General features: G+C 64.5%; 2 protein-coding genes across 2 annotated transcripts; both read right to left on the bottom strand.

Moving 5' to 3' along the window:
• Positions 1-18,225: 18,225 nt before the first annotated feature.
• Positions 18,226-23,916, bottom strand: LOC309452299 (transforming growth factor beta-1-induced transcript 1 protein-like). Its single transcript, XM_082076938.1, has 9 exons — positions 23,888-23,916; positions 23,049-23,146; positions 22,843-22,912; positions 22,686-22,770; positions 22,459-22,599; positions 22,077-22,250; positions 21,611-21,692; positions 18,677-18,825; positions 18,226-18,383 (listed from the first exon to the last, which is right to left on the bottom strand). The coding sequence occupies exons 4-9, from the start codon at positions 22,740-22,742 to the stop codon at positions 18,240-18,242; spliced, it is 747 nt and encodes a 248-aa protein (XP_081933064.1). The 5' UTR covers positions 22,743-22,770; positions 22,843-22,912; positions 23,049-23,146; positions 23,888-23,916; the 3' UTR covers positions 18,226-18,239.
• A 707-nt stretch (positions 23,917-24,623) lies between these two features.
• LOC309452298 (serine protease 53-like) lies at positions 24,624-88,328 on the bottom strand (the record flags this gene model as incomplete). Its single annotated transcript, XM_082076937.1, is given in 12 exon segments — positions 24,624-25,237; positions 25,274-25,565; positions 25,905-26,044; positions 26,684-27,059; positions 27,135-27,410; positions 28,803-28,966; positions 29,619-29,652; positions 29,655-29,913; positions 30,369-30,537; positions 31,106-31,138; positions 87,689-87,746; positions 88,140-88,328. Coding segments are annotated over 12 exon segments (2,604 nt in total).
• Positions 88,329-111,386: the final 23,058 nt, after the last annotated feature.

The raw sequence follows: 111,386 nt of genomic DNA, 5'->3' as shown, positions 1-111,386 counted from the left end.
CTACTGCAACCCCAGAAAAAAATAAGAGCCGAACAGCACGGCCGCTTAGGAGACGGCGGCGCTGGCGCAAACACACAGAGACGGCGGCGCTGGCGCAAACACACAGAGACGGCGCAAATACAAGAAGCTGCTTCAAGACTTAAAACCTTCAAGATGCTGGGAAGAAGTGCCAGTCCCTTAGACTGGATGGGTAGAGAGCACAGCTGCTGTTACAGCCCAGAACTACACCGTAAAACACAACTGACCGAAAATGTTCAAGATGCAAGAACCGTGCACCCTTTCGGCTGCCGATACAAGAAAACCGGCAGCCGATTGGTGCTACGCCGATCGGCACCGGCTTTCCAGACCCCGGGATAGCGCTTGAAATGACTTTCGTGCCCCTGGAGCGCAATGATACCCCAGGATCGTCTGACAGGCGCGAGGCGAGCTTCCCAAACTACGCGACAACAGGCACAGACTGGAGCTGCCCTGCCCGGCACACGCTGGCATGGCACCGTAAAGTTCCCTGACCCCATTTATCTGCCCAAAGGGGACTGCTCCTGGGCTGCCCTTTTCTGCCTGAGAACTTTAAACCCTCCCTGCAATTCCCAGCCCCTTCCCAGCCCTCGTGCCTCCACTTAACTTTTAGAGGGCCAAGGGACCGAATCCATCTTCAGAGGAAAACGCGACGTGGGCTAACGGAGATCGTCCTGCAGTTGTCGCTTTCTCCATCGTCACTTACAATAAGGAAAGCAAGGACATGTGTACGATTAGGCACCCAAATATTTGTCGGTAGTAGCCTATGAGTCATTGCTTACCTTGGCTGAGCTCAGGGAGGTACATTTGAATGATCTACCAGAGGCTGCTGCACGCTGCAAAGGTTCTAGAGACAAGACACTCTTCTAGGAGAGGAGATTATATTAACAGCGATTAATACAGCAATACAAACCAAAACACAACACTCCATCTTCATCATAGCCAGGAACTACTGGAAAATGCAAAGCACCTGGAACTGAATCAACAAATGAAACATAATGACAAACAACCTTTCTACTACAGCTGCTACTAAACCTTAGCTGCGCCCGAAGCTCTTACCTCAAAGGCACACCTCCGCTGCTCCTAAGACGTCTGCCCACGTAGCTTCACCAGCTCAAAAGCTGCCGACTGCCGAAGGAGCGACAGAGAACCAGCACCAAAGCGGTCCCGGAGCAGAATGAGCTCCCTAGCCGGGGACTGGGGCTTAAATACCCTGAGCCCCGCCCACCCCTTCCCACAATCCCCTGGGAAAGGGGAGGGATCAATCACCCCAGGCCCCACCCACCACTCATCAAATTACCTGGAATCTCATTTGAAGTGACAGCACCTGCACTTCATTACTGCTATTGCAGCTACAATGAGACTCAGTATGGATGTCAACTAAGATTTTCTAGGGAGCAGATAAAAAATGAGATACTATAACCAACGCTCCATCTTCATCATAGTCAGGAATTACTGGAAAAGGGAAAGCAGCTGGAACTGAATCAACAAATGAAACATAATGACAAACAACCTTTCTACTACAGCTGCTACTAAACCTTAGCTGCACCCGAAGCTCTTACCTCAAAGGCACACCTCCGCTGCTCCTAAGACATCTGCCCACGTAGCTTCACCAGCTCAAAAGCTGCCGACTGCCAAAGGAGCAACAGAGAACCAGCACCGAAGCAGTCCCGGAGCAGAATGAGCTCCCTAGCCGGGGACTGGGGCTTAAATACCCTGAGCCCCGCCCACCCCTTCCCACTATCCCCTGGGAAAGGGGAGGGATCAATCACCCCAGGCCCCGCCCACCACTCTTATCAAATTACCTGGAATCTCACCTAAAGTGACAGCACCTGCACTTCATTACTGCTATTGCAACTACAATGAGACTGAATACAGATTTCAACTTAGATTTTTCTAGGGAGTAGATAGAAAATCAGATATAATAGTAAAATTGTGTATTGAAATTTCCTATAAAAGGGGTCAAAGGTCACTGTCAAATGTCAGAGGTCAGCACTGAAGGGTTAGAAGTCAAGAGGCATATGTCAAGGATCAAAAGTCAAGGGTCATACCTCAAAGATCACATGCACATGGTCAGGGAATCACACTCAAAATGCAGGGGTCAAAAGCCTAGTATCAGAGATTCACTGTCTAAAGTGGAAGGACATGAGAGCAAAGGGCCCCAAGAGTCAAAGGTCACCAGAGGTCAAAAGGTCACCAGAGGTCAAAAAGGTCACTCGAGGTCAAAAGGTCACTCGAGGTCAAAAGGTCACCAGAGGTCAAAAGATCACTCGAGGTCAAAAGGTCACCAGAAATCAAAAGGTCACTCGAGGTCAAAAGGTCACCGAGGTCAAAAGTCACCAAAGGTCAAAAGGTCACTCGAGATCAAAGGGTCAGCAGAGGTCAAACGGTCACCAGAGGTCAAAAGGTCAGCATAGGGCAAAAGGTCACCAGAGGTCAAAGGTCACCAAAGGTCAAAAGGTCACCCGAGGTCAAACGGTCACTCGAGGTCAAAAGGTCACCCGAGGTCAAAGGGCCACTCGAGGTCAAAAGGTCACCAAAGGTCAAACAGTCACTCGAGGTCAAAAGGTCACTCGAGGTCAAAGGTCACCGAAGGTCAAAGGGTCACCAGAGGTCAAAGGTCACTCGAGGACAAAAGGTCAGCAGATGTCAAAAGGCCACCAGAGGTCAAAGGTCACCAAAGGTCAAAAAGTCACCCGAGGTCAAAAGGTCACCAGAGGTCAAAAGGTCACTCGAGGTCAAAGGTCAGAGCAGCCCCACCCCCCCACCCCCCCCCCCGACTCCCAAAGACCGGGGTCCCCATGACATCCTTAGTGTGTCCCCTATCCACTATACACCTCCCCCCCCACCCCCTTCGCTTTCAACACCAGGGATGGGGCTGTGTCCCCAAACAGCATCCTGGCCCTGTCCCCCAGAGAGCAGCGACAGCAGTAAAATCCATCACTGTAATGGAATGGGGGGGTGGGCAAGGGGTGAGCCCCCTGCGAGGGTGCAAAAATCATGGACTCCACAGGATCCCATATGAATTCAAGCGAAGCCATTTATTACAGAAATAAGCCTCCTTATATATGCGGTTATTTCTTGATCACGCGTCCACGCTCCGACCGTGCGTTAGCTGATTGGATATCGTCTATGTTCAACAGCTGTCCACGTGCCTGAGTCTCGCTGTTGATAGGTCTATGGATTTACGTTGTGTTTTCGGCTTTCCGAGGTGGCCTTGAAATTCCTGGGGGGCCTGGCTAGTTCAGTAACAAATCTCCATCTCATAGAAACCCATCCACACATTGACTTCAAAAAAAATCCCTCAAATCTCTCATAACTCCCCTTTTGGTTCTTGAACCGGCCAGGCCTTGTTTACAACGCCCTGATTCATCTTTGTCATAGTAGAATTAGGGTTTTGACAAACGGTTTAATATCATTATTTACAATTATATGTAATGCAGTTGTGCTGCAGCATACAACATATGATTAATAAGTACGGCTTATTTCAAACTAAAACAGCACGTTAAAAGTTTGTCTATCTTATAAGATCAAACAGCTACCCACCTATTTCCAAAGTACTATGAGAGAATGTGTCATATTAACTTGTCTGATCCTTCGGAAACTATTCAAATTCTTCACAACTGTGACCTAGTGTTAAAAGGAAAAGACCTACGGGGAATAGGGTGGCGTGGGAAACGCAGCATCTGCGGAAGAAAAAGTAATAGTGAAAAGTATTCTGCGGCTGGCTGCACGAACAGGAAGATTTTTGGAAAAAGGCGCGGTGGGGCGTCTTTTACTATTGGCCCGGCGGAAGGGGTGTGTCCGATCGACGGATGGATTTTTTTTCTCCCGGTACATGGGAGGAGATCGGGACTGAACTGTGGGAAACGGTCACCAGGGGGAGACGCGAGGCTCACGCCCTTGCCGGACCCTGGCGGGGGGAGGTCAGTCGGCCGATGGAGGATGTCTCGGGGGAGCCGGAAGCGTGTGCCATCCCCTCGGAGCCACCTGCCATGGGCTGCCCCTGCTCTGAGAACTCTGAAAAATTGATACCCCTGGTGTGTCCCGTATCTCATTTGCAGTTCTGGAGCGGAGAGCAAATTATACCCTCTGCACCCTTTGAGCCGTCGCCTGCCTATGAAGATGAACGGCAGCGACCGGCAAGTTTTGATGAGCCGGGACGAGTTAATCCAGCTGACGTGCCTTTGCCGGAGAACCTGATGGAACGCCGGGATGGAGCGCCGCAGATTCGCCCTGACTTCTGGGAGGAGATCCGTGTGCAGACCCTGAGTGACTTACTGAAACGGCAGGAGAGCCAGATGCAGGAAGTTTTAAAAGCTAAGAAACCATTAGATGGCAGTAATGGCAAAACTGCATGGTTTATAGCATATAAAAAGGCATCATATGCAATTAGGGACGGGTTAGAGGCAATTGGCAGGAATGTGAAAAACGGGGAAAACGGGAACGGGAGGGGCAGAATTGGACCCCGCTCCTGAGGAGCTCCATATTAAAAAGGAGCAAATACAAAAATGGGCTAGGCATTGTGCAGAGGATGGATGTGGTCTGTGCTTCTGTAAGAGAGGTGGATGACTATTTGAGAGTGCGATATGGAAAAGGGCTGGAGACTGAGTCAGCAGATCGATTTACAAATATGCGTCGACTTACTGATCTGCAGGGAAAGACAAGGAAATTGTATAGGAATGATAGCAATGATAATTTGGGGGCTGCCCCATGCGTCAGGGTAGAGATACTCCTCGAGATGACTCTCGTAATGCGGGGCGACGCTGACAACGGGTAGTCAGGGATGCGACCGTTGAAGGGATTATGTTACCTGGCGGTATTACAGCAATGTCACTGCACATAAATAACAGAGGACAAAGGCAGTAGTCGCCCTTTGATTGGAAAATGGTTAAGCAATTGCAAACTGCAATTATGCAATATGGTATGGATAATAGGCACATGATGCAACTAATGGATTCATTTTGCAAGGGGCGAGTACTAACTCCAACCGATATTAAGGCATTGATAGAGTTCTTGCTTCCCCCAATGGGGTACTTGCTGTTATTGGACAAGTGCCAGGGGAAGGTGGAATTGGCAGTATTAGAAAACGTTCCTTTACCGGCTGATGAGCCGTTACAATTAGCTAGCGTGGACCGATTACTGGGTCGTGGCGACATGCAAGTGGTGCCCCTCGGGCGGCGCTTCCTCCGAGGATTTTGTGGCGAGGGCTTGCTGTGGCGGCGGTGAAAGAATTACCAAATATAAGTAACCCTGTGCCACCCTATTCTACAATAAAGCGGGATCCTGGGGAGCCGTATATGAAGTTTATGGACCATTTAAAAGAAGCTATAGATGCTTCTCCTAACCTGACTCCAGAGGCAAAAGCTGGTGTGGGGAAAGATTTGGCCACGACGAATGCAAACACCCAATACTGACAGATATTAGCCGGCTTGGGAAAAACAGCTTCTCGGGCGCAGATGGTGGAAGCTTGTATAAGGGTACCGATTATGCGACGGGAGGTAGAAAAGGCAAAAATACGTGCTCGAGCCCACACTGAGGCTTTGGCTGCAGCGTTTTAAGCCTGCGATGAAAGGCCGAAGCCCTTCTTGTCGCGGCCTAGTGTGTTTTACTGGCGTACGGACGGGACATCTTAAAAGAAACTGCCCTCGATACGCTTAGCAGCGTTACAAAAATGGCATAACTGCCCAATTAGTCGGGTAGCAGATTCTCTTTATGTTGTGGGAGTAGTACAAAGACTACGTAGAGCACTTTCACGGCAAGTTTCCAATGCCTTGTTGTTTGAAGCATTGTTAGATTTGTGGAACATGTTAGATTATAGGACAGTGCCAGTATTTATAATGCATATAAAAAGCCACTCTAACCTACCAGGTGGTCGAGTGAGGGAAACAACATTATAGACAAACTTGAGGTAGTGACAGATGTATCTCCTTTTGAACAAGCCAGACAGGCTCACATGTACTTCCATCTATCCTCAGCATCGCTCCAAAAGCAGTTTGCGCTAACCGAGGAACAAGCTCGATCTGTTGTTGCGCCTTGTCCCGATCTTGCCTGCGTAATGCCTTTGCGACAAAAAGGAGTAAATCCTCGGGGCTTGCGGCCGGGTCGGTTACGGCAAACTGATATTACTGAATTTGCACCGTTTGGCCCTCAAAATTACATTCGTGTATCTGTAGACACCTGTTCGGGACAGCTACAGGAGTCCTCAGCAAAAGCAAGAGCGGTAAAGCATTACTTATTAAGATCTTTTGCTGTCACGGGTGTTCCTACGCATATCGAAACAGAGAATGGTGTAGCATATCGTTCTGACACGCTTGCGACCTTCCTCGTTCGGTGAAATATACGACACCTGTTCGTAGTTCCTTAAAATACTACTGGCCGGGCAATTATTGAGCGTGCACGTGGCACCCTGAAAAATCTTTCCTCTCTTTTGAAAAAACAAGGGGGAATTGGTGTGATTCCAAAAGAGGTTGTGATAAAGGCACTGTATGTGATAAATTGGCTTAATCCTAAAAGTGAGACTGAAATGGAACCCTTTGTTATGCACCGTATAAAAAATGTCAAAGACTTTCCCAAAAATGTACTTAAGGTTAGTGTGTTTAATCTGACAACGCAACAATGGGAAGGTCCAACGTCATTAATAACCTGGGGAAGGGGATATGCTTGTGTTTCTACAGGTAACCATAAAAATTTGTGGATCTCAGCAAAGGGGGTGAGACCTTCCTAGCGAACAAATAAGAAACCTATTACAATGATGACAACCCTTAACCTCAAAGGTGTTACCGCTTTTAGCGACGGATGTAGCCGATGTTGAGAATACCGCTTGTCCCGTCCCGACAGATGGAATGAGGAATGAGTTGACTCTGAACGCGACACGCGCCCCTGTTACCAATCAGGACGCATAACCACGGGCGTAGTTATATGTGGTGCTTTATTTCAGCGCTGGGAAACCAGGGGTGCGCACCCAAAGCTGGCTTCGCTGGTCAGTTTAAGTTACACAGTATTTATACAGTCCATTCACATACATATTCATATATTCATTAAGATACGTAACGGTTACTCAATATTGATTACAACATCGATTGCTACATCTTGGAACTATTTTGATCATGTGCAGTGTCCTCACTCTATACGTATTTAGGCTAAGATAAAAGCTAGGTTGTTAAGATAAGAGTGTACTCAAACACGATATGCTTGAACATCCTCTCAGGGACAGTTTACAAAACTGATTCATCCTTTCAGGAACATTTTGTAAAACTGGTTCGGTTACTAACACCCCGACTCGACGGAAGAGATCGGCTGTGAGTTAACTCCAGATAATTCTGCGCGGCGATGCGAAGTGAATGACAGACGATCGCTCCGGGGGTCCAATTATGAATTTACTAAAGGCGTGTGGTCATATACAAATTACAGCAATCGGTGACTTGGCAAAAGTATGTTATAATACCACAAAACTTATCAATACATTGACAGCAAAAACCCTTCTAAAAGCAGTGGATTGGCAACGATTACTAACTGTAATGCAAAACTTAAGAAGACTTTAGCAGCAGAACTTCAACATATAAATACCATTGTAAGGAAAAGGAAAAGAGACAGAAGACGAAAACTAAGATATCAGAAAGAGAAAGGGAGAGAGACAGAGATAGAGACAGAGAGTAAGATATCACCGCTCCACAGGTACGTCGGTCCCGCGACGACCTCCGGAGGGGGGGACGTGTTGAAGATTTACACGCCGCCGACCTATATCGTACGGGAGGTTGTTTTAGAAGCTGGTTCATTTACGTGCGAGATAGGAGAAGGCGGTTCGTCTCCTCCTTCTGCTCGCTCTTCCTGCTAATTTGGAAAACTCTTTGGGAAATGGCTCTGGGGTCTTCAAACTAGGGGAAAGTTCACGGTACTGACCAGAAGCGAGTTGTCTTGCCCGTCAGGGGTAGCTGTTGGGTCGTGGTCTCTTCTGGTAGTTGGTTGTCCGACAGATGGTTCATCTCTATCATGCCAATTAGGCCATGAAATCTTTCACGGCAACACTGTTAATTGTCCACATCTTCCAAGGTGTCTGCCTTCGTGGCCATAAAACTTTGGAAAAGATAACATGACGTGTCATCTATCTCTTCCTCCCAATGTAACTAAAAACACACGTTTAATGGATAACAAGGTCTTTGTTCTGCTAAGCCTGGGGGGCAGTACTTCTAGGTTGTCGCACCACTTCGTAAAATAAAGCAGCGATTAATTTTGTATTATAAGCCATGGTCACAATTATGATTTGAAGACAGTGTGAAATACAGGATATTTTTTAAGTTCAAACAGCACATAAAATCAAATTCTTCATGATACAGCTTAATTGTAATTATATTAGCCTTAATGCTCTTAACAAGAACAGTTCCGTTTTCAATATTCCTTTTAACCAAACAGGTTATCCAACCCAGAAAACCCAACATCTTCTGTTATTTTCATGTTCTGCAAATCTTTTATCTTGTTAATATTGTATTAAATAAAATATGAGGGGGAGATGTAGTGGCAGAGGATGGCGTTGTCGCCAGCCTGGCTGAGACGTGAAGCCAGAGACAAAAGAATCAAAAGGAGCCCCATTAGAAGGTAACAATGAATGAGCAAGCACCGGACACGCGTGTGCAGAGCGCGTGGACAGTGCGTGCAGCCTATCACGTTATTGTATAGCATGTGTTACAACCAAACACATTGTTACAAGGCACGTGGAGAGAGCAGCTTTGGTATAAAGCTAACCCGGTCCAACAATAAAGTGAAGTCGGTAAAATCACATTGGTGCGTCAGGTTCCATCTCTCACAAGGAAAAGCGACAATACAGTCCAATAGTAATAGCTGAGTCTGGGGTCTTCGTGATTCTCAGAGGATCCTTTGTACTGACCTCAGACAGGTATTTGATTTATGCAGCTGTAGATATTATTTACAGTCATATTAAATATGTGGTCACCTAAAAAAAAAAAAATGTTAGAATACCCTGTGAAAAAACAGGACACTACTGGTGTTCTACAGTTCTTACTCAAGACTGGTTTTGACTACTGTTTTCTGTAAAGGGACTGTCCACCCTCCTGCCCACGGCTACTCCATGCCAGATGATCATACAATCTTTGCCTAGGCAATTTATTATGTGAACAAATTAACGGTGGACACCTAGACCTCAATCCACCCACCCCTGACTCCACGCCTCCGGGCACAACAGCTCCGAGCCAAACGTGCACATGTGCACACCAAGGCTCCACAGAACGTCATAGACAACATGACTCCAACCACAACAAAAAAGTTAAACAACAAAAAAGACTCCAAGACCAGACACGGCATCGATCAAAAGAACCTGCAGGGAGAGTGGTACTGCAATGAGCCACCACGGCAACCCCAGAATAAAAAGGAAAAAAACTACACAGTCCCTTATGAAATGGCACTGCCGCAACGAGCCGAAAGAGCGGCTCTGGCACAAAAAGCTGGTGCAAACCCTAAAACCTTCAAGATGCTGGGAAGAAGTGCCAGTCCCTGAGACTGGATGGGTAGAGAGCAGAGCTGCCGACACAGCCCTCAACGACACCATAAAACGCCACCGACCAGAAACGTCCCAAACGCAAGGACCTGCCACGCTTTCGGCTGCTGATACCAGAAAACCAGCGCCCAATTGGCGCTACGCCAGTCGGAACCGGGATTCCAGATCCCGGGACGGCACCCGAGACGCCTTTCGTGTCCCTCGAACGCAACGAGACCCCAGGATCGTCTGACAGGCGCAAGGCAGGCGTCCCGAACTACAGCACAACGCAGACACAGGCTGGAGCTGCCCTGCCCGGCACACGCTGGCGTCGCACGGGAAAGGTCCCCGGGCCCTTTACCCGCGCCAAGGGGACGGTTCCTGGACGGCCCTTGCCCTTATCAGAACTAAACCCACCGTCCCTGCGATTCCCAGCCCCTTGCCAGCCCTCGTGCCTCCACTTAGCTTTCAGAGGGCCAAGGGACCGAACCCGTCTTCAACAGAGGAAAACGCCACGTGCGCGAACGGCCGTCTTCCTGCATCGCCGGGTTCCTCTTCAGCGTCTGCAGGAACACGAGAAAACGCACGCTCGCTAAGGCGTGCCGGCACACGGCGTCGTGGGGTAAACGCCGACCCCTTCCGCGACACCCACCTCCTGCTAAGTTCCACGGCGTTCCGTTCGGCGCGTCGTGCCGCGGGCGCGGTCACCAACCCTGGTCGCTCGTGACGCCTAAGACGGCGAGAAGCAAAAGAACTGTAGCGCCTGGAACGAGTCCCCGGCCGCAAACGCTCCTCCTCGCCCCTAGCCCGGCTCACCGCAAATGCTCCTCCCAGGCCAAAGGGCCCACAAAGCGCCTGCAAAGGGAGAAGGAAGCGCTGAACCGAGTCACCGGGCAATACCGGGCTCCTCAACACCCACCGCCACCTCACCTTCTCGGCTGCCGGCCGGCGTGCGGCTTGGCCCCTCCCAGCTCGTCTGCGGCACCTGCAAAACCAGAGGCACGCGCTCGGACGCCGCCCGAAAACACAGCCTGCCGCAGACACCCCCATCTCGCCCTCCCTTACCGGGGCCGCTCGCCCACCCGGCCGCCCTTGCTTTTGGCTGCCACGCTGTTGACCACGAAGACGCTCAGCTACCGCCTGTAAAACACAACCAAAGGACGCTCAGACCTGCACCAGCAACACGGCACCTGAAACGAGCTGCCGCTTCAGCCCAGCACTCCGTGCTCACCTTGCCCCAGGAGCTGCGCTGCCGATACCCAGCTTTCCTCTTCGCTTCCCACCTAGGAAAAGCAGAAACGACCGGGCTTAGCTAGAGCCACACGGCACAGCTTCCCTCTGGCACCACGCACCGACCCACCTGCTTACGGCGCACAGCTCGCCTCCTGCGTCGCCCCTTCTGTGCCAAGCTGTCCCTCTGCACCTGAAATCAAGTTATTCAGCAAGTCACCCAGCAGCTCATCAACAGCTTGACCATTCCGCAGGTCTGCTTTCTATTGCGCAATAGCATTCCAAGCTCTCGGGGAGTCTCCAAAATGCCTGCGCGGGGACCCTCCACTCCCCTGCCCACGGCTACTCCAGCCCAGATGACCGCGCAACCTCTGCCTACGCAATTTAACGCGTCAGCAGATTAGCCGGGGACTCCCAGAGCCCCGTCCACCCACCCCGGACTCCACGCGTCCCGGCAGAGCAGCTCCGAGCCAAACGCGCACCCGCGCGGACAGACGCTCCGCAGAACGTTATCGACCACACGACGGCCACAGCACCAAAAACGCTCCACAACGAAAACGACACTCCGAGACCAGACAGGCATCCATCCAAAGAATCTACGGGGAGGCAGCGGTGAGGCCAGGAGCCTCTCCTACAACCCCAAATGAAAAAGGAGCCCAACGTCACGGCTCCTGACGAGACGGCGGCACCGCCGCAACCCAGCAGAGACGGCGCAACCAAACGAGAAGCTGCTGCAACGCCTAAGAACTTCTTCCCAGCATCTTGAAGTGCCAGTCCCCGAGACTGGAAGGGTAGAGAGCACAGCTGCCGGCACAGCCCAGGACAACGCCACAAACACCACCGACCAGAAACGACCGAAACGCAAGAACCCTCTACGCTTTCGGCTGCTGATACCAGAAAACCAGCGCCCAACTGGCGCTACGCCAGTCGGCACCGGGGTTCCAGATCCCGGGACGGCACCCGAGACGCCTTTCGTGTCCCTCGAACGCAACGAGACCCCAGGATCGTCTGACAGGCGCAAGGCAGGCGTCCCGAACTACACCACAACGCAGACACAGGCTGGAGCTGCCCTGCCCGGCACACGCTGGCGTCGCACTGGAAAGGTCCCCGGGCCCTTCACCTGCCCAAAGGGGACTGTTCCTGGATGGCCCTTGCCCCGAACAGAACTTTACCCCCCTCCCTGCGGTTCCCAGCCCCTTCCCAGCCGCCCAGCCTCCACTTAGCTTTCAGAGGGCCAAGAGACCGAATCCATCTTCAACGGATGAAAACGCCACGTGCGCCGACAGGGATATTCCAGCATCGCCGGCTTCCTCCTCAACATCTACAGCAACACAGGAAAACACACGCTGACTAAGCAGAGCAAACACACAGTATAAAGGCACAAGGCACCTCTTCCCTCTGACACCACGCACCGCCCCACCTGCTTACAGCGCTCGGCTCGCCTCTTTTCTCACTCTTTCTTGCCAAGTTGTCCCTCTGCCTACAACCTTTGCCTACACGATAACAGACACGGGCTGGAGCTGCCCCGCCGTGCACAAGCTGGCATCACTACGTAAAGTTCCCTGGACCCTTTAGCTGCCCAAAGGGCACTGTTCCTGGACGGCCTTTGCCCCTAGGAGAGCTTTAAACCCCCTCCATGCAATTCCCAGCCCCTCCCCAGCCCTCGAGCCTCCGCTTACCTGTCAGAGGGCCAAGGGGCTGCATCAATCTGCAGAGAAAAACACCACGTGCACTAGTAAGCATCTTCCTGCATTGCCCAATTCCTCCTCAACATCTGCAGTAACCCAAGAAAACACACACTCACTTAGCAGAGACAACGCACATTATAAAGGCACACAGCACATCTTCCCGCTGACACCACGCAACAACCCACCTGCTTACGGCGCACAGCTCGCCTCCTGCGTCGCCCCTTCTGTGCCAAGTTGTCCCTCTGCACCTGAAATCAAGTTATTCAACAAGTCACCCAGATGCTCATCAACAGCTTGACCATTCCACAGGTCTGCTTTCTGTTTAGGAATCCCACCAGAAGCTCTAATTGAGTCTCTAAAACACTGCGGAAGGGACAGTCCGCTCCCCTGCCCACAGCTACTCCATCCCAGATGACTGCACCACCTTTGCCTGCGCAGTTTAACACGTCAACAGATCAACCGTGCACCCCTAGAGCTCCGTCCACCCACCCCTGACTCCACGCCTCCGGGCAGAGCAGCTCCTAGCCAAAGGTGCACCTGCGCAGACAGTCGCACCTCAGAACGTTATCGACAACACATCGACAGCGCCAAAAACGCTCTATAAAAGCAACGACTCCAAACCAGAGACTGCATCGATCAAAAGAACCTGCAGGGAGGCAGCGGTGAGGCGAGGAGTCTCTACTGCAACCCCAGAAAAAAATAAGAGCCGAACGGCACGGCCCCTTAGGAGACGGCGGCGCTGGCGCAAACACACAGAGAGGGCGGCACGGCTTAAAAACTTCAAGATGCTGGGAAGAAGTGCCAGTCCCTGAGACTGGATGGGTAGAGAGCAGAGCTGCCGACGCAGCCCTCAATGACACCATAAAACACCACCGACCAGAAACGTCCCAAACGCAAGGACCTGCCACGCTTTCGGCTGCTGATACCAGAAAACCAGCGCCCAATTGGCGCTACGCCAGTCGGAACCGGGATTCCAGATCCCGGGACGGCACCCGAGACGCCTTTCGTGTCCCTCGAACGCAACGAGACCCCAGGATCGTCTGACAGGCGCAAGGCAGGCGTCCCGAACTACACCACAACGCAGACACAGGCTGGAGCTGCCCTGCCCGGCACACGCTGGCGTCACACTGGAAAGGTCCCCGGGCCCTTTACCCGCGCCAAGGGGACGGTTCCTGGACGGCCCTTGCCCTTATCAGAACTAAACCCACCGTCCCTGCGATTCCCAGCCCCTTGCCAGCCCTCGTGCCTCCACTTAGCTTTCAGAGGGCCAAGGGACCGAACCCGTCTTCAACAGAGGAAAACGCCACGTGCGCGAACGGCCGTCTTCCTGCATCGCCGGGTTCCTCTTCAGCGTCTGCAGGAACACGAGAAAACGCACGCTCGCTAAGGCGTGCCAGCACACGGCGTCGTGGGGTAAACGCCGACCCCTTCCGCAACACCCACCTCCTGCTAAGTTCCACGGCGTTCCGTTCGGCGCGTCGTGCCGCGGGCGCGGTCACCAACCCTGGTCGCTCGTGACGCCTAAGACGGCGAGAAGCAAAAGAACTGTAGCGCCTGGAACGAGTCCCCGGCCGCAAACGCTCCTCCTCGCCCCTAGCCCGGCTCACCTCAAATGCTCCTCCCAGGCCAAAGGGCCCACAAAGCACCTGCAAAGGGAGAAGGAAACGCTGAACCGAGTCACCGGGCAATACCGGGCTCCTCAACGCCCACCGCCGCCTCACCTTCTCGGCTGCCGGCCGGCGTGCGGCTTCGCCCCTCCCAGCTCGTCTGCGGCACCTGCAAAACCAGAGGCACGCGCTCGGACGCCGCCCTCAATATACTTTTTAACGGAAATTATGTGAATATACTACATATTAGAGCAGCCTCTTGACATCAGGAAGGAGACCTGTCTTAACAGTGATGCTGCTGAAGAACATTAAATGAACAATATACATCTTGTCCTGTTAAAGGGCTTTACAGAAGACCATAATAAAGTTTTCTGTGAGATGTGGCTCTGGGCTGGTTCAGACCATCTCTTCCCCAGTCCATCTCTCCTTTAAGTACCAGAAATAAGCTTCCACATGGACAAGGGGTGGTTTAGGAAAAGTTAACAGACTAGGAGGCATTTATATGAAAAGCACTTAAATTATCTAATCTCTGTAGCTCATTTAAGGACTGCTAGGGGAAGAGAAGGTAGAGATAAAGAAACTTAATGAGGTCAGGCCAAAAAATCAACACATGATCAGCAATCAAATGCTTGCTAACTGCTGCCTGGTCACTGTAAGTGAGGAGTTTGACAGTTTCTCAAGAAGGGAGACCATTACAAAAATAGTAAGAACGTTCCACTAAAAAAAACCCCACTGAGCCAGTATTAAAGCCATAGTAAACAGTGAAAGCCTAGTAAAGCACTGTTAGTCATTGCTAAAGTATCGCTAAGCAACCCTTTAGCCTCCTCAGGACCGGATCAGCTTAATCACAGCAATAACTCACAGCCCCTCAGCCCTGCTTGCAAGGTTTAGTTTGAAGGGCTGTGTAATTTCCTCTGACACTCGAGTGAGAGTTGCCACTCCAACTCCCAGCCCCTACAGGACTGCAGATCCCAGGGGTTCCAGAAGCCAGGCTGCAGGACACAGCAGCCAACTCATCCTAAAAGACACACAATGTTAATTCATCCTCACACTTCAGTTCTTTGCTGGTTGATAATCAGCAGCTGATACCCATTTCAGTACTGATTTAAAGGAGCTCAGCCTTGTTCTTGCCCAAAGCTAGACTAGCTGCAGTCAAGATTTCTGCTAAAACTGATTTAACTCCAGTAAAAGACTGAAACCAGGGAACTCCTGGGCACAGACCTCATTGGACTATTGCTCTGAGGTGACAGCTTACTGCTAGGCATTGCTACCATTTCCCATCTTTATTTTGTATGCCATTTACATCTGTACCATCTCAGCAGGACCTCCAAAGTGGTCCTTCCCTGTATATTAGTAATAAATCACCCACCACAGTGAATTCAACCAGGGTGCCAGCCCACTTGGTCTAGTCTCTAAAGCAAGCTCCAAAGAAAGACAAAAGGAATAAGTGACTTGACCATCACCAACCTGATGTGAAACCCAATGTGATGAGAGGTCAATTAGAGAAGAGCACTAATAAACTGATACTTCAAAAAAAGCCAAGGAGCCTGAGAAGAACAAGTGAAGCAAGTCTTGCAGGTATCCCTAGCGCTGCCCACCCTGTGGTCCCAGGCGCTGGGGAAGCAGCATCCGGCAACACATCCACTTTCCCAGACTGCAGCCAACTACACGGGGAGTTCCCAGACACCTTCCCAGCCTTTCTTTGCCTCCATCTGAACGTCATTCTCAGATTAGCATAGCTATACTAACAACCAAGCTCCTCAGCCTACACAGTGCTTTGACAAAGGTACAGCCGCTTTCATCTCCAGTCTGACAGATGTGGTTTGTCACCAGCTAGACCCACAGCGTGGTTTTAACGAGCCGTGAGGATTTACTCCTGTAGTTATCTGCTTCCCTTGGCAAGGTGATCATTTCCCGTGAACCAGAATTACTTGTTCACTCCAAAAGTTTAAGTCCATGCCTACAAGAGACATATTTGCTCACAGTAATTTTTATAACAGGAAAATAAAGAGATGGGGGGCAGTATTGCTTTTTAGTGAAATCAGGGTGACAGCTACAGAAATACATACTCAGATATTGTGCCTTTGTCAGAATTACCATTTCAGAGCAGGAAAGAGGCGCCATAGAAGTCAGAAACCATTATATATTATCTTTGATTGAGGAAGATCCCAAAAAATTCATGCCCTTTCATAGAGCTTGATGTCTGAGGCAGATGGGGCCAGCTCATACACTCTTACTCACATGGATGAAGAAATGCTCTCCCACCAACACGACGGTCTGGGGGAACTCCTCCCTAATTTAAACAATTCATCTCCCAGCTCACGAAGAAAGAGTTCCTTTCTTTACTTCCTGAAAAGACAATGCACATAAGCAACATACAAGGTGGTTTAGCTTCATTACAGCGACTGCTCCAGATGCTCCCTGAGGGAAAGGAACCAAGAGCAACCCCAGTGAGGGCTCTGCCCAGCTCCCACAGAGCCCAGACACAGCAAACAGAACCACCAAGGGATGAACAGGCCCAGGGCCACCCAAGGAACCCAGTCAGGAGCAAATGCAGACAGGAACAGACAAGCCACAACACACACGCAAGGGGCCATCCAGGAGACACCTACCGACAGCATCAGTCCAAGGAGCACAGGCAACAACAAGGCTGCAGACCAGCACTCCTGCAGCAGAGCTCAAAGAGCAGGTGAGAGCCCTGGGCTGAGCTTAAATAGGATCCAGGGCCTGTGGTCAGGCTGTGGGTGAGGTCCCAGGTGAAGCTGCTCAGACCCATTAAGTCCACCTGACACATAGACCTGCTGGTATACGGTGCATTAAGCCATACTGATTTATTCCTGTGTAAGACCAAAAGCAGACACCCGTCACATATCAGAACATCTCCCAAAACAACCCCGTGATAAAATCCTTTGGCTTCCCTGAACCGTGGGTCTCTGGTTGTGAGCAGCCCATTCTCAGGTTAGACCTCGCCTTGCCTGATGAAAATGCTGGGCTGACAACAGGCAGTGGCAGTGCAGATAGATTTTATGTTTTTTTCTGAGTTCCCAAATTTCTCAGGTTAATGCCACCCCAGAAAAAGCACATCACGCAGTTTAAAAACTAAGCCGCCTCCAGTTGAATTTCCTTTCCCGCACACCAGCTCCCCTGGGGCAGAGCTCTGAGGAACAGAAATGCCTGGCTTTAGACAGTCAGATTTGAATAAGGCCGTGATAAATTTATTTTTCCTAAAATCCAGCATGTATAGACAGTGTAGCCCACCCTTCCTTTCACGTCTGCCCTATCTGAGGCTGAGCCATCTTCCTTATATTATCATCTCGTGCTGTGGTACAGCACAATTATTTGTTACCCACTAGCAGTGCCAAACAGAACACTGTAGCATAATGTAAGTCAAAATGGCTCGCATCAACATCAGAGTCATAAGATCAACGCTGATGGAGCTGTGAAGCCGCAGCTCCTGCCGGTTCTGACGGTTCTTTCTTATCTGGCACCTCTGACTGCTTGTGTTTCTTGTCTGGCACCTCTGACTGCTTCGGGGCAAACAGCGTCCCTGCCCCCTGGCCGTGCGCTGCAGTACCCGAGTTTCGCCACAGGGCGGCAGCACTGAGACCCGCCGCAGCACCGCATTGGGGCGGCCGGTGCAGCACCGCGCTTTGTCCACAGGACGGCAGCACTGAGACCCGCCGCGGCACCGCATTGGGGGGGCCGGTGCAGCACCGCGCTTTGTCCGCAGGGCGGCAGCACTGAGACCCGCCGCGGCACCGCATTGGGGCGGCCGGTGCAGCACCGCGCTTTGTCCGCAGGGCGGCAGCACTGAGACCCGCCGCGGCACCGCATTGGGGCGGCCGGTGCAGCACCGCGCTTTGCCCGCAGCCTTTCCCTCCTTGTCCAGTTCATACAGTGGCCTCTGCTCACAGCAGCTTCTGCTGTAGCTTTTGCCGTTCGAGTGCAGAGTCAGAACCGAGACGACCCGACCGAGACGAGGAGTCTCTCCAGAGAAATCCCCTGGGCGCACCGAGAGAGTCCTCGACTCTAACCCTAAGCCTAACCCGAGCCTAACCCTAACCCAAGCCTAACCCAAGCCTAACCCAACCCAACCCTAACCCAGCCATAACGCAACCCTGACCCCCTACTGTTATTTTGGGATCACCCTGTGATGTGAGGCACCAAATCCCCCCAAACCGATTTCAAATCCCGTCACTTTGGGGTGTTTTATTGTGCACGTTCAGCCGCGGGGACCCCGGGACCCGTCACTGGGGACACCGGGGACACCGGGGACACGCGGCGGTGCCGCTCGCACACGGGGCGCCCGTTGTCCTCGAAGAAGGTGCCGCTGGGGAAGGGGGAGGAGCACACCTGGGGACGTGGGGACATTAGGGATACGGGGACATGGGATGTGGGACACCAGGGATGGGGACACACAGGGAACATGGGGACACCGGGGCCCATGGGGACACCGGGGATCACGGGGAGATGGAGACATGGGGACACCAGGGACACCAAGGACCAGGAGACATGGGCCGGGGGACCCCAGGGGCACAGAGATGCAGGGACACGGGTGGGGGTGTCCCAGGGGCACGGGTGGGGGTTCCCAAGGGACACGGGTGGGGTGTCCCAGGGGACACGGGTGGGGGTTCCCAGGGTGTCACCTGGCAGACGAAGCACCGCGGGTGCCACAGCCCCCCCATGGCGGCCACGAACTCGGTGACAACGGGAGCCGAGCAGCCCGGGCAGCGCGGGGAGAACAGCAGCGAGAAGTCGCGGGGACAGAAGGGGCGGCCGTCCTGCTCCACGAACCCTGCGGCACCGGGGACAGCGCGGGGACATCAGCGGGGGGACATCACGGGATGGAGGGGACAGCGCGGGGACATCAGCGGGGGGACATCGAGGGACATCACGGGATCGAGGGGACAGCGCGGGGACATCAGCGGGGGGACATCGTGGGACATCACGGGATCGAGGGGACAGCACGGGGACATCAGCGGGGGGACATGGAGGGACATCACGGGATCGAGGGGGCACCACGGGGACATCAGCGGGGGGACATCGTGGGACATCACGGGATCGAGGGGACAGCACGGGGACATCAGCGGGGACAGAAGGGGACATCACGGGATCGAGGGGACAGCGCGGGGACATCAGCAGGGACATCGAGGGACATCACGGGATCGAGGGGACAGCGCGGGGACATCAGCGGGGACAGAAGGGGACATCACGGGATGGAGGGGACAGCGCGGGGACATCAGCGGGGGACATCGTGGGACATCACGGGATCGAGGGGACAGCGCGGGGACATCAGCGGGGGACATCGAGGGACATCACGGGATGGAGGGGACAGCGCGGGGACATCAGCGGGGGGACATCGAGGGACATCACGGGATCGAGGGGACAGCACGGGGACATCAGCGGGGGGACATCGTGGGACATCACGGGATCGAGGGGACAGCACGGGGACATCAGCGGGGACAGAAGGGGACATCACGGGATTGAGGGGACAGCGCGGGGACATCAGCGGGGGGACATCGAGGGACATCACGGGATCGAGGGGACAGCGCGGGGACATCAGCAGGGGACATCGTGGGACATCACGGGATTGAGGGGACAGTGCGGGGACATCAGCGGGGACATCGAGGGCCATCATGGGATCGAGGGGACAGCGCGGGGACATCAGCGGGGGGACATCGAGGGACATCACGGGATCGAGGGGACAGCACGGGGACATCAGCGGGGACAGAAGGGGACATCACGGGATCGAGGGGACAGCGCGGGGACATCAGCGGGGGGACATCGAGGGACATCACGGGATCGAGGGGACAGCGCGGGGACATCAGCGGGGACATCGAGGGACATCACGGGATCGAGGGGACAGCGCGGGGACATCAGCGGGGACATCGAGGGACATCACGGGATCGAGGGGACACCACGGGGACATCAGCGGGGGACATCGAGGGACATCACGGGATCGAGGGGACAGCACGGGGACATCAGCGGGGGGACATCGAGGGGGGATCATGGGATCGAGGGGACAGCGCGGGGACATCAGCGGGGACATCGAGGGACATCACGGGATCGAGGGGACAGCGCGGGGACATCAGCGGGGACATCGAGGGACATCACGGGATCGAGGGGACAGCGCGGGGACATCAGCGGGGACAGAAGGAGACATCACGGGATCGAGGGGACAGCGCGGGGACATCAGCGGGGGACATCGAGGGACATCACGGGATCGAGGGGACAGCACGGGGACATCAGCAGGGACATCGTGGGACATCACGGGATCGAGGGGACAGCGCGGGGACATCAGCGGGGACAGAAGGAGACATCACGGGATCGAGGGGACAGCGCGGGGACATCAGCGGGGGACATCGTGGGACATCACGGGATCGAGGGGACAGCACGGGGACATCAGCGGGGGGACATCGAGGGACATCACGGGATCGAGGGGACAGCACGGGGACATCAGCGGGGGGACATCGAGGGACATCACGGGATCGAGGGGACAGCACGGGGACATCAGCGGGGGACATCGTGGGACATCACGGGATCGAGGGACAGCACGGGGACATCAGCGGGGGACATCGAGGGACATCACGGGATCGAGGGGACAGCACGGGGACATCAGCGGGGGGACATCGAGGGACATCACGGGATCGAGGGGACAGCACGGGGACATCAGCGGGGGACATCGTGGGACATCACGGGATCGAGGGACAGCACGGGGACATCAGCGGGGGACATCGAGGGACATCACGGGATCGAGGGGACACCACGGGGACATCACAAGGGCATCATAGGGACGTCACAGGGCCATGGGGATGGGCGGATGGGGGGACATGGGGACGGGGGGACGGGGGGACGGGGGGACATCATGGGGACGGGGGGACATGGGGACAGAGGGACAGAGGGATGGGGGGACGAGGGGACAGGGGGACATGGGGACATGGACATGGGGACAGGGAGACATGGGCAATCCCTGACATTCTGTGATTCTGTGATGGGGACATGGGGACAGGGGCACTGGGGGATGGGGGGACAGGGGGACATGGGGACAGGGGGACATGGGCAATCCCTGACATTTTGTGATTCTGTGATGGGGACGTGGGGACAGGGGCACTGGGGAGGGGGGGACATGGGGACAGGGGCACTGGGGAGGGGGGGACGTGGGGACAGGGGCACTGGGGAACGGGGGACGTGGGGACAGGGGCACTGGGGAGGGGGGGACGTGGGGACAGGGGCACTGGGGAGCGGGGGACGTGGGGACAGGGGCACTGGGGAGGGGGGGATGTGGGGACAGGAGCACTGGGGAACGGGGGATGTGGGGACAGGAGCACTGGGGAACGGGGGACGTGGGGACAGGGGCACTGGGGAGGGGGGGACGTGGGGACAGGGGCACTGGGGAGCGGGGGACGTGGGGACAGGGGCACTGGGGAGGGGGGGACGTGGGGACAGGAGCACTGGGGAGGGGGGGACGTGGGGACAGGGGCACTGGGGAGGGGGGGATGTGGGGACAGGGGCACTGGGGGATGGGGGGACGTGGGGACAGGGGCACTGGGGAGGGGGGGACGTGGGGACAGGGCACCCACCGTGGTCCCCCAGGGCCTTCCCGCAGTGGGCGCAGCAGAAGTGCTGCGGGTGCCACGTGTGTCCCAGCGCCGTCACCACCTCCTGGGGACACGGGGACGTGGGGACGTCACCCGGGAGCTCCCGCCACCCCGTGTCCCCACGCGGCCTCCCATGACCCCCATGGCCCCCAGAAGGTCCCACATCCCCCTGACCCCCCATAAGGTCCCATGTCCCCCCATAAGGTCCCATGTCCCCCACATCCCACCACGTCCCTCCATGTCCCCCCATATCCCCCCAGAAGTTCCCATGTCCCCTCCTGACCCCCACATCTCCCTCTGACCCCCCATAAGTTCCCATGTCCCCCCATAAGGTCCCATATCCCCCCCAACCTCCATGTCCCCCCACATCCCGCCATGTCCCCCTATAAGGTCCCACGTCCCTCCATGTCCCCTCATGTCCCCCCATCCCCCGTGTCCCCATTGTCACCTGCAGCACGGGCTGGTGGCACTGGGCGCATTTGGGGGCAAAGAGGCGTCCGTAGTCGGGGGCGCAATAGGGGACCCCCCCCCGCTCCAGAAACGGGGACCCCCCCAGGGCCCCCCCGCAATGGCCACACACCAAATGTTCGGGGTGCCAGAGGCGCCCCAAAGCCACCAGAGCCTGGGGGGACATTAGGGACACCCTCCAGTTGGGGGACACCCCACTTGGAGGGGGCACCAAAGGACCCCCCATTGTTGGGGTTCAATGAGGGACCATCCCCATCCAAAAAAGCCCCAACTTTGGGGTTCCCCACAAAAACCCCCAACTTTTTGGGGTCTCCCCCACCTTTGGGTTCCCCCCCCGCCCCAGGGGGACCCCACAAACCTACCTTGCCCGCGATTGGCCGCCGACAACCCCCACAAACCCCCTTGTCCTGCGTGGGGACTCCCCGACTGGCCAGGTCCTGCTCCAGTGTCACCAGAAGCTCCTCAAGGTTCCCCCCGCTGGGACCCCCCAATTTTTGGGGGGGCTGGGGGGGGAAATGACCCCAAAAGAAACTTATGGGTGGGGAGGGGTCATGTGGGGGGGGACACCCCAAAACCCCCTGGGACTTACGGGGGGGTGAAGGTTGAAGTCGGCGAGTGAGGCCATCAAACGGTCCAGCTCCTGCATGGCCGAGGAGGGGGGCGCCCCCACATTTCTACGGGGCATGGGGGGAGTTGTGGGGTGAAAATGGCGGGTTTGGGGGGTCGGGGGCTGGGGAGGTACTCACTGCGCCCCAGATTTGGGGGGAGGTGGGAGCTCTGGGGTCTTCGTGGGGGAGACGTGGGGCTCGAGTTCAGCTGGAGGGGGATTTGGGGCCATTTAGGGAGTGATTTGGGGGCTGCTGTTGAAGGGTTTGGGGGTGATTTGGGGGATCTTTGGGGTGACTTCAGCTCTGATTTGGGGGTGATTTGGGAGTTTTTGGGGTGCCGGTACCTGCGGGTCCCCCCTGGGTGCCGTCCAGGTCCTGCAGGAGGCGCTCGAGCTGCCCCAGGGTGGGCGGGGCCCGGGGGGGGCGGGGCCTCCACACCGAGCTGGGGGAGGGGACACGGCCCCATGGCCCCAATGGCCCCGTGTCCCCATTGTCCCCATTGTCCCCATATCCCCGTTGTCCCCAACATCCCCCTGTCCCCATTATCCCATTATCCCCATTGTCCCCATATCCCCATTGTCCCCAACGTCCCCATGTCTCCATTGTCCCCATTGTCCCCATATCCCCGTTGTCCCCAACATCCCCCTGTCCCCATTATCCCATTATCCCCATTGTCCCCATATCCCCATTGTCCCCAACATCCCCATGTCTCCATTGTCCCCATTGTCCCCAACGTCCCCTGTCCCCATATCCCCATTGTCCCCAACGTCCCCATGTCCCCATTGTCCCCATTGTCCCATTATCCCCATTGTCCCCATTATCCCCATTGTCCCCATATCCTCATTGTCCCCAATGTCCCCATGTCCTCATTGTCCCCATTATCCCCATTGTCCCCAACGTCCCCATGTCCCCATTGTCCCATTATCCCCATTGTCCCATTGTCCCCAACGTCCCCATGTCCCCATTATCCCCATTGTCCCCATTATCCCCATTGTCCCATTGTCCCCAACATCCCCATGTCCCCATTGTCCCCATTATCCCCATTGTCCCCATATCCTCATTGTCCCCAACGTCCCCATGTCCTCATTGTCCCCATTATCCCCATTGTCCCATTATCCCCACTATCCCATTGTCTCCCCGTTGTCCCCATTGCCCCCCAATGTCCCCATGTTCCCCCCCAGACCTGTAAAGCTGCTCCGTGTCCCCCCCCGGCACCTGGGGACAGAAACATTGGGGGGTTAAATGGGGACATGAGACATCGACACCCCCCAGTGCCCCCAGTGCCCCCAGTGTCCCCAGTGTCCCCAGTGTCCCCAGTGCCCCCAATGTCCCCAGTGTCCCCCAGTGCTGCCAGTGTCCCCTGTGCTCCCAATGTCCCCAATGTCCCCAGTGCCCCCAGTGTCCCCCAGTGCTCCCAGTGTCCCCAGTGCCCCCAATGCCCCCAATGTCCCCAGTGCCCCCAGTGTCCCCCAGTGCTCCCAGTGCCCCAAATGTCCCCAGTGCCCCCAGTGTCCCCCAGTGTCCCCAGTGTCCCCAGTGTCCCTGTCGCTCACATGACCGTAGGGGAGCGGTGGTCGGGGTGGGGGGATGTCCCCGCCGGGGGGGGAGGGGGGGCGCGCCAGCCGTGACGTCATCTCCAGGTCAGCCAATAGGGCGTCTGGGGAGGGGGTGTGAGGGGACCCAGGAGTTCAGGAGGGACCCAGGCGTCCAGGTCCCCCCCCCCCCCGCCCAGGACCGACGGACGGACGGACAGACGGACGCAGTCCTTACCCAGGTCCTCCATGGCTGGGATGGGGTGTGGCCCCCCCGGGTGACGTCACTGCACGCGGGCCCCTTGGTGGCCTTGTATGGAAGCAGCCGGACGGCTGGGTCCCCCCCGGACGCCTGGGTCCCCCCGGACCCCAGGGTCCCCTGCAGTTTCAGGGTGCTCCCGGATGCCTGGGTCCCCTGTGGCGGGGGGGGTTTCCCCGGACGCCTGGGTCCTCACTGGCTTTGGGGTGCTCCAGGAGGCCTGGGTCCCCCCGGATGCCTGGGTCCCCTGTAGTATTGGGGTGCTCCTGGATGCCTGGGTCCTCAGTGATCCTGGGGTTCCCTATAGTATTGGGGTGCTCCCGGATGCCTGGGTCCTCAGTGATCCTGGGGTTCCCTATAGTATTGGGGTGCTCCCGGACGCCTGGGTCCTCAGTGATCCTGGGGTTCCCTGTAGTATTGGGGTCCCCCCGGACGCCTGGGTCCTCAGTGATCCTGGGGTTCCCTGTAGCGTTGGGGTCCTCCCGGATGCCTGGGTCCTCAGTGATCCTGGGGTTCCCTATAGTATTGGGGTGCTCCCGGACGCCTGGGTCCTCAGTGATCCTGGGGTTCCCTATAGTATTGGGGTCCTCCCGGATGCCTGGGTCCTCAGTGATCCTGGGGTTCCCTATAGTATTGGGGTGCTCCCGGATGCCTGGGTCCTCAGTGGTCCTGGGGTGCTCTGTGATTTCAGGGTTCCCCCGGACTCCTGGGTCCCCTGTAGTACTGGTGTTCTCCCGGACGCCTGGGTCCCGCGTGGTTCCAGGGCTCTCCCGGACGCCTGGGTCCCCCATTGTTGGGGTGTCCCCCCAGTCTCCAGGCTCCTCCCAGCTGTCGGGGTCCCCCCAGATGTCGGGGTCCCCCCCGTCCTCCTCTTCCTCCTCTTCCTCGCGGGGGTCGGGGGGGGTCTGGCTGAAATAGGCCTCCCGGGTGACCCCCAGAATCCAGCGCTCGTATTGGGGGGCGGCCGTGAACTTGGGGGGGCCCTGGGCCCCGCAGCCCCCCCCGCCGGCCACCCCCAGCAGGAACCAGACCCCCCGCTCCAGGCAGAACAGGGGGGACCCCGGCGGCGCCTGCGGGGACACCCCAAAGTCAGGGTCATGGCGGGGGGGAGGACACCCCGAAAGTGGGGACGGAGTGTCCTGGGGTCACCCCCCCGCAAAGGGAGACACCCCGAGGGACCCCAAAACATCCCAGAAGGGACCCCAAAAAGGGACATGAGGACACCAGGGACCCCAAAAAGGACCCCAACCCACCCAAAAGGGACCCCAGAATGAGACACGGGGACTCCAAAATGGGACCCTGGGACCCCAAAACCCCCCAAAAGGGATCTGGGGACCCCAAAAGGGATGTTTGGGACCCCCCAAAGGACTCAAAAGGGACATGGGGACCCCGGGAGGCCGTTTGGGGACCTGGCAGGCGCTGTCGCTCTCGGGGCCGGTGACACAGATGGTGTCAGGGGGGGTCGGGGTCCCCTCGGGGTCCCCAGCGTCCCCGCAGGACTCGGCCATTGTCACCTCCACGCTGAGCAGCTGCTCGGGGACCCAGGGGCCTGGGGGACACGGGACGGGGGACGTGGGGACGGGGGGACATGGGGACAGGGGGGGACAAAGGGACATGGGGATATGGGGGGACATGGGACAGGGGACATGGGGACAGGGGAACATGGGGATGTGGGAGGACACGGGGACACAGGGACATGGGGATATGGGGGGACACGGGACGGGGGACATGGGGACGGGGGACATGGGGACGGGGGGGACAAAGGGACATGGGGATATGGGGGGACACGGGGACAGGGGACATGGGGACGGGGGACATGGGGACAGGGGGGGACACGGGGACACAGGGACATGGGGATCATGGGGATTTGGGGGGACACGGGGGTTATGAGAGGACATGGCGGGGGACATGGGGATGTCACCGGGGGGGACACAAGAGATGGCAACACCAGGGATGGAGGTGACACTGAAACTGGCGACACCAAGGTTGGGGACATCAGGGCCAAGAGTGACACCAGGGATGGAGACAACAAGGATGGAGGTGACACCAGAAATGGGGACACCGGGGATGGGGACACCGGGGAGGGGGACACCGGGGAGGGGGACACCGGGGAGGGGGACACTGGGGTGCAGGTGACACAGGGTGACATGGGGTGATGGGGTGACACGGGCTGCCCGGCGCCACTCACCCCGCGGCCCCAGGAGGGTCCAGCAGCGCGTCCCCGGGGGCGGCCGGTGGTCCCCGTAGGGCAGGCAGAGCGGGCGCAGGCTCCTCCCGAGCTGCAGGGGGCGCTGCAGCCGCAGCAGCGCCACGGCGTGGCCCCGCCCGGCGCCCACGAAGGCGCCGTGGAGCTGCAGCCGCGACCCCGCGTGGGCAGCACCGCCCGTGGCCACCACCTGCCAGCCCTGCGGGTCCTGAGCCCTGCGGGAAACGGGCCTCACCGGACGCCGGGGTCCCTCCCGGACGCCTGGGTCCCTCCCGGACGCCTGGGTCCCTCCTGGATGCCTGGGTCCCTCCTGAACTCCTGGGTCCCTCCCAGATACCTGGGTCCCCTCCCGAACTCCTGGGTCCCCTCCCGGACGCCTGGGTCCCCTCCCGGACGCCTGGGTCCCTCCTGAACTCCCGGGTCCCTCCCGAACTCCTGGGTCCCTCCCGAACCCCTGGGTGCCCCCCGGTTCAGGGTTCCCCAGCTCACCCAGGCACAGTCCGTCCTCCAGCCCAGCAGGGGGCGCCTCCCTGGGGCTGGGCGGGAAGGCGGCAGGCGGGAGGTGGCGCCGCAGCCACCGCGCGTGGGCCGGGAGCCCCGTGGCTACGGCCGGACCCCCCGCGCGGGCACAACCCGCCGAGAACGACAGGACCCCGGCCTGGACCCACCGACCGCCGGACAGACACACAACCGGGCCCCCCGAGTCCGCCTGGGGGGACACAGCCATAGAGACACCATGGAGACGCCATAGAGCGTCTACAAACCCCAGAGAGACACCATGGAGACACCATGGAGACACCATGGAGCGTCTACAAACCCCATAGAGACACCATGGAGACACCATGGAGACACCATAGAGCGTCTACAAACCCCATAGAGACACCATAGAGACACCATGGAGACGCCATAGAGCGTCTACAAACCCCAGAGAGACACCATAGAGACACCATGGAGACGCCATGGAGACGCCATAGAGCGTCTACAAACCCCATAGAGACACCATGGAGACACCATGGAGACACCATAGAGCGTCTACAAACCCCATAGAGACACCATAGAGACACCATGGAGACGCCATAGAGCGTCTACAAACCCCAGAGAGACACCATAGAGACACCATGGAGACACCATAGAGCGTCTACAAACCCCATAGAGACACCATAGAGACGCCATGGAGACGCCATAGAGCGTCTACAAACCCCAGAGAGACACCATAGAGACACCATGGAGACACTATAGAGCGTCTACAAACCCCATAGAGACACCATGGAGACACCATGGAGACGCCATAGAGCGTCTACAAACCCCATAGAGACACCATAGAGACACCATGGACACACTATAGAGCGTCTACAAACCCCATAGAGACACCATAGAGCATCCACAGGTACCATAGAGACACTTAAAGGCACCATGGAGACCAATACAGACCACACAGAGACCACATACAGACCCACGGACATAAAACGCCCCCCCCGAGTCTGCCTGGGGGGTACAGAGCACCTATAGACACCTATAGAGCCCTGTGTATCCATATAGAGCTCTATAGAGCCCCACAGACCAGCCCCAGCGCCCCCAAGTCCGCCTGGAACCCCCATAGGGCCCATAGCCCCCCTATGGACTCTACACATTCTACAAGATCTGTAGGTGACCCTATGGATTCTATGGCATCTATAGGGTGTTCTATAGGTCCCTGACGGGCCGCATGCCCCTCCTGTCCGCCCACACACACCATGCCGCGCCCCCGAACCCCCATAACCCCCACGTCCCCATATCCCTATGGGAGGCTCCCGAGGGTCTATAGGGTGTATAGGTGGCTCTATAGGCACCTGGCAGGCTCCGTGGCCCTCGGTGCCGCCCGCGCACACCATGCCGCGCCCCCGAACCCCCATAACCCCCACGTCCCCATATCCCTATGGGAGGCTCCCGAGGGTCTATAGGGTGTATAGGTGGCTCTATAGGCACCTGGCAGGCTCCGTGGCCCTCGGTGCCGCCCGCGCACACCATGCCGCGCCCCCGAACCCCCATAACCCCACACCCCCCACATCCCTATGGGAGGCTCCCGAGGGTCTATAGGGTGTATAGGTGGCTCTATAGGCACCTGGCAGGCTCCGTGGCCCTCGGTGCCGCCCGCGCACACCATGCCGCGCCGCGCCGGCCGCTCCAGCTCGCGCCGCCGCAGGGTCCCGTGCAGGCAGTTACAGGTCGGGGGGCTCAGCAGGGACAGCGCCACCTGCTGGAGGGGGGACCCCGCGGGCAGGGACACTGCGGGGGACAGGGGACACGGGGGACAATGGGGACAATGGGGACAATGGGGACAATGGGGACAACAGAACAGGGAGACATGGGGACAGGGGGGACAATGGGGACAATGGGGACGGGGGGAAATGGGACAATGGGGTCAATGGGACAATGGGGACAATGGGACAGGAGCACAGGGGGACAATGGGATATGGGATAATGGGGACAATGGGGACAATGGAACAGGGAGACATGGGGACAGGGGGACAATGAGGACAATCGGGACGGGGGGAAATGGGACAATGGGGTCAATGGGGACAATGGGGACAATGGGACAATGGGGTCAATGGGACAATGGGGTCAATGGGGACAATGGGGACGGGGGAAATGGGACAATGGGACAATGGGGTCAATGGGACAATGGGGTCAATGGGACCATGGGGTCAATGGGACAATGGGGACGGGGGGACATGGGGACAATGGGGACGGAGGGACATGGGGACAATGGGGGCAATGGGATAATAGGGACAGGGGGACATGGGGACAGGGGGAAAATGGGACAATGGGGACAATGGAGACAATGGGACAATGGGACAGGGGACGGGGGACAATGGGAACAATGGGCCATGGGGCCGTGTCCCCCCCAAGAGGACCCAGGCATCCGGGTCCCCCTCACCGTTCTCGGCCACGTGTCCCCAGCCGGTGACCCAGCAGGTGGCGCCGTATGGGAGGGCGTGGCCGGGGCGGGGCAGGCACACGGGGGCCACGCCCGAGCCCGGCCCCGCCCACAGCGGCTCGGCCAATCGCAGCAGGGCCAGGTCGTGACCGCCAGCCACGCCCCGGAAACCAGGGTGAACCAAGATGGCCGACAGCGCCCGCTGACCTCATCGCTGACGTCATCGCCATCGGCCAATCGGAGCTGCCCGGCCACCACCTGCCACGCCCGCAGCTCCGCCCGGGGGCCCGAGGGGCTGGGGGGGGACAGGGGGGACAATGGGGGAGGGGGGGCGAGGAGGGACAGGGTGACAATGGGGAGGGGAGCGGGGGGGTCTGGGTGTTCACGGGCTCGGGGGGGCCCAACAGGGGTCTACGTGGCCCAAGAAGGTTTCAGGTGGCCCAGTAGGGTTCTGGGTGGCCCAACCAGGTTCTAGGGCTCCCAGCCGGGTTCTAGGTGGCCCAAGGGGGTTCCAAGTGGTTCCAGGGGGTTCAAGGGATCCCGGCGATGCTCTAGGTAGCCCAATAAGGTCCCAGGTGACCCAAGGAGGTTCTAGGGAGCCCAACGGGGGTCTGGGTGGCCCAAGGGGGCTCTAGGGGGCCCGGTGCCATTATAGGTGGCCCAGTGATGCTCTAGGTGGCCCAGGGAGGTTCCCGGGCTCTCCCAAGGCCCCAGGGGGTTCCCCAGCCCCCCCACAACCCCCAGACTCACCCTATGAAGCAGTGAGCGGCCGACAGGACCCACCGGGGGGCCACCAGGGTCCCCCCGCAGAAGTGCTGCCCCCGCAGCTGCAGACTCACCTGCCACGGCCACTGCCCGGCCCTGGCGGCCGAGCCCCCGACCACGCGGCCCCGCTTGCGCTGCCGCCCGCACTCCAGCCCTGGAACGCGCCCGCACGCCTGGGTCCGGCCCCCAGAAACCCGGGTTCCCCCCCCGGGACACCTGGGTCCAGCCCCCCCAGACACCTGGGTCCAGCCCCCCAGAAACCCGGGTCCATCCCCCAGACACCCGGGTCCATCCCCCAGACACCCGGGTCCCCCCCGGGACACCTGTGTTCCCCCTCCCGGACGCCTGGGTCCCTCTCCCTGGACACCCAGGTCCCCTCCCGGACGCCTGGGTCCCCTTAGCGGAGGGTCCCCTGGACTCCTGGGTCCATCCCCCCAGAAACCCGGGTCCCCCCCGGGACACCTGGGTTCCCCTCCCGGACGCCTGGGTCCCTTTGGAGAGGGTCCCCCGGATGCCTGGGTCCGTTGTTCCTCCCCCTCCCGTTTCAACTGTCCTGGGGGTTGTTGCGACAGCAGGGTGGGGGATGGGGGTCCCTCCCGGACGCCTGGGTCCCCTCCCGAACTCCTGGGTCCCCCCGGACTCCTGGGTCCCGACGGAATCGCTGTGGGAGGAGCCAAGGGGCTGCTCATGAATATGCAGAGTCTCATTTGCATGTTTCTCACCTGGGGGAACCTCCCCAGCTGGAATTCCAGCGTCTGTGGGGAAAAATAATCCATAAAAATGCCGGTGGCAGAACCTGGGAGCCCCCCCGCTCCCCAGCGAGGGACCCAGGAGTTCGGGAGGGACCCAGGAGTTCGGGAGGGACCCAGGAGTTCGGGGGGGGACCCAGGCGTCCGGGAGGGGACCCAGGCGTCCGGGAAGGACCCAGGAGTTTGGGAGGGGACCCAGGAGTTCGGGAGGGGACCCAGGCGTCCGGGAAGGACCCAGGAGTTCGGGAGGGGACCCAGGTGTTCGGGAGGGACCCAGGCGTTCGGGAGGGGACCCAGGCGTTCGGGAGGGACCCAGGAGTCCGGGAGGGACCCAGGAGTTCAGGGGGGACCCAGGTGTTCGGGAGGGACCCAGGAGTTCGGGAAGGACCCAGGAGTTCGGGAGGGGACCCAGGTGTTCGGGAGGGACCCAGGCGTTCGGGAGGGGACCCAGGAGTCCGGGAGGGACCCAGGAGTTCGGGAGGGGACCCAGGAGTTCGGGAGGGGACCCAGGCGTCCGGGAAGGACCCAGGCGTTCGGGAGGGGACCCAGGAGTTCGGGAGGGACCCAGGCGTCTGGGAGGGGACCCAGGCGTTCGGGAGGGACCCAGGAGTTCGGGAGGGACCCAGGAGTTCGGGAGGGACCCAGGAGTTCGGGGGGGGACCCAGGCGTCCGGGAGGGGACCCAGGCGTCCGGGAAGGACCCAGGAGTTTGGGAGGGGACCCAGGAGTTCGGGAGGGGACCCAGGCGTCCGGGAAGGACCCAGGAGTTCGGGAGGGGACCCAGGTGTTCGGGAGGGACCCAGGAGTTTGGGAGGGGACACAGGAGTCCGGGAAGGACCCAGGCGTCCGCGAAGGACCCAGGAGTTCGGGAGGGGACACAGGTGTTCGGGAGGGACCCAGGAGTTCGGGAGGGGACCCAGGAGTTCGGGAGGGACCCAGGCGTCTGGGAGGGGACCCAGGCGTTCGGGAGGGACCCAGGAGTTCGGGAGGGACCCAGGAGTTCGGGAGGGACCCAGGAGTTCGGGGGGGGACCCAGGCGTCCGGGAGGGGACCCAGGCGTCCGGGAAGGACCCAGGAGTTTGGGAGGGGACCCAGGAGTTCGGGAGGGGACCCAGGCGTCCGGGAAGGACCCAGGAGTTCGGGAGGGGACCCAGGTGTTCGGGAGGGACCCAGGCGTTCGGGAGGGGACCCAGGAGTCCGGGAGGGACCCAGGAGTTCAGGGGGGACCCAGGTGTTCGGGAGGGACCCAGGAGTTCGGGAAGGACCCAGGAGTTCGGGAGGGACCCAGGAGTTCGGGAGGGGACCCAGGAGTTCGGGAGGGGACCCAGGCGTCCGGGAAGGACCCAGGAGTTCGGGAGGGACCCAGGAGTTCGGGAGAGACCCAGGAGTCCGGGAGGGACCCAGGAGTTCGGTAGGGTACCCAGGAGTCCGGGAGGGGACACAGGAGTCCGGGAAGGACCCAGGCGTCCGCGAAGGACCCAGGAGTTCGGGAGGGGACCCAGGCGTCCGGGAAGGACCCAGGAGTTCGGGAGGGGACCCAGGAGTTCGCGAGGGACCCAGGCGTCTGGGAGGGGACCCAGGCGTTCGGGAGGGACCCAGGAGTTCGGGAGGGACCCAGGAGTTCGGGGAGGGACCCAGGCGTTCGGGAGGGGACCGAGGAGTCCGGGAAGGACCCAGGAGTCCGGGAGGAGACACAGGAGTCCGGGAAGGACCCAGGTGTCCGCGAAGGACCCAGGAGTTCGGGGGGGACCCAGGAGTTCGGGAAGGACCCAGGAGTTCGGGAGGGACCCAGGAGTTCGGGAGGGGACCCAGGCGTCCGGGAGGGGACCCAGGCGTCCGGGAGGGGACCCAGGCATTCGGGAGGGGACCCAGGAGTTCAGGGGGGACCCAGGTGTTCGGGAGGGACCCAGGAGTTCGGGAGGGACCCAGGAGTTCGGGAAGGACCTAGGAGTTCGGGAAGGACCCAGGAGTTCGGGAGGGACCCAGGAGTTCGGGAGGGGACCCAGGAGTCCGGGAGGGACCCAGGAGTCCGGGAAGGACCCAGGCGTTCGGGAGGGGACCCAGGAGTTCAGGGGGGACCCAGGTGTTCGGGGGGACCCAGGTGTTCGGGAGGAGACCCAGGAATTCAGGAGGGGACCCAGGAGTTCGAGGGGACCCAGGTGTTCGGGAAGGACCCAGGAGTTCGGGAGGGGACCCAGGAGTTCGGGAGGGACCCAGGAGTTCGGGGGGGGACCCAGGAGTTCAGGGGGGACCCAGGTGTTCGGGAGGGACCCAGGAGTTCGGGAGGGACCCAGGAGTTCGGGAAGGACCCAGGAGTTCGGGAGGGACCCAGGAGTTCGGGAAGGACCCAGGAATTCGGGAGGGACCCAGGAGTTCAGGGGGGACCCAGGTGTTCGGGAGGGACCCAGGAGTTCGGGAGGGGACCCAGGAGTTCGGAAGGGGACCCAGGAGTTCAGGGGGGACCCAGGTGTTCGGGAGGGACCCAGGAGTTCGGGAAGGACCCAGGAGTTCGGGAAGGACCCAGGAGTCCGGGAGGGGACCCAGGAGTCCGGGAAGGAACCAGGCGTCCGGGAAGGACCCAGGAGTTCGGGAGGGGACCCAGGCGTCCGGGAAGGACCCAAGAGTTCGGGAGGGGACCCAGGAGTTCGGGAGGGACCCAGGCGTTCGGGAGGGGACCCAGGCGTTCGGGAGGGGACCCAGGAGTCCGGGAGGGGGCCCAGGAGTTCGGGAGGGACCCAGGAGTTCGGGGGGGGACCCAGGAGTTCGGGGGGGACCCAGGAGTTCGGGAAGGACCCAGGAGTTCGGGAGGGACCCAGGAGTTCGGGAAGGACCCAGGAGTTCGGGAGGGACCCAGGAGTTCGGGGGGGACCCAGGAGTTCGGGAGAGACCCAGGAGTCCGGGAGGGACCCAGGAGTTCGGTAGGGGACCCAGGAGTCCGGGAAGGACCCAGGACTTCGGGAGGGGACCCAGGAGTGCCCCAAGGGACCCAGGAGTCCGGGAGGGACCCAGGAGCTCGGGAGGGACCCAGGCGTTCGGGAGGGGACCGAGGAGTCCGGGAAGGACCCAGGAGTCCGGGAGGGGACACAGGAGTCCGGGAAGGACCCAGGCGTCCGCGAAGGACCCAGGAGTTCGGGAGGGGACCCAGGCGTCCGGGAAGGACCCAGGAGTTCGGGAGGGGACCCAGGAGTTCGGGAGGGACCCAGGCGTCTGGGAGGGGACCCAGGCGTTCGGGAGGGACCCAGGCGTCCGGGAGGGGACCCAGGCGTTCGGGAGGGGACCCAGGAGTTCGGGAGGGACCCAGGAGTTCAGGGGGGACCCAGGAGTTCGGGAAGGACCCAGGAGTTCGGGAAGGACCCAGGAGTTCGGGAGGGACCCAGGAGTTCAGGGGGGACCCGGGTGTTCGGGAGGGACCCAGGAGTGCCCCAAGGGACCCAGGAGTTCGGGAGGGACCCAGGAGTTCGGGAGAGGACCCAGGAGTTCGGGAGGGACCCAGGAGTTCGGGAGGGGACCCAGGCGTCCGGGAGGGGACCCAGGAGTTCGGGAGGGGACCCAGGCGTCCGGGAAGGACCCAGGAGTCCGGGAGGGACCCAGGTGTTCGGGAGGGACCCAGGAGTTCGGGAGGGACCCAGGAGTTCGGGAGGGGACCCAGGAGTTCGGGAGGGACCCAGGAGTTCGGGAGGGGACCCAGGAGTTCGGGAGGGACCCAAGAGTTCGGGAGGGACCCAGGAGTTCGGGAAGGACCCAGGAGTTCGGGATGGACCCAGGAGTTCGGGAGGGGACCCAGGAGTTCGGGAGGGGACCCAGGAGCTCGGGAGGGACCCAGGCGTTCGGGAGGGGACCCAGGAGTTCGGGAGGGGACCCAGGAGTTCGGGAGGGGACCCAGGAGTTCAGGGGGGACCCAGGTGTTCAGGAGGGACCCAGGTGTTCGGGGGGACCCAGGTGTTCGGGAGGGACCCAGGAGTTCGGGAGGGGACCCAGGAGTTCGGGAGGGGACCCAGGTGTTCGGGAAGGACCCAGAAGTTCGGGAGGGGACCCAGGAGTTTGGGAGGGGACCCAGGAGTTCGGGAGGGACCCAGGAGTTCGGGAGGGGACCCAGGAGTTCAGGGGGGACCCAGGTGTTCGGGAGGGACCCAGGAGTTCGGGAAGGACCCAGGAGTTCGGGAGGGACCCAGGAGTTCGGGAGGGACCCAGGAGTTCGGGAAGGACCCAGGAGTTCGGGAGGGACCCAGGAGTTCAGGGGGGACCCAGGAGTTCGGGAGGGACCCAGGAGTTCGCGAGGGACCCAGGAGTTCGGGAGGGACCCAGGAGTGCCCCAAGGGACCCAGGAGTTCGGGAGGGACCCAGGAGTTCGGGAGGGGACCCAGGAGTTCAGGGGGGACCCAGGTGTTCGGGAGGGACCCAGGAGTTCGGGAAGGACCCAGGAGTTCGGGAGGGACCCAGGAGTTCGGGAAGGACCCAGGAGTTCGGGAGGGACCCAGGAGTTCAGGGGGGACCCAGGTGTTCGGGAGGGACCCAGAAGTTCGGGAGGGGACCCAGGAGTTCGGGAGGGACCCAGGAGTTCGGGGGGGACCCAGGTGTTCGGGAAGGACCCAGGAGTTCGGGAGGGGACCCAGGGGTTCGGGAGGGACCCAGGAGTTCGGGAAGGACCCAGGAGTTCGGGAGGGGACCCAGGCGTCCGGGAAGGACCCAAGAGTTCGGGAGGGGACCCAGGAGTTCGGGAGGGACCCAGGCGTTCGGGAGGGGACCCAGGCGTTCGGGAGGGGACCCAGGAGTCCGGGAGGGGACCCAGGAGTCCGGGAGGGGGCCCAGGAGTTCGGGAGGGACCCAGGAGTTCGGGGGGGACCCAGGTGTTCGGGAGGGACCCAGGAGTTCAGGGGGGACCCAGGAGCTCGGGAGGGACCCAGGCGTTCGGGAGGGGACCCAGGAGTCCGGGAAGGACCCAGGAGTCCGGGAGGGGACCCAGGAGTCCGGGAAGGAACCAGGCGTCCGGGAAGGACCCAGGAGTTCGGGAGGGGACCCAGGCGTCCGGGAAGGACCCAAGAGTTCGGGAGGGGACCCAGGAGTTCGGGAGGGACCCAGGCGTTCGGGAGGGGACCCAGGCGTTCGGGAGGGGACCCAGGAGTCCGGGAGGGGGCCCAGGAGTTCGGGAGGGACCCAGGAGTTCGGGGGGGGACCCAGGAGTTCGGGGGGGACCCAGGAGTTCGGGAAGGACCCAGGAGTTCGGGAGGGACCCAGGAGTTCGGGAAGGACCCAGGAGTTCGGGAGGGACCCAGGAGTTCGGGGGGGACCCAGGAGTTCGGGAGAGACCCAGGAGTCTGGGAGGGACCCAGGAGTTCGGTAGGGGACCCAGGAGTCCGGGAAGGACCCAGGACTTCGGGAGGGGACCCAGGAGTGCCCCAAGGGACCCAGGAGTCCGGGAGGGACCCAGGAGTTCGGGAGGGACCCAGGCGTCTGGGAGGGGACCCAGGCGTTCGGGAGGGACCCAGGCGTCCGGGAGGGGACCCAGGCGTTCGGGAGGGGACCCAGGAGTTCGGGAGGGACCCAGGAGTTCAGGGGGGACCCAGGAGTTCGGGAAGGACCCAGGAGTTCGTGAAGGACCCAGGAGTTCGGGAGGGACCCAGGAGTTCAGGGGGGACCCGGGTGTTCGGGAGGGACCCAGGAGTGCCCCAAGGGACCCAGGAGTTCGGGAGGGACCCAGGAGTTCGGGAGAGGACCCAGGAGTTCAGGAGGGACCCAGGAGTTCGGGAGGGGACCCAGGCGTCCGGGAGGGGACCCAGGAGTTCGGGAGGGGACCCAGGAGTTCGGGAGGGGACCCAGGCGTCCGGGAAGGACCCAGGAGTCCGGGAGGGACCCAGGTGTTCGGGAGGGACCCAGGAGTTCGGGAGGGACCCAGGAGTTCGGGAGGGGACCCAGGAGTTCGGGAGGGACCCAGGAGTTCGGGAGGGGACCCAGGAGTTCGGGAGGGACCCAAGAGTTCGGGAGGGACCCAGGAGTTCGGGAAGGACCCAGGAGTTCGGGATGGACCCAGGAGTTCGGGAGGGGACCCAGGAGTTCGGGAGGGGACCCAGGAGCTCGGGAGGGACCCAGGCGTTCGGGAGGGGACCCAGGAGTTCGGGAGGGGACCCAGGAGTTCGGGAGGGGACCCAGGAGTTCAGGGGGGACCCAGGTGTTCAGGAGGGACCCAGGTGTTCGGGGGGACCCAGGTGTTCGGGAGGGACCCAGGAGTTCGGGAGGGGACCCAGGAGTTCGGGAGGGGACCCAGGTGTTCGGGAAGGACCCAGAAGTTCGGGAGGGGACCCAGGAGTTCGGGAGGGGACCCAGGAGTTCGGGAGGGACCCAGGAGTTCGGGAGGGGACCCAGGAGTTCAGGGGGGACCCAGGTGTTCAGGAGGGACCCAGGAGTTCGGGAAGGACCCAGGAGTTCGGGAGGGACCCAGGAGTTCGGGAGGGACCCAGGAGTTCGGGAAGGACCCAGGAGTTCGGGAGGGACCCAGGAGTTCAGGGGGGACCCAGGAGTTCGGGAGGGACCCAGGAGTTCGGGAGGAACCCAGGTGTTCGGGAGGGACGCAGGAGTTCGGGAGGGACGCAGGAGTTCGGGAGGGACCCAGGAGTGCCCCAAGGGACCCAGGAGTTCGGGAGGGACCCAGGAGTTCGGGAGGGGACCCAGGAGTTCAGGGGGGACCCAGGTGTTCGGGAGGGACCCAGGAGTTCGGGAAGGACCCAGGAGTTCGGGAGGGACCCAGGAGTTCGGGAAGGACCCAGGAGTTCGGGAGGGACCCAGGAGTTCAGGGGGGACCCAGGTGTTCGGGAGGGACCCAGGAGTTCGGGAGGGGACCCAGGAGTTCGGGAGGGACCCAGGAGTTCAGGGGGGACCCAGGTGTTCGGGAAAGACCCAGGAGTTCGGGAGGGGACCCAGGGGTTCGGGAGGGACCCAGGAGTTCGGGAGGGGACCCAGGCGTTCGGGAGGGGACCCAGGAGTTCAGGGGGGACCCAGGAGTTCGGGAGGGGACCCATGTGTTCAGGGGGGACCCAGCTGTTCGGGGTGGACCCAGGTGTTAGGGGGGACCCAGGTGTTCAGGAGGGACCCAGGAGTTCGGGAGGGACCCAGGAGTTCGGGAGGGGACCCAGGAGTTCGGGAAGGACCCAGGAGTTCAGGAGGGGACCCAGGCGTCCGGGAGGGGACCCAGGAGTTCGGGAGGGGACCCAGGTGTCCGGGAAGGACCCAGGAGTCCGGGGAGGACCCAGGAGTCCGGGGAGGACCCAGGTGTTCGGGAGGGACCCAGGTGTTCGGGAGGGACCCAGGAGTTCGGGAGGGACCCAGGAGTGCCCCAAGGGACCCAGGAGTTCGGGAGGGGACCCAGGAGTTCGGGAGGGGACCCAGGCGTCCGGGAGGGGACCCAGGAGTTCAGGGGGGACCCAGGTGTTCAGGAGGGACCCAGGAGTTCGGGAAGGACCCAGGAGTTCGGGAGGGGACACAGGAGTTCGGGAGGGACCCAGGAGTTCGGGAGGGGACCCAGGAGTTCGGGAGGGACCCAGGAGTTCGGGAGGGACCCAGGAGTTCGGGAAGGACCCAGGAGTTCGTGAGGGGACCCAGGCGTCCGGGAAGGACCCAGGAGTCCGGGAAGGACCCAGGAGTTCGGGAGGGACCCAGGAGTTCGGGAGGTACCCAGGCGTTCGGGAGGGGACCCAGGAGTTCGGGAGGGGACCCAGGAGTTCGGGGGGACCCAGGTGTTCGGGAAGGACCCAGGAGTTCGGGAGGGGACCCAGGAGTTCGGGAAGGACCCAGGAGTTCGGGAAGGACCCAGGTGTTCGGGAGGGACCCAGGTGTTCGGGAGGGACCCAGGAGTTCGGGAGGGACCCAGGAGTGCCCCAAGGGACCCAGGAGTTCGGGAGCGGACCCAGGCGTCCGGGAGGGAGACCTAGGAGTTCAGGGGGGACCCAGGTGTTCAGGAGGGACCCAGGAGTTCGGGAAGGACCCAGGTGTTCAGGAGGGACCCAGGCGTCCGGGAAGGACCCAGGAGTCCGGGAAGGACCCAGGAGTCCGGGAAGGACCCAGGAGTTCGGGAAGGACCCAGGAGTTCGGGAGGGACCCAGGAGTTCAGGGGGGACCCGGGTGTTCGGGAGGGACCCAGGAGTTCGGGAGAGGACCCAGGAGTTCGGGAGGGACCCAGGAGTTCGGGAGGGACCCAGGAGTTCGGGAGGGACCCAGGAGTGCCCCAAGGGACCCAGGAGTTCGGGAGGGGACCTAGGCGTCCGGGAGGGGACCCAGGAGTTCAGGCGGGACCCAGGTGTTCAGGAGGGACCCAGGAGTTCGGGAAGGACCCAGGTGTTCGGGAGGGACCCAGGAGTTCAGGAGGGACCCAGGAGTTCGGGAAGGACCCAGGAGTTCGGGAAGGACCCAGGAGTTCGGGAGGGGACCCAGGCGTCCGGGAAGGACCCAGGAGTCCGGGAAGGACCCAGGAGTTCGGGAAGGACCCAGGAGTTCGGGAGGGTCCCAGGAGTTCAGGGGGGACCCGGGTGTTCGGGAGGGACCCAGGAGTGCCCCAAGGGACCCAGGAGTTCGGGAGGGACCCAGGAGTTCGGGAGAGGACCCAGGAGTTCGGGAGGGACCCAGGAGTTCGGGAGGGGACCCAGGCGTCCGGGAGGGGACCGAGGAGTTCGGGAGGGTCCCAGGAGTTCAGGGGGGACCCGGGTGTTCGGGAGGGACCCAGGAGTGCCCCAAGGGACCCAGGAGTTCGGGAGGGACCCAGGAGTTCAGGGGGGACCCAGGTGTTCGGGAGGGACCCAGGAGTTCGGGAGGGACCCAGGAGTGCCCCAAGGGACCCAGGAGTTCGGGAAGGACCCAGGAGTTCGGGAGGGACCCAGGAGTTCAGGAGGGGACCCAGGTGTTCGGGAGGGACCCAGGAGTGCCCCAAGGGACCCAGGAGTTCGGGAGGGGACCCAGGCGTCCGGGAGGGGACCCAGGAGTTCGGGAGGGGACCCAGGAGTTCGGGAGGGGACCCAGGAGTTCAGGGGGGGACCCAGGTGTTCGGGAGGGACCCAGGTGTTCGGGAGGGACCCAGGAGTTCGGGAGGGACCCAGGAGTTCGGGAGGGGACCCAGGCGTCCGGGAAGGACCCAGGAGTTCGGGAAGGACCCAGGAGTTCGGGAGGGACCCAGGAGTTCAGGGGGGACCCAGGTGTTCGGGAGGGACCCAGGAGTTCGGGAGGGACCCAGGAGTGCCCCAAGGGACCCAGGAGTTCGGGAGGGACCCAGGAGTTCGGGAGGGGACCCAGGAGTTCGGGAGGGGACCCAGGAGTTTGGGGGGACCCAGGTGTTCGGGAAGGACCCAGGAGTTCGGGTGGGGACCCAGGAGTTCAGGGGGGACCCAGGTGTTCGGGAGGGACCCAGGAGTTTGGGAAGGACCCAGGAGTTCGGGAGGGACCCAGGAGTTCTGGAGGGGACCAAGAAGTTCGGGAGGGGACCCAGGAGTTCGGGAGGGACCCAGGAGTTCGGGAAGGACCCAGGAGTTCGGGAGGGGACCCAGGAGTTCGGGAGGGACCCAGGAGTGCCCCAAGGGACCCAGGAGTTCGGGAAGGACCCAGGAGTTCGGGAGGGACCCAGGTGTTCGGGAGGGACCCAGGTGTTCGGGAGGGACCCAGGAGTGCCCCAAGGGACCCAGGAGTTCGGGAGGGGACCCAGGCGTCTGGGAGGGGACCCAGGAGTTCGGGAGGGGACCCAGGAGTTCGGGAGGGGACCCAGGAGTTCAGGGGGGGACCCAGGTGTTCGGGAGGGACCCAGGTGTTCGGGAGGGACCCAGGAGTTCGGGAGGGACCCAGGAGTTCGGGGGGGACCCAGGAGTTCGGGAGGGGACCCAGGAGTTCAGGCGGGACCCAGGTGTTCGGGAGGGACCCAGGAGTTCGGGAGGGACCCAGGAGTTCGGGAAGGACCCAGGAGTTCGGGAGGGGACCCAGGAGTTCGGGAGGGACCCAGGAGTTCGGGAGGGGACCAAGAACTTCGGGAGGGGACCCAGGAGTTCGGGAGGGACCCAGGAGTTCGGGAAGGACCCAGGAGTTCGGGAGGGGACCCAGGAGTTCGGGAGGGACCAAGAAGTTCGGGAGGGGACCCAGGAGTTCGGGAGGGACCCAGGAGTTCGGGAGGGACCCAGGAGTTCAGGGGGGACCCAGGTGTCCGGGAAGGACCCAGGAGTCCGGGAGGGGACCCAGGAGTCCGGGAAGGACCCAGGAGTCCGGGAGGGACCCAGGAGTTCGGGAGGGGACCCAGGCGTCCGGGAAGGACCCAGGAGTTCGGGAGGGACCCAGGTGTTCGGGAGGGACCCAGGAGTTCAGGGGGGACCCAGGTGTTCGGGAGGGACCCAGGAATTCGGGAGGGACCCAGGAGTTCAGGGGGGACCCAGGTGTCCGGGAAGGACCCAGGAGTCCGGGAGGGGACCCAGGAGTCCGGGAAGGACCCAGGAGTCCAGGAAGGACCCAGGAGTTCGGGAGGGGACCCAGGAGTTCGGGAGGCACCCAGGTGTTCGGGAAGGACCCAGGAGTTCAGGGGGGACCCAGGTGTTCGGGAGGGACCCAGGAGTTCGGGAGGGACCCAGGAGTTCGGGAGGGGACCCAGAAGTTGGGAGGGACCCAGGAGTTCGGGAGGGACCTAGGAGTTCGGGAGGGGACCCAGGAGTTCAGGGGGGACCCAGGTGTTCGGGAGGGACCCAGGAGTTCGGGAGGGACCCAGGAGTTCGGGAAGGACCCAGGAGTTCGGGAAGGACCCAGGAGTTCGGGAGGGACCCAGGAGTTCGGGAGGGGACCAAGGAGCTCGGGAGGGACCCAGGCGTTCGGGAGGGGACCCAGGAGTCCGGGAAGGACCCAGGCGTTCGGGAGGGGACCCAGGAGTTCAGGGGGGACCCAGGTGTTCGGGGGGACCCAGGTGTTCGGGAGGAGACCCAGGAATTCAGGAGGGGACCCAGGAGTTCGGGAAGGACCCAGGAGTTCGGGAGGGGACCCAGGAGTTCGAGGGGACCCAGGTGTTCGGGAAGGACCCAGGAGTTCGGGAGGGGACCCAGGAGTTCGGGAGGGGACCCAGGAGTTCGGGAGGGACCCAGGAGTTCGGGAGGGGACCCAGGAGTTCAGGGGGGACCCAGGTGTTCGGGAGGGACCCAGGAGTTCGGGAGGGACCCAGGAGTTCGGGAAGGACCCAGGAGTTCGGGAGGGACCCAGGAGTTCGGGAAGGACCCAGGAATTCGGGAGGGACCCAGGAGTTCAGGGGGGACCCAGGTGATCGGGAGGGACCCAGGAGTGCCCCAAGGGACCCAGGAGTTCGGGAGGGACCCAGGAGTTCGGGAGGGGACCCAGGAGTTCGTAAGGGGACCCAGGAGTTCAGGGGGGACCCAGGTGTTCGGGAGGGACCCAGGAGTTCGGGAAGGACCCAGGAGTTCGGGAGGGACCCAGGAGTACGGGAAGGACCCAGGAGTTCGGGAGGGACCCAGGAGTTCGGGAAGGACCCAGGAGTTCGGGAAGGACCCAGGAGTTCGGGAGGGACCCAGGTGTTCGGGAAGGACCCAGGTGTTCGGGAGGGGACCCAGGAGTTCGGGAGGGACCCAGGAGTCCGGGAAGGACCCAGGAGTCCGGGAGGGGACCCAGGAGTCCGGGAAGGACCCAGGAGTTCGGGAGGGGACCCAGGCGTCCGGGAAGGACCCAAGAGTTCGGGAGGGGACCCAGGAGTTCGGGAGGGACCCAGGCGTTCGGGAGGGGACCCAGGAGTCCGGGAGGGGACCCAGGAGTTCGGGAGGGACCCAGGAGTTCGGGGGGGGACCCAGGAGTTCGGGGGGGACCCAGGAGTTCGGGAAGGACCCAGGAGTTCGGGAGGGACCCAGGAGTTCGGGGGGGGACCCAGGAGTTCGGGAAGGACCCAGGAGTTCGGGAGGGACCCAGGAGTTCGGGGGGGACCCAGGAGTTCGGGAGGGACCCAGGAGTTCGGGAGGGGACCCAGGAGTTCGGGACGGACCCAGGAGTTCGGGAGGGGACCCAGGAGTTCGGGAGGGGACCCAGCAGTTCAGGGGGGACCCAGGTGTTCGGGAGGGACCCAGGAGTTCGGGAGGGGACCCAGGAGTGCCCCAAGGGACCCAGGAGTCCGGGAGGGACCCAGGAGTTCAGGGGGGACCCAGGAGTTCGGGAGGGACCCAGGAGTTCGGGAGGGACCCAGGAGTTCATGGGGGACCCAGGAGTTCGGGAGGGGACCCAGGAGTTCGGGAAGGACCCAGGAGTTCGGGAGGGACCCAGGTGTTCGGGAGGGACCCAGGAGTTCGGGAGGGACCCAGGAGTGCCCCAAGGGACCCAGGAGTTCGGGAGGGGACCTAGGCGTCCGGGAGGGGACCCAGGAGTTCAGGGGGGACCCAGGTGTTCAGGAGGGACCCAGGAGTTCGGGAAGGACCCAGGTGTTCGGGAGGGACCCAGGAGTTCGGGAGGGACCCAGGAGTTCGGGAAGGACCCAGGAGTTCGGGAGGGGACCCAGGCGTCCGGGAAGGACCCAGGAGTCCGGGAAGGACCCAGGAGTTCGGGAAGGACCCAGGAGTTCGGGAGGGTCCCAGGAGTTCAGGGGGGACCCGGGTGTTCGGGAGGGACCCAAGAGTGCCCCAAGGGACCCAGGAGTTCGGGAGGGACCCAGGAGTTCGGGAGAGGACCCAGGAGTTCGGGAGGGACCCAGGAGTTCGGGAGGGGACCCAGGCGTCCGGGAGGGGACCCAGGCGTCCGGGAGGGGACCCAGGCGTCCGGGAAGGACCCAGGAGTCCGGGAGGGACCCAGGTGTTCGGGAGGGACCCAGGAGTTCGGGAGGGACCCAGGAGTTCGGGAGGGGACCCAGGAGTTCGGGAGGGACCCAGGAGTTCGGGAGGGGACCCAGGAGTTCGGGAGGGGACCCAGGAGTTCGGGATGGACCCAGGAGTTCGGGATGGACCCAGGAGTTCGGGAGGGACCCAGGAGCTCGGGAGGGACCCAGGCGTTCGGGAGGGGACCCAGGAGTTTGGGAGGGACCCAGGAGTTCGGGAGGGGACCCAGGAGTTCGGGAGGGGACCCAGGAGTTCAGGGGGGACCCAGGTGTTCAGGAGGGACCCAGGTGTTCGGGGGGACCCAGGTGTTCGGGAGGGACACAGGAGTTCGGGAGGGGACCCAGGAGTTCGGGAGGGGACCCAGGAGTTCGGGGGGACCCAGGTGTTCGGGAAGGACCCAGGAGTTCGGGAGGGGACCCAGGAGTTCGGGAGGGGACCCAGGAGTTCAGGGGGGACCCAGGTGTTCGGGAGGGACCCAGGAGTTCGGGAAGGACCCAGGAGTTCGGGAGGGACCCAGGAGTTCGGGAGGGACCCAGGAGTTTGGGAGGGACCCAGGAGTTCAGGGGGGACCCAGGAGTTCGGGAGGGACCCAGGAGTTCGGGAGGGACCCAGGTGTTCGGGAGGGACCCAGGAGTGCCCCAAGGGACCCAGGAGTTCGGGAGGGACCCAGGAGTTCGGGAGGGACCCAGGAGTTCGGGAAGAACCCAGGAGTTCGGGAGGGACCCAGGAGTTCGGGAGGGACCCAGGAGTTCAGGGGGGACCCAGGTGTTCGGGAGGGACCCAGGAGTTCGGGAAGGACCCAGGAGTTCGGGAGGGGACCCAGGAGTTCGGGAGGGACCCAGGAGTTCGGGAGGGGACCCAGGCGTTCGGGAGGGGACCCAGGAGTTCAGGGGGGACCCAGGAGTTCGGGAGGGACCCAGGAGTTCGGGAGGGGACCCAGGAGTTCGGGAAGGACCCAGGAGTTCGGGAGGGGACCCAGGAGTTCAGGAAGGACCCAGGAGTTCAGGAGGGGACCCAGGCGTCCTGGAGGGGACCCAGGAGTTCGGGAGGGGACCCAGGAGTCCGGGAAGGACCCAGGAGTCCGGGGAGGACCCAGGAGTTCGGGAAGGACCCAGGTGTTCGGGAGGGACCCAGGTGTTCGGGAGGGACCCAGGAGTTCGGGAGGGACCCAGGAGTGCCCCAAGGGACCCAGGAGTTCGGGAGGGGACCCAGGAGTTCGGGAGGGGACCCAGGCGTCCGGGAGGGGACCCAGGAGTTCAGGGGGGACCCAGGTGTTCAGGAGGGACCCAGGAGTTCGGGAAGGACCCAGGAGTTCAGGAGGGGACCCAGGAGTTCGGGAGGGACCCAGGAGTTCGGGAGGGGACCCAGGCGTCCGGGAAGGACCCAGGAGTCCGGGAAGGACCCAGGAGTTCGGGAGGGACCCAGGAGTTCGGGAGGTACCCAGGAGTTCGGGAGGGACCCAGGAGTCCGGGAAGGACCCAGGCGTTCGGGAGGGGACCCAGGAGTTCGGGAGGGGACCCAGGAGTTCGGGAGGGGACCCAGGAGTTCGGGGGGACCCAGGTGTTCGGGAAGGACCCAGGAGTTCGGGAGGGGACCCAGGAGTTCAGGGGGGACCCAGGAGTTCGGGAAGGACCCAGGAGTTCGGGAGGGACCCAGGAGTTCGGGAGGGACCCAGGAGTTCGGGAGGGGACCCAGGAGTTCGGGGGGACCCAGGTGTTCGGGAAGGACCCAGGAGTTCGGGAGTGGACCCAGGAGTTCGGGAGGGAGCCAGGTGTTCGGGAGGGACCCAGGAGTTCGGGAAGGACCCAGGAGTTCGGGAGGGACCCAGGAGTTCGGGAGGGGACCCAGGAGTTCAGGGGGCACCCAGGAGTTCAGGGGGGACCCAGGTGTTCGTGAGGGACCCAGGAGTTCGGGAAGGACCCAGGAGTTCGGAAGGGACCCAGGAGTTCGGAAGGGACCCAGGAGTTCGGGAGGGACCCAGGAGTTCAGGGGGGACCCAGGTGTTCGGGAGGGACCCAGGAGTTCGGGAGGGACCCAGGAGTGTCCCAAGGGACCCAGGAGTTCGGGAGGGACCCAGGAGTTCGGGAGGGGACCCAGGAGTTCAGGGGGGAGCCAGTTGTTCGGGAGGGACCCAGGAGTTCGGGAGGGGACCCAGGAGTTCGGGAAGGACCCAGGAGTTCGGGAGGGGACCCAGGAGCTCGGGAGGGACCCATGCGTTCGGGAGGGGACCCAGGAGTCCGGGAGGGGACCCAGGAGTCCGGGAAGGACCCAGGAGTTCGGGAGGGGACCCAGGCGTCCGGGAAGGACCCAAGAGTTCGGGAGGGGACCCAGGAGTTCGGGAGGGACCAAGCGTTCGGGAGGGGACCCAGGCGTTCGGGAGGGGACCCAGGAGTCCGGGAGGGGACCCAGGAGTTCGGGAGGGACCCAGGAGTGCCCCAAGGGACCCAGGAGTCCGGGAGGGACCCAGGAGCTCGGGAGGGACCCAGGCGTTCGGGAGGGGACCGAGGAGTCCGGGAAGGACCCAGGAGTCCGGGAGGGGACACAGGAGTCCGGGAAGGACCCAGGCGTCCGCGAAGGACCCAGGAGTTCGGGAGGGGACCCAGGCGTCCGGGAAGGACCCAGGAGTTCGGGAGGGGACCCAGGAGTTCGGGAGTGACCCAGGCGTCCGGGAGGGGACCCAGGCGTTCGGGAGGGGACCCAGGAGTTCGGGAGGGACCCAGGAGTTCGGGAGGGACCCAGGAGTTCATGGGGGACCCAGGAGTTCGGGAGGGTACCCAGGAGTTCGGGAAGGACCCAGGAGTTCGGGAAGGACCCAGGAGTTCGGGAGGGACCCAGGTGTTCGGGAGGGACCCAGGAGTTCGGGAGGGACCCAGGAGTGCCCCAAGGGACCCAGGAGTTCGGGAGGGGACCTAGGCGTCCGGGAGGGGACCCAGGAGTTCAGGGGGGACCCAGGTGTTCAGGAGGGACCCAGGAGTTCAGGAGGGACCCAGGAGTTCGGGAAGGACCCAGGTGTTCGGGAGGGACCCAGGAGTTCGGGAGGGACCCAGGAGTTCGGGAGGGGACCCAGGTGTCCGGGAAGGACCCAGGAGTCCGGGAAGGACCCAGGAGTTCGGGAAGGACCCAGGAGTTCGGGAGGGACCCAGGAGTTCGGGAGGGACCCAGGAGTTCGGGAGGGGACCCAGGAGTTCGGGAGGGACCAAGGAGCTCGGGAGGGACCGAGGAGTTCGGGAGGGGACCCAGGAGTTCGGGAGGAAACCCAGGAGTTCGGGGGGACCCAGGAGTTCGGGAAGGACCCAGGTGTTCGGGAGGGGACCCAGGCGTCCGGGAAGGACCCAGGCGTCCGGGAAGGACCCAGGAGTTCGGGAGGGGACCCAGGCGTCCGGGAAGGACCCAGGAGTTCGGGAGGGGACCCAGGAGTTCGGGAGGGGACCCAGGAGCTCGGGAGGGACCCAGGCGTTCGGGAGGGGACCAAGGAGTCCGGGAAGGACCCAGGCGTCCGGGAGGGGACCCAGGAGTCCGGGAAGGACCCAGGCGTCCGGGAAGGACCCAGGAGTTCGGGGGGGGACCCAGGCGTCCGGGAAGGACCCAAGAGTTCGGGAGGGGACCCAGGAGTTCGGGAGGGACCCAGGCGTTCGGGAGGGGACCCAGGCGTTCGGGAGGGGACCCAGGAGTCCGGGAGGGGACCCAGGAGTTCGGGAGGGACCCAGGAGTTCGGGAGGGACCCAGGAGTTCGGGGGGGACCCAGGTGTTCGGGAGGGGACCCAGCAGTTCAGGGGGCCCCAGGTGTTCGGGAGGGACCCAGGAGTTCGGGAGGGGACCCAGGAGCTCGGGAGGGACCCAGGAGTCCGGGAGGGGACCCAGGAGTTCGGGGGGGACCCAGGAGTTCGGGAGGGGACCCAGGAGTTCGGGGGAGACCCAGGAGTTCGGGGGGGACCCAGGAGTTCGGGAAGGACCCAGGAGTTCGGGGGGGACCCAGGAGTTCGGGAGGGGACCCAGGAGTTCGGGGGGGACCCAGGAGTTCGGGAGGGGACCCAGGAGTTCGGGGGGGACCCAGGAGTTCGGGGGGGACCCAGGAGTTCGGGAAGGACCCAGGAGTTCGGGGGGGACCCAGGAGTTCGGGAGGGGACCCAGGAGTTCGGGAGGGACCCAGGAGTTCGGGAGGGACCCAGGAGTGCCCCAAGGGACCCAGGCGTCCGGGAGGGACCCAGGAGTTCGGGAGGGACCCAGGTGTTCAGGAGGGACCCCGGAGTTCGGGAAGGACCCAGGAATTCGGGAGGGGACCCAGGAGTTCGAGAGGGGACCCAGGAGTTCGGGAAGGACCCAGGAGCTCGGGAGGGGACCCAGGAGTTCGGGAGGGACCCAGGAGTTCGGGAGGGACCCACGACTTCGGGAGGGACCCAGGAGTTCGGGAGGGACCCAGGAGTTCGGGAGGGGACGCAGGAGTTCGGGAGGGGACGCAGGAGTTCGGGAGGGGACCCAGGAGTTCGGGAGGGACCCAGGAGTTCAGGGGGACGCAGGAGTTCGGGAGGGACCCAGGAGTTCGGGAGGGACCCAGGAGTTCGGGAGGGACCCAGGAGTTCGGGAAGGACCCAGGAGTTCGGGAGGGACCCAGGAGTTCAGGGGGGACCCAGGTGTTCGGGAGGGACCCAGGAGTTCGGGAGGGACCCAGGAGTTCGGGAAGGACCCAGGAGTTCGGGAGGGACCCAGGTGTTCGGGAGGGGACCCAGGAGCTTGGGAGGGACCCAGGCGTTCTGGAGGGGACCCAGGAGTCCGGGAAGGACCCAGGAGTCCGGGAGGGACCCAGGAGTTCAGGGGGGACCCAGAAGTTCGGGAGGGGACCCAGGAGTTCGGGAGGGGACCCAGGAGTCCGGGAAGGACCCAGGCGTTCGGGAAGGACCCAGGAGTTCGGGAGGGACCCAGGTGTTCGGGGGGGACCCAGGAGTTCGGGGGGGACCCAGGAGTCCGGGAGGGACCCAGGAGTTCGGTAGGGGACCCAGGAGTCCGGGAAGGACCCAGGAGTTCGGGAGGGGACCCAGGAGTTCGGGAGGGGACCCAGGAGTTCGGGAGGGACCAGGAGTTCGGGAGGGACCCAGGCGTCAGGGAGGGGACCCAGGCGTCCGGGAAGGACCCAGGAGTTCGTGAGGGGACCCAGGAGTTCGGGAGGGACCCAGGCGTTCGGGAGGGGACCCAGGCGTTCGGGAGGGGACCCAGGCGTTCGGGAGGGACCCAGGAGTCCGGGAGGGACCCAGGAGTCCGGGAGGGACCCAGGAGTTCGGGAGGGACCCAGGAGTTCAGGGGGGACCCATGTGTTCGGGAAGGACCCAGGAGTTCGGGGGGGACCCAGGAGTTCGGGAGGGGACCCAGGCGTTCGGGAGGGGACCCAGGAGTTCAGGGGGGACCCAGGAGTTCGGGAGGGGACCCATGTGTTCGGGAAGGACCCAGGTGTTCAGGGGGGACCCAGCTGTTTGGGGGGGACCCAGGTGTTCGGGGGGACCCAGGTGTTCGGGGGGGACCCAGGCGTTCGGGAGGGGACCCAGGCGTTCGGGAGGGATCCAGGAGTTCGGGAGGGACCCAGGAGTTCGGGAGGGACCCAGGAGTTCGGTAGGGGACCCAGGAGTTCAGGGGGGAGCCAGTTGTTCGGGAGGGGACCCAGGAGTTCGGGAAGGACCCAGGAGTTCGGGAGGGGACCCAGGAGCTCGGGAGGGACCCAGGCGTTCGGGAGGGGACCCAGGAGTCCGGGAAGGACCCAGGAGTCCGGGAGGGGACCCAGGAGTCCGGGAGGGGACCCAGGCGTCCGGGAAGGACCCAGGAGTTCGGGAAGGACCCAGGAGTTCGGGAGGGGACCCAGGCGTCTGGGAAGGACCCAGGAGTCCGGGAAGGACCCAGGAGTTCGGGAGGGACCCAGCAGTTCAGGGGGGACCCAGGTGTTCGGGAGGGACCCAGGAGTTCGGGAGGGACCCAGGAGTGCCCCAAGGGACCCAGGAGTTCGGGAGGGACCCAGGAGTTCGGGAGGGGACCCAGGAGTCCGGGAAGGACCCAGGAGTCCGGGAGGGACCCAGGAGTTCGGGAAGGACCCAGGAGTTCGGGAGGGACCCAGGAGTTCGGGAGGGGACCAAGGAGCTCGGGAGGGACCCAGGTGTTCGGGAGGGGACCCAGGAGTCCGGGAAGGACCCAGGTGTCCGGGAGGGGACCCAGGAGTCCGGGAAGGACCCAGGCGTCCGGGAAGGACCCAGGAGTCCGGGAAGGACCCAGGCGTCCGGGAAGGACCCAGGAGTTCGGGAGGGGACCCAGGCGTCCGGGAAGGACCCAGGAGTTCGGGAGGGGACCCAGGAGTTCGGGAGGGGACCCAGGAGCTCGGGAGGGACCCAGGAGCTCGGGAGGGGACCCAGGAGTCCGGGAAGGACCCAGGCGTCCGGGAGGGGACCCAGGAGTCCGGGAAGGACCCAGGCGTCCGGGAAGGACCCAGGAGTTCGGGAGGGGACCCAGGCGTCCGGGAAGGACCCAAGAGTTCGGGAGGGGACCCAGGAGTTCGGGAGGGACCCAGGCGTTCGGGAGGGGACCCAGGCGTTCGGGAGGGGACGCAGGAGTCCGGGAGGGGACCCAGGAGTTCGGGAGGGACCCAGGAGTTCGGGAGGGACCCAGGAGTTCGGGGGGGACCCAGGTGTTCGGGAGGGGACCCAGCAGTTCAGGGGGCCCCAGGTGTTCGGGAAGGACCCAGGAGTTCGGGGGGGACCCAGGAGTTCGGGGGGGACCCAGGAGTTCGGGAAGGACCCAGGAGTTCGGGGGGGACCCAGGAGTTCGGGAGGGGACCCAGGCGTCCGGGAGGGGACCCAGGAGTTCAGGGGGGACCCAGGAGTTCGGGAGGGGACCCAGGAGTCCGGGAGGGGACCCAGGCGTTCGGGAGGGGACCCAGGCGTCCGGGAGGGGACCCAGGAGTTCGGGAGGGGACCCAGGAGTTCGGGGGGGACCCAGGTGTTCGGGAGGGACCCAGGAGTTCGGGAGGGACCCAGGAGTTCGGGAGGGGACCCAGGCGTTCGGGAAGGACCCAGGAGTTCGGGGGGGACCCAGGAGTTCGGGAGGGACCCAGGAGTTCGGGGGGTCCCAGGAGTTCGGGGGGGACCCAGGAGTTCGGGAGGGACCCAGGAGTTCGGGGGGGACCCAGGAGTTCGGGGGGGACCCAGGAGTTCGGGAGGGACCCAGGACTTCGGGAGGGACCCAGGAGTTCGGGAAGGACCCAGGAGTTCGGGAGGGGACGCAGGAGTTCGGGAGGGGACCCAGGAGTCCGGGAAGAACCGAGGAGTTCGGGAGGGGACCCAGGAGTTCGGGAGGGACCCAGGAGTTCGGGAAGGACCCAGGAGTTCGGGAGGGGACCCAGGCGTTCGGGAGGGGACCCAGGAGTCCGGGAAGGACTCAGGAGTCCGGGAAGGACCCAGGAGTCCGGGAGGGGACCCAGGAGTCCGGGAAAGACGCAGGAGTCCGGGAGGGACCCAGGAGTCCGGGAGGGGACACAGGCGTTCGGGAGGGGACCCAGGCGTTCGGGAGGGGACCCAGGAGTCCGGGAGGGGACCCAGGAGTTCGGGGGGGACCCAGGAGTTCGGGAGGGGACCCAGGCGTTCGGGAGGGGACCCAGGAGTTCAGGGGGGACCCAGGTGTTCAGGGGGGACCCAGGTGTTTGGGGGGGACCCAGGTGTTCGGGGGGACCCAGGTGTTCGGGAGGGGACCCAGGAGTTCGGGAAGGACCCAGGAGTTCGGGAGGGACCCAGGAGTTCGGGAAGGACCCAGGAGTTCGGGAGGGACCCAGGTGTTCGGGGGGGACCCAGGTGTTCGGGGGGGACCCAGGCGTTCGGGAGGGGACCCAGGAGTTCGGGAGGGACCCAGGAGTTCGGGAGGGGACCCAGGAGTTCGGGAGGGACCCAGGAGTGCCCCAAGGGACCCAGGAGTGCCCCAAGGGACCCAGGAGTTCGGGGGGGGACCCAGGAGTTCAGGGGGGACCCAGGTGTTCGGGAGGGACCCAGGCGTCCGGGAGGGGACCCAGGCGTCCGGGAAGGACCCAGGAGTCCGGGAGGGGACCCAGGAGTCCGGGAAGGACCCAGGCGTCCGAGAAGGACCCAGGAGTTCGGGAGGGGACCCAGGAGTTCGGGAGGGACCCAGGCGTTCGGGAGGGGACCCAGGCGTTCGGGAGGGACCCAGGCGTCCGGGAGGGGACCCAGGCGTTCGGGAGCGGACCCAGGAGTTCGGGACGGACCCAGGAGTCCGGGAGGGACCCAGGAGTCCGGGAGGGACCCAGGAGTTCGGGAGGGACCCAGGAGTGCCCCAAGGGACCCAGGAGTTCGGGAGGGGACCCAGGAGTTCGGGAGGGACCCAGGAGTTCAGGAGGGGACCCAGGCGTCCGGGAGGGGACCCAGGAGTTCGGGAGGGACCCAGGAGTTCGGGAGGGACCCAGGAGTGCCCCAAGGGACCCAGGAGTTCGGGAGGGGACCTAGGCGTCCGGGAGGGGACCCAGGAGTTCAGGGGGGACCCAGGTGTTCAGGAGGGACCCAGGAGTTCGGGAGGGGACCCAGGAGTTCAGGGGGGACAGAGGTGTTCGGGAGGGACCCAGGAGTTCGGGAGGGACCCAGGAGTTCGGGAGGGGACCCAGGAGTTCAGGGGGGACCCAGGTGTTCAGGAGGGACCCAGGAGTTCGGGAGGGGACCCAGGAGTTCGGGAGGGACCCAGGAGTTCGGGAAGGACCCAGGAGTTCGGGAAGGACCCAGGCGTCCAGGAAGGACCCAGGAGTCCGGGAAGGACCCAGGAGTTCGGGAGGGACCCAGGAGTTCAGGGGGGACAGAGGTGTTCAGGAGGGACCCAGGAGTTCGGGAGGGACCCAGGAGTTCGGGAAGGACCCAGGAGTTCGGGAGGGACCCAGGAGTTCAGGGGGGACAGAGGTGTTCGGGAGGGACCCAGGAGTTCGGGAGGGACCCAGGAGTTCGGGAGGGGACCCAGGAGTTCGGGAGGGGACCCAGGAGTTCGGGGGGACCCAAGAGTTCGGGAGGGACCCAGGAGTCCGGGAGGGACCCAGGAGTTCGGGAGGGGACCCAGGAGTTCGGGAGGGACCCAGGAGTTCGGGAAGGACCCAGGAGTTCGGGAGGGGACCCAGGCGTCCGGGAAGGACCCAGGAGTTCGGGAGGGACCCAGGAGTTCAGGGGGGACCCGGGTGTTCGGGAGGGACCCAGGAGTTTGTGAGGGACCCAGGAGTGCCCCAAGGGACCCAGGAGTTCGGGAGGGACCCAGGAGTTTGGGAGGGACCCAGGAGTTCAGGGGGGACCCAGGCGTCCGGGAAGGACCCAGGAGTTCGGGAGGGACCCAGGAGTTCAGGGGGGACCCGGGTGTTCGGGAGGGACCCAAGAGTTCGTGAGGGACCCAGGAGTGCCCCAAGGGACCCAGGAGTTCGGGAAGGACCCAGGAGTTCGGGAAGGACCCAGGAGTTCAGGGGGGACCCAGGTATTCGGGAGGGACCCAGGAGTTCGGGAAGGACCCAGGAGTTCAGGGGGGACCCAGGTGTTCGGGAGGGACCCAGGAGTTCGGGAAGGACCCAGGAGTTCGGGAGGGACCCAGGAGTTCGGGAGGGGACCCAGGCGTCCGGGAAGGACCCAGGAGTCCGGGAGGGGACCCAGGCGTCCGGGAAGGACCCAAGAGTTCGGGAGGGGACCCAGGCGTTCGGGAGGGGACCCAGGCGTTCGGGAGGGGACCCAGGAGTCCGGGAGGGGACCCAGGAGTTCGGGAGGGACCCAGGAGTTCGGGAGGGACCCAGGAGTGCCCCAAGGGACCCAGGAGTTCGGGAGGGGACCCAGGCGTCCGGGAGGGGACCCAGGAGTCCGGGAGGGGAGCCAGGTGTTCGGGAGGGACCCAGGAGTTCGGGAAGGACCCAGGAGTTCAGGGGGGACCCAGGTGTTCGGGAAGGACCCAGGAGTTCGGGAGGGACCCAGGAGTCCGGGAGGGACCCAGGAGATCGGGGGGGACCCAGGAGTTCGGGGGGGGACCCAGGAGTTCGGGAGGGGACCCAGGAGTTCGGGGGGGGACCCAGGAGTTCGGGAGGGACCCAGGCGTTCGGGAGGGGACCCAGGAGTTCAGGGGGGACCCAGGTGTTCGGGAGGGACCCAGGAGTTCGGGAGGGACCCAGGAGTTCGGGAGGGGACCCAGGCGTCCGGGAAGGACCCAGGAGTTCGGGAGGGGACCCAGGAGTTCGGGAGGGACCCAGGAGTTCGGGAAGGACCCAGGAGTTCGGGAGGGGACCCAGGCGTTCGGGAGGGGACCCAGGAGTCCGGGAAGGACTCAGGAGTCCGGGAAGGACCCAGGAGTCCGGGAGGGGACCCAGGAGTCCGGGAAAGACGCAGGAGTCCGGGAGGGACCCAGGAGTCCGGGAGGGGACACAGGCGTTCGGGAGGGGACCCAGGCGTTCGGGAGGGGACCCAGGAGTCCGGGAGGGGACCCAGGAGTTCGGGGGGGACCCAGGAGTTCGGGAGGGGACCCAGGCGTTCGGGAGGGGACCCAGGAGTTCAGGGGGGACCCAGGTGTTCAGGGGGGACCCAGGTGTTTGGGGGGGACCCAGGTGTTCGGGGGGACCCAGGTGTTCGGGAGGGGACCCAGGAGTTCGGGAAGGACCCAGGAGTTCGGGAGGGACCCAGGAGTTCGGGAAGGACCCAGGAGTTCGGGAGGGACCCAGGTGTTCGGGGGGGACCCAGGTGTTCGGGGGGGACCCAGGCGTTCGGGAGGGGACCCAGGAGTTCGGGAGGGACCCAGGAGTTCGGGAGGGGACCCAGGAGTTCGGGAGGGACCCAGGAGTGCCCCAAGGGACCCAGGAGTGCCCCAAGGGACCCAGGAGTTCGGGGGGGGACCCAGGAGTTCAGGGGGGACCCAGGTGTTCGGGAGGGACCCAGGCGTCCGGGAGGGGACCCAGGCGTCCGGGAAGGACCCAGGAGTCCGGGAGGGGACCCAGGAGTCCGGGAAGGACCCAGGCGTCCGAGAAGGACCCAGGAGTTCGGGAGGGGACCCAGGAGTTCGGGAGGGACCCAGGCGTTCGGGAGGGGACCCAGGCGTTCGGGAGGGACCCAGGCGTCCGGGAGGGGACCCAGGCGTTCGGGAGCGGACCCAGGAGTTCGGGACGGACCCAGGAGTCCGGGAGGGACCCAGGAGTCCGGGAGGGACCCAGGAGTTCGGGAGGGACCCAGGAGTGCCCCAAGGGACCCAGGAGTTCGGGAGGGGACCCAGGAGTTCGGGAGGGACCCAGGAGTTCAGGAGGGGACCCAGGCGTCCGGGAGGGGACCCAGGAGTTCGGGAGGGACCCAGGAGTTCGGGAGGGACCCAGGAGTGCCCCAAGGGACCCAGGAGTTCGGGAGGGGACCTAGGCGTCCGGGAGGGGACCCAGGAGTTCAGGGGGGACCCAGGTGTTCAGGAGGGACCCAGGAGTTCGGGAGGGACCCAGGAGTTCGGGAGGGGACCCAGGAGTTCAGGGGGGACCCAGGTGTTCAGGAGGGACCCAGGAGTTCGGGAGGGGACCCAGGAGTTCGGGAGGGACCCAGGAGTTCGGGAAGGACCCAGGAGTTCGGGAAGGACCCAGGCGTCCAGGAAGGACCCAGGAGTCCGGGAAGGACCCAGGAGTTCGGGAGGGACCCAGGAGTTCAGGGGGGACAGAGGTGTTCAGGAGGGACCCAGGAGTTCGGGAGGGACCCAGGAGTTCGGGAAGGACCCAGGAGTTCGGGAGGGACCCAGGAGTTCAGGGGGGACAGAGGTGTTCGGGAGGGACCCAGGAGTTCGGGAGGGACCCAGGAGTTCGGGAGGGGACCCAGGAGTTCGGGAGGGGACCCAGGAGTTCGGGGGGACCCAAGAGTTCGGGAGGGACCCAGGAGTCCGGGAGGGACCCAGGAGTTCGGGAGGGGACCCAGGAGTTCGGGAGGGACCCAGGAGTTCGGGAAGGACCCAGGAGTTCGGGAGGGGACCCAGGCGTCCGGGAAGGACCCAGGAGTTCGGGAGGGACCCAGGAGTTCAGGGGGGACCCGGGTGTTCGGGAGGGACCCAGGAGTTCAGGGGGGACCCGGGTGTTCGGGAGGGACCCAGGAGTTTGTGAGGGACCCAGGAGTGCCCCAAGGGACCCAGGAGTTCGGGAGGGACCCAGGAGTTTGGGAGGGACCCAGGAGTTCAGGGGGGACCCAGGCGTCCGGGAAGGACCCAGGAGTTCGGGAGGGACCCAGGAGTTCAGGGGGGACCCGGGTGTTCGGGAGGGACCAAGGAGTTCGTGAGGGACCCAGGAGTGCCCCAAGGGACCCAGGAGTTCGGGAAGGACCCAGGAGTTCGGGAAGGACCCAGGAGTTCAGGGGGGACCCAGGTATTCGGGAGGGACCCAGGAGTTCGGGAAGGACCCAGGAGTTCAGGGGGGACCCAGGTGTTCGGGAGGGACCCAGGAGTTCGGGAAGGACCCAGGAGTTCGGGAGGGACCCAGGAGTTCGGGAGGGGACCCAGGCGTCCGGGAAGGACCCAGGAGTCCGGGAGGGGACCCAGGCGTCCGGGAAGGACCCAAGAGTTCGGGAGGGGACCCAGGCGTTCGGGAGGGGACCCAGGCGTTCGGGAGGGGACCCAGGAGTCCGGGAGGGGACCCAGGAGTTCGGGAGGGACCCAGGAGTTCGGGAGGGACCCAGGAGTGCCCCAAGGGACCCAGGAGTTCGGGAGGGGACCCAGGCGTCCGGGAGGGGACCCAGGAGTCCGGGAGGGGAGCCAGGTGTTCGGGAGGGACCCAGGAGTTCGGGAAGGACCCAGGAGTTCAGGGGGGACCCAGGTGTTCGGGAGGGACCCAGGAGTTCGGGAAGGACCCAGGAGTTCGGGAAGGACCCAGGTGTTCGGGAGGGACCCAGGAGTTCGGGAGGGGACCCAGGCGTTCGGGAGGGGACCCAGGAGTCCGGGAGGGGACCCAGGAGTTCGGGAGGGACCCAGGAGTTCGGGAAGGACCCAGGAGTTCAGGGGGGACCCAGGTGTTCGGGAGGGACCCAGGAGTTCGGGAAGGACCCAAGAGTTCAGGGGGGACCCAGGTGTTCGGGAGGGACCCAGGAGTTCGGGAAGGACCCAGGAGTTCGGGAAGGACCCAGGTGTTCGGGAGGGACCCAGGAGTTCGGGAGGGGACCCAGGTGTTCGGGAGGGACCCAGGAGTTCAGGAGGGACCCAGGAGTTCGGGAAGGACCCAGGAGTTCGGGAAGGACCCAGGAGTTCGGGAGGGGACCCAGGCGTCCGGGAAGGACCCAGGAGTTCGGGAGGGACCCAGGAGTTCAGGGGGGACCCAGGTGTTCGGGAGGGACCCAGGAGTTCGGGAGGGACCCAGGAGTTCGGGAGGGACCCAGGAGTTCAGGGGGGACCCAGGTGTTGGGACGGACCCAGGAGTTCGGGAGGGACCCAGGAGTTCGGGAGGGGACCCAGGAGTTCAGGGGGGACCCAGGAGTTCGGGAGGGACCCAGGAGTCCGGGAGGGACCCAGGAGTCCGGGAAGGACCCAGGCGTTCGGGAGGGGACCCAGGAGTTCAGGGGGGACCCAGGTGTTCGGGAGGGACCCAGGAGTTCGGGAGGGACCCAGGAGTTCGGGAGGGGACCCAGGCGTCCGGGAGGGGACCCAGGAGTTCGGGAGGGGACCCAGGAGTTCGGGAGGGGACCCAGGAGTTCGGGAGGGACCCAGGCGTCTGGGAAGGACCCAGGAGTCCGGGAAGGACCCAGGAGTTCGGGAGGGACCCAGGAGTTCAGGGGGGACAGAGGTGTTCGGGAGGGACCCAGGAGTTCGGGAGGGACCCAGGAGTTCGGGAGGGACCCAGGAGTGCCCCAAGGGACCCAGGAGTTCGGGAGGGACCCAGGAGTTCGGGAGGGGACCCAGGAGTTTGGGAGGGGACCCAGGAGTTCGGGAGGGACCCAGGAGTCCAGGAAGGACCCAGGAGTTCGGGAGGGGACCCAGGCGTCCGGGAGGGGACCCAGCAGTTCGGGAGGGGACCCAGGCGTCCGGAAAGGACCCAGGAGTCCGGGAAGGACCCAGGAGTTCGGGAAGGACCCAGGAGTTCGGGAGGGACCCAGGAGTTCAGGGGGGACCCAGGAGTTCGGGAGGGGACCCAGGAGTTCGGGAGGGGACCCAGGAGTTCGGGAAGGACCCAGGAGTTCGGGGGGGACCCAGGAGTTCGGGAGGGACCCAGGAGTGCCCCAAGGGACCCAGGAGTGCCCCAAGGGACCCAGGAGTTCGGGAAGGACCCAGGAGTTCAGGGGGGACCCAGGAGTTCGGGAAGGACCCAGGAGTTCAGGGGGGATACAGGAGTTCGGGAGGGACCCAAGTGCTCGGGAGGGACCCAGGAGTGCCCCAAGGGACCCAGGAGTTCGGGAGGGACCCAGGAGTTCGGGAAGGACCCAGGAGTTCGGGAGGGACCCAGGAGTGCCCCAAGGGACCCAGAAGTTCGGGAGGGACCCAGGCGTTCGGGAGGGGACCCAGGAGTTCAGGGGGGACCCAGGTGTTCGGGAAGGACCCAGGAGTTCGGGAGGGACCCAGGAGTCCGGGAGGGACCCAGGAGATCGGGGGGGACCCAGGAGTTCGGGGGGGGACCCAGGAGTTCGGGGGGGACCCAGGAGTTCGGGGGGGGACCCAGGAGTTCGGGAGGGACCCAGGCGTTCGGGAGGGGACCCAGGAGTTCAGGGGGGACCCAGGTGTTCGGGAGGGACCCAGGAGTTCGGGAGGGACCCAGGATTTCGGGAGGGGACCCAGGCGTCCGGGAAGGACCCAGGAGTTCGGGAGGGGACCCAGGCGTCCGGGAGGGGACCCAGGCGTCCGGGAGGGACCCAGGCGTCCGGGAGGGGACCCAGGCGTCCGGGAGGGGACCCAGGTGTTCGGGAGGGACCCAGGAGTTCGGGAGGGACCCAGGAGTTCAGGAGGGACCCAGGAGTTCGGGGGGGACCCAGGAGTTCAGGGGGGACCCAGGAGTTCGGGGGAGACCCAGGAGTTCAGGGGGGACCCAGGAGTTCGGGAGGGACCCAGGAGTTCGGGAGGGACCCAGGAGTTCGGGAGGGGACCCAGGCGTCCGGGAAGGACCCAGGCGTCCGGGAAGGACCCAGGAGTCCTGGAAGGACCCAGGAGTTCGGGCGGACCCAGGTGTTCGGGGGGACCCAGGAGTTCGGGAGGGGACCCAGGAGTTCGGGGGGACCCAGGAGTTCGGGAGGGGACCCAGGAGTTCGGGGGGGACCCAGGAGTTCAGGAGGGGACCCAGGAGTTCGGGAGGGACCCAGGAGTTCGGGAGGGGACCCAGGAGTTCAGGGGGGACCCAGGTGTTCGGGAGGGACCCAGGAGTTCGGGAGGGACCCAGGAGTTCGGGAGGGGACCCAGGCGTTCGGGAGGGGACCCAGGCGTCCGGGAAGGACCCACGAGTTTGGGAGGGGACCCAGGAGTTCGGGAGGGACCCAGGCGTTCGGGAGGGGACCCAGGAGTTCAGGGGGGACCCAGGTGTTCGGGAGGGACCCAGGAGTTCGGGAGGGACCCAGGAGTTCGGGAGGGGACCCAGGCGTCCGGGAGGGGACCCAGGCGTCCGGGAAGGACCCAGGAGTTCGGGAGGGGACCCAGGCGTCCGGGAGGGGACCCAGGCGTCCGGGAGGGACCCAGGCGTCCGGGAGGGGACCCAGGCGTTCGGGAGGGGACCCAGGCGTTCGGGACGGACCCAGGAGTTCGGGAAGGACCCAGGAGTTCGGGAGGGACCCAGGTGTTCGGGGGGACCCAGGAGTTCGGGGGGGACCCAGGAGTTCGGGAGGGGACCCAGGAGTTCAGGGGGGACCCAGGTGTTCGGGAGGGGACCCAGGAGTTCGGGAGGGGACCCAGGCGTCCGGGAAGGACCCAGGAGTTCGGGAGGGGACCCAGGCGTCCGGGAGGGGACCCAGGAGTTCGGGAGGGGACCCAGGAGTTCAGGAGGGGACCCAGGCGTCCGGGAAGGACCCAGGAGTTCGGGAGGGGACCCAGGAGTTCGGGAGGGACCCAGGCGTTCGGGAGGGGACCCAGGAGTTCGGGAGGGGCCCAGGAGTTCGGAAGGGACCCAGGAGTTCGGGAGGGACCCAGGAGTTCGGGAGGGGACCCAGGAGTTCGGGAGGGGACCCAGGAGTTCAGGGGGGACCCAGGAGTCCGGGAGGGGACCCAGGCGTCCGGGAAGGACGCAGGAGTTCGGGAGGGGACCCAGGAGTTCGGGGGGGACCCAGGAGTTCGGGGGGGACCCAGGAGTTCGGGAAGGACCCAGGCGTCCGGGAGGGGACCCAGGAGTTCGGGAGGGGACCCAGGAGTTCGGGAGGGGACCCAGGTGTCCGGGAAGGACCCAGGAGTTCAGGAGGGGACCCAGGAGTTCGGGAGGGACCCAGGCGTTCGGGAGGGGACCCAGGCGTCCGGGAGGGGACCCAGGAGTTCGGGAGGGGACCCAGGAGTTCGGGAGGGACGCAGGCGTTCGGGAGGGGACCCAGGAGTTCAGGAGGGGACCCAGGCGTCCGGGAAGGACCCAGGAGTTCGGGAGGGGACCCAGGAGTTCGGGAGGGACCCAGGAGTCCGGGACGGGACCCAGGAGTCCGGGACGGGACCCAGGAGTTCGGGAGGGGACCCAGGCGTCCGGGAAGGACCCAGGCGTCCGGGAAGGACCCAGGAGTTTGGGAGGGGACCCAGGAGTTCGGGAGGGACCCAGGCGTTCGGGAGGGGACCCAGGAGTTCAGGGGGGACCCAGGTGTTCGGGAGGGACCCGGGAGATCGGGAGGGACCCAGGAGTTCGGGAGGGGACCCAGGCGTCCGGGAAGGACCCAGGAGTTCGGGAGGGGACCCAGGCGTCCGGGAGGGGACCCAGGCGTCCGGGAGGGACCCAGGCGTCCGGGAGGGACCCAGGCGTCCGGGAGGGGACCCAGGCGTTCGGGAGGGGACCCAGGAGTTCGGGACGGACCCAGGAGTTCGGGAAGGACCCAGGAGTTCGGGAGGGACCCAGGTGTTCGGGGGGACCCAGGAGTTCGGGGGGGACCCAGGAGTTCGGGAGGGGACCCAGGAGTTCAGGGGGGACCCAGGTGTTCGGGAGGGGACCCAGGAGTTCGGGAGGGACCCAGGAGTTCGGGAGGGGACCCAGACGTCCGGGAGGGGACCCAGGAGTTCGGGAGGGGACCCAGGAGTTCAGGAGGGACGCAGGCGTTCGGGAGGGGACCCAGGAGTTCAGGAGGGGACCCAGGCGTCCGGGAAGGACCCAGGAGTTCGGGAGGGGACCCAGGAGTTCGGGAGGGACCCAGGCGTTCGGGAGGGGACCCAGGAGATCGGGAGGGGACCCAGGAGTTCGGAAGGGACCCAGGAGTTCGGGAGGGACCCAGGAGTTCGGGAGGGGACCCAGGAGTTCGGGAGGGGACCCAGGAGTTCAGGGGGGACCCAGGAGTTCGGGAGGGGACCCAGGAGTTCGGGGGGGACCCAGGAGTTCGGGGGGGACCCAGGAGTTCGGGAAGGACCCAGGCGTCCGGGAGGGGACCCAGGAGTTCGGGAGGGGACCCAGGAGTTCAGGGGGGACCCAGGTGTCCGGGAAGGACCCAGGAGTTCAGGAGGGGACCCAGGAGTTCGGGAGGGACCCAGGCGTTCGGGAGGGGACCCAGGCGTCCGGGAGGGGACCCAGGAGTTCGGAAGGGACCCAGGCGTTCGGGAGGGGACCCAGGCGTTCGGGAAGGACCCAGGAGTTCGGGAGGGACCCAGGAGTTCGGGAGGGGACCCAGGCGTTCGGGAGGGACCCAGGAGTTCGGGAGGGACCCAGGAGTTCGGGAAGGACCCAGGAGTTCAGGGGGGACCCAGGAGTCCGGGAGGGGACCCAGGAGTTCGGGAGGGACCCAGGAGTTCGGGAAGGACCCCGGAGTTCGGGAGGGACCCAGGAGTTCAGGGGGGACCCAGGTGTTCGGGAGGGACCCAGGAGTGCCCCAAGGGACCCAGGAGTTCGGGAGGGACCCAGGTGTTCGGGAGGGACCCAGGAGTTCGGGAAGGACCCAGGAGCTCGGGAGGGACCCAGGAGTTCGGGGGGGACCCAGGAGTCCGGGAAGGACCCAGGAGTTCGGGAGGGGACCCAGGAGTTCGGGAAGGACCCAGGAGTTCGGGGGGGACCCAGGAGTCCGGGAAGGACCCAGGAGTTCGGGAGGGGACCCAGGAGTTCGGGAAGGACCCAGGAGTTCGGGAGGGGACCCAGGAGTTCGGGAAGGACCCAGGAGTCCGGGAAGGACCCAGGAGTTCGGGAGGGACCCAGGAGTTCGGGAGGGGACCCAGGCGTTCGGGAGGGGACCCAGGAGTTCAGGGGGGACCCAGGTGTTCGGGAGGGACCCAGGCGTTCGGGAGGGGACCCAGGAGTTCAGGGGGGACCCAGGTGTTCGGGAAGGACCCAGGAGTTCGGGAAGGACCCAGGAGTTCGGGAAGGACCCAGGAGTTCGGGAGGGGACCCAGGAGTTCGGGAAGGACCCAGGAGTCCGGGAGGGGACCCAGGAATTCGGGAGGGGACCCAGGAGTTCGGGAGGGGACCCAGGCGTCCGGGAAGGACCCAGGAGTCCGGGAAGGACCCAGGAGTTCCGGAGGGACCCAGTAGTGCCCCAAGGGACCCAGGAGTTCGGGAGGGGACCCAGGAGTTCGGGGGGACCCAGGAGTTCGGGAGGGAACCCAGGAGTTCGGGAGGGGACCCAGGAGTTCGGGAGGGGACCCAGGAGTCTGGGAAGGACCCAGGAGTCCGGGAGGGGACCCAGGAGTTCGGGGGGGACCCAGGAGTTCGGGGGGGACCCAGGTGTTCGGGAGGGACCCAGGAGTTCGGGAGGGGACCCAGGCGTCCGGGAAGGACCCCGGAGCTCGGGAGGGACCCAGGCGTTCGGAAGGGGACCCAGGAGTTCGGGAGGGGACCCAGGAGTTCAGGGGGGACCCAGGAGTTCGGGGGGGACCCAGGTGTTCGGGAGGGACCCAGGAGTGCCCCAAGGAACCCAGGAGTTCGGGAGGGGACCCAGGCGTCCGGGAGGGACCCAGGTGTTCGGGAGGGACCCAGGAGTGCCCCAAGGGACCCAGGAGCTCGGGAGGGACCCAGGAGTTCGGGGGGGACCCAGGAGTCCGGGAAGGACCCAGGAGTTCGGGAGGGGACCCAGGAGTTCGGGAAGGACCCAGGAGTTCGGGGGGGACCCAGGAGTCCGGGAAGGACCCAGGAGTTCGGGAGGGGACCCAGGAGTTCGGGAAGGACCCAGGAGTTCGGGAGGGGACCCAGGAGTTCGGGAAGGACCCAGGAGTCCGGGAAGGACCCAGGAGTTCGGGAGGGACCCAGGAGTTCGGGAGGGGACCCAGGCGTTCGGGAGGGGACCCAGGAGTTCAGGGGGGACCCAGGTGTTCGGGAGGGACCCAGGCGTTCGGGAGGGGACCCAGGAGTTCAGGGGGGACCCAGGTGTTCGGGAAGGACCCAGGAGTTCGGGAAGGACCCAGGAGTTCGGGAAGGACCCAGGAGTTCGGGAGGGGACCCAGGAGTTCGGGAAGGACCCAGGAGTCCGGGAGGGGACCCAGGAATTCGGGAGGGGACCCAGGAGTTCGGGAGGGGACCCAGGCGTCCGGGAAGGACCCAGGAGTCCGGGAAGGACCCAGGAGTTCCGGAGGGACCCAGTAGTGCCCCAAGGGACCCAGGAGTTCGGGAGGGGACCCAGGAGTTCGGGGGGACCCAGGAGTTCGGGAGGGAACCCAGGAGTTCGGGAGGGGACCCAGGAGTTCGGGAGGGGACCCAGGAGTCTGGGAAGGACCCAGGAGTCCGGGAGGGGACCCAGGAGTTCGGGGGGGACCCAGGAGTTCGGGGGGGACCCAGGTGTTCGGGAGGGACCCAGGAGTTCGGGAGGGGACCCAGGCGTCCGGGAAGGACCCCGGAGCTCGGGAGGGACCCAGGCGTTCGGAAGGGGACCCAGGAGTTCGGGGGGGACCCAGGAGTTCAGGGGGGACCCAGGAGTTCGGGGGGGACCCAGGTGTTCGGGAGGGACCCAGGAGTGCCCCAAGGAACCCAGGAGTTCGGGAGGGGACCCAGGCGTCCGGGAGGGACCCAGGTGTTCGGGAGGGACCCAGGAGTGCCCCAAGGGACGCAGGAGTTCGGGAGGGACCCAGGTGTTCGGGAGGGACCCAGGTGTTCGGGAGGGACCCAGGAGTGCCTCAAGGGACCCAGGAGTGCCTCAAGGGACCCAGGAGTTCGGGAGGGGACCCAGGAGTTCAGGGGGGACCCAGGAGTTCGGGGGGACCCAGGTGTTCGGGAGGGACCCAGGAGTGCCCCAAGGGACCCAGGATTTCGGGAGGGGACCCAGGCGTCCGGGAGGGACCCAGGTGTTCGGGAGGGACCCAGGAGTGCCCCAAGGGACCCAGGAGTTCGGGAGGGACCCAGGTGTTCGGGAGGGACCCAGGTGTTCGGGAGGGACCCAGGAGTGCCCCAAGGGACCCAGGAGTTCGGGAGGGACCCAGGTGTTCGGGAGGGACCCAGGAGTCCGGGAGGCGACCCAGGAGTCTGGGAAGGACCCAGGAGTCCGGGAGGGGACCCAGGAGTCCGGGAAGGACCCAGGAGTTCGGGAGGGGACCCAGGCGTCCGGGAAGGACCCAGGAGCTCGGGAGGGACCCAGGCGTTCGGAAGGGGACCCAGGAGTTCGGGAGGGGACCCAGGAGTTCAGGGGGGACCCAGGAGTTCGGGGGGACCCAGGAGTTCGGGAGGGACCCAGGAGTGCCCCAAGGGACCCAGGAGTTCGGGAGGGGACCCAGGCGTCCGGGAGGGACCCAGGTGTTCGGGAGGGATCCAGGAGTGCCCCAAGGGACCCAGGAGTTCGGGAGGGACCCAGGTGTTCGGGAGGGACCCAGGAGTTCGGGAGGGACCCAGGAGTGCGTTCGGGAGGGGATCCAGGCGTTCGGGAGGGGACCCAGGTGTTCGGGAAGGACCCAGGAGTTCAGGAGGGACCCAGGAGTTCGGGGGGGACCCAGGAGTTCAGGGGGGACCCAGGAGTTCGGGGGGGACCCAGGAGTCCGGGAAGGACCCAGGCGTCCGGGAGGGGACCCAGGAGTTCGGGAGGGGACCCAGGAGTTCGGGAGGGGACCCAGGTGTCCGGGAAGGACCCAGGAGTTCAGGAGGGGACCCAGGAGTTCGGGAGGGACCCAGGCGTTCGGGAGGGGACCCAGGCGTCCGGGAGGGGACCCAGGAGTTCGGAAGGGACCCAGGCGTTCGGGAGGGGACCCAGGCGTTCGGGAGGGGACCCAGGCGTTCGGGAGGGGACCCAGGCGTTCGGGAAGGACCCAGGAGTTCGGGAGGGACCCAGGAGTTCGGGGGGGACCCAGGAGTTCAGGGGGGACCCAGGAGTTCAGGGGGGACCCAGGAGTTCGGGAGGGACCCAGGAGTTCGGGAAGGACCCAGGAGTTCGGGAGGGGACCCAGGAGTTCAGGAGGGACCCAGGCGTTCGGGAGGGACCCAGGAGTTCGGGAGGGGACCCAGGAGTTCGGGAGGGACCCAGGCGTTCGGGAAGGACCCAGGAGTTCGGGAGGGGACCCAGGAGTTCGGGAGGGACCCAGGCGTTCAGGAGGGGACCCAGGCGTTCGGGAGGGACCCAGGCGTCGGGGAAGCACCCAGGAGTCTGAGAAGGACCCAGGAGTTCGGGCGGACCCAGGAGTTCGGGGGGACCCAGGAGTTCGGGAAGGACCCAGGAGTTCGGGAGGGGACCCAGGCGTCCGGGAAGGACCCAGGAGTTCGGGAGGGGACCCAGGCGTCCGGGAAGAACCCAGGAGTTCAGGAGGGAACCCAGGCGTCCGGGAAGGACCCAGGCGTCCGGGAAGGACCCAGGAGTTCGGGAGGGGACCCAGGAGTTCGGGAGGGACCCAGGCGTTCGGGAGGGGACCCAGGCGTCCGGGAGGGGACCCAGGCGTCCGGGAGGGGACCCAGGAGTTCGGGAGGGGACCCAGGAGTTCGGAAGGGACCCAGGCGTTCGGGAGGGGACCCAGGCGTTCGGGAGGGGACCCAGGCGTTCGGGAGGGACCCAGGAGTTCGGGAGGGACCCAGGAGTTCGGGAAGGACCCAGGAGTTCGGGAGGGACCCAGGAGTTCAGGAGGGACCCAGGAGTTCGGGAGGGACCCAGGAGTTCGGGAAGGACCCAGGAGTTCGGGGGGGACCCAGGAGTTCGGGGGGGACCCAGGAGTTCGGGAGGGGACCCAGGAGTTCGGGAAGGACCCAGGAGTTCGGGGGGGACCCAGGAGTTCGGGAGGGGACCCAGGAGTTCAGGGGGGACCCAGGTGTTCGGGAGGGACCCAGGAGTTCGGGAGGGACCCAGGAGTTCGGGAGGGGACCCAGGAGTTCGGGAGGGGACCCAGGCGTCCGGGAAGGACCCAGGAGTTCGGGAGGGGACCCAGGCGTCCGGGAGGGGACCCAGGAGTTCGGGAGGGGACCCAGGAGTTCGGGAGGGACCCAGGCGTTCAGGAGGGGACCCAGGCGTTCAGGAGGGGACCCAGGCGTCGGGGAAGCACCCAGGAGTCTGAGAAGGACCCAGGAGTTCGGGCGGACCCAGGAGTTCGGGGGGACCCAGGAGTTCGGGAAGGACCCAGGAGTTCGGGAGGGGACCCAGGCGTCCGGGAAGGACCCAGGAGTTCGGGAGGGGACCCAGGCGTCCAGGAAGGACCCAGGAGTTCGGGGGGGACCCAGGAGTTCGGGAGGGGACCCAGGAGTTCAGGGGGGACCCAGGTGTTCGGGAGGGACCCAGGAGTTCGGGAGGGACCCAGGAGTTCGGGAGGGGACCCAGGAGTTCGGGAGGGGACCCAGGCGTCCGGGAAGGACCCAGGAGTTCGGGAGGGGACCCAGGCGTCCGGGAGGGGACCCAGGAGTTCGGGAGGGGACCCAGGAGTTCGGGAGGGGACCCAGGCGTCCGGGAAGGACCCAGGAGTTCAGGAGGGGACCCAGGCGTCCGGGAGGGGACCCAGGAGCTCGGGAGGGACCCAGGAGTTCGGGAGGGACCCAGGCGTTCGGGAGGGGACCCTGGAGTCCGGCTAGGACCCAGGAGTCCGGGAAGGACCCAGGAGTTCAGGAGGGACCCAGGAGTTCGGGGGGGACCCAGGAGTTCAGGAGGGGACCCAGGAGCTCGGGAGGGGACCCAGGAGCTCGGGAGGGACCCAGGAGTCCAGGAAGGACCCAGGCGTTCGGGAGGGGACCCAGGAGTTCGGGAGGGGACCCAGGAGTTCGGGAGGGACCCAGGAGTTCGGGAGGGGACCCAGGCGTCCGGGAGGGGACCCAGGCGTCCGGGAGGGGACCCAGGCGTCCGGGAGGGGACCCAGGACTTCGGGAGAGACCCAGGAGTGCCCCAAGGGACCCAGGAGTGCCCCAAGGGACCCAGGAGTTCGGGGGGACCCAGGAGTGCCCCAAGGGACCCAGGAGTTCGGGAGGGACCCAGGAGTTCGGGAGGGGACCCAGGTGTTCGGGAGGGACCCAGGAGTTCGGGAAGGACCCAGGAGTTCGGGAAGGACCCAGGAGTTCGGGAGGGACCCAGGAGTTCGGGAGGGACCCAGGAGTTCGGGAGGGGACCCAGGAGTTCAGGGGGGACCCAGGAGTTCGGGGGGACCCAGGAGTTCGGGAGGGACCCAGGAGTTCGGGAGGGACCCAGGAGTTCGGGAGGGGACCCAGGAGTTCGGGAGGGGACCCAGGCGTCCGGAAAGGACCCAGGAGTTCGGGAGGGGACCCAGGCGTCCGGGAGGGGACCCAGGAGTTCGGGAGGGGACCCAGGAGTTCGGGAGGGGACCCAGGCGTCCGGGAAGGACCCAGGAGTTCGGGAGGGGACCCAGGAGTTCGGGAGGGACCCAGGCGTTCGGGAGGGGACCCAGGAGTTCGGGAGGGGACCCAGGAGTTCGGGAGGGGACCCAGGAGTTCGGGAGGGACCCAGGAGTCCGGGAGGGGACCCAGGACTTCAGGGGGGACCCAGGAGTTTGGAGGGGACCCAGGAGTTCGGGAGGGACCCAGGAGTTCGGGAAGGACCCAGGAGTTCGGGGGGGACCCAGGAGTTCGGGGGGGACCCAGGAGTTCGGGAAGGACCAAGGCGTCCGGGAGGGGACCCAGGAGTTCAGGGGGGACCCAGGAGTTCAGGGGGGACCCAGGCGTCCGGGAGGGGACCCAGGCGTCCGGGAGGGGACCCAGGAGTTCGGAAGGGACCCAGGCGTTCGGGGGGGACCCAGGCCTTCGGGAGGGGACCCAGGCGTTCGGGAGGGGACCCAGGCGTTCGGGAGGGGACCCAGGAGTTCGGGAGGGGACCCAGGAGTTCGGGAGGGACCCAGGAGTTCAGGAAGGACCCAGGAGTCCGGGGGGGACCCAGGAGTTCGGGAGGGACTCAGGAGTTCGGGGGGGACCCAGGAGTTCGGGAGGGACTCAGGAGTTCGGGAAGGACCCAGGCGTTCGGGAGGGGACCCAGGAGTTCGGGAGGGACCCAGGCGTTCGGGAGGGGACCCAGGCGTTCGGGAGGGAGCCAGGCGTCCGGGAGGGGACCCAGGAGTTCGGGAAGGACCCAGGAGTTCGGGAGGGACCCAGGAGTTCAGGAGGGACCCAGGAGTTCGGGGGGGACCCAGGAGTTCAGGGGGGACCCAGGAGTTCGGGAGGGACCCAGGAGTTCGGGAGGGGACCCAGGAGTTCAGGGGGGACCCAGGAGTTCGGGAGGGACCCAGGAGTTCGGGAGGGACCCAGGAGTTCGGGAGGGACCCAGGAGTTCGGGAGGGGACCCAGGCGTCCGGGAATGACCCAGGAGTCCGGGAAGGACCCAGGAGTTCGGGCGGACCCAGGTGTTCGGGGGGACCCAGGAGTTCGGGAAGGACCCAGGAGTCCGGGAGGGGACCCAGGTGTTCGGGAGGGACCCAGGACTTCGGGAGGGGACCCAGGAGTTCAGGGGGGACCCAGGTGTTCGGGAGGGACCCAGGAGTTCGGGAGGGACCCAGGAGTTCGGGAGGGGACCCAGGCGTCCGGGAAGGATCCAGGAGTTCGGGAGGGGACCCAGGAGTTCGGGAGGGGACCCAGGAGTTCAGGAAGGACCCAGGAGTTCGGGGGGGACCCAGGAGTTCGGGGGGGACCCAGGAGTTCAGGGGGGACCCAGGAGTTCGGGAAGGACCCAGGAGTTTGGGAGGGACCCAGGAGTTCGGGAAGGACCCAGGAGTTCGGGAGGGACCCAGGAGTTCGGGAGGGGACCCAGGCGTCCGGGAAGGACCCAGGAGTTCGGGAGGGGACCCAGGAGTTCGGGGGGGACCCAGAAGTTCGGGGGGGACCCAGGAGTTTGGGAAGGACCCAGCAGTTCGGGAGGGGACCCAGGAGTTCGGGAGGGGACCCAGGTGTCCGGGAAGGACCCAGGAGTTCGGGAGGGACCCAGGAGTTCGGGAGGGACCCAGGCGTTCGGGAGGGGACCCAGGCGTCCGGGAGGGGACCCAGGAGTTCGGAAGGGACCCAGGCGTTCGGGAGGGGACCCAGGAGTTCGGGAGGGGACCCAGGCGTTCGGGAAGGACCCAGGAGTTCGGGAGGGACCCAGGAGTTCGGGAAGGACCCAGGAGTTCGGGAAGGACCCAGGAGTTCGGGAAGGACCCAGGAGTTCGGGAGGGACCCAGGAGTTCAGGGGGGACCCAGGAGTTCGGGAGGGACCCAGGAGTTCGGGAGGGGAACCAGGCGTTCGGGAGGGAGCCAGGCGTCCGGGAGGGGACCCAGGTGTTCAGGAGGGGACCCAGGAGTTCGGGAGGGACCCAGGCGTTCGGGAGGGGACCCAGGCGTTCGGGAGGGGACCCAGGCGTTCGGGAAGGACCCAGGAGTTCGGGAGGGACCCAGGAGTTCGGGGGGGACCCAGGAGTTCGGGAAGGACCCAGGAGTTCGGGAGGGGACCCAGGAGTTCAGGAGGGGACCCAGGCGTCCGGGAGGGGACCCAGGCGTCGGGGAAGGACCCAGGAGTCCGGGAAGCACCCAGGAGTCCGGGAAGGACCCAGGAGTTCGGGAGGGGACCCAGGAGTTCAGGAGGGGACCCAGGCGTCCGGGAGGGGACCCAGGAGTTCGGGAGGGACCCAGGAGTCCAGGAAGGACCCAGGAGTTCGGGAAGGACCCAGGAGTGCCCCAAGGGACCCAGGAGTTCGGGGGGACCCAGGAGTGCCCCAAGGGACCCAGGAGTTCGGGAGGGACCCAGGAGTTCGGGAGGGACCCAGGAGTTCAGGGGGGACCCAGGTGTTCGGGAGGGACCCAGGAGTTCGGGAGGGACCCAGGAGTTCGGGAGGGGACCCAGGAGTTCGGGAGGGGACCCAGGAGTTCGGGAGGGGACCCAGGTGTCCGGGAAGGACCCAGGAGTTCAGGGGGGACCCAGGAGTTCGGGCGGACCCAGGAGTTCGGGCGGACCCAGGAGTTCGGGGGGACCCAGGAGTCCGGGAGGGGACCCAGGATTTCGGGGGGACCCAGGTGTTCGGGAGGGACCCAGGAGTTCGGGAGGGACCCAGGAGTTCGGGAGGGGACCCAGGTGTTCGGGAGGGACCCAGGAGTTCGGGAGGGACCCAGGAGTTCGGGAGGGACCCAGAAGTTCGGGAGGGACCCAGGCGTTCGGGAGGGGACCCAGGCGTCCGGGAGGGACCCAGGCGTCCGGGAGGGGACCCAGGCGTCCGGGAGGGGACCCAGGAGTTCGGGAGGGGACCCAGGAGTTCGGAAGGGACCCAGGCGTTCGGGAGGGGACCCAGGAGTTCAGGAGGGACCCAGGAGTTCGGGACGGACCCAGGAGTTCAGGGGGGACCCAGGAGTTCAGGAGGGACCCAGGAGTTCGGGGGGGACCCAGGAGTTCGGGGGGGACCCAGGAGTTCGGGGGGGACCCAGGAGTTCGGGAAGGACCCAGGAGTTCGGGACGGACCCAGGATTTCGGGAAGGACCCAGGAGTTCGGGAAGGACCCAGGAGTTCGGGGGGGACCCAGGAGTTCGGGAAGGACCCAGGAGTTCGGGGGGGACCCAGGAGTTCGGGAAGGACCCAGGAGTTCGGGGGGGACCCAGGAGTTCGGGAAGGACCCAGGAGTTCGGGGGGGACCCAGGAGTTCGGGGGGGACCCAGGAGTTCGGGAAGGACCCAGGAGTTCGGGAGGGACCCAGGAGTTCGGGGGGGACCCAGGAGTTCGGGAAGGACCCAGGAGTTCGGGAAGGACCCAGGAGTTCGGGAAGGACCCAGGAGTTCGGGGGGGACCCAGGAGTTCGGGAAGGACCCAGGAGTTCGGGGGGGACCCAGGAGTTCGGGGGGGACCCAGGAGTTCGGGGGGGACCCAGGAGTTCGGGAAGGACCCAGGAGTTCGGGAGGGGACCCAGGCGTCCAGGAGGGGACCCAGGCGTTCGGGAGGGGACCCAGGATTTCGGGAGGGACCCAGGCGTTCGGGAGGGGACCCAGGTGTTCGGGAGGGACCCAGGATTTCAGGAGGGACCCAGGAGTTCGGGGGGGACCCAGGAGTTCAGGGGGGACCCAGGAGTTCGGGAGGGGACCCAGGCGTCCGGGAAGGACCCAGGAGTCCGGGAAGGACCCAGGAGTTCGGGGGGACCCAGGAGTTCGGGAGGGGACCCAGGAGTTCGGGAAGGGACCCAGGAGTTCAGGGGGGACCCAGGAGTTCAGGGGGGACCCAGGAGTTCGGGAGGGACCCAGGAGTTCGGGAGGGGACCCAGGAGTTCGGGAGGGGACCCAGGAGTTCGGGAAGGACCCAGGAGTTCGGGAAGGACCCAGGAGTTCGGGAGGGGACCCAGGAGTTCGGGAGGGGACCCAGGAGTTCGGGAGGGACCCAGGAGTGCCCCAAGGGACCCAGGAGTTCGGGAGGGACCCAGGAGTTCAGGAGGGGACCCAGGAGTTCGGGAAGGACCCAGGAGTTCGGGAAGGACCCAGGCGTCCGGGAGGGGACCCAGGAGTTCGGGAGGGGACCCAGGCGTCCGGGAAGGACCCAGGAGTTCGGGAAGGACCCAGGAGTTCGGGAGGGACCCAGGAGTGCCCCAAGGGACCCAGGAGTTCGGGAGGGACCCAGGAGTTCGGGAGGGACCCAGGAGTTCGGGGGGGACCCAGGAGTTCGGGAGGGGACCCAGGAGTTCGGGAGGGACCCAGGAGTGCCCCAAGGGACCCAGGAGTTCGGGAGGGACCCAGGAGTTCGGGAGGGACCCAGGAGTTCGGGGGGGACCCAGGCGTTCGGGAGGGGACCCAGGAGTCCGGGAAGGAGCCAGGAGTCCGGGAGGGGACCCAGGAGTCCGGGAAGGACCCAGGCGTCCGGGAAGGACCCAGGAGTTCGGGAGGGGACCCAGGCGTCCGGGAAGGACCCAGGAGTTCGGGAGGGGACCCAGGAGTTCGGGAGGGGACCCAGGAGTCCGGGAAGGACCCAGGCGTTCGGGAGGGGACCCAGGAGTTCAGGGGGGACCCAGGTGTTCAGGAGGGACCCAGGTGTTCGGGGGGACCCAGGTGTTCGGGAGGGACCCAGGAGCTCGGGAGGGACCCAGGAGTTCGGGAGGGGACCAAGGAGTCCGGGAAGGACCCAGGAGTTCGGGAGGGGACCGAGGAGTCCGGGAAGGACCCAGGAGTTCGGGAGGGGACCCAGGAGTCCGGGAGGGGACCCAGGAGTCCGGGAGGGACCCAGGAGTTCGGGAGGGGACCCAGGCGTCCGGGAAGGACCCAGGAGTTCGGGAGGGGACCCAGGAGTTCGGAAGGGACCCAGGCGTTCGGGAGGGGACCCAGGCGTCCGGGAGGGGACCCAGGTTTTCGGGAGGGACCCAGGAGTTCAGGAGGGACCCAGGAGTTCGGGGTGACCCAGGAGTTCGGGGGGGACCCAGGAGTTCGGGGGGGACCCAGGAGTTCGGGAGGGACCCAGGAGTTCGGGAGGGGACCCAGGAGTGCCCCAAGGGACCCAGGTGTTCGGGAGGGACCCAGGAGTGCCCCAAGGGACCCAGGAGTTCGGGAGGGGACCCAGGAGTCCGGGAGGGACCCAGGAGTCCGGGAGGGACCCAGGAGTTCGGGAGGGACCCAGGAGTTCGGGAGGGGACCCAGGAGTTCGGGAGGGGACCCAGGAGTCCGGGAGGGACCCAGGAGTCCGGGAGGGACCCAGGAGTTCGGGAGGGACCCAGGAGTTCGGGAGGGGACCCAGGCGTCCGGGAAGGACCCAGGAGTTCGGGAGGGACCCAGGCGTCGGGGAAGGACCCAGGAGTCCGGGAAGCACCCAGGAGTCCGAGAAGGACCCAGGAGTTCGGGAGGGAGCCAGGCGTCCGGGAGGGGACCCAGGAGTTCGGGAAGGACCCAGGAGTTCGGGAGGGACCCAGGAGTTCAGGAGGGACCCAGGAGGTCGGGGGGGACCCAGGAGTTCAGGGGGGACCCAGGAGTTCGGGAGGGACCCAGGAGTTCGGGAGGGGACCCAGGAGTTCAGGGGGGACCCAGGAGTTCGGGAGCGACCCAGGAGTTCGGGAGGGACCCAGGAGTTCGGGAGGGACCCAGGAGTTCGGGAGGGGACCCAGGCGTCCGGGAATGACCCAGGAGTCCGGGAAGGACCCAGGAGTTCGGGCGGACCCAGGTGTTCGGGGGGACCCAGGAGTTCGGGAAGGACCCAGGAGTCCGGGAGGGGACCCAGGTGTTCGGGAGGGACCCAGGAGTTCGGGAGGGGACCCAGGAGTTCAGGGGGGACCCAGGTGTTCGGGAGGGACCCAGGAGTTCGGGAGGGACCCAGGAGTTCGGGAGGGGACCCAGGCGTCCGGGAAGGATCCAGGAGTTCGGGAGGGGACCCAGGAGTTCGGGAGGGGACCCAGGAGTTCAGGAAGGACCCAGGAGTTCGGGGGGGACCCAGGAGTTCGGGGGGGACCCAGGAGTTCAGGGGGGACCCAGGAGTTCGGGAAGGACCCAGGAGTTTGGGAGGGACCCAGGAGTTCGGGAAGGACCCAGGAGTTCGGGAGGGACCCAGGAGTTCGGGAGGGGACCCAGGCGTCCGGGAAGGACCCAGGAGTTCGGGAGGGGACCCAGGAGTTCGGGGGGGACCCAGAAGTTCGGGGGGGACCCAGGAGTTTGGGAAGGACCCAGGAGTTCGGGAGGGGACCCAGGAGTTCGGGAGGGGACCCAGGTGTCCGGGAAGGACCCAGGAGTTCGGGAGGGACCCAGGAGTTCGGGAGGGACCCAGGCGTTCGGGAGGGGACCCAGGCGTCCGGGAGGGGACCCAGGAGTTCGGAAGGGACCCAGGCGTTCGGGAGGGGACCCAGGAGTTCGGGAGGGGACCCAGGCGTTCGGGAAGGACCCAGGAGTTCGGGAGGGACCCAGGAGTTCGGGAAGGACCCAGGAGTTCGGGAAGGACCCAGGAGTTCGGGAAGGACCCAGGAGTTCGGGAGGGACCCAGGAGTTCAGGGGGGACCCAGGAGTTCGGGAGGGACCCAGGAGTTCGGGAGGGGAACCAGGCGTTCGGGAGGGAGCCAGGCGTCCGGGAGGGGACCCAGGTGTTCAGGAGGGGACCCAGGAGTTCGGGAGGGACCCAGGAGTTCGGGAGGGACCCAGGCGTTCGGGAGGGGACCCAGGCGTTCGGGAGGGGACCCAGGCGTTCGGGAAGGACCCAGGAGTTCGGGAGGGACCCAGGAGTTCGGGGGGGACCCAGGAGTTCGGGAAGGACCCAGGAGTTCGGGAGGGGACCCAGGCGTCCGGGAAGGACCCAGGCGTCGGGGAAGGACCCAGGAGTCCGGGAAGCACCCAGGAGTCCGGGAAGGACCCAGGAGTTCGGGAGGGGACCCAGGAGTTCGGGAGGGGACCCAGGAGTTCAGGAGGGGACCCAGGCGTCCGGGAGGGGACCCAGGAGTTCGGGAGGGACCCAGGAGTCCAGGAAGGACCCAGGAGTTCGGGAAGGACCCAGGAGTGCCCCAAGGGACCCAGGAGTTCGGGGGGACCCAGGAGTGCCCCAAGGGACCCAGGAGTTCGGGAGGGACCCAGGAGTTCGGGAGGGACCCAGGAGTTCAGGGGGGACCCAGGAGTTCAGGGGGGACCCAGGTGTTCGGGAGGGACCCAGGAGTTCGGGAGGGACCCAGGAGTTCTGGAGGGACCCAGGAGTTCGGGAGGGGACCCAGGAGTTCGGGAGGGGACCCAGGAGTTCGGGAGGGGACCCAGGAGTTCGGGAGGGGACCCAGGTGTCCGGGAAGGACCCAGGAGTTCAGGGGGGACCCAGGAGTTCGGGCGGACCCAGGAGTTCGGGCGGACCCAGGAGTTCGGGGGGACCCAGGAGTCCGGGAGGGGACCCAGGATTTCGGGGGGACCCAGGTGTTCGGGAGGGACCCAGGAGTTCGGGAGGGACCCAGGAGTTCGGGAGGGGACCCAGGTGTTCGGGAGGGACCCAGGAGTTCGGGAGGGACCCAGGAGTTCGGGAGGGACCCAGGAGTTCGGGAGGGACCCAGGCGTTCGGGAGGGGACCCAGGCGTCCGGGAGGGACCCAGGCGTCCGGGAGGGGACCCAGGCGTCCGGGAGGGGACCCAGGAGTTCGGGAGGGGACCCAGGAGTTCGGAAGGGACCCAGGCGTTCGGGAGGGGACCCAGGAGTTCAGGAGGGACCCAGGAGTTCGGGACGGACCCAGGAGTTCAGGGGGGACCCAGGAGTTCAGGAGGGACCCAGGAGTTCGGGGGGGACCCAGGAGTTCGGGGGGGACCCAGGAGTTCGGGGGGGACCCAGGAGTTCGGGAAGGACCCAGGAGTTCGGGACGGACCCAGGAGTTCGGGAAGGACCCAGGAGTTCGGGGGGGACCCAGGAGTTCGGGAAGGACCCAGGAGTTCGGGGGGGACCCAGGAGTTCGGGAAGGACCCAGGAGTTCGGGGGGGACCCAGGAGTTCGGGAAGGACCCAGGAGTTCGGGGGGGACCCAGGAGTTCGGGAAGGACCCAGGAGTTCGGGAGGGACCCAGGAGTTCGGGAGGGACCCAGGAGTTCGGGGGGGACCCAGGAGTTCGGGGGGGACCCAGGAGTTCGGGAAGGACCCAGGAGTTCGGGGGGGACCCAGGAGTTCGGGAAGGACCCAGGAGTTCGGGAAGGACCCAGGAGTTCGGGGGGGACCCAGGAGTTCGGGGGGGACCCAGGAGTTCGGGAAGGACCCAGGAGTTCGGGAGGGGACCCAGGCGTCCAGGAGGGGACCCAGGCGTTCGGGAGGGGACCCAGGATTTCGGGAGGGACCCAGGCGTTCGGGAGGGGACCCAGGTGTTCGGGAGGGACCCAGGATTTCAGGAGGGACCCAGGAGTTCGGGGGGGACCCAGGAGTTCAGGGGGGACCCAGGAGTTCGGGAGGGGACCCAGGCGTCCGGGAAGGACCCAGGAGTCCGGGAAGGACCCAGGAGTTCGGGGGGACCCAGGAGTTCGGGAGGGGACCCAGGAGTTCGGGAAGGGACCCAGGAGTTCAGGGGGGACCCAGGAGTTCAGGGGGGACCCAGGAGTTCGGGAGGGACCCAGGAGTTCGGGAGGGGACCCAGGAGTTCGGGAAGGACCCAGGAGTTCGGGAAGGACCCAGGAGTTCGGGAAGGACCCAGGAGTTCGGGAGGGGACCCAGGAGTTCGGGAGGGGACCCAGGAGTTCGGGAGGGACCCAGGAGTGCCCCAAGGGACCCAGGAGTTCGGGAGGGACCCAGGAGTTCAGGAGGGGACCCAGGAGTTCGGGAAGGACCCAGGAGTTCGGGAAGGACCCAGGCGTCCGGGAGGGGACCCAGGAGTTCGGGAGGGGACCCAGGCGTCCGGGAAGGACCCAGGAGTTCGGGAAGGACCCAGGAGTTCGGGAGGGACCCAGGAGTGCCCCAAGGGACCCAGGAGTTCGGGAGGGACCCAGGAGTTCGGGAGGGACCCAGGAGTTCGGGGGGGACCCAGGAGTTCGGGAGGGGACCCAGGAGTTCGGGAGGGACCCAGGAGTGCCCCAAGGGACCCAGGAGTTCGGGAGGGGACCCAGGAGTTCGGGAGGGACCCAGGAGTTCGGGGGGGACCCAGGCGTTCGGGAGGGGACCCAGGAGTCCGGGAAGGACCCAGGAGTCCGGGGGGACCCAGGAGTCCGGGAAGGACCCAGGCGTCCGGGAAGGACCCAGGAGTTCGGGAGGGGACCCAGGCGTCCGGGAAGGACCCAGGAGTTCGGGAGGGGACCCAGGAGTTCGGGAGGGGACCCAGGAGTCCGGGAAGGACCCAGGCGTTCGGGGGGACCCAGGTGTTCGGGAGGGACCCAGGAGCTCGGGAGGGACCCAGGAGTTCGGGAGGGGACCGAGGAGTCCGGGAAGGACCCAGGAGTTCGGGAGGGGACCGAGGAGTCCGGGAAGGACCCAGGAGTTCGGGAGGGACCCAGGAGTTCGGGAGGGACCCAGGAGTTCGGGAGGGACCCAGGAGTTCGGGGGGGACCCAGGAGTTCGGGGGGACAAAGGAGTTCGGGAGGGGACCCAGGAGTTCGGGGGGACCCAGGAGATCGGGAGGGACCCAGGAGTTCGGGGGGACAAAGGAGTTCGGGAGGGGACCCAGGAGTTCGGGGGGACCCAGGAGATCGGGAGGGACCCAGGAGTTCAGGGGGGACCCAGGAGTGCCCCAAGGGACCCAGGAGTTCGGGGGGACCCAGGAGTGCCCCAAGGGACCCAGGAGTTCGGGGGGGACCCAGGAGTTCAGGGGGGACCCAGGAGTTCGGGAGGGACCCAGGAGTTCGGGAGGGACCCAGGAGTTCGGGAGGGGACCCAGGAGTTCAGGGGGGACCCAGGTGTTCGGGAGGGACCCAGGAGTTCGGGAGGGGACCCAGGAGTTCGGGAGGGGACCCAGGCGTCCGGGAAGGACCCAGGAGTTCGGGAGGGGACCCAGGAGTCCGGGAGGGGACCCAGGAGTTCGGGAGGGACCCAGGAGTTCGGGAGGGACCCAGGAGTTCGGGAGGGGACCCAGGCGTCCGGGAAGGACCCAGGAGTTCAGGAGGGGACCCAGGCGTCCGGGAAGGACCCAGGAGTTCGGGAGGGGACCCAGGAGTTCGGGAGGGGACCCAGGAGTTCGGGAGGGGACCCAGGAGCTCGGGAGGGACCCAGGAGTTCGGGAGGGGACCCAGGAGTTCGGGAGGGGACCCAGGAGTTCAGGGGGGACCCAGGAGTTCGGGAGGGGACCCAGGAGTTCGGGAAGGACCCAGGAGTTCGGGGGGGACCCAGGAGTTCGGGAGGGACCCAGGAGTTCGGGGGGACAAAGGAGTTCGGGAGGGGACCCAGGAGTTCGGGGGGACCCAGGAGATCGGGAGGGACCCAGGAGTTCGGGGGGACAAAGGAGTTCGGGAGGGGACCCAGGAGTTCGGGGGGACCCAGGAGATCGGGAGGGACCCAGGAGTTCGGGAGGGGACCCAGGAGTTCAGGGGGGACCCAGGAGTTCGGGAGGGACCCAGGAGTTCGGGAAGGACCCAGGAGTTCGGGAAGGACCCAGGAGTTCGGGAGGGGACCCAGGAGTTCGGGAGGGACCCAGGAGTTCGGGAGGGGACCCAGGAGTTCGGGAGGGACCCAGGAGTTCGGGAGGGGACCCAGGAGTTCGGGAGGGACCCAGGAGTTCGGGAGGGACCCAGGAGTTCGGGAGGGGACCCAGGAGTTCGGGAGGGACCCAGGAGTTCGGGAGGGACCCAGGAGTTCGGGAGGGGACCCAGGCGTCCGGGAGGGGACCCAGGCGTTCAGGAGGGGACCCAGGAGTTCGGGAAGGACCCAGGAGTTCGGGAGGGACCCAGGAGTTCGGGAGGGGACCCAGGCGTCCGGGAAGGACCCAGGAGTTCAGGAGGGGACCCAGGCGTCCGGGAAGGACCCAGGAGTTCGGGAGGGACCCAGGCGTCCGGGAAGGACCCAGGAGTTCAGGAGGGTCTCAGGCGTTCGGGAGGGGACCCAGGAGTTCGGGAGGGACCCAGGAGTCCGGGAGGGGACCCAGGAGTCCGGGAGGGACCCAGGAGTTCGGGAGGGGACCCAGGAGTTCAGGGGGGACCCAGGCGTCCGGGAAGGACCCAGGAGTTCGGGAGGGGACCCAGGAGTTCGGGGGGGACCCAGGCGTCCGGGAGGGGACCCAGGAGTTCGGGAGGGGACCCAGGCGTCCGGGAGGGACCCAGGAGTTCGGGAGGGACCCAGGAGTCCAGGAAGGACCCAGGCGTTCGGGAGGGGACCCAGGAGTTCAGGGGGGACCCAGGAGTGCCCCAAGGGACCCAGGAGTTCGGGGGGACCCAGGAGTTCGGGAGGGGACCCAGGAGTTCAGGGGGGACCCAGGAGTTCGGGAGGGACCCAGGAGTTCGGGAGGGACCCAGGAGTTCGGGAGGGACCCAGGAGTCCGGGAGGGGACCCAGGAGTCCGGGAGGGACCCAGGAGTTCGGGAGGGACCCAGGCGTTCGGGAGGGGACCCAGGCGTCCGGGAAGGACCCAGGAGTTCAGGAGGGGACCCAGGCGTCCGGGAAGGACCCAGGAGTTCGGGAGGGGACCCAGGAGTTCGGGAGGGACCCAGGCGTTCGGGAGGGGACCCAGGAGTTCGGGAAGGACCCAGGAGTTCGGGAGCGGCACAGGAGTTCGGGAAGGACCCAGGAGTTCGGGAGGGACCCAGGAGTTCGGGAAGGACCCAGGAGTTCGGGAAGGACCCAGGAGTTCGGGAGGGACCCAGGAGTTCGGGAAGGACCCAGGAGTTCGGGACGGACCCAGGAGTTCGGGAGGGACCCAGGAGTTCGGGAGGGACCCAGGAGTTCGGGGGGACAAAGGAGTTCGGGAGGGGACCCAGGACTTCGGGGGGACCCAGGAGATCGGGAGGGACCCAGGAGTTCAGGGAGGGACCCAGGAGTTCAGGGAGGGACCCAGGAGTTCGGGAGGGGACCCAGGAGTTCAGGGGGGACCCAGGTGTTCGGGAGGGACCCAGGAGTTCGGGAGGGGACCCAGGAGTTCGGGAGGGGACCCAGGCGTCCGGGAGGGGACCCAGGAGTTCGGGAGGGGACCCAGGAGTCCGGGAGGGGACCCAGGAGTTCGGGAGGGACCCAGGAGTTCGGGAGGGACCCAGGAGTTCGGGAGGGGACCCAGGCGTCCGGGAAGGACCCAGGAGTTCAGGAGGGGACCCAGGCGTCCGGGAAGGACCCAGGAGTTCGGGAGGGGACCCAGGAGTTCGGGAGGGGACCCAGGAGTTCGGGGGGACCCAGGAGATCGGGAGGGACCCAGGAGTTCGGGAGGGGACCCAGGAGTTCAGGGGGGACCCAGGAGTTCGGGAGGGACCCAGGAGTTCGGGAAGGACCCAGGAGTTCGGGAGGGGACCCAGGAGTTCGGGAGGGGACCCAGGAGTTCGGGAGGGACCCAGGAGTTCGGGAGGGACCCAGGAGTTCGGGAGGGACCCAGGAGTTCAGGAGGGGACCCAGGAGTTCGGGAGGGACCCAGGAGTTCGGGAGGGACCCAGGAGTTCGGGAGGGACCCAGGAGTTCGGGAGGGACCCAGGAGTTCGGGAGGGACCCAGGAGTTCAGGAGGGGACCCAGGAGTTCGGGAGGGACCCAGGAGTTCGGGAGGGACCCAGGAGTTCGGGAGGGGACCCAGGAGTTCGGGAGGGACCCAGAAGTTCGGGAAGGACCCAGGAGTTCGGGAGGGGACCCAGGAGTCCGGGAGGGGACCCAGGAGTCCGGGAAGGACCCAGGCGTCCGGGAAGGACCCAGGAGTTCGGGAGGGGACCCAGGAGTTCAGGGGGGACCCAGGAGTTCGGGAGGGGACCCAGGAGTTCGGGAGGGGACCCAGGAGTTCGGGAAGGACCCAGGAGTTCGGGAGGGACCCAGGAGTTCGGGAGGGGACCCAGGAGTCCGGGAAGGACCCAGGCGTTCGGGAGGGACCCAGGAGTTCGGGAGGGACCCAGGAGTTCGGGAGGGGACCCAGGAGTTTGGGGGGACCCAGGAGTTCGGGAAGGACCCAGGAGTTCGGGAAGGACCCAGGAGTTCGGGAAGGACCAAGGAATTCGGGAAGGACCCAGGAGCTCAGGAGGGACCCAGGAGTTCGGGGGGACCCAGGAGTGCCCCAAGGGACCCAGGAGTGCCCCAAGGGACCCAGGAGTTCGGGAGGGACCCAGGAGTTCGGGAGGGACCCAGGAGTTCGGGAAGGACCAAGGAATTCGGGAAGGACCCAGGAGCTCAGGAGGGACCCAGGAGTTCGGGAGGGGACCCAGGAGTCCGGGAAGGACCCAGGAGTCCGGGAGGGGACCCAGGCGTCCGGGAGGGACCCAGGAGTTCGGGAGGGGACCCAGGTGTTCGGGAGGGACCCAGGCGTTCGGGAGGGACCCAGGCGTCCGGGAGGGGACCCAGGAGTTCGGGAAGGACCCAGGAGTTCGGGGGGGACCCAGGAGTTCGGGAGGGACCCAGGAGTTCGGGAAGGACCCAGGAGTTCGGGAAGGACCCAGGAGTTCGGGAAGGACCCAGGAGTTCGGGAGGGGACCCAGGAGTTCGGGAGGGGACCCAGGAGTTCGGGAGGGACCCAGGAGTTCGGGAGGGACCCAGGAGTTCGGGAGGGACCCAGGAGTTCAGGAGGGGACCCAGGAGTTCGGGAGGGACCCAGGAGTTCGGGAGGGACCCAGGAGTTCGGGAGGGACCCAGGAGTTCGGGAGGGACCCAGGAGTTCGGGAGGGACCCAGGAGTTCAGGAGGGGACCCAGGAGTTCGGGAGGGACCCAGGAGTTCGGGAGGGACCCAGGAGTTCGGGAGGGGACCCAGGAGTTCGGGAGGGACCCAGAAGTTCGGGAAGGACCCAGGAGTTCGGGAGGGGACCCAGGAGTCCGGGAGGGGACCCAGGAGTCCGGGAAGGACCCAGGCGTCCGGGAAGGACCCAGGAGTTCGGGAGGGGACCCAGGAGTTCAGGGGGGACCCAGGAGTTCGGGAGGGGACCCAGGAGTTCGGGAGGGGACCCAGGAGTTCGGGAAGGACCCAGGAGTTCGGGAGGGACCCAGGAGTTCGGGAGGGGACCCAGGAGTCCGGGAAGGACCCAGGCGTTCGGGAGGGACCCAGGAGTTCGGGAGGGACCCAGGAGTTCGGGAGGGGACCCAGGAGTTTGGGGGGACCCAGGAGTTCGGGAAGGACCCAGGAGTTCGGGAAGGACCCAGGAGTTCGGGAAGGACCAAGGAATTCGGGAAGGACCCAGGAGCTCAGGAGGGACCCAGGAGTTCGGGGGGACCCAGGAGTGCCCCAAGGGACCCAGGAGTGCCCCAAGGGACCCAGGAGTTCGGGAGGGACCCAGGAGTTCGGGAGGGACCCAGGAGTTCGGGAAGGACCAAGGAATTCGGGAAGGACCCAGGAGCTCAGGAGGGACCCAGGAGTTCGGGAGGGGACCCAGGAGTCCGGGAAGGACCCAGGAGTCCGGGAGGGGACCCAGGCGTCCGGGAGGGACCCAGGAGTTCGGGAGGGGACCCAGGTGTTCGGGAGGGACCCAGGCGTTCGGGAGGGACCCAGGCGTCCGGGAGGGGACCCAGGAGTTCGGGAAGGACCCAGGAGTTCGGGGGGGACCCAGGAGTTCGGGAGGGACCCAGGAGTTCGGGGGGACAAAGGAGTTCGGGAGGGGACCCAGGAGTTCGGGGGGACCCAGGAGATCGGGAGGGACCCAGGAGTTCGGGAGGGGACCCAGGAGTTCAGGGGGGACCCAGGAGTTCGGGAGGGACCCAGGAGTTCGGGAAGGACCCAGGAGTTCGGGAAGGACCCAGGAGTTCGGGAGGGGACCCAGGAGTTCGGGAGGGACCCAGGAGTTCAGGAGGGGACCCAGGAGTTCGGGAGGGACCCAGGAGTTCGGGAGGGACCCAGGAGTTCGGGAGGGGACCCAGGAGTTCGGGAGGGACCCAGGCGTTCGGGAGGGAGCCAGGAGTTCGGGAGGGGACCCAGGCGTCCGGGAGGGACCCAGGAGTTCGGGAAGGACCCAGGCGTTCGGGAGGGACCCAGGAGTTCGGGAGGGGACCCAGGCGTCCGGGAAGGACCCAGGAGTTCAGGAGGGGACCCAGGCATCCGGGAAGGACCCAGGAGTTCGGGAGGGACCCAGGCGTCCGGGAAGGACCCAGGAGTTCAGGAGGGTCTCAGGCGTTCGGGAGGGGACCCAGGAGTTCGGGAGGGGACCCAGGAGTCCGGGAGGGGACCCAGGAGTCCGGGAGGGGACCCAGGAGTTCGGGAGGGGACCCAGGAGTCCGGGAGGGGACCCAGGAGTCCGGGAGGGGACCCAGGAGTTCAGGGGGGACCCAGGCGTCCGGGAAGGACCCAGGAGTTCGGGAGGGGACCCAGGAGTTCGGGGGGGACCCAGGCGTCCGGGAGGGGACCCAGGAGTTCGGGAGGGGACCCAGGCGTCCGGGAGGGACCCAGGAGTTCGGGAGGGACCCAGGAGTCCAGGAAGGACCCAGGCGTTCGGGAGGGGACCCAGGAGTTCAGGGGGGACCCAGGAGTGCCCCAAGGGACCCAGGAGTTCGGGGGGACCCAGGAGTTCGGGAGGGGACCCAGGAGTTCAGGGGGGACCCAGGTGTTCGGGAGGGACCCAGGAGTTCGGGAGGGACCCAGGAGTTCGGGAGGGACCCAGGCGTTCGGGAGGGACCCAGGCGTTCGGGGGGGACCCAGGAGTTCGGGGGGGACCCAGGAGTTCAGGGGGGACCCAGGAGTTCGGGAGGGACCCAGGAGTTCGGGAGGGACCCAGGAGTCCGGGAGGGACCCAGGAGTCCGGGAGGGGACCCAGGAGTCCGGGAGGGACCCAGGAGTTCGGGAGGGACCCAGGCGTTCGGGAGGGGACCCAGGCGTCCGGGAAGGACCCAGGAGTTCAGGAGGGGACCCAGGCGTCCGGGAAGGACCCAGGAGTTCGGGAGGGGACCCAGGAGTTCGGGAGGGACCCAGGCGTTCGGGAGGGGACCCAGGAGTTCGGGAAGGACCCAGGAGTTCGGGAGGGACCCAGGAGTTCGGGAAGGACCCAGGAGTTCGGGACGGACCCAGGAGTTCGGGAGGGACCCAGGAGTTCGGGAGGGACCCAGGAGTTCGGGGGGACAAAGGAGTTCGGGAGGGGACCCAGGAGTTCGGGGGGACCCAGGAGATCGGGAGGGACCCAGGAGTTCAGGGAGGGACCCAGGAGTTCAGGGAGGGACCCAGGAGTTCGGGAGGGGACCCAGGAGTTCAGGGGGGACCCAGGTGTTCGGGAGGGACCCAGGAGTTCGGGAGGGGACCCAGGAGTTCGGGAGGGGACCCAGGCGTCCGGGAGGGGACCCAGGAGTTCGGGAGGGGACCCAGGAGTCCGGGAGGGGACCCAGGAGTTCGGGAGGGACCCAGGAGTTCGGGAGGGACCCAGGAGTTTGGGAGGGGACCCAGGAGTTCGGGAGGGACCCAGGAGTTCGGGAGGGACCCAGGAGTTCGGGAGGGACCCAGGCGTCCGGGAAGGACCCAGGAGTTCAGGAGGGGACCCAGGCGTCCGGGAAGGACCCAGGAGTTCGGGAGGGGACCCAGGAGTTCGGGAGGGGACCCAGGAGTTCGGGAGGGACCCAGGAGTTCGGGGGGACAAAGGAGTTCGGGAGGGGACCCAGGAGTTCGGGGGGACCCAGGAGATCGGGAGGGACCCAGGAGTTCGGGAGGGGACCCAGGAGTTCAGGGGGGACCCAGGAGTTCGGGAGGGACCCAGGAGTTCGGGAAGGACCCAGGAGTTCGGGAAGGACCCAGGAGTTCGGGAGGGGACCCAGGAGTTCGGGAGGGACCCAGGAGTTCAGGAGGGGACCCAGGAGTTCGGGAGGGACCCAGGAGTTCGGGAGGGACCCAGGAGTTCGGGAGGGGACCCAGGAGTTCGGGAGGGACCCAGGCGTTCGGGAGGGAGCCAGGCGTCCGGGAGGGACCCAGGAGTTCGGGAAGGACCCAGGCGTTCGGGAGGGACCCAGGAGTTCGGGAGGGGACCCAGGCGTCCGGGAAGGACCCAGGAGTTCAGGAGGGGACCCAGGCGTCCGGGAAGGACCCAGGAGTTCGGGAGGGACCCAGGCGTCCGGGAAGGACCCAGGAGTTCAGGAGGGTCTCAGGCGTTCGGGAGGGGACCCAGGAGTCCGGGAGGGGACCCAGGAGTCCGGGAGGGGACCCAGGAGTCCGGGAGGGGACCCAGGAGTTCGGGAGGGGACCCAGGAGTCCGGGAGGGGACCCAGGAGTCCGGGAGGGGACCCAGGAGTCCGGGAGGGGACCCAGGAGTTCAGGGGGGACCCAGGCGTCCGGGAAGGACCCAGGAGTTCGGGAGGGGACCCAGGAGTTCGGGGGGGACCCAGGCGTCCGGGAGGGGACCCAGGAGTTCGGGAGGGGACCCAGGCGTCCGGGAGGGACCCAGGAGTTCGGGAGGGACCCAGGAGTCCAGGAAGGACCCAGGCGTTCGGGAGGGGACCCAGGAGTTCAGGGGGGACCCAGGAGTGCCCCAAGGGACCCAGGAGTTCGGGGGGACCCAGGAGTTCGGGAGGGGACCCAGGAGTTCAGGGGGGACCCAGGAGTTCGGGAGGGACCCAGGAGTTCGGGAGGGACCCAGGAGTCCGGGAGGGACCCAGGAGTCCGGGAGGGGACCCAGGAGTCCGGGAGGGACCCAGGAGTTCGGGAGGGACCCAGGCGTTCGGGAGGGGACCCAGGCGTCCGGGAAGGACCCAGGAGTTCAGGAGGGGACCCAGGCGTCCGGGAAGGACCCAGGAGTTCGGGAGGGGACCCAGGAGTTCGGGAGGGACCCAGGCGTTCGGGAGGGGACCCAGGAGTTCGGGAAGGACCCAGGAGTTCGGGAGGGACCCAGGAGTTCGGGAAGGACCCAGGAGTTCGGGACGGACCCAGGAGTTCGGGAGGGACCCAGGAGTTCGGGAGGGACCCAGGAGTTCGGGGGGACAAAGGAGTTCGGGAGGGGACCCAGGAGTTCGGGGGGACCCAGGAGATCGGGAGGGACCCAGGAGTTCAGGGAGGGACCCAGGAGTTCAGGGAGGGACCCAGGAGTTCGGGAGGGGACCCAGGAGTTCAGGGGGGACCCAGGTGTTCGGGAGGGACCCAGGAGTTCGGGAGGGGACCCAGGAGTTCGGGAGGGGACCCAGGCGTCCGGGAGGGGACCCAGGAGTTCGGGAGGGGACCCAGGAGTCCGGGAGGGGACCCAGGAGTTCGGGAGGGACCCAGGAGTTCGGGAGGGACCCAGGAGTTTGGGAGGGGACCCAGGCGTCCGGGAAGGACCCAGGAGTTCAGGAGGGGACCCAGGCGTCCGGGAAGGACCCAGGAGTTCGGGAGGGGACCCAGGAGTTCGGGAGGGGACCCAGGAGTTCGGGGGGACCCAGGAGATCGGGAGGGACCCAGGAGTTCGGGAGGGGACCCAGGAGTTCAGGGGGGACCCAGGAGTTCGGGAGGGACCCAGGAGTTCGGGAAGGACCCAGGAGTTCGGGAAGGACCCAGGAGTTCGGGAGGGGACCCAGGAGTTCGGGAGGGACCCAGGAGTTCGGGAGGGACCCAGGAGTTCGGGAGGGACCCAGGAGTTCAGGAGGGGACCCAGGAGTTCGGGAGGGACCCAGGAGTTCGGGAGGGACCCAGGAGTTCGGGAGGGACCCAGGAGTTCGGGAGGGACCCAGGAGTTCAGGAGGGGACCCAGGAGTTCGGGAGGGACCCAGGAGTTCGGGAGGGACCCAGGAGTTCGGGAGGGGACCCAGGAGTTCGGGAGGGACCCAGAAGTTCGGGAAGGACCCAGGAGTTCGGGAGGGGTCCCAGGAGTTCGGGAGGGGACCCAGGAGTCCGGGAGGGGACCCAGGAGTCCGGGAAGGACCCAGGCGTCCGGGAAGGACCCAGGAGTTCGGGAGGGGACCCAGGAGTTCAGGGGGGACCCAGGAGTTCGGGAGGGGACCCAGGAGTTCGGGAAGGACCCAGGAGTTCGGGAGGGACCCAGGAGTTCGGGAGGGGACCCAGGAGTCCGGGAAGGACCCAGGCGTTCGGGAGGGACCCAGGAGTTCGGGAGGGACCCAGGAGTTCGGGAGGGGACCCAGGAGTTCGGGGGGACCCAGGAGTTCGGGGGGACCCAGGAGTGCCCCAAGGGACCCAGGAGTGCCCCAAGGGACCCAGGAGTTCGGGAGGGACCCAGGAGTTCGGGAGGGACCCAGGAGTTCGGGAAGGACCAAGGAATTCGGGAAGGACCCAGGAGCTCAGGAGGGACCCAGGAGTTCGGGAGGGGACCCAGGAGTCCGGGAAGGACCCAGGAGTCCGGGAGGGGACCCAGGCGTCCGGGAGGGACCCAGGAGTTCGGGAGGGGACCCAGGTGTTCGGGAGGGACCCAGGCGTTCGGGAGGGGACCCAGGCGTCCAGGAGGGGACCCAGGCGTCCGGGAGGGGACCCAGGAGTTCAGGGGGGACCCAGGAGTTCGGGAGGGACCCAGGAGTTCGGGAGGGGACCCAGGAGTTCGGGAGGGACCCAGGAGTTCGGGAGGGACCCAGGTGTTCGGGAGGGACCCAGGAGTTCGGGAGGGACCCAGGAGTTCGGGAAGGACCCAGGAGTTCGGGAAGGACCCAGGAGTTCGGGAAGGACCCAGGAGTTCGGGAGGGGACCCAGGAGTTCGGGAGGGACCCAGGAGTTCGGGAGGGACCCAGGAGTGCCCCAAGGGACCCAGGAGTTCGGGAGGGACCCAGGCGTCCGGGAAGGACCCAGGCGCCCAGGGTTCATTTTTGGGGCGCTGCCCTCAGGATTTTGGGGGCGGTGACGCCATTGCCCCTTCCGGTCCGACTGGTCCAGCGGGCAGCTCGCCCGGATGCCTGGGTCCCTTCCGGCGCCGGACGCCTGGGTCCCCCGGGGGTCACCCGTGTGTCCCCCCCCGCCCCCCCCACTCACGGAGCAGCAGCAGCAGGAGGGCGGGGCCGGGGGGGCGGGGCTCCGCATGGGGGTCCTGGGGGGGACACAAGGGGTTGGGGGTCAATGGGGGCTGGGGGGTCCCTGTGGGGCTGAGGGGGGGGATCTGGGGGTACAGGGGGGTCTGGGGGGGTCATTGGGGGTCAATGGGGGCTGGGGGGGCCCTGTGGGGCTGAGGGGGGGGATCTGGGGGTACAGGGGGGTCTGGGGGGGTCATTGGGGGTCAATGGGGGCTGGGGGGTCCCTGTGGGGCTGAGGGGGGGGATCTGGGGGTACAGGGGGGTCTCTGGGGGTCCCCGTGGGTACCTGTTTGTCCTGTCCGTGTGTCCCTGTCCGTGTGTCCCTGTCCGTGTGTCCTGTCCGTGCGTCCCTGTCCGTGTGTCCGTGTGTCCCTGTCCGTGTGTCCTGTCCGTGTGTCCTGTCCGTGTGTCCGTGTGTCCCTGTCCGTGTGTCCCTGTCCGTGTGTCCCTGTCCGTGTGTCCGTGTGTCCCTGTCCGTGTGTCCCTGTCTGTGTGTCCTGTCCGTGTGTCCTGTCCGTGTGTCCTGTCCGTGCGTCCCTGTCCGTGTGTCCTGTCCGTGTGTCCTGTCCGTGTGTCCCTGTCCGTGCGTCCTGTCCGTGCATCCCTGTCCGTGTGTCCTGTCTGTGTGTCCCTGTCCGTGCGTCCTGTCCGTGCGTCCCTGTCCGTGTGTCCGTGTGTCCCTGTCCGTGTGTCCGTGTGTCCGTGTGTCCGTGCGTCCCTGTCCGTGCGTCCCTGTCCGTGCGTCCCTGTCCGTGCGTCCCTGTCCGTGCGTCCCTGTCCGTGTGTCCTGTCCGTGTGTCCGTGTGTCCGTGTGTCCGTGTGTCCCTGTCCGTGTGTCCGTGTGTCCGTGCGTCCCTGTCCGTGTGTCCCTGTCCGTGCGTCCCTGTCCGTGTGTCCTGTCCGTGTGTCCCTGTCCGTGTGTCCTGTCCGTGTGTCCCTGTCCGTGTGTCCTGTCCGTGTGTCCTGTCCGTGTGTCCCTGTCCGTGTGTCCTGTCCGTGTGTCCTGTCCGTGTGTCCGTGTGTCCTGTCCGTGCGTCCCTGTCCGTGTGTCCTGTCCGTGTGTCCGTGCGTCCCTGTCCACAGTTCCCAGCAGACCCCGCGGCCGCGTCGGGGCGGGGCGCGGCGGCCGGCCAATCAACGTGCGGGCCGCCTCGGCGAGGGTGGGAGGTGCGGCGGGCGCACCGGCCAATCAGCGCGCGGGGCAGTGGGAGGAGCGGCGGGAGCTTTGGCCCAATGGGCGGGCGCGGCGGGGCGGGGCGGACCAATGGGAAGGGCGGCGATGGCGGCGCTGTCGCTGTACGCGCTGCGCGTGGAGCGGGAGCACGCGCGGGACCCCGCCTACCGCGCCGCGTGCGCCCTGGCGCCCGCCGTGTCCTGCGCGCGCGTGTTCGGCTCCGGTAACCGGGAAATGGGGGGGGGGGGAGGCGGGGGCGGGAGCCGGCGCGCGGGTAAACAGCGCCACGCGGCGCGGGGGGCGGGGCTTTGGCGGCGGCCAATGGCGCGCGGCCGAGCCGGGGGGCGAGGCTTCGCGGCGGCCAATGGCGGGAGGAGCGGGGGGAGGGCTTTGGGCGCTAAGGGGGCGGGGCTTGCGGGGGGGTGGTCACGCTCACTGTATGGGCATGTGGGCGTGTCTCGGCGGGTGGGGGCGTGGCCACACTCACTGTATGGGCATGTGGGCGTGTCTCGGCGGGTGGGGGCGTGGTCACACTCCCTGCATGGGCATGGTGGGCGTGTCTCGGCGGGTGGGGCCGTGGCCTCCGGCTGGTGCAGCAGCCCGATCAAATCTATGGCGCCCGGACGCCTGGGTCCCTTATTGGGCAACTCTATGGGGCCCGGACGCCTGGGTCCCTCCTCGGTCAAATCTATGGGGCCCGGACGCCTGGGTCCCTCCTCGGTCAAATCTATGGGGCCCGGACGCCTGGGTCCCTCCCCATTCAAATCTATGGGGCCCGGACGCCTGGGTCCCTCCTCGGTCAAATCTATGGGGCCCGGACGCCTGGGTCCCTCCCCAGTGAAATCTATGGGGCCCGGACGCCTGGGTCCCTTATTGGTCAAATCTATGGGGCCCGGACGCCTGGGTCCCTCCTTGGTCAAATCTATGGGGCCCGGACGCCTGGGTCCCTCTTTGATCAAATCTATGGGGCCCGGACGCCTGGGTCCCTCATCCATCAAATCTATGGGGCCCGGACGCCTGGGTCCCTTCGCTGTAAAATCTATGGGGCCCGGACGCCTGGGTCCCTTATTGGTCAAATCTATGGGGCCCGGACGCCTGGGTCCCTCTTTGGTCAAATCTATTGGGCCCGGACGCCTGGGTCCCTTATTGGTCAAATCTATGGGGCCCGGACGCCTGGGTCCCTCCTTATTCAAATCTATTGGGCCCGGACGCCTGGGTCCCTCCTCGGTCAAATCTATGGGGCCCGGACGCCTGGGTCCCTCCCCTTTTCAATCTATGGGGCCCGGACGCCTGGGTCCCTGTTTGTTCAAACTATGGGGCCCGGACGCCTGGGTCCCTTATTGGTCAAATCTATGGGGCCCGGACGCCTGGGTCCCTCCTTGGTCAAATCTATGGGGCCCGGACGCCTGGGTCCCTCTCTGGTCAAATCTATGGGGCCCGGACGCCGGGGTCCCTTCTCGGTCAAATCTATGGGGCCCGGACGCCTGGGTCCCTCTTTGATCAAATCTATGGGGCCCGGACGCCTGGGTCCCTCTTCGGTAAAATCTATGGGGCCCGGACGCCTGGGTCCCTCCTGAATCAAATCTATGGGGCCCGGACGCCTGGGTCCCTCTTTGATCAAATCTATGGGGCCCGGACGCCTGGGTCCCTTCGCTGTAAAATCTATGGGGCCCGGACGCCTGGGTCCCTTATTGGTCAAATCTATGGGGCCCGGACGCCTGGGTCCCTCCTCGGTCAAATCTATGGGGCCCGGACGCCTGGGTCCCTTTTCGGTCAAATCTATGGGGCCCGGACGCCTGGGTCCCTCCTCGGTCAAATCTATGGGGCCCGGACGCCTGGGTCCCTTATTTCTCAAATCTATGGGGCCCGGACGCCTGGGTCCCTCATCCGTCAAATCTATGGGGCCCGGATGCCTGGGTCCCTCCTCAGTCTAATCTATGGGGCCCGGACGCCTGGGTCCCTCCTCGGTCAAATCTATGGGGCCCGGACGCCTGGGTCCCTCCCCTTTTCAATCTATGGGGCCCGGACGCCTGGGTCCCTCCTCGTTCAAATCTATGGGGCCCGGACGCCTGGGTCCCTTCTCGATCAAATCTATGGGGCCCGGACGCCGGGGTCCCTCCCCATTCAAATCTATGGGGCCCGGACGCCTGGGTCCCTTCTCTGTCTAATCTAAGGGGCCCGGACACCTGGGTCCCTCCCCGTTCAAAGCTATGGGGCCCGGACGCCTGGGTCCCTTCGCTATCAAATCTATGGGGCCGGACGCCTGGGTCCCTCTTCGGTCAAATCTATGGGGCCCGGACGCCTGGGTCCCTCCTCGGTCAAATCTATGGGGCCCGGACGCCTGGGTCCCTTATTGGTCAAATCTATGGGGCCCGGACGCCTGGGTCCCTCCTTGGTAAATCTATGGCGCCCGGACGCCTGGGTCCCTCTTTAGTCAGATCTATGGGGCCCGGACGCCTGGGTCCGTCCTCGGTCAAATCTATGCGGCCCGGACGCCTGGGTCCCTTTTCAGTCAAATCTATGGGGCCCGGACGCCTGGGTCCCTTCTCGGTCAAATCTATGGGGCCCGGACGCCTGGGTCCCTCCTCAGTCAAATCTATGGGGCCCGGACGCCTGGGTCCCTCCTCGGTCAAATCTATGGGGCCCGGACGCCTGGGTCCCTCATCCATCAAATCTATGGGGCCCGAACTCCTGGGTCCCTCCTCGGTCAAATCTATGGGGCCGGACGCCTGGGTCCCTTCTATATCAAATCTATGGGGCCCGGACACCTGGGTCCCTCACCAGTGTAATCAATGGGGCCCGGACGCCTGGGTCCCTCCTCGGTCAAATCTATGGGGCCCGGACGCCTGGGTCCCTCATATGTCAAATCTATGGGGCCCGGACGCCTGGGTCCCTTTTCGGTCAAATCTATGGGGCCCGGACGCCTGGGTCCCTTCTTGGTCTAATCTATGGGGCCCGGACGCCTGGGTCCCTCCCCATTACAATCTATGGGACCCGGACGCCTGGGTCCCTTCTCTGTAAAATCTATGGGGCCCGGACGCCTGGGTCCCTTCGCTATCAAATCTATGGGGCCCGGACACCTGGGTCGGTTCTCTATCAAATCTATGGCGCCCGGACGCCTGGGTCCCTTCTCAGTCAAATCTATGGGGCCCGGACGCCTGGGTCCCTCCTCGGTCGAATCTATGGGACCCGGACGCCTGGGTCCCTCCCCTTTTCAATCTATGGGGCCCGGACGCCTGGGTCCCTCCTCGGTCAAATCTATGTGGCCCGGACGCCTGGGTCCCTCCTTGGTCAAATCTATGGGGCCCCGACGCCTGGGTCCCTTCTCGGTCAAATCTATGGGGCCCGGACGCCTGGGTCCCTGCCTGTTCAAATCTATGGGGCCCGGACGCCTGGGTCCCTCCTTATTCAAATCTATGGCGCCCGAACGCCTGGGTCCCTTCTCACTCTAATCTATGGGGCCCGGACGCCGGGGTCCCTTCTTTTTCAAATCTATGGGGCCCGGACGCCTGGGTCCCTTCTTGGACAAATCTATGGGGCCCGGACGCCTGGGTCCCTTCATTTTCAAATCTATGGGACCTGGACGCCTGGGTCCCTCCTCGATCAAATCTATGGGGCCCGGACGCCTGGGTCCCTCCTCGGTCAAATCTATGGGGCCCGGACGCCTGGGTCCCTCCTCAGTCAAATCTATGGGGCCCGGACGCCTGGGTCCCTCCTCGGTCAAATCTATGGGGCCCGGACGCCTGGGTCCCTCCCAATTGAAATCTATGGGGCCCGGACGCCTGGGTCCCTTATTGGTCAAATCTATGGGGCCCGGACGCCTGGGTCCCTCCTTGGTCAAATCTATGGGGCCCGGACGCCTGGGTCCCTCTTTGATCAAATCTATGGGGCCCGGACGCCTGGGTCCCTCATCCATCAAATCTATGGGGCCCGGACGCCTGGGTCCCTTCGCTGTAAAATCTATGGGGCCCGGACGCCTGGGTCCCTTATTGGTCAAATCTATGGGGCCCGGACGCCTGGGTCCCTCTTTGGTCAAATCTATGGGGCCCGGACGCCTGGGTCCCTCCTTATTCAAATCTATTGGGCCCGGACGCCTGGGTCCCTCCTCGGTCAAATCTATGGGGCCCGGACGCCTGGGTCCCTCCCCTTTTCAATCTATGGGGCCCGGACGCCTGGGTCCCTGTTTGTTCAAACTATGGGGCCCGGACGCCTGGGTCCCTCCTTGGTCAAATCTATGGGGCCCGGACGCCTGGGTCCCTCTCTGGTCAAATCTATGGGGCCCGGACGCCGGGGTCCCTTCTCGGTCAAATCTATGGGGCCCGGACGCCTGGGTCCCTCTTTGATCAAATCTATGGGGCCCGGACGCCTGGGTCCCTCTTCGGTAAAATCTATGGGGCCCGGACGCCTGGGTCCCTCCTGAATCAAATCTATGGGGCCCGGACGCCTGGGTCCCTCTTTGATCAAATCTATGGGGCCCGGACGCCTGGGTCCCTTCGCTGTAAAATCTATGGGGCCCGGACGCCTGGGTCCCTTATTGGTCAAATCTATGGCGCCCGAACGCCTGGGTCCCTTTTCGGTCAAATCTATGGGGCCCGGACGCCTGGGTCCCTCCTCGGTCAAATCTATGGGGCCCGGACGCCTGGGTCCCTTATTTCTCAAATCTATGGGGCCCGGACGCCTGGGTCCCTCATCCGTCAAATCTATGGGGCCCGGACGCCTGGGTCCCTCCTCGGTCAAATCTATGGGGCCCGGACGCCTGGGTCCGTCCTCGGTCAAATCTATGCGGCCCGGACGCCTGGGTCCCTTTTCAGTCAAATCTATGGGGCCCGGACGCCTGGGTCCCTTCTCGGTCAAATCTATGGGGCCCGGACGCCTGGGTCCCTCCTCAGTCAAATCTATGGGGCCCGGACGCCTGGGTCCCTCCTCGGTCAAATCTATGGGGCCCAGACGCCTGGGTCCCTCATCCATCAAATCTATGGGGCCCGGACGCCTGGGTCCCTCCTCGGTCAAATCTATGGGGCCGGACGCCTGGGTCCCTTCTATATCAAATCTATGGGGCCCGGACACCTGGGTCCCTCACCAGTGTAATCAATGGGGCCCGGACGCCTGGGTCCCTCCTCGGTCAAATCTATGGGGCCCGGACGCCTGGGTCCCTCATATGTCAAATCTATGGGGCCCGGACGCCTGGGTCCCTTTTCGGTCAAATCTATGGGGCCCGGACGCCTGGGTCCCTTCTTGGTCTAATCTATGGGGCCCGGACGCCTGGGTCCCTCCCCATTACAATCTATGGGACCCGGACGCCTGGGTCCCTTCTCTGTAAAATCTATGGGGCCCGGACGCCTGGGTCCCTTCGCTATCAAATCTATGGGGCCCCGACGCCTGGGTCTCTTCTCGGTCAAATCTATGGGGCCCGGACGCCTGGGTCCCTCCCTGTTCAAATCTATGGGGCCCGGACGCCTGGGTCCCTCCTTATTCAAATCTATGGCGCCCGAACGCCTGGGTCCCTTCTCACTCTAATCTATGGGGCCCGGACGCCGGGGTCCCTTCTTTTTCAAATCTATGGGGCCCGGACGCCTGGGTCCCTTCTTGGTCAAATCTATGGGGCCCGGACGCCTGGGTCCCTTCATTTTCAAATCTATGGGACCTGGACTCCTGGGTCCCTCCTCAGTCAAATCTATGGGACCCGGACGCCTGGGTCCCTCCTCAGTCAAATCTATGGGGCCCGGACGCCTGGGTCCCTCCTCAGTCAAATCTATGGGGCCCAGACGCCTGGGTCTGTTCTCGGTCAAATCTATGGGGCCCGGACGCCTGGGTCCCTCTTCATTCCAATATCTATGGGGCCCGGACGCCTGGGTCCCTCCCCGTTGAAATCAATGGGACCCGGACGCCTGGGTCCCTTCTCACTCTAATCTATGGGGCCTGGACACCGGGGTCCCTTCTCGGTCAAATCTATGGGGCCCGGACGCCTGGGTCCCTCTTTGGTTAAATCTATGGGGCCCAGACACCTGGGTCCCTCCTCGGTAAAATCTATGGGGCCCGGACGCCTGGGTCCCTCCTGAATCAAATCTATGGGGCCCAGACGCCTGGGTCCCTTATCCATCAAATCTATGGGGCCCGGACGCCTGGGTCCCTTCGCTGTAAAATCTATGGGGCCCGGACGCCTGGGTCCCTTATTGGTCAAATCTATGGGGCCCGGACGCCTGGGTCCCTCCTCGGTCAAATCTATGGGGCCCGGACGCCTGGGTCCCTCCCTGTTCAAATCTATGGGGCCCGGACGCCTGGGTCCCTCCTTATTCAAATCTATGGCGCCCGAACGCCTGGGTCCCTCCTCGATCAAATCTATGGGGCCTGGACGCCTGGGTCCCTTCTCGGTCAAATCTATGGGGCCGGACGCCTGGGTCCCTCTTCGGTCAAATCTATGGGGCCCGGATGCTTGGGTCCCTCCCCGTTCAAATCTATGGGGCCCGGACGCCTGGGTCCCTCATACGTGAAATCTATGGGGCCCGGACGCCTGGGTCCATTCTCAGTCAAATCTATGGGGCCCGGATGCTTGGGTCCCTCCCCGTTCAAATCTATGGGGCCCGGACGCCGGGGTCCCTCCCCGTTCAAATCTATGGGGCCCGGACGCCTGGGTCCCTTCTCGGTCTAATCTATGGGGCCCGGACGCCTGGGTCCCTCCCCGTTCAAAGCTATGGGGCCCGGACGCCTGGGTCCCTTCGCTATCAAATCTATGGGGCCGGAAGCCTGGGTCCCTCTTCGGTCAAATCTATGGGGCCCGGACGCCTGGGTCCCTCCCCATTCAAATTTATGGGGCCCGGACGCCTGGGTCCCTCATACGTGAAATCTATGGGGCCCGGACGCCTGGGTCCCTTATTGGTCAAATCTATGGGGCCCGGACGCCTGGGTCCCTCCTCTGTGCAATCTATGGGGCCCGGACGCCTGGGTCCCTCTTTAGTCAGATCTATGGGGCCCGGACGCCTGGGTCCGTCCTCGGTCAAATCTATGGGGCCCGGACGCCTGGGTCCCTTCTCGGTCAAATCTATGGGGCCCAGACGCCTGGGTCCCTCTTTGGTCAAATCTATGGGGCCGGGACGCCTGGGTCCCTCCTCCGTCAAATCTATGGGGCCCGGACGCCTGGGTCCCTCCCCTTTTCAGTCAATGGGGCCCGGACGCCTGGGTCCCTCCTTGGTCAAATCTATGGGGCCCGGACGCCTGGGTCCCTCATCCATCAAATCTATGGGGCCCGAACTCCTGGGTCCCTCCTCGGTCAAATCTATGGGGCGGACACCTGGGTCCCTTCTATATCAAATCTATGGGGCCCGGACGCCTGGGTCCCTCACCAGTGTAATCAATGGGGCCCGGACGCCTGGGTCCCTCCTCGGTCAAATCTATGGGGCCCGGACGCCTGGCTCCTTTCCCTCTAAAATCTATGGGGCCCGGACGCCTGGGTCCCTCCTCGGTCAAATCAATGGGGCCCGGACGCCTGGGTCCCTCTTCATTCCAATATCTATGGGCCCCGGAAGCCTGGATCCATCCATCAAATCTATGGGGCCCGGACGCCTGGGTCCATTCTCAGTCAAATCTATGGGGCCAGGACGCCTGGGTCCCTCCCCGTTCAAATCTATGGGGCCCGGATGCCTGGGTGCCTTCTCTATCAAATCTATGGGGCCCGGACGCCTGGGTCCCTCCCCGTTCTAAGCTATGGGGCCCGGACGCCTGGGTCCCTCTTTTGTCAAATCTATGGGGCCCGGACACCTGGGTCCGTTCTCTATCAAATCTATGGGGCCCGGACGCCTGGGTCCCTTCTTTGTCAAGTCTATGGGGCCCGGACGCCTGGGTCCCTTCGCTATCAAATCTATGGGGCCCGGACGCCTGGGTCCCTTCGCTATCAAATCTATGGGGCCCGGACGCCTGGGTCCCTACTCAGTCTAATCTATGGGGCCCGGACGCCTGGGTCCCTTCTCTATCAAATCTATGGGGCCCGGACGCCTGGGTCCCTCCTCACTGCAATAATCTATGGGGCCCGGACTCCTGGGTCCCTCCTCTGTAGAATCTATGGGACCCGGACGCCTGGGTCCCTCCTCAGTCAAATCTATGGGGCCCGGACGCGTGGGTCCCTCCTTGGTCGAATCTATGGGGCCCGGACGCCTGGGTCCCTTCTCGGTCAAATCTATGGGGCCCGGACGCCTGGGTCCCTCTTCATTCCAATATCTATGGGGCCCGGACGCCTGGGTCACTCCCCGTTGAAATCAATGGGGCCCGGACGCCTGGGTCCCTTCACACTCTAATCTATGGGGCCCGGACGCCGGGGTCCCTTCTTTTTCAAATCTATGGGGCCCGGACGCCTGGGTCCCTTCTTTTTCAAATCTATGGGGCCTGGACGCCTGGGTCCCTTCTCGGTCAAATCTATGGGGCCCGGACGCCTGGGTCCCTCTTTGGTTAAATCTATGGGGCCCAGACACCTGGGTCCCTCTTTGATCAAATCTATGGGGCCCGGACGCCTGGGTCCCTCCTGAATCAAATCTATGGGGCCCGGACGCCTGGGTCCCTCTTTGATCAAATCTATGGGGCCCGGACGCCTGGGTCCCTTCGCTGTAAAATCTATGGGGCCTGGACGCCTGGGTCCCTCTTTGGTCAAATCTATGGGGCCCGGACGCCTGGGTCCCTCCTCGGTCAAATCTATGGGGCCCGGACGCCTGGGTCCCTCCTTATTCAAATCTATGGCGCCCGAACGCCTGGGTCCCTTTTCGGTCAAATCTATGGGGCCCGGACGCCTGGGTCCCTTCGCTATCAAATCTATGGGGCCTGGACGCCTGGGTCCCTTCTCGGTCAAATCTATGGGGCCCGGACGCCTGGGTCCCTCCTCGGTCAAATCTATGGGGCCCAGACACCTGGGTCCCTCCTCGGTCAAATCTATGGGGCCCGGACGCCTGGGTCCCTCCTCGGTCAAATCTATGGGGCCCGGACGCCTGGGTCCCTTATTTCTCAAATCTATGGGGCCCGGACGCCTGGGTCCCTCATCCGTCAAATCTATGGGGCCCGGATGCCTGGGTCCCTCCTCAGTCTAATCTATGGGGCCCGGACGCCTGGGTCCCTCCTCAGTGCAATCTATGGGGCCCGGACGCCTGGGTCCCTCCCCTTTTCAATCTATGGGGCCCGGACGCCTGGGTCCCTCCTCGTTCAAATCTATGGGGCCCGGACGCCTGGGTCCCTTCTCGATCAAATCTATGGGGCCCGGACGCCGGGGTCCCTCCCCATTCAAATCTATGGGGCCCGGACGCCTGGGTCCCTTCGCTATCAAATCTATGGGGCCGGACACCTGGGTCCCTCTTCGGTCAAATCTATGGGGCCCGGACGCCTGGGTCCCTCCTCGGTCAAATCTATGGGGCCCGGACGCCTGGGTCCCTTCTTGGTCAAATCTATGGGGCCCGGACGCCTGGGTCCCTCCTCAGTGCAATCTATGGGGCCCGGACGCCTGGGTCCCTTATTGGTCAAATCTATGGGGCCCGGACGCCTGGGTCCCTCCTTGGTAAATCTATGGGGCCCGGACGCCTGGGTCCCTCTTTAGTCAGATCTATCTGGCCCGGACGCCTGGGTCCGTCCTCGGTCAAATCTATGGGGCCCGGACGCCTGGGTCCCTTCTCGGTCAAATCTATGGGGCCCGGACGCCTGGGTCCCTCCTCAGTCAAATCTATGGGGCCCGGACGCCTGGGTCCCTCCTCGGTCAAATCTATGGGGCCCAGACGCCTGGGTCCCTCATCCATCAAATCTATGGGGCCCGAACTCCTGGGTCCCTCCTCGGTCAAATCTATGGGGCCGGATGCCTGGGTCCCTTCTATATCAAATCTATGGGGCTCGGACGCCTGGGTCCCTCACCAGTGTAATCAATGGGGCCCGGACGCCTGGGTCCCTCCTCGGTCAAATCTATGGGGCCCGGACGCCTGGGTCCCTCATATGTCAAATCTATGGGGCCCGGACGCCTGGGTCCCTTCTTGGTCTAATCTATGGGGCCCGGACGCCTGGGTCCCTCCCCATTACAATCTATGGGACCCGGACGCCTGGGTCCCTTCTCTGTAAAATCTATGGGGCCCGGACGCCTGGGTCCCTTCGCTATCAAATCTATGGGGCCCGGACACCTGGGTCCGTTCTCTATCAAATCTATGGGGCCAGGACGCCTGGGTCCCTTCTCAGTCAAATCTATGGGGCCCGGACGCCTGGGTCCCTTCTTTGTCAAGTCTATGGGGCCCAGACGCCTGGGTCCCTCCTCACTGCAATAATCTATGGGGCCCGGACTCCAGGGTCCCTCCTCGGTCGAATCTATGGGGCCCGGACGCCTCGGTCCCTCTTCATTCCAATATCTATGGGGCCCGGACGCCTGGGTCCCTCCCCGTTGAAATCAATGGGGCCCGGACGCCTGGATCCCTTCTCACTCTAATCTATGGGGCCCGGACGCCGGGGTCCCTTCTTTTTCAAATCTATGGGGCCCGGACGCCTGGGTCCCTTCTTGGTCAAATCTATGGGGCCCGGACGCCTGGGTCCCTTCTTTTTCAAATCTATGGGACCTGGACGCCTGGGTCCCTCCTCGGTCAAATCAATGGGGCCCGGACGCCTGGGTCCCTCTTCATTCCAATATCTATGGGGCCCGGACGCCTGGGTCCGTCACCAGTGCAATATCTATGGGGCCCGGACGCCTGGGTCCCTTCTCTGTCTAATCTATGGGGCCCGGACGCCTCGGTCCCTTCTATATCAAATCTATGGGGCCCGGACGCCTGGGTCCCTTCGCTATCAAATCTATGGGGCCGGAAGCCTGGGTCCCTCTTCGGTCAAATCTATGGGGCCCGGACGCCTGGGTCCCTTCGCTATCAAATTTATGGGGCCCGGACGCCTGGGTCCCTCATACGTGAAATCTATGGGGCCCGGACGCCTGGGTCCCTTATTGGTCAAATCTATGGGGCCCGGACGCCTGGGTCCCTCCTCAGTGCAATCTATGGGGCCCGGACGCCTGGGTCCCTTCTCGGTCAAATCTATGGGGCCCGGACGCCTGGGTCCCTCTTTGGTCAAATCTATGGGGCCGGGACGCCTGGGTCCCTCCTCCGTCAAATCTATGGGGCCCGGACGCCTGGGTCCCTCCCCTTTTCAGTCAATGGGGCCCGGACGCCTGGGTCCCTCCTTGGTCAAATCTATGGGGCCCGGACGCCTGGGTCCCTCATCCATCAAATCTATGGGGCCCGAACTCCTGGGTCCCTCCTCGGTCAAATCTATGGGGCGGACACCTGGGTCCCTTCTATATCAAATCTATGGGGCCCGGACGCCTGGGTCCCTCACCAGTGTAATCAATGGGGCCCGGACGCCTGGGTCCCTCCTCGGTCAAATCTATGGGGCCCGGATCCCTGGCTCCTTTCCCTCTAAAATCTATGGGGCCCGGACGCCTGGGTCCCTCCTCGGTCAAATCAATGGGGCCCGGACGCCTGGGTCCCTCTTCATTCCAATATCTATGGGCCCCGGAAGCCTGGATCCATCCATCAAATCTATGGGGCCCGGACGCCTGGGTCCATTCTCAGTCAAATCTATGGGGCCAGGACGCCTGGGTCCCTCCCCGTTCAAATCTATGGGGCCCGGATGCCTGGGTGCCTTCTCTATCAAATCTATGGGGCCCGGACGCCTGGGTCCCTCCCCGTTCTAAGCTATGGGGCCCGGACGCCTGGGTCCCTCTTTGGTCAAATCTATGGGGCCCGGACACCTGGGTCCGTTCTCTATCAAATCTATGGGGCCCGGACGCCTGGGTCCCTTCTTTGTCAAGTCTATGGGGCCCGGACGCCTGGGTCCCTTCGCTATCAAATCTATGGGGCCCGGACGCCTGGGTCCCTCTTTGGTCAAATCTATGGGGCCCGGACGCCTGGGTCCCTCATACGACAAATCTATGGGGCCCGGACGCCTGGGTCCCTTCCAGATCAAATCTATGGGGCCCGAACACCTGGGTCCCTCCTCTGTCAAATCTATGGGGCCCGGACGCCTGGGTCCCATCTATATCAAATCTATGGGGCCCGGACGCCTGGGTCCCTCTTTTGTCAAATCTATGGGGCCCGGACGCCTGGGTCCCTCCTCGGTCAAATCTATGGGGCCCGGACGCCTGGGTCCCTCCCCAGTGAAATCTATGGGGCCGGGACGCCTGGGTCCCTGTTTGGTCAAATCTATGGGGCCCGGACGCCTGGGTCCCTCCCCGTTCAAATCTATGGGGCCCGGACGCCTGGGTCCCTCGTTGGTCAAATCTATGGGGCCCGGACGCCTGGGTCCCTCCTCGGTCAAATCTATGGGGCCCGGACGCCTCGGTCCCTCTTTGGTCAAATCTATGGGGCCCGGACGCCTGGGTCCCTTCTCTGTAAAATCTATGGGGCCCGGATGCCTGGGTCCCTCCCCATTACAATCTATGGGACCCGGACGCCTGGGTCCCTTCTCTGTAAAATCTATGGGGCCCGGACGCCTGGGTCCCTTCGCTATCAAATCTATGGGGCCCGGACGCCTGGGTCCCTTCTCTATCAAATCTATGGGGCCCGGACGCCTGGGTCCCTCCTTGGTCAAATCTATGGGGCCCGGACGCCTGGGTCCCTCCTTGGTCGAATCTATGGGGCCCGGACGCCTGGGTCCCTCCTCTGTCAAATCTATGGGGCCCGGACGCCTGGGTCCCTCTTTACTGCAATAATCTATGGGACCCGGACGCCTGGGTCCCTTATCAGTCAAATCTATGGGGCCGGGACGCCTGGGTCCCTGTTTGGTCAAATCTATGGGGCCCGGACGCCTGGGTCCCTCCCCGTTCAAATCTATGGGGCCCGGACGCCTGGGTCCCTCGTTGGTCAAATCTATGGGGCCCGGACGCCTGGGTCCCTCCTCGGTCAAATCTATGGGGCCCGGACGCCTGGGTCCCTCATCCATCAAATCTATGGGGCCCGGACGCCTGGGTCCGTTCTCAGTCAAATCTATGGGTCCCGGACGCCTGGGTCCCTCCTCAGTGCAATCTATGGGGCCCGGACGCCGGGGTCCCTCATCCTTTAAATCTATGGGGCCCGGACGCCTGGGTCCCTCCTCTGTCAAATCTATGGGGCCCGGACGCCTGGGTCCCTCATCCGTCAAATCTATGGGGCCCGGACGCCTGGGTCCCTCCTCAGGGTAATCTATGGGGCCCGGACGCCTGGGTCCCTTATTTCTCAAATCTATGGGGCCCGGACGCCTGGGTCCCTCATCCGTCAAATCTATGGGGCCCGGACGCCTGGGTCCGTCCTGAATCAAATCTATGGGGCCCGGACGCCTGGGTCCCTCCCCGTTCAAATCTATGGGGCCCAGACGCCTGGGTCCCTCCTCAGTGTAATCTATGGGGCCCGGACGCCTGGGTCCCTCCTCAGTCAAATCTATGGGGCCCGGACGCCTGGGTCCCTTCCCTTTTCAATCTATGGGGCCCGGACGCCTGGGTCCCTTTACAGTGCAATATCTATGCGGCCCGGACGCCTGGGTCCCTTATTTCTCAAATCTATGGGGCCCGGACGCCTGAGTCCCTCTGCGTTCAAATCTATGGGGCCCGGACGCCTGGGTCCCTTCGCTATCAAATCTATGGGGCCCGGACACCTGGGTCTGTTCTCTATCAAATCTATGGGGCCAGGACGCCTGGGTCCCTTATCAGTCAAATCTATGGGGCCCGGATGCCTGGGTCCCTTCTTTGTCAAGTCTATGGGGCCCGGACGCCTGGGTCCCTTCTCTATCAAATCTATGGGGCCCGGACGCCTGGGTCCCTTTTCCGTGAAATCTATGGGGCCCGCACGCCTGGGTCCCTTCTGTATCAAATCTATGGGGCTCAGACACCTGGGTCCCTCCTTGGTCGAATCTATGGGGCCCGGACTCCTGGGTCCCTTATCAGTCAAATCTATGGGGCCCGGACGCCTGGGTCCCTCATACGTGAAATTTATGGGGCCCGGACGCCTGGGTCCCTCCCCAGTGAAATCTATGGGGCCCGGAAGCCTGGGTCCCTTCTCGATCAAATCTATGGGGCCCGGACGCCTGGGTCCCTTTGCTATCAAATCTATGGGGCCCGGACGCCTGGGTCCCTTCTCTGTAAAATCTATGGGGCCCGGACGCCTGGGTCCCTTATTGGTCAATTCTATGGGGCCCGGACGCCTGGGTCCCTTCTCTATCAAATCTATGGGGCCCGGACGCCTGGGTCCCTCCTCTGTCAAATCTATGGGGCCCGGACGCCTGGGTCCCTTATCAGTCAAATCTATGGGGCCCGGACGCCTGGGTCCCTCATACGTGAAATTTATGGGGCCCGGACGCCTGGGTCCCTCCCCGTTCAAATCTATGGGGCCCGGACGCCTGGGTCCCTTCTCTATCAAATCTATGGGGCCCGGACGCCTGGGTCCCTTCTTGGTCAAATCTATGGGGCCCGGACGCCTGGGTCCCTTCTTGGTCAAATCTATGGGCCCCAGACGCCTGGGTCCCTCCCCAGTGAAATCTATGGGGCCCGGACGCCTGGGTCCCTCCTTGGTCAAATCTATGGGGCCCGGACGCCTGGGTCCCTCATCCATCAAATCTATGGGTCCCGGACGCCTGGGTCCCTCCCCAGTGCAATCTATGGGGCCCGGACGCCTGGGTCCCTCCTCGGTCAAATCTATGGGGTCCGGACGCCTGGGTCCCTTATTGGTCAAATCTATGGGGCCCGGACCCCCGGGTCCCTCCCCAGTGCAATCTATGGGGCCCGGACGCGTGGGTCCCTCCTCGGTCAAATCTATGGGGCCCGGACGCCTGGGTCCCTCATCCATCAAATCTATGGGGCCCGGACTCCTGGGTTCCTTCTCTATCCAATCTATGGGGCCTGGACGCCTGGTTCCCTTCTCTGTCAAATCTATGGGGCCCGGATCCCTGGGTCCCTTATTGGTCAAATCTATGGGGCCCGGATGCCTGGGTCCCTTCTTGGTCTAATCTATGGGACCCGGACGCCTGGCTCCCTCCCAATTGAAATCTATGGGGCCTGTTGCCTCTCAGGAGGCAGTGACGACCTGGTTCAGGGACAGCACGGCGACCACGCTCTGGTCGCTCGGCTCATCAGCACGCAGACACCAATGTGGTGGACGGCAGAAGAGGTTTATTTGCAGGTAACACAGGTTTATATACCTTGAGTCTACAACGTCACTTCCGTTTTGCTTACATCACGCATTCCTACCTGTCTAGGGAGGGGCCACTACCTTCCCGTACATCGCGAGATCTTCCAGCCGCCAGACCCTACCTACCTACACAAGTCTTACTTTTTTACATGTTAATCAGTTAATTGTTAAGTCCCTGTATCAGTATCTGGAATGCTGTATCTGGGATGATGTATCTGGGATGCTGTATCTGGGATGCTGTATCTAAGAAGCTGAATCTGGGATGATGTATCTAGGATGCTGTATTTGTGATGCTGTATCTATCTCGGAAGCTGTATGTAGGACACTGTATCTCGGATGCTGTATCTAGGATGCTGTATCTACTATGATGTATCTAGTATGCTGAATTGGGGATGGTGTATCTGGAATGCTGTATCTCGGATACTGTATCTGGGATGCTGTATCTGGGATACTGTATCAAGGATGCTGTATCTGGGATGCAGTATCTAGGATACAATATCTGGGATGCTGTATCTGGGATACTATAACTGGGAAGCTGTATCTAGGATGCTGTATCTGGGATACTGTATCTGGGATGACGTATCTGGGAAGCTGTATCTGGGATGTTGTCTCTATGATGCTGTATCTAGGATGCTGTATCTAGGATGCTGTATCTAGGATGGTGTATCTGGGATGCTGTATCTAGGATGGTGTATCTGGGATGCTGTATCTAGGATGGTGTATCAAGGATGCTGTATCTGGGATGCTGTATCTGGGATGCTGTATCTGGGATGCTGTATCTGGAATGCTGTATCTGGGATGCTGTATCTGGGATGCTGTATCTAGGATGCTGTATCTTGGATGCTGCATCTGGGATGCTGTATCTATGTGGCAGAATGCAACCCCCCTCTCTCCCCCTTCCTCCTTCAGTATGGAAGGAGCAGGCACATTTCTCTCTCTCTCTTCTACTTGAGGCCAACAGCTTCTTTTTTTTGGCCCCAGACACCCTGGCAGGCCCATTAGGAGAAGGGAGCGCCGAGGTGCCACTGAGTCGCTGGGCACCTGCGGCCAGGGTGGGGGTGTTTGGGGGCTCCAGGGGCACCCACAGCCAGTGTGGGGGATGTTTGGAGGCTCCAGGGGCACCCACAGCCAGGGTGGGGGTGCAGAGAAGCTTCTGGAATGCCCAGTCAGATCTGATCAGCCAATAAAAACGGGATTCTCATATAGACTCCGCCCACATAAGCACGTGTAATATTCCGTGCACATTTGCCCGTGTGTTACCCCTCGCAGGACTGCGAGTGTGTTATAAATTGACCCTCGCAGAATCGCGAGTGTACACTTTCCACACTCACTACGAGTGCGTGTATCCCTTCAAAACAACCCCGCACCGTGTCCATGCAGTGCGTGCTCCTCCGGGCTCAGGGCGGCTCCGGCGTTGTTTGGTGCAGCCACGTGCATGCACTCTGTGCACCGCCTGCTGTATTAGCTGCTGCCCCTTCATCATTTTCCTCAGCTGATACCAGAACCTGTATTCAAGTCACTTTTGCAGTGCTAAACCCTGTTTCTCACCGGGTTAACAACAGTTGTTTTGGACCCTGTTGTCCCTTCAACTAACCTCGGGGTGCCTCCGTGACACCCCCTTTCCATACTGATCCCCATGACTGAGTCCCCCTCAGTGTCCTCCTGTCCAGCCCCAGAGCCCCAGCTCCTCAGCCTTTCCTCCCCCGGGAGATGAATGAGTCCCCCTCAGTGTCCTCCTGTCCAGCCCCAGAGCCCCAGCTCCTCAGCCTTTCCTCACCGGGAGATGAATGAGTCCCCTCAGTGTCCTCCTGTCCAGCTCCAGAGCCCCAGCTCCTCAGCCTTTCCTCACACAGATGAATGAGTCCCCCTCAGTGTCCTCCTGTCCAGCCCCAGAGCCCCAGCTCCTCAGCCTTTCCTCACCCGGGAGATGAATGAGTCCCCCTCAGTGTCCTCTGTCCAGCTCCAGAGCCCCAGCTCCTCAGCCTTTCCTCCCCCGGGAGATGAATGAGTCCCCCTCAGTGTCCTCCTGTCCAGCCCCAGAGCCCCAGCTCCTCAGCCTTTCCTCCCCCGGGAGATGAATGAGTCCCCCTCAGTGTCCTCCTGTCCAGCTCCAGAGCCCCAGCTCCTCAGCCTTTCCTCCCCCGGGAGATGAATGAGTCCCCCTCAGTGTCCTCTGTCCAGCTCCAGAGCCCCAGCTCCTCAGCCTTTCCTCACCCGGGAGATGAATGAGTCCCCCTCAGTGTCCTCCTGTCCAGCCCCAGAGCCCCAGCTCCTCAGCCTTTCCTCCCCCGGGAGATGAATGAGTCCCCCTCAGTGTCCTCCTGTCCAGCTCCAGAGCCCCAGCTCCTCAGCCTTTCCTCCCCCGGGAGATGAATGAGTCCCCCTCAGTGTCCTCTGTCCAGCTCCAGAGCCCCAGCTCCTCAGCCTTTCCTCCCCCGGGAGATGAATGAGTCCCCCTCAGTGTCCTCTGTCCAGCTCCAGAGCCCCAGCTCCTCAGCCTTTCCTCACCGGGAGATGAATGAGTCCCCCTCAGTGTCCTCCTGTCCAGCCCCAGAGCCCCAGCTCCTCAGCCTTTCCTCCCCCGGGAGATGAATGAGTCCCCCTCAGTGTCCTCCTGTCCAGCTCCAGAGCCCCAGCTCCTCAGCCTTTCCTCACCGGGAGATGAATGAGTCCCCCTCAGTGTCCTCCTGTCCAGCTCCAGAGCCCCAGCTCCTCAGCCTTTCCTCCCCCGGGAGATGAATGAGTCCCCCTCAGTGTCCTCCTGTCCAGCTCCAGAGCCCCAGCTCCTCAGCCTTTCCTCACCGGGAGATGAATGAGTCCCCCTCAGTGTCCTCCTGTCCAGCTCCAGAGCCCCAGCTCCTCAGCCTTTCCTCACCGGGAGATGAATGAGTCCCCCTCAGTGTCCTCTGTCCAGCCCCAGAGCCCCAGCTCCTCAGCCTTTCCTCCCCCGGGAGATGAATGAGTCCCCCTCAGTGTCCTCCTGTCCAGCTCCAGAGCCCCAGCTCCTCAGCCTTTCCTCCCCCGGGAGATGAATGAGTCCCCCTCAGTGTCCTCCTGTCCAGCCCCAGAGCCCCAGCTCCTCAGCCTTTCCTCCCCCGGGAGATGAATGAGTCCCCCTCAGTGTCCTCTGTCCAGCTCCAGAGCCCCAGCTCCTCAGCCTTTCCTCCCCCGGGAGATGAATGAGTCCCCCTCAGTGTCCTCTGTCCAGCTCCAGAGCCCCAGCTCCTCAGCCTTTCCTCCCCCGGGAGATGAATGAGTCCCCTCAGTGTCCTCCTGTCCAGCCCCAGAGCCCCAGCTCCTCAGCCTTTCCTCCCCCGGGAGATGAATGAGTCCCCCTCAGTGTCCTCTGTCCAGCTCCAGAGCCCCAGCTCCTCAGCCTTTCCTCCCCCGGGAGATGAATGAGTCCCCCTCAGTGTCCTCTGTCCAGCTCCAGAGCCCCAGCTCCTCAGCCTTTCCTCCCCCGGGAGATGAATGAGTCCCCCTCAGTGTCCTCTGTCCAGCTCCAGAGCCCCAGCTCCTCAGCCTTTCCTCCCCCGGGAGATGAATGAGTCCCCTCAGTGTCCTCCTGTCCAGCCCCAGAGCCCCAGCTCCTCAGCCTTTCCTCCCCCGGGAGATGAATGAGTCCCCCTCAGTGTCCTCTGTCCAGCTCCAGAGCCCCAGCTCCTCAGCCTTTCCTCCCCCGGGAGATGAATGAGTCCCCCTCAGTGTCCTCCTGTCCAGCTCCAGAGCCCCAGCTCCTCAGCCTTTCCTCCCCCGGGAGATGAATGAGTCCCCCTCAGTGTCCTCCTGTCCAGCTCCAGAGCCCCAGCTCCTCAGCCTTTCCTCCCCCGGGAGATGAATGAGTCCCCCTCAGTGTCCTCTGTCCAGCTCCAGAGCCCCAGCTCCTCAGCCTTTCCTCCCCCGGGAGATGAATGAGTCCCCCTCAGTGTCCTCCTGTCCAGCCCCAGAGCCCCAGCTCCTCAGCCTTTCCTCACCCGGGAGATGAATGAGTCCCCCTCAGTGTCCTCTGTCCAGCTCCAGAGCCCCAGCTCCTCAGCCTTTCCTCCCCCGGGAGATGAATGAGTCCCCCTCAGTGTCCTCCTGTCCAGCCCCAGAGCCCCAGCTCCTCAGCCTTTCCTCCCCCGGGAGATGAATGAGTCCCCCTCAGTGTCCTCTGTCCAGCTCCAGAGCCCCAGCTCCTCAGCCTTTCCTCACCGGGAGATGAATGAGTCCCCCTCAGTGTCCTCCTGTCCAGCCCCAGAGCCCCAGCTCCTCAGCCTGTCCTCCCCCGGGAGATGAATGAGTCCCCCTCAGTGTCCTCTGTCCAGCTCCAGAGCCCCAGCTCCTCAGCCTTTCCTCACCCGGGAGATGAATGAGTCCCCCTCAGTGTCCTCTGTCCAGCTCCAGAGCCCCAGCTCCTCAGCCTTTCCTCCCCCGGGAGATGAATGAGTCCCCCTCAGTGTCCTCCTGTCCAGCTCCAGAGCCCCAGCTCCTCAGCCTTTCCTCCCCCGGGAGATGAATGAGTCCCCCTCAGTGTCCTCCTGTCCAGCTCCAGAGCCCCAGCTCCTCAGCCTTTCCTCCCCCGGGAGATGAATGAGTCCCCCTCAGTGTCCTCTGTCCAGCCCCAGAGCCCCAGCTCCTCAGCCTTTCCTCACCGGGAGATGAATGAGTCCCCCTCAGTGTCCTCTGTCCAGCTCCAGAGCCCCAGCTCCTCAGCCTTTCCTCCCCCGGGAGATGAATGAGTCCCCCTCAGTGTCCTCTGTCCAGCTCCAGAGCCCCAGCTCCTCAGCCTTTCCTCACCGGGAGATGAATGAGTCCCCCTCAGTGTCCTCTGTCCAGCCCCAGAGCCCCAGCTCCTCAGCCTTTCCTCACCGGGAGATGAATGAGTCCCCCTCAGTGTCCTCTGTCCAGCTCCAGAGCCCCAGCTCCTCAGCCTTTCCTCCCCCGGGAGATGAATGAGTCCCCCTCAGTGTCCTCCTGTCCAGCTCCAGAGCCCCAGCTCCTCAGCCTTTCCTCACCGGGAGATGAATGAGTCCCCCTCAGTGTCCTCTGTCCAGCTCCAGAGCCCCAGCTCCTCAGCCTTTCCTCCCCCGGGAGATGAATGAGTCCCCCTCAGTGTCCTCCTGTCCAGCCCCAGAGCCCCAGCTCCTCAGCCTTTCCTCCCCCGGGAGATGAATGAGTCCCCCTCAGTGTCCTCTGTCCAGCTCCAGAGCCCCAGCTCCTCAGCCTTTCCTCCCCCGGGAGATGAATGAGTCCCCCTCAGTGTCCTCTGTCCAGCTCCAGAGCCCCAGCTCCTCAGCCTTTCCTCACCGGGAGATGAATGAGTCCCCCTCAGTGTCCTCCTGTCCAGCCCCAGAGCCCCAGCTCCTCAGCCTTTCCTCCCCCGGGAGATGAATGAGTCCCCCTCAGTGTCCTCTGTCCAGCTCCAGAGCCCCAGCTCCTCAGCCTTTCCTCCCCCGGGAGATGAATGAGTCCCCCTCAGTGTCCTCTGTCCAGCTCCAGAGCCCCAGCTCCTCAGCCTTTCCTCACCGGGAGATGAATGAGTCCCCCTCAGTGTCCTCCTGTCCAGCCCCAGAGCCCCAGCTCCTCAGCCTTTCCTCCCCCGGGAGATGAATGAGTCCCCCTCAGTGTCCTCCTGTCCAGCCCCAGAGCCCCAGCTCCTCAGCCTTTCCTCCCCCGGGAGATGAATGAGTCCCCTCAGTGTCCTCCTGTCCAGCTCCAGAGCCCCAGCTCCTCAGCCTTTCCTCCCCCGGGAGATGAATGAGTCCCCCTCAGTGTCCTCTGTCCAGCCCCAGAGCCCCAGCTCCTCAGCCTTTCCTCCCCCGGGAGATGAATGAGTCCCCCTCAGTGTCCTCTGTCCAGCTCCAGAGCCCCAGCTCCTCAGCCTTTCCTCACCGGGAGATGAATGAGTCCCCCTCAGTGTCCTCCTGTCCAGCTCCAGAGCCCCAGCTCCTCAGCCTTTCCTCCCCCGGGAGATGAATGAGTCCCCCTCAGTGTCCTCCTGTCCAGCCCCAGAGCCCCAGCTCCTCAGCCTTTCCTCACCCGGGAGATGAATGAGTCCCCCTCAGTGTCCTCTGTCCAGCTCCAGAGCCCCAGCTCCTCAGCCTTTCCTCCCCGGGAGATGAATGAGTCCCCCTCAGTGTCCTCCTGTCCAGCCCCAGAGCCCCAGCTCCTCAGCCTTTCCTCCCCCGGGAGATGAATGAGTCCCCCTCAGTGTCCTCTGTCCAGCCCCAGAGCCCCAGCTCCTCAGCCTTTCCTCACCGGGAGATGAATGAGTCCCCCTCAGTGTCCTCCTGTCCAGCTCCAGAGCCCCAGCTCCTCAGCCTTTCCTCCCCCGGGAGATGAATGAGTCCCCCTCAGTGTCCTCCTGTCCAGCTCCAGAGCCCCAGCTCCTCAGCCTTTCCTCCCCCGGGAGATGAATGAGTCCCCCTCAGTGTCCTCCTGTCCAGCCCCAGAGCCCCAGCTCCTCAGCCTTTCCTCACCGGGAGATGAATGAGTCCCCCTCAGTGTCCTCCTGTCCAGCTCCAGAGCCCCAGCTCCTCAGCCTTTCCTCCCCCGGGAGATGAATGAGTCCCCCTCAGTGTCCTCCTGTCCAGCCCCAGAGCCCCAGCTCCTCAGCCTTTCCTCCCCCGGGAGATGAATGAGTCCCCCTCAGTGTCCTCTGTCCAGCCCCAGAGCCCCAGCTCCTCAGCCTTTCCTCACCGGGAGATGAATGAGTCCCCCTCAGTGTCCTCTGTCCAGCCCCAGAGCCCCAGCTCCTCAGCCTTTCCTCACCGGGAGATGAATGAGTCCCCCTCAGTGTCCTCCTGTCCAGCTCCCAGAGCCCCAGCTCCTCAGCCTTTCCTCCCCCGGGAGATGAATGAGTCCCCCTCAGTGTCCTCTGTCCAGCTCCAGAGCCCCAGCTCCTCAGCCTTTCCTCCCCCGGGAGATGAATGAGTCCCCCTCAGTGTCCTCCTGTCCAGCTCCAGAGCCCCAGCTCCTCAGCCTTTCCTCACCCGGGAGATGAATGAGTCCCCCTCAGTGTCCTCCTGTCCAGCTCCAGAGCCCCAGCTCCTCAGCCTTTCCTCCCCCGGGAGATGAATGAGTCCCCCTCAGTGTCCTCTGTCCAGCTCCAGAGCCCCAGCTCCTCAGCCTTTCCTCACCGGGAGATGAATGAGTCCCCCTCAGTGTCCTCTGTCCAGCTCCAGAGCCCCAGCTCCTCAGCCTTTCCTCACCCGGGAGATGAATGAGTCCCCTCAGTGTCCTCCTGTCCAGCCCCAGAGCCCCAGCTCCTCAGCCTTTCCTCCCCCGGGAGATGAATGAGTCCCCCTCAGTGTCCTCTGTCCAGCTCCAGAGCCCCAGCTCCTCAGCCTTTCCTCCCC

This window comes from Streptopelia decaocto (genome assembly GCF_964273445.1).
Source record: "Streptopelia decaocto genome assembly, contig: HAP1_SCAFFOLD_261, whole genome shotgun sequence".
Taxonomy (NCBI): domain Eukaryota; kingdom Metazoa; phylum Chordata; class Aves; order Columbiformes; family Columbidae; genus Streptopelia; species Streptopelia decaocto.
The sequence above is the reverse complement of the archived record's forward strand: the minus strand, read 5'-3'. Positions and strand labels throughout refer to the sequence as shown.

What these genes read in the sequence shown, in the direction of transcription:
- LOC309452299 (XM_082076938.1), bottom strand. Translation starts at nt 22,742, where the DNA reads ATGCAGGAGCTGGACCGTTTGATGGCCTCACTCGCCGACTTCAACCTT. An exon ending in ACTTCAACCTTCACCCCCCC is followed by an intron (nt 22,600 to 22,685) that starts GTAAGTCCCAGG and finishes TTCCCCCCCCAG; the next exon opens with CCCCCCCAAAAATTGGGGGG. An exon ending in GGCGGCCAATCGCGGGCAAG is followed by an intron (nt 22,251 to 22,458) that starts GTAGGTTTGTGG and finishes ATGTCCCCCCAG; the next exon opens with GCTCTGGTGGCTTTGGGGCG.